At 43.3% G+C, this 144,179-nt stretch overlaps 2 protein-coding genes across 2 annotated transcripts; one reads left to right on the top strand and one right to left on the bottom strand.

Moving 5' to 3' along the window:
* The first annotated feature begins 29,434 nt into the window (after positions 1–29,434).
* TUBB6 (tubulin beta 6 class V) lies at positions 29,435–56,575 on the top strand. Its single transcript, XM_040353939.1, has 4 exons — positions 29,435–29,590; positions 41,309–41,417; positions 53,809–53,919; positions 55,266–56,575. Exons 1-4 carry the CDS (start codon positions 29,534–29,536, stop codon positions 56,327–56,329), a joined length of 1,341 nt encoding a protein of 446 aa, XP_040209873.1. The 5' UTR covers positions 29,435–29,533; the 3' UTR covers positions 56,330–56,575.
* A 13,122-nt stretch (positions 56,576–69,697) lies between these two features.
* AFG3L2 (AFG3 like matrix AAA peptidase subunit 2) lies at positions 69,698–124,062 on the bottom strand. Its single transcript, XM_040353938.1, has 17 exons — positions 123,859–124,062; positions 116,620–116,710; positions 108,436–108,504; positions 106,316–106,422; positions 105,902–106,054; positions 100,596–100,670; positions 97,333–97,457; positions 96,172–96,442; positions 93,506–93,643; positions 89,750–89,903; positions 89,013–89,120; positions 88,799–88,924; positions 85,879–85,989; positions 77,641–77,756; positions 73,432–73,632; positions 72,115–72,309; positions 69,698–70,579 (listed from the first exon to the last, which is right to left on the bottom strand). Exons 1-17 carry the CDS (start codon positions 123,964–123,966, stop codon positions 70,340–70,342), a joined length of 2,388 nt encoding a protein of 795 aa, XP_040209872.1. The 5' UTR covers positions 123,967–124,062; the 3' UTR covers positions 69,698–70,339.
* Between the last annotated feature and the right edge of the window lie 20,117 nt (positions 124,063–144,179).

Here is a 144,179-nt window from a genome sequence, read left to right as displayed (position 1 = left end):
TATCCTGCTGTGTGTAAAGCCGAGGTTCAGCTTATAAACCTTGTAAACCACATCAAGGTTTCAGCACAGAGGCTAAGATTAGCCTGACAAACATGCAAAAAGATGTCTGAAGCTCTACACCAGTATTTCTCAACTCCAGTCCTCAAGGCGCCCCAACAGGTCATGTTTTCAGGATTTCCCTCAGATGACACGGCTGTGGTAATTACTAAGGCAGTGAAACTGATCAAACCACTTGTGCAAAATAATGGAAAGCCTGAAAACATGACCTGTTGGGGTGCCTTGAGGACTGGAGTTGAGAAACACTGATCTACACTAATGGTGTACAACCCTGTCCTCAGGTACCGCCAACAGGCAATGTTTTGGGAATTTCTCTTAGATAAAATAGCTGTCCAAAATACCAAGCCATTGACTCTGTGCAAGATAAAGAAAAACCTGCAAACATGGCCTGTTGGGGGTACTTAAGGACCGGGTTCAAAGTCATTGCTCTACACGCTGGCAGGAAATATATAACTGAAAAATACAAGAGTTATGATGGTATATGAGTTATGAGGGTATAAAGGATAAACGGGTTCTCATCAAGCTGTACTGTGGACAAAACGTAACATTCAACTTGCAGGTATCAAAATAGCTTAAAGGGTCAAAAGGGAGTAAAAGTAGGAAGCTATCCAATGGCGAAAGGCCTTAGGAGATTACAATCCAGGCGGAAAAGAAGGGATAAGGATGATTGAGAGAAGCAAAAGGTGAAGGGATGAAAAAATCACCAGAGTATTTATAGCTGTCCCAAAAACATGGGGAGGGCTGAGTGATGGAGTTAGATAGAATTCCTGTCTTTAGGTGGAATCCAAAAAAGGCTGTGGATGGATAAGTCAGTAGCTTCTATGTCAATCAATGACAGTATTTCCTGTGGTCAATTGAGCAATTTGGGCCGCACAGTGATATTTTGATAGGCATGGGACACCTAGGTCTGGTACATAACATGCATCAAAATTCTCAGTTTATGGTTATTCCATATGAAGCACATCCCCCACTCTTGGGTCGAGTGCATCACAGACACTGGAATTACTATTAAAACAATATAAAAAGCCGCGCGGCTTTTTATATTGTTTTATTTTTCTTGTCATCACACGCTAGCCGCTGCCTGAATTTACTGTGTTGTGATAGCGCGTTTTTTTGGTGTATATGTATACTGGAATTACTATTGTTAGGAGTCTAAACAGGTTTGGCAGTTTGGGTAGGTAGGCAATTAGGTTGGTTGTAAGGAGGCTCTGTAATTTCTGGAGAAGGGGCATGCAGTTTGACTCAAAAAGAAATACGTAATCTCTAGTTAAGTAGACTCCGAGGTAAGGCAATTCGTGGTGTTCCCATTGATATGAAAAGGTTTGTTGGAGGGTTTGGAGTAGTGGAGGGGATACCGTGTTTCCCCGAAAATAAGCCCGGGTCTTATATTAATTTAGGCAACAAAAGACCCAGTAGGGCTTATTTTTGGGGTAGGTCTTAATATATTCGCTCTCTCCCTGCCTGTGAGGAATCCCCAGTTTGAACAAACTTAAAATGCCCAAATTCTTTCTTTTACAGTAGCACACAATGCAGAATGTGTGTGCCCCTGCAATCCAACAGTGCTAAACACCTTAGCCTTCCTCCACCTCTCCCAGCCCCCCTCACTCTGCAATGCTCGAAGCAGGGAAGAGGGCACGCCAGCATGTGAGGAAAAAAAAAACTGTAAACCTGTAAATACCTTGTGGAGATGGGAGTATCCATGCTGCATAACACACGCATGTTAATTGGAGAGGCTCTGCACCGTAGATTCAGTGACCCGCCAAAGCTCTGTGAAGGGAGGGGGACCAAGCTCCCCGCAGACATGCAGGAGAAGAGACCGGAGTATCCATGCTACATACCACAAACGTTGACTGTAGAGGCACCGTGCGCTACTTTTAGTGACCCGCCGAAGCTCTGTGAAGGGAGGGGGGGCCCAAGATCCCACGCAAACAGGCGGGAGAAGAGGAGACCAGCGGGGAGATCAGCTGAGAGACGCTCTGTATCAAAGGCACCTGACACCGCTAGAGACACACAGCACACTGCACACCGCCGTAACAGGATTATACCGCGTTACCACAAAAATCACACAATTACCTCGAACTAGGGCTTATTTTCGGGGTAGGGCTTATATTGCAGCCCTCCTGGAAAATAGCGCTAGGTCTTATTTTCGGGGTAGGTCTTATTTTCGGGGAAACACGGTAGATATTTCATTGGGTTTACTTGTAATTCTGCCTTAACTGAGATAAAATGCTCTACATTTTGGGCAGAGAAATTAAGGGGTTTGTGATTGTTAAGATGACGTCATCCGCAAAGATACTCATTCTAAAATCAGGGAAAATAACAGGGGGAAGTGGACAGCTTTGCCTTGTGCCCCACCTATTAGGGAAAAATGGGGATTTGAAGTCTGCATTAAGATAAAAAAAACTATGTGTAGCAGCCTCTCAGCACCCCCCGTTAACCTACCTGAGCTCCTTCTCTCTCCAGCGATGTCCATGATCCCCTAAGCCATCTCCTCCCTGATTGGCTGAGAAGAAGCAGTGGTGCTATTGGCTCCCGTGGCTGTCAATCAATGTCAGTAAGCCAATCAGGGGAGAGAGGGGGTGGGCCAGGTCAGGGCTCTGTGTCTGAATTGATACGCGGAGCTTCAACTCAGCTTGGGTGACCTTGGTAGCAAGCTGCTGGCTGAGGGGCACTTAAAGGAAGGAGGGACTAGGAGCAGCAAAAAGGAGGATATAGGCTGCTCTGTGTAAAACCAGAAGAGGCAATTATAATATCTTTGTTTTTTTTTTGTTTTTTTTTAACAAGCCTTTACAATAACTTTAAGTGATAACAAGCGAAGGTCAGGCATTATGTTGAGAGAAAGGAGGATGCGAAAGGGGACCAAAATGGCTGAGGTAAGGCTGTACCCCGAGGCACAGCCCTAGCTAGCCCTGGGGAAGGGGGTGGGAGGTCAGGGAGGGGGAGTAGAAAAAAACAAAAGAAAAAAGAGGGCTAAAGCATGTCAGTGGACTGAAGCATCTGAAGGACTATCGGTAGCATGAAAGGTGGCTCTGGGAGTTTGGTCCCAAAGCGACAGACATGGCCAATAGAAGAAGTAGGCATAGTGCGAGTAGGGTTGTAAACAATTAGGTGGGGGGGGGGTAGAGACATGGTGGCTAGAATAGAGTCAGAGAGCCAAACCTAATCGGGGTCCTCCAAGTTTAAATATCCATCTGCAGTGAAATGACTTTGCCTTCCATGTGACATTGCAAAGTCTGATGCACATTTTTATTTTACTGACACAGATCCTCTTAATCTAATTAACTGTATTCCTTCTCCTTAGATATGCGTGTAAATGTGAATCATTATTGCCTGGATGTCATATAACGTACTGGAGAGTCATCTCAGCTGTCAACACTGGATTGTTACATTCTGATACAAAGGTTTTGCAACCACTGCTATGTTGGTAAATTGTAAGGGCTCAAAGGATACTTTTGGTTGTTAAGCCCGATTCAGAACAACATATACAAATTTCAGCAGGTGGCCAATTGGTATTTAAAATAAATGTATTCATTATGTTTAGTGATTTAGAAATATCCGAGATGTGTCTGCAAGGTTTTCATTTATCAAGGTCATGGTGCACCCAAACGTAGTTAGTCACATTTAGCTGGACTTGTATCATAATGCTGAATACACGATGACAACGTGTTATAAAGTGGAAGCCACTTCAAATACTGGTGACGTGTCTTCTCTTCAGCATTAGAAGTTCAGATATATGACAGATCCCTACATCAACACAAGAGATGTTAATGCAAGGATCTCTCCCACACTTCTACTGTATTCTGACTCAGGGCTGTCTTAACCACTTCCCGACGGCCGTACGACTTTGTACGGCCGCAGGGTGGCTCTACATCTCTGGGAGGCCGTGTTTTTACGGCCTGCACGCGCGTCCGGCGGAGGCGCGCGCGCGCTCGCCGCATCGCTGAGATGCCGATGCGAGTGCCTGGCGGCCGCGATGTCCGCCAGGGACTCGCGATCGGCGGCTACAGGGACAAGACGTGGAGCTCTGTGTGTAAACACAGAGCTCCACGTCCTGTCAGGGGAGAGAGGAGACCGATCTGTGTCCCTTGTACATAGGGACACAGCATCGGTCACCTCCCCCAGTCACCCCCCTTCCCCCACAGTCACCCCCCTTCCCCCACAGTTAGTAACACAATTTAGGGTACACATTAACCCCTTCCTCACCCCCTAGTGTTAACCCCTTCAATGCCAGTCACATTTATACAGTAATTAGTGCATATTTATTGCACTGATCGCTGTATAAATGTGAATGGCGCCAAAAATGTGTCAAAAGTGTCCGATGTCTCCGCCATAATGTCGCAGTCACGAAAAAAAATGCTGATCGCCGCCATTAGTAGTAAAAAAAAATAATAAAAAATAATAATTCTGTCCCCTATTTTGTAAGCGCAATAACTTTTGCGCAAACCAGACACTTCTTGCGATTTTTTTTTTTTAACAAAAATATGTAGAATAATACGTATCGCCTAGACTGAGAAAAAATTATTTTTTTTTAAAAAATTGGGCAATTTATTATAGTAACAAGTAAAAAATATTGGTTTTTTTTCAAAATTGTCGCTCTATTTTTGTTTATAGCGCAAAAAATAAAAACCGCAGAGGTGATCAAATACCACCAAAATAAAGCTCTATTTGTGGGGAAAAAAGGACGTCAATTTTGTTTGGGAGCCACGTCGCATGACCGCGCAATTGTCAGTTAAAGCGACGCAGTGCCGGAAGCTGAAATTTCACCTGGTCAGGAAGGGGTATATGTGCCCAGTAAGGAAGTGGTTAATGAGAGGGCACACCTGGGCACTGCCCAGGGGCCCCAGGTGCATGGGGGGCTCCTGCACTTTCCTCAAAGCAGCTGGTCCTTGAGCCACGCTGCCCTAAAATTGGGGGCCCCATGATGGCACTGAGAGAGATAGATGCAAAGGGAAGGAAGTCTGCCCCCTACCCACTTAATGTCTGTTTACCTGCACTGTCATCATTGTAGGGGCCCCAGAGCATTACTTTGCCCAGGGGCCCATGATGCTATTAAGACGGCCCTGTTCTGACTTGTCAGAATATGCAGATCAGCCCTTATTGAATGCTGGTTTTCACATTTGGTCATTACACCAACTTCTGTCGAACAGTCAGCAGTACACATGTACACTACAATTCAGCTCCTGCGGAACCGGATACAATTTGGTACGTGTGTAATGGGCTTATCTCTGCTGGCGCCTTGTCTAAGATCAAAGATCCGGCCTTATCTTTTTGTTTGTATCTTGCCTTGCAATTTGGTTTAAGGTAGAAAGCCTCCAATTTCACCAATGTTTATATTATTAGCTTTAATTGATTAATAGTCCAAACCTCTTCCACCCCACCTAAGGCTGGCCATACGCGATTCGATTCATTAATGGGCAGGCTGAATGTACCAAGTGGATCAATCTATCTACTTGGGTACAACCAGCCTGACAGATTTTCTTACAATTATTGCTAGCAGCTGCTATAGCCGCTAGCAATAATTACTGTCTTTTCCAGGCGAGAGTAAAACAGCTGATGCGTTTCACACTATAAATTAGTGCTTAATCATGATTAAGCACTAATTTATAGTGCAAAACGCGTCAGTGTTTTACTCCCGTGTAGTGTGCTGTGACTTGTAGTGCATTTTTCCTTTTTTAAATAAAGACAACCATCAAGGTTTTTTGGAGTGGGCTGTCCATATTTTCTTTTTCCATTTGTTGCCTTGTGCATTGCCAGCACCCTTGATCTCCTGAGACTACACTAATCATCCTAACACAATCTACCTGGAGCGGTATGTTTCTTTCTTTTCCGGGCGAGAATGGCTTCCCGGGGGGGGGGGGGGGGAGATTGCGGAGTGCAGGCATGACCATTTTTGCATAAGGTGTAATTTATTGCTTTAAGTACATTATTATTATTATTATTGTTATACAGGATTTAAGTATATGTAAATCTTAACATGCCACTTTAACTAAGGCACAACAGGAGAAGTGCAAACATCAGTGATCCACTACGGTCTGTGGGTGAACTTTTGCAGGGTCTTAGTTTTACGCCATAGTCACTTAAGAGCACAGCTGTGTCTCTTGAGATTTCTAGAATGAAAAAGTTGAAGAGGAAAAGGTAGTTGACAGAAGGCAGTTTGTTAGAGACTAAGGGCCAGATTCAGAGAGATCGGCGTATCTTTAGAGCGGCGTAGCACATCTGATATGCGCTACGCCGACGTAACATAGAGAGGCTCGTACTGTATTCACAAAGCACTTGCTCCCTTTCTTGCGCCGGCGTAACTTAAAATGGCAGGTGTAAGCCCGCCTAATTCAAAGTAGCAAGCCAGTGGGCGTGTAGTATTATAATGAAGCGTGACCCCATGTAAATGCATGGCCGAACGAACGCCTCACGCGCGCATGCTCAGAATCACGTTGAATTTCCTCCCTAAGATACGCCGGCTCCATTCATTTGAAGTGAACGTAACCTACGCCCAGCCCCATTCACGTACGACTTACGTAAACTACGTAAAAAACGACGGCTGTTCCGACGTCTATACCTTTGCATGGGCTGCGCCTGCTTTTTGGTGGAATAACTATACGCCAGACGTACCCCTTACGTAAACGGCGTAGCTTACTGCGACGGGCGTACGTACGTTTGTGAATTGGCGTATCTTGCTCATTTACATATTCGACGCGTAAATCAACGGAAGCGCCCCTAGCGGCCAGCGTAAATATGCACCCAAGATACGACGGTGTAGGAGACTTACGTCGGTCGTATCTTGGCAAAATTCAGGCGTATCTCATTTAAAGAATCAACGCATAGATACGACGGCGCACATTTGGACACGATTGACACAATTCGTGGTAAGATCTCTACTGCCCAGCTTTCTCCTCCAACCAGCATACCAGGACAACCACCACACTCAATATTTTCCTCCTTCAACCCTGTTACCACTGAGGAATTTGAGGCCTGAGCACCAACCTGTGCCCTAGACCCTGTCCCTTCGCAGTTACCATGGCCCCCCACCTGCTCTATTATACACTCTCAAACTTAGATTTCAACCACTACCTCTCCATTGGCACCTTTCCTTCCCCTCTCAAACATGCACTGGTTCCCTTCATATCTAACACGCCCTCGACCCCACCTAACATCCATCTCTTTGCTCTCGTTTGCCTCTAAACTTCTTGAACGCCTTGTTCACAACCACATGAGTTGCTACCTCACTGATAACAACCTTCTTTACCCCTTACAGTCTAGCTTTCTCCAATAACATTCCCTACTAAAACTCACTAATAACTTACTAACTTAAAACCAATAACCACTACTCCATACTCATACTTTTAGACCTTTCTGCTGCTTTCAATACAGTCAACCACCTGTTGGTGCTATACAAAATTATATATAATAATAATAATTATAAAAATACTATGGTAGTTTACCTGGATTTGATCCCTCCAAGTATATTCCCAGGTTTCAATTTTCTTTGGGTACTCTATTTTCCTCATATATCCCCGAAACATGCTGGTATATTAAAGGAAGGTGGACACTGCTGACCACCAGGGATAAAACTCACCTCTAATGTACAGCTGTGGCCAAAATTTTTGAGAATGACACAAATATTAATTTTCACAAAGTCTACTGCCTAAGTGTTTATGATGGCAATTTGCATATACTCCGGAATATTATGAATAGTGATCAGATTAATTGCAATTAATTGTAAAGTCCTTCTTTGCAATGAAAATGAACTTAATCCCATAAAAAAACATTTCCACTGCATTTGTGAAGGCTTCAGGGCGCCCAAGAAAGTCCAGCAAGTGCCAGGACCGTCTCTTGCAGTTCATTCAGCTGCGGGATCGGGGCACCACCAGTGCAGAGCTTGCTCAGGAATGGCAGCAGGCAGGTGTGAGTACATCTGCACGCACAGTGAGGCAAATACTTTTGGAGGATGGCCTGATGTCAAGAAGGGCAGCAAAGAAGCCACTTCTCTCCAGGAACATCAGGGACAGACTGATATTCTGCAAAAGGTACAGGGATTGGACAGTCCCTGCTGAGGACTGGGTAAAGTCATTTTTTCTGAGGAATGCCCTTTCATCCCTTGCATCTGTAAAAAAAAATCCTTGTCTGGAGAAGGAAAAGTGAGCGCAATCATCAGTTGTGTGTCATGCCAACAGTAAAGTGTCCTGAGACCATTTATGTGCGGGGGTTGCTTCTCAGCCAAGGGGGTGAGCTCACTCACAATTTGCCTAAGAGATAAGCCATGAATAAAGAATGGTACAAAAACATCCTCAGAGAGCAACATCTCCGAACCATCCAAGAACAGTTTGGTGATGAACAATGCCTTTTCTAGCATGATAGTTATCACTTTTGCCTTATGGCAAGGTGCTCCAAGTGGCTTGGGGAACAAAACATTGAAGTGTTGGGTCCATGACCAGGAAACTCCCCAGACCTTAATCCCATTGATAACTTGTGGCCAATCCTCACTCCTCAACAACCCCCCCCCCCCCCCCACACACACACACAAATTCTGACAAACTCCAAGCACTGCTCATGCAAGAATGGGCTGCCATCAGTCAGGATGTGGCCCAGAAGTTGATTGTCAACATGCCAGGGGGAATTGCAAAGGCCTTCAAAAAGAAGGGTCAACACGGCAAATATTGACTCTGCATAAACTTAATGTAATTGTCAATAAAAGCCTTTGACACTTATGAAATGCTTGTAATTATACTTCACTATACCATAGTAACATCTGACAAAAAGATAGAAAATCACTAAGGCAGCAGACTTTGTGAAAATTAATATTTGTGTCATTCTCAAAACTTTTGACCATGGCTGTAGGGTATACTGTGTAGTGTATACTATGCTGCTGCATAGTATATAAATTACCTCCCCACTGCCACTAGGTCTTTCCCACAGAGAAAATCTTTTGCTACTGCAGGAAATTGGAAGAAATTGCACCTCTCGCATATCCCTTCCACCTACCTTCTCTATTCATAGAACTCGTACTATTCTTTCCCAAACTACAAAATGGTGGAGGTGGGTGGAGGGGGCGGGTAAGCAGCACAACTCTTTCAAACTCACAGCGACTGATGTTAGCCCCAACTGCAGCAGAAGATCAGTGCAGTGGGGTTGAAGTGACTTCTACACTATGCAGTAGCCATCCAGACGTTGGACAATATTCAACAAATCTTCAACTTTAACTGGCTTCTAGCTACATTGGCACTACTGCAAGTAAGGTGTAAGGACATTAGACTGAAGGGGGAAAAAGTAAAACTATATCTTTCTATCCTTTACAGCCAAGGAATCTGCCATCATAGAATCTGTTTGATCTGCAGTTACCATGGTGTTGCACATTTCAACAGTTATGACAGCAGCTATTTGGTAGTTTGGCAGTTCGGTTCAAAGCACAAGAAAATGTAACATTTATCACTCAAGGCCAACGACGTGCAGTCAGAGGAGACAGGTGAGGCAGAGCCTTACTTGCCATGAACATAAAAAAATTGCAAAAAAAATAATGGCCAAGCTTGGGGGGTAGTCCTATCCCACTACTGGTCAAAATTTCGGTCTCCTATGACTTATGGTTCTGGAGACACAGAGATCCTTGCGCAGCCTGTCAGAAGCTACATACAGAGCGGCCAGTTTAAATACAAGCTGGCACACTCTTTTTGCAGCAGACTGAGAGGATGAGCTCACAGTGCCTCTCCTCATTTCTTATGAGAGGCACTGAGCTCAATGGACAGCTTGGAGTCTTGGACCAATGGTAAAGTACCATTGGCCCAAGCTGTCCAATAAAAATGCTGCAGTGGAGGCACGCCTCTCACTGCAGTGTCATAGAAGGAGGCATGCGTCTAAAAGTTAAATGCTCCCTTTTAGCCCAGCTCTCTTAACTAGAAAAAAAAACATGGGTTTATGGGTATAACATTTGCCCATAATTCCATGTTTTTCTCACACTGTTAAGAGGGAGAATGAGAATCTGCTGCTGTTTAAAAGGTACTGTTTTAATCAAGCTAAATCATATATTTATATGCTATATGATATAAGATAATCATTTATTATTTATCTATTTACTGTGAAATTACTGGTTGGAAGTTATAACTTCAAACTTCAGTAATTTGTCCGATAAGCCACCTGCTTGTGTAAATTGAACAAAGAAGGACAAAGGTGGGACTTTAATCGAGGCATGCACCCCAGGAGATTAACAATGACAATTGAATATGGCAGGTAACTGATCCAGTAGAACTGCTGTTCACAAACGCTCTCCATTCACACCAGCGGTACATTATAACGCAATGAGGTGGTGTAAACTGGCCACGTAGTAGGCAAGGCATTTTGCCTTGTTGTGGGAGTGCAGTAGGACTGTGCTGGAATAGCTGCCCAATGCAATCTCAGCACGCCTGGTGTGAATGGGTCCCGAATGTAATTGTTTACAAGGTATGTCAAAACGCAAATGGGGTTACATGGCAAATAGGGATTTTGCTATGAAGGGATACATAATTTCATAAATCGTAGAGGCTTTCATTTAAATCCTGCAGGTCCTTTGTTACATGTCAGGGCTACATATAAAAATAGGTTGCAGGCAGGCCAAAAGCTTTCCCTCCAATGTTTTTACTAAGACCAGATGTAGCTGTGAAGAATGATCAGGCTTCCAAGGAGGTAATCTGAGAGGGCCAGTTGCCACGATAGTGCAGAGTGGGGGATGATCATGTGCTGAGCTGAGAAATCCTCTATTATCAGGACATGTTTCTTTTCTGTCTAATCACTGCCAGTATTTGTAATAATAAAAAAAGCCTTGCTCATTTTAAGTTTCTTTTTTTTTTTTTTGCAAGTTCCGGTAATCGTTTTGCATTACAAGCAGTGTGTTTCTTTTACCAATAGTCACACTGTAAGAGGCAGCTTCACTGGGGTTTTTAAAGCTGAACTCCAGGCATACATAAATTAATACAGTTCTGTATTTATTAATACATCATTAAAGAAGTTGTAAAGTCAGAAGTTTTTTTTTATCTAATATGCATTAAAATAAAAAGCCTTCTGGTCGCATCAGCCGCCCTAATACTTACCTGAGCCACATCTCTATCCAGCAATGTCCACCAGTGTCTCGGCCGTCCAAGACTCTCCCTTCTGATTGGCTGAGACACAGCAGTGGTGCCATTGGCTTCCGCTGCTGTCAATCAAAGTCAGTCAGACAATCAGGAGAGAGAGGGGGTGGGGCTGGGCCAGGGGTCAGTGTCTAAATGGACACACAGACCTGTGACTCAGCTTGGGTGCCCCCATAGAAAGCACTTGCTGTAGGAGCACTCGACAGGAGGGAGGGGCCAGGAGCACAGAAGAGGGACCCAAAAAGAGGAGAATCTGAACTGCATTTTGCGGCTTCACTGCCCGATTCCCTACTGCGCATGTGCGAGGATCGCGGCGCGCCATCAATGGTCCCCGCTCTATCCTGGGAACAGTGTTTCCCAGAAGACAGCGGGTGGGGGTGACGTGCCAGGCTGGATTCCCTGCGGGCATCCGAACCCGGAAGTGGTGCAAATACCTGTCTCAGACATGTATCTGCACCCCCCTCCCCCCTGAAAGGTGTCAAATGTGACACTGGAGGGGGGAGGGATCCCCCCTCCGCTTTAACAAAGAACATGCTGTTAGCGGGAGAGTAGAGGCCCTTCACCCCTTTCTCTTCTGTTGCAGTGAGTTATTGTGTATTGTGGGCCACTCGCAACTCCTCCTTCCAGGGGAGCAGCACCTGGATCATATTGGTGTTGCCAAACCAAATGAAATAGCATCAACCCCTAGCATAGAAAAGTTAGAGCGAACATGTTCAACAATTAGGACAAGGCCTATAAGTATTTTATACTTCTGTCAAGCATGTAGTAATTTGTATTTGTAGTAACAAGTATTAATTGCATACGAGAGATAGTGTAGCTCAGGTACTTTGAGGATACACGTATAATACATAAGTTGTACTGGCAACTAATAGAAAGGTATGAGAGGCAATATAGCTCAGGTACTTTGAGAGTACATATAGTATTAGTAGTAACAAGTATTAATTGCATATGAGAGGCAATATAGCTCAGGTAATTTGAGAGTACATAAAGTATTAGTAGTAACAAGTATTAATTGCATATGAAACGCAATAAAGCTCAGGTACTTTGAGAGTACATATAGTATTAGTAGTAACAAGTATTAATTGCATATGAGAGGCAATATAGCTCAGGTACTTTGAGAGTACATATAGTATGAGTAGTAACAAGTATTAATTGCATATGAGAGGCAATATAGCTCAGGTACTTTGACAGTACATATAGTATTTGCAGTAATGAGTATTAATTGCGTATGAGAGGCAATATAGCTCAGGTACTTTGAGAGTACATATAGTATTAGCCCACGGCCACAGGCATTCACCTGACAGCAAACAACTTTGTATTCCGTGGCTGGTGGTACAATAGGCATTCACCGGATACAGAAGTAAGTGCCGCCCATTACATGCCCCAAAAATTAGCCCAAAGGCGTTCACTGGATAGCAAACAACTTTGTATTCTGTGGCTGGTGGTACATTAGGCAGTCACCGGATACAGAAGTAAGTGTCGGCCATTACAGGCCCCAAAAATTAGCCCACGGCCACAGGCGTTCACTGGACAGCAAACAATTTTGTATTCTGTGGCTGGTGGTACATTAGGCATTCACTCGGCCATTACAGGCCTCAAAAATTAGCCCACGGCCACAGGTGTTCACCTGACAGCAAAAAAACTTGTATTCTGTGGCTGGTGGTACATTAGGCATTCACCAGATACAGAAAAAAGTGTCAGCCAGTACAGGCCCAAAAAATTAGCCCACAGGCGTTCACCTGAATTTGAATGAAACATGGTCTACTGGTCACATGTGCTCAATTCCTCCGAGATCCATGCTTCATTCATTTTTATAAATGTGAGGTAGTCAACACTGTTGTGAGCTAGACAAGTGTGCTTATCGGTCACGACCCCCCCTGTAGTGACACAAATCCTTACCTAACAGGTCCACAAAAATCCTTTCAAGCACTGGTATAGGTGTGCTACTTGCTCTGCAGTACATAGGTGTGTAATACATTCATATACTTTTTGTCAGTGTAGGGCCTCCACTTGAGATCCCCAGGAGGGTATCTCTTAAGAGGGGGGTACTGTAACAGGCGCTCTGCGCGCCTGTTACTTTCTGTTGTGACAGACGCTTTCGGCGCCGTAATGCGTTTCATGCTGGAACGCATACGGTGCGCGCGCAATGACGTCATTGCCCGGCGCCATGGTGCGTTCCAGCGTGGAACGCGGAAGTGCGCCGCGAATCGCCGCTTCTCTTGGATTCACTGCTGATGCACTGCAGCTGCCATACGCCCCTCTCCAGCCTATAAAGGCATACATTTTAAACACAAACGTTCTATTATTGTCAGCCGTTCCGGCCAGGCTACAAAGAGGCAACACAATGGCCAGCTAGCAGAGACCTTCCTACGTCCAGGCTGCCATCATTGCAGACAACCTTTGAGACCTTCTTGGACATCCTACACTACGGAATCCCTTGTTACTACACAGAAGCCCTGCAAACGGATAAGTAGCAATTGTGTCACTTGTAGTTCTACTGAAAGATCTGCTGTATACTTCCACCTAAAACAATTGCTCTTATTTATTATGGCTTGTGACTATTAAGATACTATATGGGATATACTGTTGTGCCTATGGCTCATTGCTAAGGAATATCTTAAAGGGACATTTACTTCCAAATTATCTCAGCTATAATTGCCTCTGAAATGCAACTATTGTTACCTCAGCTATATTTGCCTCTCAAATGCAATTATAATTACCTGAGCTATAATTGCCACTCTTATGTAAGTATTTAGTTGTCGCTACAACTCCTATTTACTACGTGTACTCTCAAAGTACCTGAGCTATGTTGCCTTCCAGATGCAACTTTTAGTTGTCGCTACAACTCCTATTTACTACGTGTACTCTCAAAGTACCTGAGTTATAATTGCTTCTCATGGTAATTATTAGTTGTCTCAACAACGCCTATTTACTACGAGCTTGACATAAGTACTACCTATTTAGGGGCTTATGCCCAAAGTTGCAAAACATGTTCGCCAAAACTTTCTATGCTGAGGATTGACGTATTTCATACCTTCTGCCTTGCTGGCCTAATGCACGACGCTATGTAATACTAATAATTACTTGCATACAGTTGTGCATTCATATCTTTTAGTGCAAATTCTAATTTTAAACGCTAAGCTCTGGTCGCATGCCTTTCTTTATGTGAGAGAGAGATGATGTAGAGATCACCCAAACTCCTGTTTGTGTGGAGTTAGGCCTGGGGCCAATACTGAGTTCTCACATAGAGAAGCGCATTGAAATCCTTGCTACCGCAGTTGTGGTTCATCCCTGTTCACAGACTCACGCCCTTTATCCCGAAAGAGGACATTGCAGTCGTGGTGGGAACAATCATCAATTCCAGACTCGACTACGCAAATGCCCTCTATCTAGGACTTCCCAAATACCAAATCACTCGTCTGCAAGTCGTTCAAAATACGGCCGCTCGACTAGTGACTGGGAAAAAAACATGGGAATCAATCTCACCTTCACTGAGATCCCTTCATTGGTTGCCAGTAAAAGACAGAATCACTTTCAAGGCACTCTGCCTAATACATAAGTGTATTCAAGGCAACGCCCCCCAATATCTATGCGAAAAAATAAAAGCCCATAACCCCAATCGCATTCTGCGATCCACCAATCAAAACCTCCTCCAGATACCCAAGGCCAGATACAAGTCCAAAGGAGATCGAAGATTTGCACTCCAGGGACCTCGCCTGTGGAATGCACTACCAATCACCATCCGACTGGAGTCGGACCACTTGGCCTTCAGGAGAAAGATTAAAACCCATCTCTTCTGAGGTCAAGGGGTTCCTTACCCATTAAATGGATACAGCGCCCAGAGGCGATTCAGTTCGCATGTGTTGCGCTTTACAAGTCTCTCTCTCTCTCACCAGTGCTGTTACAATAGTAAAGCCAGTAGTAAGATGGCAACACCAGGTCCTGCATCTTTAAAGCTGGACCCCCTTCTTGTTTGCCACCTCACCCATAGGAACACCCACAGAAAAAATGTCTGTACAGGGGGTCCCCGAATTAAGAAACGCAATAAGGACTGTAGGTTTGTTCATAAGTGAAATCTATTTGTAAGTCGGAACACTGCTTGTAAGTGTAACTTCTGCATGTGGCATGTTCTGGGCGTTTCTGGGACTCTTCTGGCCATCCAGTACATGAAGTACTGCAGTGTAAAATGTGTGGAATGTGGCAAGATAGCTGCTCGGACCATCGTGGAGCACAAGCAGCTGCCATTGAGGTCCGTTCGTAAGTAGGAGTCGTTTGTAAGTCGGGCGTTCGTAAGTCGGGGACCCCCTGTATACGGACTGCACAGGTCTTCTTCACCTTCTTCCTCCTGCAGTCAGCAAATCCTAAATGTATCAGAGAGCTGTGCAACATAATAATGTGGTGCCATTCTTAGCAGCATTCTACTGTAAGTCCAGAGAAGGGGCAGAACCTTAATATAGAAATTGGGTTGAATGATGCTGGGACTCATTCAACCTGGAAAAAGATCAATGATGGATCAGTGACTGTTAATATTATTATTATACACGATTTATATAGTGGTAACAGTTTACACAGCGCTTTACAATGTATAGGGGGGGCAGCACAATTACAATACAGTTCAATACAGAAGGGAGGAAGTTGGTGGTACAAAAGGTAAAAGCAGTAAAAAAGGTAATAGACTAGTGAGTTAGTAGTAAAACGGGTATTCTATTGTAATGTGATATACAACAATATAGCTGAAGTGTTTTGTATGTTCATTTAATTTCAAGGGGTATTACATAGAAATAAAAAAATATGCAGCTTTTCAAATTAAGTTAAGTTAAATAATAACGTATACAGTAACTACTAACAGTACCCCCTTAATAAAATAAATAAATAAATACAAATATTTAGTAAACCTTTTCTGATAGATTGATATTTTTACATATAGAGATACATACATTACACATGCATATCCAGTAGAAGAATTTGGTAAAGACAATCATGGATTATGAGCTAGGGATGCCTATGGTGGTGATGCAAGAAATGGGTGAAGCACAGCCACACATTGTCAGAATTATCATTCTCTGTTCCTTTCTGCTAACCAGTGCCACCTAAAAGTGCATGCCCAGCACTAAGCAGGCTAGTCCTTTTTTTTTTTTTATAAAGTCTTTTTTGTAGTAAAGGATGATAATATTTTATTGGTTGAACTAGATGGACTTGTGTCTTTTTTTCAAGCAGACTAACTATATATAGTACAATATATAACAACAAATGTTAGAGTTACACAGCATTTGGTTGACAATAGCAAAAATGCTAATCACATATTAAAGTTGTATTCCATTCATGGTTTAGCAAGGTGAACCATAACATGAATGACATTCAAGATGTAACTACTGGCCTAATATGAGAATTTTAGTAGGTCAATTTGTACATATATGCCAATTTTTTTTTTTTTAAGCCCATGGCGTGTGTAACACACCCAAAAATTCCACCCGGTGCCAAAAAAGTGCACACACATAAAGAGTGACACAAATCGTGCAATGGGCGTTTACACTTGTCCTCCACTAGGAAGGACCTTAACCTGATCCCCCGGGGCGTTAGGCTCCAGACGGGGACTGAGGTACTTCACTTGGTCCATCTGGCCGAAACCAGATAGACCCCGTTCTCTGGAAGGTCTGCCGAAACAGACCCACCCAAGTACCAGGTGGGGCTCCCCCGAAGGGAGATCCCATGAGAGCAGGCAAACTAAGCCAGAAGGCCATGCCCACTACCAAGACGTTCAGGGCAGGCCCGAGGACCCACACCCTACTAATCACACAGTGACAAAACGTGTAAGACAACCAACAAAGAAATACAATAAAAAGACACACACAGGGATAAATAAAAAGAAAGTGGGGAGAAGGAAGATGAGGAAGAGTGAAAAGTGACCATCGTGCAATACGATGGCCGGCCCTCTGGCCGGGAATCAAAAATTCCTCTGGTCCCAGCCAAAAGGCCCAGCCCTAGAGGCAGGTGCGAAAAAAGTGTGTTGTGGTGACGTGACCAAGGTGCCAATACTCAAAGTGCCCTCTCAAACACTTGTGCAAGTACGGCACCCCTGGACTGCCACTCCAGGGGCACAATCAAAACAGGCTTTTCTCTCAACCCTGACCAACAGCCTGGACAGTCACAGCCCCCTTCCCTACCAGGAAGGAACGAGAGCTCCGGAAGCTCAGGGAGAGAGCCAAGGCGTGAAAGCTCCCCCCATCGACTCTTTCGCTCCCTACCTAATTATATTTGGGAGGTACTAGCTAAGATTCTGACCCCCCCCTTAACAGTAGGGTGGAGTCAACGTTCCCTCCCGAAAAACTGGCAAGGTTAGGAACTGCATCAAATCCAGGCCAGAAGGGGAATGGCAACACAGCTTCTAAATTATAATTAATTTTTCTTTTAGTTAATGAATTCGGTATAGGTTAAACATGGTGCATAGTAAAAAATCCTCTTTAATGTACCTCTATATTAAAATGTTTGTAAACCTCAGACATGAAATATGAAGAAAGCACATCCCTCTATAATGTGTACTTGTCTCATGTAGGTGTCATTTCTGTCTGCTGCTTCATTCCTCTGCTATCTACATTAATCACTTCTGACAAGTTTTCCTGACACCAAGAGAAAGAAGGTGACATGGGAAGACACTCCAGCTGATTGACAGTCTCAGCTCTGTTCCTGTGTACTGTAAAAAGGGGGGTGGGTCATTTCCCTCCAATCAGCTCTTCTCACTGAGCTCTGCAGACTGTTAATTCAGTTCCTCGCCTCTTTTTTTTTTTCTGACAAGCTTTATAAATTCTCCACTTTGAACAGATGTAGAGAAGAGAAGACTGCAAATAGACAGGTACAACTTATGTAAAAGGATATGTTTCATCTGTGTATCACCTGAGGCCAGTACTTCACTCGGTAAATGTAGGGGTTTACAACCACTTTAAGTTTACCTTAACTCACCCTCCCAACCTCAATAAGCTAAATTACACTAACCACACCCTCACAGTAGCTTACCTATCTTTGATCCAGGGCCCCGGTCTGCTCTGGTGCTTACGTTCCTTATGATGATAATCTGCCAAGTGCTTGCAGCACCTGCCCCTGTGTACTCATATACAATATGGCAATAAGGCTACAATAAGGCTACAGTATGCAGGCAGCCCTGAATAAGTTTCTGTTGGAAGGGATGTAAATGTCGGAGAAGGCTGCAGACCTGCTTTGGAGGTAAGAAATTGTGGAGGGGGAGGGTGGGGATAAGTGTTATGTGGCTTTGTGGGTAGGAGGGAGGTTCATTTATGCTAGATTTAATATAAAGATATAGCTATAATAATACAGTAGGATATATTTAATGACTTCATCAGATACATATTTAAAACAATATCCCACTTTTAGACTGGAATTCTTCAAACATATTTGGAAAGTTTGTAGAGAAGCTAGATGCCATAAAGCCGTTAACATTTTAAAATCTTGTAAAACTGTAAGACAATGTACCCGTGCATTAAGCAATTCATGTGAGATGCCAGTATACACAGTCCATGGAAACTGGCAAAGAGACAGCAGTAGAATGCTGACTGGGCATAGATCCAATGAAGCACATTCTAAAAAAGAACTACATCATTGACTTCTTGAAATGTTCCTGCAATAATAACTAAATTGCAGCATTGAATTAGATCACCATATTTCCCCTGCATTTGATTCGTTTTTCTAAATCCTCTTTTTTTTTTAAGAAAGTGTTCAAAAAAAAATCAAAACAACAGGATCTCATTAATCTTGGAATAAAAAGAGACCTACCTATAATGTCGAAAGGCTTCCATAAGTGTATTTTCAAATTTTACAGTACAAAACAGTTGGAGGGACAATATCATTGACAGGTAGATATAACCGCTACATCTCACACAAAACAGGAAACAGCAGAAACAGTTCTACAGTAAGAGCCGGTTCACACAGCGGCAACCCGACTTACAGAGCGACTTCGCAAGGCAAATTCAGCGCGACTTGGAGCAACTTACAACGCGACTTAAAGTTGCCTCCAGGCCAGGCGACTTTGGCTGTGGCCAATCACAGAATAATCAGCTCTGTGGAAGGGAGGGGTTTGTCTTCCTGTAAAGTTGCTTCAGTTAAAGGGGTTGTAAAGACAAAAATATTTTCCTCTTAAATTAAAGTCTGACAGTAGCTGATAAAGTAAAACATAATGTTTTGCATTATAACTAGTTTGATACCTGTTGAAATCGAGCTGTTTTATTCACCTCCATCACTCCTGAATCATTATTCTCACTGACTTCCTGGTTTGCGTTGCGCATTCATTCTTGCTACATCACGGCCTAATGGGAACTACAGTTCCCATTAGGCTTAGCCCCCATGCATGTGAGGGATAAGAGAGCATCTTCACGCAGGGCTGTAGTCATAGGGAGGGGGTGAGCACATTCTGCTTTCCACCATGACAAACAGCTCAGATGCTGGTGGAAAGCAAGAAGAGGAGAGACAGGAAATGGCATTTTCAAACCTGGATTACTGTATTTTGGAGGTCAAAAGGAAAAACGAGGTAAGTGATATTTAAATGCTCTAGCTTACAGCAATCAATTGATCTAATAAAAAACAAACCTTTAGTGTTCCTTTAAGACAGTGATCCGACTTTGGAGACAACTTCCATTGAAATCAATGGGTACAAGTTGCCTACAAGTAGCCTTGAAGTAGTACAGGAACCTTTTCTGAAGTTGGAGCGACTTCAGTAGTGTTCATTAAGACGGCTCTCATTCACTTCAATGGAATTTCTCATGTCGTGCAACTTGGGGCGACACAAGTCGGATCCCAAGTCGCTGTAGTGTCGCTGTAGTGTGAACCGGCACTCATGCATGTTGAACCAGGGTGGTGAGAAAAATGTACCATGTTGGTTACATCTTAGACTAAGTTCAACACATCTGATGCAAGTAATGAGTATATTGTTAATAAAAGGAACATTACTCTATTCAGAGATTAAAGGAGTTCTCCAAGCTAAAACTTTTAACCCCCGCTGTGCCCGGGCTGTAAAACTATACAAAATAAACTTTCACTTACCTGCCTACGATCCCCCGTTGTTCCGATATCGCCGTCCCATTCTCCGGTCCCGGTCTCTTCCACTTCCTGCGGGTCGGTGACTCACAGTGCGCTCAGCCTATCAGCGGCCGCAGCAATGTCCCGCCGCGGCCGCTGATAGGCTGAGCGCAGAGTGAAGTCACCGACCCGCAGGAAGAGGAAGCTGACAGGGACCGGAGCACGGGCGGCGATATCGGAACAACGGGGGATCGTTGTACTGCCTGACTCCAGGCAGTACAATTGGTGGTTTCCAGTGGCAAAAAGGCAGTTAGAAGTGCCAACATACAGTAGATCAGTAAGTTAAAAGTTCCCAAGAGAAACCAAGTCTGGTTTATATATACTTACACAGTCTCTTATCTCTACCCTGGCAATAGGTCATTGACTCTCAGATTTCAGGGGCCTTTCTGGTCACGTTCCTCTTTCCACTGATAAAAGAAGTTGCCCCAGATCTTGGAGGCAGAGTTTACTTCACAGGTTGCAGTTCCATTCAGAAACTCCTTTGGTCTGCATTAGGGTTGTCCCGATACCACTTTTTTAGGACCGAGTACAAGTACCGATACTTTTTTTCATGTAGTCGCCGATACCGAATACCGATACTTTTTTTAAATGTCATGTGACAGTTTTCAAACCACAATACAGACTAAGGATATTTTCTTTAGAATTATGAAGAACTCTAACTCAAGACATTATAAAAGAATAAAAATGAGTAAAAATGAATAAAAATGTTTTATTTGCTTGTCACGCAGTAGTAAAAAACTCAAAGAATTTTCATAGAACATGTTGATAAATACAAAAAAAGTATTCTATTTAGGTATCGGGAGCATTTGCGCGAGTACGAGTACTCCCGCAAATACTCGGTATCGGTCCCGATACCGATACTAGTATCGGTATCTGGACAACCCTAGTCTGCATGCCAATGGTACTCACATAGTTAATCTGGTGGGGAACCTCATCACAAATAATAGGCCTCTTCGTAACCATCTGGAGGTGGCGAAACACATCACCTTTTAATGTTCCTATCATAACTGTAAGAGCTGTGAACATGTGGAACATACTCCCTTCAGACGTGGTTCTGGCCAGCTCAGTAGGTTACTTTAAGAAAGGCCTGGATTCTTTCCTAAATGTACAGAATATAACTGAGTACTAAGATTTGTAGGTAAAGTTGATCCAGGGTCAATCCGATTGCCTCTCGGGGGATCAGGAAGGAATTTTCTCCCCTGCTGTAGCAAATTGGATCATGCTCTGCTGGGGTTTTTTGCCTTCCTCTGGATCAACTGTGGGTATGGAGTTGGGTATATGGGATTGTATTGTGTTTTTTATTTTGTTTGTTTATTTTTTTTGTGGTTGAACTGGATGGACTTGTGTCTTTTTTCAACCTGACTAACAATGTAACTGTGATGTCTTTTTTTATTGAAAAATTTCCAGAACAATACATATCAAACAGTATTTTGAAATGCCAATTAGGAAGATAGGCAGGTGAAGATTATACAGCCATGGTGTTGAACATAGTATAAACGAAAACAGTTAAAATAAAATAAATAGAATAATTAAAAATAAAACCATATATAAAGGAATCAGCATAGGTTGTTTATCAAACAGAAAAAAACAACATACATTAAGAGGCTATGTCCAACTTTGAAGGAGTGGGGTTTGGATAGGTATCAGTAGGTGAGGATAAGGGGGTAAAAAAGAGGGGAGAAGAAGGCTATAAGTGGCGTACAAAAACCATAACAAAACCACAGGGGGCTTTGAAGGAAATACCTTCACGAATTAAATAAAAATGAGTGCAATGCGCTAGTAGAGGAATCAATGCGAAGAGCCGTATATGGAGTGTGGTGGATTAGGGAAAAATTCCTATTTGATAAGTTGAGCTTATTCTTTTATTAGAACCACTAAATGTTTCTCGGTTTATATTCCTTTAATTTCTTTTTATATTTCCATATTTCTTTTTATATATGCATATGTATGTATGAGAATGATCAATACTGCTTATTTTCCTTGATAAATCTTATCAGATATTGTTTTAAAGTAATGAACTCAGCATTGAAAATACAAAGGATTATTATTGAGAGGAGCAGTCCCAGGATTCCCATATTTTGTCAAATCTCTCCACGGCATTCTCTACCATGGCTGTCATACGCTCCATTCTGCGGATATCATTTATAGTTTGCAAAAACTGAGCCTGAGTTGGAGGAGAGGTGGACAGCCAACATTCTGGAATAACTCTTTTTGCCACTAGTAAGACATAAAAGGCCAGTTTATTTGAGGTTTTTCCCAAAGCAGGAACAGGAAGACCTAGTAGAAGGTGCACCGGATCTAAAGGGACAGGGGAATCTAAAATCTGCTGAAGTAAGGACACGACCATGGACCAGAAAGGAGTAATCACTGTGATGTCTTTTTAATGCTTCAATAAAGATACCAAGGAGTGCAGCAATATTCTGGGCTTGTGCATATTACTGAACCCTCCTGAAGATCTTTACCTGACACTCTGTTTCTTTCCCCTATCACCATTTAGAGCAGCAAGAAGCCACTTAGCAAAATCCCAGCACCAGTTAGTTGGAAGGCAATAATATACAACTGTGTGGACAGACATTAAAAAGTACCGCTCTAAAGCTCCTATCACCGATATCAATAAACATGACATTTAATGAACTGGAACAAATTGTATAAAACAGCTTGTCAGGCTACAATGTGCTACAGAAAAATGACCTGATACAGTAACACCTCCTTATTATTTATCAGAGATAAGAAAGGGCCATCAGTACTTGAATCATGCCAAGATTGAAAAGGGCCCAATTTGTGGACTGAAATTATGTATAAAAAAAAGTATAAAATTGATGAGCTAATAAAATATATACAAAAAGAATATATATGTGCTGTTGACAAGTCTGCTGGTTGAGCCCCTTAAAAAATTAGACTAGGATTTGTGGGGATGAAACGCTGGTCTATATAGTCCCGTGAACAGTACTGTTACTTCTACATATAGACAGAATGAGAATTTTATGAGCTTTGTATTCTATATGTTTTCAGCAGCATACAGCATATCTTCTCTCTGATATGGGCTTCTGCTGACAAAATAGATGATAACCTCTACTCTGCTCATCCTGTTTATCCTCTTTTACCTTTTTTTTTTTTTTTTGCAAGATCTGTTCTCTGTCTTACCCAAAGCAACACAGAGCTTTATGGTGCTTATGTACTAACGTAAACAATTTTAGCAGAGAACTGGCAGCATATTATTAATAATCCTATTCATACTTGTATACAATTATATGACTTAGGTTTCAACTACACCCACTGGAGAAAAGTCTCCATCTAAGAGGATCACCTGCTTCAGCACAATATCCTCTTTATGTTATGTGACTGTTCACTCTAATTGTAATATGGTGTCAGCCTGTTAATAGGGAAGGTCTTTTTTTGGGGCAAACCTCACATAACACTCACAGACAAAAGGCATTACATACATTCTTTAAAAAAAAAAAAATCTTCAAAGTAAAAGGCTTTGCTATAAGGTCATGCCTACATAATTGGATTAATATCAGATTTATCAATTATATTTCCAACATCCACATGTGACTAATTCTAAATTACAGGTGTCAACTCCTCTCTCTTTTTTGATCTCAGCTATGACGCTATTGTAATCCGGCACAGTGGTAACTATTGTTGGTATTTAAAACTTCCAGAAACCGAATTCTGTGCTGGACAAGCAATCCTATAGGTGCACCTTACCTTGTAAATGACCCAGGACCATACAGCTTGCATCGTCGAATAATCTTCAAAGCATACTAAAATGTTTAAACCCTTGAGAATCCTGGTATACAAAATATCATAGAAAGTTTGGTCCTTGGCGCTATCAAGTGAATCAATCTAATCTAAATAATAATGTGGAAAATTGCTGCTAGACCTAAAGGGCCAGGTTGAGAGAGAGATACGACGGTGTATCTCCTGATACACCATCGTATCTCAGAGTTAGGCCCGTCGTATCTATGCGGCTGATTCATAGAATCAGTTACGCATAGATATGCCTAAGATCCGACAGGTGTAACTGTGTTACACCGTCGGATCTTAACTGCATTTTAAAAATGGCTGCGGGGGGCGTTCTCGCTGATTTACATTGAGAAATATGTAAATCAGCGAGATACGGCAATTCACGAACGTACGCGGACCCGACGCAGTGTTGTTACGACGTTTCCGTATCGGTTTTCCCGGCGTATACTTACCCCTGCTTCTATGAGGCGCAGCCAATGTTAAGTATAGCCGTCGTTCCTGCGTCGATTTTGAATTTTTTTACGTCGTTTACGTAAGTCGTTCTCGAATACGGATGGACGTCATTTACGTAAGCGTCGAAACCACTGACGTCCTAGCGACGTCAGTGGGAGCAATGCACGCCGGGAAATTTCGCGGACGGCGCATGCTCATTTAAATCGGCGCGGGAACGCGCCTGATTTAAATAGTACACTCCCCCTAGCCGCGGAATTTGAATTCCGCCGGGGGATTTACGATCCGCCGCCGCAAGTTTGGAGGTAAGTGTGTTGTGAATTACCCACTTGCCTCTCAAACTTGCGGCTGCCGCTGATCTATGTGAATCTAGCCCAAAGTGTACACAGTGCACAAAAATTGGTAATGAATAAAAAAGTGATCAGCGCAACTAATAGTAAAAAATCACATGTATTTGCTAAACTGACTAATAAATCATATGCAAATATCTACTGTGCAAAATAAGCAATATATCAAACTGTGCAAAATAAACAAAATGTCAAAATGACTGTACAAATAAGCAATAAAAAGTCCAGAATAACTCTGATAAGAAAAGTGCTGAAATAACATCCACAATATGTAAACAAATAAATAAAGTGCTGAAGTGAAGGGAGTCCCCTGATGAAGTCACGTGTCGTGATGTAATGCATAGGGAGTGGCCGGATATTGAACGAACAGGAAGTGAAATGTAGCACTACCCCCGAAGGAGCTGCTGGTTTGATTTGGGTGGCACATTACCTCTATCTTCCCGCCGTCTAAGGTACTGGATGAGAGCTGCAATAAAGTCAATGTTCACAATGTCTTTTCTGTGCTTTTATTACCCAACGGGACAAAAATGGTAAATAGTAGAAAAGGTGAAGGGATAGAAGAAATTGAAGGTGACGGATTCAGGTGTAACTGGTTACTGGAAACAGTCCTGCTTCCAGTGACAACTTTCTTTGCCACTCTAGCCAGATTGGGTATAGTGCATCTGGATAGGCCTCTCTCACCAGCCTAGCAGCGTGTCACGTTAGGGTGAAGTCTCTGCCACAGACCCTCCTAAAGGTGGAGATAGTTTCGGTCCAAAATCCTTCTCAACTGGATTCAGCACCCGGATCTCCTTCAAACAGCTTTAGTTTGGTCAGGAACTGATAGGCGACATCGTCCAGCCTCTCAGAAACGAAGTGTCCTTCGATGAGCAAATAGGCCTCTCCTGAGACACCAGCCTCGTGCTCGGTATCCCCCAGACATGTTCTCCATCGATCGGCTTCCTCCCACGGGACAGACAGCCCAGGATCACTTGTAAATTGCAGACTCAGTCTACCTACTGAGTCTACGAGGTAGATTGATGCTCCGGACCAACGTGGTCCCGGAGCCAGGAACACTGCAACACACACACCCCGGCCAGGAGGGCCACACACTGGGGTGGTGGGACGACTGCCCAGGTGGATGGCTGCAAGGCGACGACGCAAAACCAATGGCGTCTGCCCCCTAAATACCCCTCCCCAGCATGCACAGCGAGGCTATCAACTCTCCTGATTGGCTGCCGAAGAGAAGAATCCACACGACCCTGACCTTACTGCTGCCACCTAGCAGTCTGGGGGTGCCTGAAAGTCCCCAAACAGCAAGCATGGACACACAGCACAGCCAGAGCTGGAACAGGCCTCAAATTTAGCCAAATAAACATGGTCAGAGGCAACTAACTCTCTGACCCACCTCTAAATTTACAGCAGCACCTGCTATGAAAGTAGCCAGGCACTACAGAAGTAAAAGGTGTCTGCAATGCCATAGTTTGTACTTCTCTGCTGTTTTTTTACTTTTTCCTTGTAAGTGCCCATTTGGCTGTTTAAATAACCTACTTTATTATACGTTTTGCACTATGGGAGGTTTTTCTTTATCCCCTTTATATGCCTGACTCACGCGAATAAATCACGCTGGGGAGTTTGGAAGCCATCATCTTTATTTGGAACACATAACCTGGAGAGACACCACCTACCATTACTGAATTCAAAGACCAGGAGATCTACCCCATCCCCCCCAGTTAAGGAAATCGTCAAGGCTATATATACTCCTTACAATTTTGCAGAGTCATTTTGATATTTTGTTTATTTTGCACAGTATGATTTTTGCTAATTTTGCACAGTAGATATTTGCATATGATTTATTAGTCAGTTTAGCACATACATGTGATTTTTTACTATTAGAAAGTTGCGCTGATCACTTTTTTATTCATATACAAAATATCAACCACAGCTTTCATGGTTCAGCTCCTGTCAACCTCCTTGAACCCTCTGTGACTTCATAGTGGCTTGTGAGGATGTATTTTGGATTATGAGGCCGAGAGGAATGGGTGACGAGCTAGAGGGGCAGACCAGATTCTGTGGCTCTATATCTGGGCTCTGTGCGGTTGGGTATCCTCGGGTTCTCTAAAGATAATCCGAGCATGCAAGAATGCACCAGTAGGCATCTGCTTTATGAAACAGCTGCCACTTTGCAAGATACGATAAGCGTGTAGGCAGGTGCCTAAAGAGAAGGTTCTGCTTTAGCAAGGTTAGTTAGCCGGCCAATGTTGGAAATGAGTTAATTGGGTCTGGACTCCTTTCCCGAGACTTTTGGACCCTTCCCTCCTTCCCTGTGCATATTTAAAGAGGGGGAAGGCCAGGGGCGGCCTGACAACTCATGGGGCCCTGGGCAATAGGAGATTATGGGGCCCCCAGGCAATAGGAGATTATGGGGCCCCTGGGCAATAGGCGATTACGGAGCCCCTCAGCATTTGGAGATTATGGTGCCCCCAGGCAATAGATATGGGGCCATGCAATATACACACACACATACAGTATGCATACACAGTATACACACACAGTATACATACACACAGAATACACATACACACACTGAAAAGGCACTGGAGAAGTGGGGCAGCTATAATCTTGGGATTTTTAGACCAAAAGGATGTTGGTAAGGGACATTTCAGGGACAGGTGTAAAAACACAGATTTTTACATACTGTCCCTGGTTTTACTGAGGCTGGCAACCCTGATGGGGCCCCATAGTGGCATGGGGCCCTCGGGCAGTGCACAGTTCCAAGCCAAGCGTTGCAGCCATATTTTTTACTGACAATCTTTTCCTGTCACTGGCATGTACTGGCAGGAGAAAAGTGCCAGTTTTTTACTGGCTGCCAGTAAAAATACTGATGATCGGAAACACTGCATAGGACTGATCTGCATAGGTTAGCATTCTTTTTTTTTTTTTAACCTGCCCTTCTCTTTTAAAAGGGGTTGTAAAGCCTGGTGTTGTTTCACCTTAATGCATCCTGTGCATTAAGGTGAAAAAACACATTGCACTGTCCGGCCCCACCGAGCCCCCGCTTTACTTACCTGAGCCCTGAACTTCCGTGAGCGCGATACCGCGTTGTTCTTCCCACAGCTTATCGGCTCTTCACTGGATAGATTGATAGCGCAGCCATTGTCTCCCACTGCTGTAAATCAAATCCAATGATGCGGCCAAGTCATATACCCGGCGTACATAGCCGCCGAGTGTATGACTCGGCCCCGCCCCCCGGCGGCCACGTCATTGGATTTGATTGACAGCAGCGAGAGCAAATGGCTCAATCTATCCAATGAAGAGCCGAGAAGCTGTGGAGAGAACAACACGGGCCCGCAAGGTAACCCCCTCGGGAGAGAGCTTCCCAGAGGGGGTTATCTTTTGCAGGGAGGAGCCGCCGCGGACCCCAGAAGAGGACGATCGGGGCCACTCTGTGCAAAATGAGCTGCACAGTGGAGGTAAGTATAACATGTTTGTTATTTTATTTATTTTTTTGAAACGTGAACCTATAAGGCCAGATTCTCAAAAGAGATATGACGGCGTATCTCCAGATACGCCGTCGTATCTCTGAGTCTGGCCGGTCGTATCTATGCGCCTGATTCTTAGAATCAGTTACGCATAGATTTCTCTTAGATCCGACTGGCGTAAGTCTCTTACGCCGTCGGATCGTAACTGCATATTTACGCTGGCCGCTAGGGGCGTGTACGCTGATTTACCCGTCGAAATATGTAAATCAGCTAGATACGCGAATTCACGAACGTACGCCCGGCCGACGCAGTACAGATACGCCGTTTACGTTAGGCTTTTCCCGCCGTAAAGTTACCCCTGCTATATGGTGGCATAAGTGCGGCGTACCAATGTTAAATATGGCCGCCGTTCCCGCGTCAAATTTTAAATTTTTTACGTCATTTGAGTAACTCGTCCGTGAATGGGGCTGGACGTAATTTACGTTCACGTCAAAACCAATACGTCCTTGCGGCGTATTAGGAGCAATGCACACTGGATAGATTTCCACGGACGGCGCATGCGCCGTTAGTGAAAAACGTCAATCACGTCGGGTCACAAGTTATTAACATAAAACACGCCCCCCTGTTCCAAATTTGAATTAGGCGGGCTTACGCCGGCCTTTTTACGCTACGCCGCCGCAACTTACGGAGCAAGTGCTTTGAGAATACAGCACTTGCCCTTCTAAGTTGCGGAGGCGTAACGTAAATCGGATACGTTACGCCCGCGCAAAGATACGTGGATGTACGAGAATCTGGCCCAACCTTAAGTAGTGGAAGTCAGTATATGGATGATGTTTGGAGAATAAGGATATGTTTAGTGTGACTTTAGCGCTAATATTAGCATGCATTATTCACAAGCATACTAAGTTCTCTGTAGAAGAAGAGTCAGTAGGGAAGTATGTGATGAGCCAGCCATCATCTGATGTTCCAGGGTTCAATCCCCCATATGTGGGGTGTGGAGGTGCATCTCTCAGCCAAAGTATACTATGTAGATGGGTGTGTATTCTGTGTATATTGAATCCTTCAGAGATCAGAGATTGTAGAAAGCTGGAAGTGTAGATGATGTGGAATGTAGACTGATTCTATGATCTGCAGCCCTGCCCACTGCTGTGACTCAGCCATCTCCAGCCCAGTGTAGGCTGCTCCCAGGGACTGTGCCTGTCCTCCCAATTGTAGGGAGGATCAGACTGAAGGCAGCCACACATCTCCTGTATACAGTGTAATAACGGTGCAGGACTCACACCAGGAGCACACCATGAGGGAGATCGTGCACATCCAGGCTGGCCAATGTGGAAACCAGATCGGAACCAAGGTAAACAAGGCATGATCTGTCACTGGGTTCCATGACAGGTCCCTGATCACCTTTTATTTCAGTGATCAGCTGACTGTAAAGTATCCCAGGCTCTGATGGGTGATACTCTCAGATCAGTACTGGGGGGGGGGGGGGTAGAAAAGTTTTCACATTTTTCTTGGGTGTGTCATTCAGATCTGCTCTCCATTTCTCAGCCAAAAAGTATGTTTCCTGTTCTTCCATAGAGAAGTCAGCGAGCTGTGTCCATACAAGGATTCCATTCTCATGTGTTTACATAGAACTGATCCTGTATTCTAATGTATCATCACACTGATACTAATTATTACTCCGATCTCTAGGACTTCCCTTAGTAATAGTCCATCCAGGGTCCAGAGATCTTTAGGTTGCAAAGTGTGGTGGCCATACAGCACTTCGATTTTATCATCTGATCAATGTGCGATTCCATCAAAATGATCGACTCTGAAAACAAACAGCCATCACTTCACTTCTGTTCAATTTTTAAATCTGATTCAATCAAAATAATCGATCGTTTAGCATTAGTTGGAAGCACCAAGATACTTTGTTCATAAATACGATTGTATTTTGATAGATCAGATTATATAATGACATGCTGGAAACAGAAAGAGATACGATCAATCACTTGCTATTGTGATTTACGATCGTATCCTATCAATCAATCAAATCTGTTGCTTAGCAATAGAATCGTTTTCAATTATAGATCAGTTATTTCTTTTGAAAGAGATTGAAAATTGATCATTTATCGAAGCGTCTACGATAAGGGTCTCAAACTGGCGGCCCTTCAGCCAGGGGTGGACTGACAACTGATGGGGCCCCCGGGCAATAGAAGATTATGGGGCCCCTGGGCTTACAGATGGCCACCATGCCAGGAGGCAGGGCAGCTAAAATTTCAGGATTTTCACATCAAAAGCATGTCGCTTTCGGACATATCAAGGACAGATTTAAAAAAAAAACACAGATTTTTACATACTGTCCCTGGTATTATTGAGCCTGGCAACCCTGATGGGGCCCCCTGGCAGTGCCCGAGAGTCCCAATGGTCAGTCCGCCCCTGCCTCCAGCTGTTGCGAAACTACAAGTCCCATGAGGCATTGCAAGGCTGACAGTTAGAAGCATGACTCCCACAGGCAGAGGCATGATGGGACTTGTAGCTCCGCAACAGCTGGAGGGCCGCCAGTTTGAGACCCCTGGCTATGGCCACCATAAAACATAACCTTGAGTTGGTAGGATGCAGAAAATCTGCCTTTAAAAGTCACATAAAGGGTCGGTTCACATTGGGAATCACACAGCATTACGCTGCGTGATTCACATGCGGTGCGACTTGAGCCCATTCATTTTGATAGGCTGAATCACATCGGACTGTAGCAAAAGTAGTGCATGCACTACTTTAAAAAAAAAAACGCACTGAAACTGGATTGCATGGTACTTCTGTACCATTGGAATCGGGGAAGGCAAATGCACTGTGTTTGGGACCTGCGTTTGGGGTGTTAATTTAACATTGAAACTCACTGCAGATCGCCAACTGCAGTGGTTTTTACACAGCACCTTCTGGTGTGAACGGGCCCGCAATCCAACAGACTCTTGACTTTACAGACTAACATAAGCCCCCGCTCACGTAGGTGCGACTTGCCATGCGATTTGACAGTTACAAATCGCACCCCATTGCCAGCAATGGAACCGTTCATATCGCAGCGACTCATGTCGCAATTATGAAAAAGGTTCCTGCGCTACTTTTTCCTGATTTGATTGCGACTTGCACAGACTTCTGTTAAATGAAGCCGCAATGAAATCGGCAGTGCAAATTGCACTGATGTGCAGCTTTAAAATCGCGCTGAAGTAGTGCGTTTTCAAAGCCGCACAGGTGTGAACCAGGGCTTAGTAGCAAAATGTGTCTCATGTATAAACAAATAAATGCAACTAGAGGCAAAAGGAGCAAAGACAGAGGCCCGGATTCAGAAAGCCCGGCGTAACTTTGTGCGGGCGTAGCGTATCTCAGATACGCTACGCCGCCGTCACTTAGTGAGGCAGGTTCTGTATTCAGAAAGAACCTGCGCCCTAAGTTACGGCGGCGTAGTGTATGTGGTCCGGCGTAAGCCCGCGTAATACAAATTATCCAGGCAGTGGGCGTGTTGTATGTTAATGAATGGTGACCCCACGTAAATTACGTCTTTTACTAACGGCGCATGCGCCGTCCGTGGACGTATCCAAGTGCGCATGCTCCAAATTACGCCGCAAAGCCTCATTGGTTTCAAAGTGAATGTAACTTACGCCCAGCCCCATTCACGGACGACTTACGCAAACAACGTAAACGACGCAAAATTCTACGCTGGCCCGACGTCCATACCTAACATTGGCTACGCCTCATATAGCAGGGGTAACTTTACGCCGGAAAAAGCCTTACGTAAACAACGTAAAAAAATGCGCCGGGCGCACGTACGTTTCTGAATCGGCGTATCTACCTAATTTACATATTCTATGCGTAAATCTACAGAAGCGCCACCTAGCGGCCAGCGTAAATATGCAACTAAGATACGACGGCGTAAGAGACTTACGTCAGTCGTATCTTAGGCAAATTTCGGCGTATCTTGCTTTCTGAATACAGAAAGAAGATACGCCGGCGCATCCTAGAATTTACGCGGCGTATCAATAGATACACCAACGTAAATCCTTTCTGAATCCGGGCCAGAGTTGTTGGACTGAACAATTCGATTCCTTGATTCATTTTACCTATGGAAGAAAAGATGAAACTTGATCAGCCACTATGGACAATCATTCCATATTGTTGTGTTTCCTTTCCTATTTGGAGAGGGGATAGCACAATGGCTTCGGCTTGGTTCACACCTATGTGGGCTGCGAATGATGCGTCTTCCCAGTGTTTTTTTTTTTTTTTTTTACACACATTCTTAATGTGTTTTATGATGCGTCTTGCATTTTTGGGAAGTTTCTGTTGTCATGCGGGAAAAACCTGCAAAAACGCAGTGGAGATGCATCAAAAACGCAACCACTGTGTTTTTGATGCATTTTTTATGTGTTTCTGCTGCGTTTCCATTGACCCTTTCCAAAATAATGCACTGGTTGAAAGCGCACAGATGTGAATGTGTCCCATAGGAAATAATGTTCAATGGACTGTACTGAAAATGCACTGCAAAACGCAATGGTGTGAACCTAGCCGTAGTGCTTACTACTTATTCCTTGCGGCACTGCGGCCTTTTTGTTTGATTCTTGGCCAGGAAACACTCAGGCCCCGTACACACGACCAGTTTCCTCGGCAGAATTCAGCTTCCGACCGAGTTTCTGGCTGAATTCTGCCGAGGAAACTGGTCGTGTGTACACTTTCGGCCGAGGAAGCCGACGAGGAGCTCGACGAGGAAATAGAGAACATGTTCTCTATTTCCTCGTTGTTCTATGGGAGCTCTCGTCCCGCCGAGCTCCTCGGCGGCTTCAGGGCTGAACTGGCCGAGGAACTCGATGTGTTTGGCACGTCGAGTTCCTCGGCCGTGTGTACGAGGCCTCAGCCCCTTTTCACAATAGCAGCAGTGCTTACTGCCCCCTAAGCCCTGCTTTACACTGATGCCATTTCTGATGCGTTCCAGAATGTATGGAATCACAGGACAAATGAAATAACACGAGTTTCAGTGGAGACCATTCACATATGCAGTGCAAATCCGATGCGATTTTTAAAAATGCTTCTGTGTGAGTTTAGTACAGTCCAATCTTTAGCTCCATAGAAGTAAATGGAAACTGCACGCAGAACGCTTATCTGCCCTAAAGTAATATGATTCCAGCACATTTTCTGCAGGTCTTTGCTTTCTACCTCACCTCCCATCCTAGTGGAGAGAGAGCGACTAAATCACATATAAAATGCATTACAAACGCATCTGAACCACATCAACTTGCACTGCGGCTGCTTCTTGAAATCGCAGCACAAAACAGCTTCAAGATTTAACTTAGTCTAAATGTCTGGGGGGGGGGGGGGGGGGTTGTGTTTTTACTGCAAAATGGTGATTAGACAATGTGGGACAGCGCTGCAATTGCAAGGCAAGCATTTGGCTCATGGCTGCAATATAGTCCTATTCACTTACATGGGAGAGTTTGCGGTGTCACCTGTCAAATTCAGCATGTCATGCTAAAATTGCTTCACAACGCAGCTGCAGCAGGGTGTACCCACAAAAGTGGCACCATATCCGCTTGTAAAGGGTTGTAAAAACATGGATCAAATGCCTGTTTTTACCACCCCCTAGTGGCCTATGTGAAAGGAGCCTATCTGCATGGAGTTTGCATGGTCTCCATGTGTTTCTGGTTTCCTCCCACACTCCAAAGACATGCTGGCAGGCCAATTGGCTTCTATCTAAATTTCGCCCTCGCATATGTGTACATGTGTTATCACATTCTGCATGCCAGTCCCAATTTGCGGGATTGGGTTGGGGAAAGACCTGGCACCCTATCTTGCAAAAATTTGTTGAAAAAAGTCTATCAGATATGATGCCTATAGAACGTCTGACAGTTGGATATGACATCCATAATACACACATTATTATTATTAGTATACAAGATTTACATAGAGCCAACCATTTGTGCAGTTTTACAATATAAAGGGTAGAGATTGAAAATACAATTTAATACATGTCGGTAAGTCATAAAAAATCCACCAAGCTTTGATTTGCATTTAAAACCAGCGTAATTATATTGTGCGATTTATAACACAAATAAAACAAGGCGAAAACAGGAACAATGTCAGGGTTGTTGTGGAGAGTCACAAATTAGATTCCTTGTTTAATTTTCTTATAGAAGAAAAGATATATAAATCCTGTATAATAATAATAATAATAAAACCTGACTGGTCACTACAGGCAACCATTCCATGTTTTTGGATTTCCTTTGCTATGGGGAATGTGTGTGTGTTTGTGTGTGTGTGGGGGGGTCTGGGGTTTGGGGCACAATAGTTATGCCATGCACCACCGGGGTCCCCAGTTTTAGTCTCAGCCAAAGCATTATCTGCATGGAGTTTGCCTGTTACTGGATTTGTGTCAGTTCCCTCACATATGTGATATCTGTGTCTGTCTGTGGAGGAAGAACGGATCTGTGCAATCCCTATGAGTGGCTGAATGTAAACCAATGTGTAACTGCCTATATCCACCTACATCCAGTCAGGCCCACAAAAGCAAGCTTTGACACAAACTTATTGGGCCGGATTCAGAAAGAAGATACGACGGCGTATCTCCTGATACGCCGTCGTATCTCTGAGTCCGGCCGGCGTATCTATGCGCCTGATTCATAGATATGCCTAAGATGCGACAGGTGTAAGTGACTTACACCGTCGGATCTTAGGCTGCAATTCCAGGCCGGACGCTAGGTGGCACTTCCATATCTTTTACGCGTCGAATATGCAAATGAGCATTTACGCCGATTCAGAAACGAACGACCGCCCAGTGCTTTTTTTTTACGTCGTTTGCGTTCGGCTTTTTCCAGCGGAAAGTTACCCCTGCTATAGATATTAGGCTTCTCTTGTCAATAACTGGGTAAAGTACAAATGCCACTTGTGTCCTAAGAACACATTTCATTTTTTTTAAGCAAAAGGTTAAGTGAAACCAAAAGATCTTGTATGACAACCAGCACTCCTAGAACCCTTCCCCCTTTCCTCGACCATTGCTCAGGATTGTACGGATTTCACTTGAGTTTTAGGTTTAGAGATCTGTTCTGGGCAGGCAGTATACGTGTAGCAAGTGTCCCTCGTCTCATCCTCTTGGAATTCTGAAAAGCCCCCACAATCTCCCCATCCGGCAGCAGTCAGAACAAGGAGTGTCCTGGGTGCCTCTGCTATGCCAGGAATGCCACCAGCTGCTGTGCACCCACCTCTCACTAACTGTTATGCTATGGCCCAGCCGCCACATTTGTCAGAGCTGCAAAATCTCACATTCCTCTAGTGACTAAAGCCAGGCATAAAAATACCATCTGACAGATTTCAGTTACTTGTTTTGGTTTTGATTAGTAAGTATTAGACCCCTTTCACACTGGGGCTGCGGCCGTGGCTGCGTCAGCGCTAAAGCGATGCTTGTTTTAGCGGTGCTTTAGCGCTGTTTAAAGCGGGGGTTCACCTGATTTTTTTTTAAAAAAGCCACCAGCTACAAATACAGCAGCTGCTAACTTTTAAAAAATTAACACTTACCTGTCCAAGTCGCCGGCGACTTCGGCAGCCATTCCCCGGCCGCCATCCTCGGTAAGTGAAGCGATGCGGCTTCACTGCCTGGTTCCTTACTGCGCATGCGCGAGTCGCGCTGTGCAGTTCCCACTGGTCCCCGTTGTGTTCTGGGAGCCGAGTGTTTCCCAGAACACAACAGGGAGTCTATTCCCGGAAGTGGTGCAAATACCTGTTTTATACAGGTATCTGCACCCCCTCCCCCTGAAAGGTGTCAAATGTGGAGGGGGGGAGGGTTTCGAAAAGCGGAGGTTCACTTTTGGGTGAACCTCCGCTTTAAGCGGCGCTTTTCGGCTGTTTTTAACCACAAAGAAGGGGCAGGGCATTTGGGAGTGCTGTATACATAAAGAATTTACTTATACAGGCCAATCAGGTTTGAGCTACTATTCACTGGGAAAATGAACCAAGGAGCCTGATTGGTGACTAAGGGCAAGTTCTTTCATTTTTATATTCATGGTAATATGCCCCATATAATGTTTCTATCTACCAATATTTTCTAGGCTGCCCCCTCAGCAAATTTAGTATACTTCTGTGATTCTTCCTCATGACAAAGTGCATTAGGCATGTAAAGGTCCATACGTTCCCGAAAGCTCAGATTTATCTGATTAAATAATGCTACTTGCTGTATATAAATGAAAAACACAGTGTTTTAGCACACCAAAAATAAATATAAATGTAGGACAATCTTACTAATCAAGGTCATGTTCTGTCTGTAAAGCTGGACTTGACCCCCTTTCCCTCCTCCCACCAGAGGTACCACAGTTCTGTCATAGCTGTTCTCACCTGGAGGGCTCACATGTAAATAAACACCAATATTCATTCTAAACCACACAGATACATAAAAGAATACATTGTACATGTAGCCAAGTCCCGGGCATCTCCAGTTCTAATGGTGACCTCCAGAGTTAGGGACAGCTGACGTCCTTCTGTGTAGAGTGGGTTACGAGGCATGGTGGGTGCAATGTAGGTTAGATTAATGGGCACCAGACACTTCTTGAAGGCAAAGATATTTATTGTGTCTTCAACAGATTTGTGGGAGAGAAGGTTAGGGCCAGGACACCCTTTAGTAGTTGCAGTGTTAATTTAGCAGACTCCGACACTTCTATAGCCATGCAGGGAAAGGCATCCAGCAAGACACCACTACTTGGTCCTACTCTGCATGAGTAAGACCGCTGTCTCCTATGGCAACAATCTTGAAACAAAGGTGGTAATGAACTTTTTCACTTTTTCTACAATCTCCTATTCTAGATCTTCACTCAACTGAACTCCCAGTCTTCCACTAGATTCGCTGATCCACTGCCACAGGATCCCCTGAGCTCTTCCAATCTTCTCATTCAGTATCTTCCTCAAGCGTCACCCCCACGTCCCTGCTGGGTCCCTAGCTTGGCACTCACAGATACTCCTCAAGCATCACCCCACTGGCCTGCTCGGTCCCTGGCTTGGCACGCAATATTGCTCTGCAAGCGTCACCTTCACTGGCTGGGTCCCTGGCTTTACATCTGCTGAGGTTTCTCAATTCCTCACCGTCCCCGGCTGGTGAAAATACTGCTCTGGTACTTGCTTTAGCTACTCATAGTGGCCCCTTGTAGTAAGGTAGTAAGGTGGATGGTCCCTTAGTGGCGACAGACTTGTCACTTCTGGTTGGACTGTAAGCCGCAATCCCAACCCTACGCTGCTCTCTTGCTTCTGGATCGGCCCTAAGACAGCCTAGCAGCCAGATGTTCCTGGGGTAGACCTCAGGCTCTGGCCTAGCAACCTGGGGCAGCACAACACCCATCTACCCAGACAGCCATCCAGGTGGTACAGAAACCCGATCACCTGACCTCACCCAAATAAATAGGCACTCCCAGCAGGCCAAGAGACCCTACCCATTGGCTGAGACACCCCATCTATTCCTAATCTGTCCTTGCAATGCCCTTGTCTTATTTAATGCCACCAGATACCCAGCCATCTAGTGACAAAAGAGAGAAGTGCAGCCATTCCAGAATTAGGGTGAAATCCATTTTCAGTGGCTGTCAACTTATGAGGCAAAGGGGGCCTCAAATGTGGCCCCTAACATCGCCAAAAGGGCCACACATAATGTTCAATATATTTAATGCTTGAGAGGACTGTCAGAAGCTGCAGACCTAATAGAGGAAATGAGGGTCAGGCTACATTTTTGGCTGGGAACATGTTCCATGAGGCTAGTAAAGATCAATCAATGTTCCAACCACAGACTACTGAGGTCCGAGGGCCATATATCACATATCAAAAGGCCGCATGCCACCCTTGGGCTGCAGGTTGGGCACCAGGGCTCTAAACCCATGAAAATACATGTTCACTTAAATTTTAAATGCAGGAGAAAGTAATTTGAGAAGTAGTGCTTGCTTAGACCAACAGTCTGCGTTATACTGTGGTTGCTGGTGTGTGCTGTAGAGGGAACAGGGTGATGTGCTGATTACAACGCATCACACTATTAACTTTTTTTTTATTTTTTTTGTAACTTTATTGAACTGACATTTCATTCAACTTGATGAGGTGTAATGCATCGCAACCCACTGTGTGGAATAAATTGCAGTATGTCATACTTTTTTTCAGTGCATACCACATGATCAGGAGCCTGTCCTGTCACCTACCAATCTTTGGCCGAGAGCTGTCTGTGACAGCTCAGTCAGTGTGCTAGGAGCTCTCCCAGCTGGTATTTTTTTGTTTTAAATCATACTTACCTAGGTGGATGCTGCATCTGTCCTCAGCCGGCTCTAAGGGTGAGGACCGAGTGATTAAACACAGCCGATCACTCAGTTCTCAGTGCTCCATGAGCAGAGAGCTGGTGACTGCAGTTCCTTGCCACAGCATATATGCATTACATGGTTGGCTAAAGATGAAATAAAACAAACACAGGAGGCTAGTGTGAATATAGCCCAACTGCTCATGTATTTTTTTTTTTCACCTCTGAAATTCATTTTTTTTCCAGCAACTATAAAAGTTTCTGTTTGTGTCAGCATGTTTCCTTTAGTCTTTAGTCCTATTCCCACTGCAACCTAAATGTATGTAGCAATAAATAGACTCGACTTCTCCTATATTGTAATCATTAGTTACAGTAAATATAAAACATAATAACATACATGGGGAACAGGGTACATCCTTGCCATGTGGCTATTACAGGCCGAAGCCTGTACTTCAGAAATATAGGCCTACATTTTACAGTTACTAGATTATTAGAACTGGATAGGAAATCATCAGTTGTGATTTTATGTACAATGTATTATTTTATGTACTGTATCTGTGTGGTTTAGAATGAATATTGGTGTTTATTTACATGTGAGCCCTCCAGGTGAGAACAGCTATGACAGAACTTTGGTACCTCTGGTGGGAGGAGGGAAAGGGGGTCAAGCCCAGCTTTACAGACAGAACGTGACCTTGATTAGTAAGCTCATCCTACATTTATATTTATTTTTGGTGTGCTAAAACACTGCGTTCTCCATTTATGTACAGCAAGTAGCATTGTTTAATCAGAGAAATCTGAGCTTTCTGGAACTTATGGATCTTTACATAGTGCCTATTGCCTAATGTACTTTGTCATGAGGAAGAATCACAGAAGTATTCTAAAATTTCTGAGGGGGCAGCATAGAAAATATTGGTAGTTAAAAACATTATATGGGGCATATTACTATGAATAAAAAAATGAAAGAACTTGCCCTTAGTCACCAATCAGACTCCTTGGTTAATTTTCCTAGTAAATAGTAGCTCAAACCTGATTGGCCTGCATAAGTAAATTCTTCATTTTTGTTTTTAATAGCTATTCTTTTCTCCAGAATTTTTAAGTAGACCCCAACAAACACACACGAAAGGACACATCAATGTGCATTTGCATGCATTGACCCCCATTATCATATATGTTTCAATGCAGCATGTGTAGTATGCCATTACATGTAAAAATGTGTGTCAACATGCACTGGCATGCGTCTTCATGCATTTCCTTAAAGCACATGTGCATTTAATCAGAGGTATGAATTTGCACAAAGTGTACATGATTTTCCAAGGTTCCTGCTTTAACCTTATTAACTTCTTGCCGCCCATGTAATGCATATGTATCATGGCAAAAAGGGTGGGCTTTAATACCCTCACGCCGCACATATGAGTCTCTGGGGTTGATTTACTAAAACTAGAGAGTGAAAAATCTGGTTTACCTGTGCATGGTACCAAATCAGCTTCTAACTTCAGCTTTCTCAATTAAGCTTTGACAATAAGCCCACGTTCACATTGGGCCAATTTTGGCATGCGATTGGACATGTCAAATCGCATGCCAAATGTTTCTGTGCTGAGAGTGTGCTCACTCTGCCCTCCCAGCCCAGTGATAAACTGCCATAGACAGCTCCCGGTCATCAGTAATAATCAGGAGCCAGCGGGTTCAACTGTCAATCAGGAGGCCACTATGACAGCCAATCACAGTGGTCACATGATCGAACAGTTCTTCCCACCCCCCTGGCGTAAATACCCTGATAAAGACACAAACTGCAAAATATATCCTCCCTGCAACAAAAACAACAACTCACCTCTCTTGCTGCCCATGCTGGCAAATTAAATCTCTGAGTGGGGTATCAGAAATCTGATACTTTTGGCAGCATTGAATTCCTTGTCCCTTGTTGCACTTAGTAGTTCGATCCACTGGCCCCTAGGGGAGGAGCAACTGTAGTGGGGACCAGAAAACTGACACTTCCATAAGTGTCAGATTTTGCTGGATCTTCAGGCACTAGTTTCTCTTCACTATTGGAAAGATTGGTGGCATGGACAGAAGAAGAGATGAGTATTCTATGTGCCATTTAGAGGGCAGGCTTTATTGTAAGGTTTTATTTTAGCCACAGAATTCATTTAAAACACTGGCACTGTTAGCGTGTAGCAAATAAAATAAGCCACACATCGCTGTAAAAGAATATGTGGCAGTCTCAGCCCGGGCTCCTGCCAGGCCATGCTCTCAACGCGTTTTGCTCTGCCCCCTGGTACTTTATCATCGTCCCCATGATTAAACTCTGGGGGCAGAGCGATACCCATTGGGAGTGTGGCCTGGCCGGAGCCTGCTGCGAATTTGTAGTGATGTGCGGCATTGTTTCTTCATGCTGATGTTTGTAGCCGAGACACGCTCCATTCCCAGCTCCATTCCCAGCATGCACTCCCAGCAGTTGGCGATGGACTAGGATGCTCTGGAGTCTAAGTGGCACCTACATTTTTACATTGGCTCACACTGGCACTGTTACCCTTACATAGCATACAAGGTACTTTGTAAAAGATCTATTTCATAGATCTTACATGGGCTTGATTATGATTAAAAACTTTTAATAAAAGGATATATTTTCTGTATGTACTGTTTTAATATTTTGACTTAAAATATTTCTTACCTTACAAAATAATTTCAGAAAATGTGATTTAGTTGTGTAACTATCAAAGATGATCTTAACTGTTGTTGAAGTTGTTTTCTCAAGTTCTAACCTGGATTTGTTTCCTCTCTGTCCTTATTCTTCTTTCCAAGTTTTGGGAGGTGATCAGTGACGAGCATGGCATCGATCCAGCAGGAAGTTACGTCGGAGATTCAGCCCTGCAGCTTGAGAGGATCAATGTGTACTACAATGAATCATCCTGTGAGTGTCTCATAAGCAGTGCTAGGAAGTCATGACATGGGCTGGGCACATGTGTTGGGAGGATCTGTATTGTCTTGTACTTACATCAAGAGGAGCTTACATTTCTGCACAAAGAGCTGTAAAGGAGAGTAACAAATGATGTATCCTGGGGAATTATAGCATGTCATCAGAAGATTATCACTTTACAGATGATACCCAGAATGTACTGTTAGAAGCAGAATGCTGCCTGGGTTATGTTCAGAACAAGCACTGAGTTGTAGTTTTATAAAATAAAGAAAAATAAAGACCTTGCATGCCACCTGAACTGCAAAGAATTTTCTAATGCCTCGTACATATGACCGGTTTTCCCGTCGGGAAAACTGCCGGGGAAAAAAAAAGAGAACCAGCTTTCTTTTTTGCCGTCGGGATTCCCAGTGGACTTTATCCCGTCGGGAAAACCAGTCGTGTATATGCTTTTCCGAGGGGAAAAAAAACACACATGCTCAGAATCAAGTATGAGACGTGAGCGCTCGTTCTGGTAAAACTAGCGTTCGTAATGGAGATAGCACATTCGTCACGCTGTAACGGACTGAAAAGCACGAAGACTGAAAAGCGCGAATCGTCCCTCACCAAACTTTTACTAACATAAGGATCAGCAAAAGCAGCCCAAAAGGTGACGCCGTTTGAATAGAACTTCCCCTTTATAGTCCTGTCGAGAAACAAAAGGGAGATTCCCCTAGTGGACTTTAAAGGCACCAAAATATATATATATATATATATATATATATATATATATATATATACATAAACAAACTCAAAAAGTAAGGTATAAATATAATTTATTGTGCATATATCAAAAAGTTTGTTTATACAATAAAATAGAATCGTATATGGAACAGTTTATAGTCCCGTCGTACGTGTTGTACGTCACCGCGCTTTGGACGGGCGGTATTTGGCCTGAACGTGACACAGAGTTAGGCTAATATTCATTACCTACTGGGATGATCCGGAGCAATAGTTTTGAGAGGAGGGAGAGACCCTGCCAAACAATAGCCATCAGACCTCATACGGCAGCCCGAAGTACAATGCGGCCGAAAGCCAAATCCTCGGCTGCTCGAACATCCACGTGATAACATTTTGTGAACGTATGCACTGAAGACCAGGTAGCAGCCTTACAAATCTGAGCCACAGATACCTTATGACGAAAAGCCCAGGTGGTTCCTACACCCATGGTAGAATGAGCTCTCACCCTGAAGGGAGGAGCCTTTGGTTTCAGACCATAGGCCTGAATGACCAATTGATGGACCAAATGGGCAATGGAAGCCTTGGAAGCTGCCTGCCCCTTCTTGGGTCCTTCTGGTAAAATAAAAAAAAAGGAAAAACTTAGTTTTTTTTCTGCCGAGAAAAATGGTCGTGTATACGAGGCATAACTCAGCGTTTCTCAAATCCAGTCCTCAAGGCGCTACAACAGGTTATGTTTTCAGGCTTTCCATTATTTTGCACGTGATTTGATCAGTTTCACTGCCTTAGTAATTAGCAAAGCTTTTCCAGGAAATACTGAAATCATGACCTGTTGGGGTGCCTTGAATACTGGAGTTGAGAAACACTGCTCTAACTCCTTAGCAAACCAGTCCCTAAGGCTGAACAAATAAAAAACGTACAGCTTTCTCCAGCCACGCTATACATACTGTTGTATTCTGACAGCTGACACTGGCAGCTGTCAGAATACCTAAACAGCTGTTTGGCTGACTATTTTTCTTCCAGCTCCTTTGTTGTTTTTAATCGAAGGATGTCAGCTGGGAGGATGCCAAGAGGGCCACCCATGAAGCAAATTTTGATGGTTAATCAGGAACCGGCTAAAATATGATAAGTGTATGGCCAGCTCTAATTTATCCAGAGAGTAAAAAATAAACTTATAGACAAATAGTAAATAATGTTGTCTGGTGCTTTCCCCTTACATTGCAGCACTCTGGGCACAGATGATAGCTCTGTTCATCAACCATCTATTTTGGTGGGTGATTTTCAAGAACTCGTACTGCAACTTCAATAACTAACATAGAGAAGATGTGCTAACCATTGTAGTCCTGTTACAATAATTAGTGAGTGACAAACATGTCTATTTGTTATTAAAGCCGAGGTCCACACAAAAATGGAACCTCTGCTTTTCAGAACTCCCCCCCCCCTCAGGTGTCACATTTGGCACCTTTCAGGGGGGGGGTCCAGATACCTGTATAATACAGATATTTGCACCCACTTCCGGGCATAGACCCCTGCATAATCTGCAGGGGTCTACGTCACTTCCCGCCCCCCTTCCCCGTCTTCTGGGAAACACAGAGGTCCCAGAAGACAGCGGGGACCAGTGAGGACTCGTGCATGCGCAGTATTGTTTATTGTTTATTGCTTATTGCTTGTATAGCGTAGAATCACCCGAAGGTATCGAAACGCTTCCAGACATTAACAATTCACAGCAAGACCGAGTGTTACAAGCATAAATTAACATAGTAACAATATAAAATATGTACCACAATTAAAATCAACTAATAAAACAACAATATCACACCATAAAACCAAAACAGTACAAAAACCATAGAAATGACATAAGAACAAAGGAGAGACAACACACAATTCCCCACACAAACAGATCTAGCAGTGCTTCCCTCTAGAATGACCCTAACCTCACTCTTCCTATCAATCTGCCTCTGCCCACAGATAGGTTTTTAGATCCCTCCTGAATGTGGGTAGGTCAGGACTCTGTCTAAGACTTAGGGGAAGTAGATTCCATTCTCTCGGGCCAAGGATAGAAAAAGCCCTGCCCCCCCATTTTTTCAGCCGACTCTTTGGCTGTTCTAAAACGGAATTGGGAGCTCCATCTAAGGGAGCGGCCAGTAACATGTCTATTCAATTTCTCACATAGATAGGCGGGTCCTAGCCCGTGAAACGCTTTAAAAACAAGTGTTAGAATTTTAAAACGCACCCTCTGACCAACTGGCAGCCAATGCAGGGCAGCCTGATGTCTCGCGGTGGGGCAGTGGCCTCTGAGATTTAATGCAAGCCTTACCGCCTGATTCTGGACTTTTTGAAGTCTCCTAATCTGGACTTGAGGTAGTCCAGCCAGGAGACCATTACAATAGTCCAGATGTGGAAGGACCAGAGCGCGCACTACCGAGATCCTCTCCAGATCTGACAGAAAAGGCAAAATGCGGTAAAGAAGCCGCATCTTAAAATGGCAGGTCTTGACAACCTGACCGACATAGGGGATTAGCGTCAAGTCGCTGTCAATTAGGACCCCTAGTGTCCCCACCGCAGTAGGGACCGCAGCGCTTCACTTCCTGATTCCCTCACACAGGATGGCGGCGGGGGCAGCTGAAATACAAAGCTAAGGGTGGCCCTGCAGACACCACCTGCCTCAGCAAACTTTTACAAATCAGAAACGGCAGAAAAACAAGTAGATTTCCAGATCTTTCTTCCAAGCAGGATTCAAACTAGGGGGATTTTAGTCAGACACCAGTTACCCTCCATGCAAACATGGGGAGAACATACAAACTCCAGGTAGACCATGTCCTGGGAACTGGTGAAAAGCTGCTGCTACTAATATGAACTGGACATTGGCAGCCAAACAGCTGATATAAGTAAGATGGTGTCACACTATACTGCATGTTGATTGGATTTCTCTTGTAATCCAGATATAAAAACATCTCTATACACCCAAATCTGTTAATTAGTCATCCATTTAGAGGGTGAGCAGCAGTACACTCTGTGTGTTTTTTTGAAAAATGTTCTCCGTCTCACACTGTTTTTAAACTGGATACTGTTACTCTCATCACTGTTTATTTTGGCTGTTTTCCTACATCTCTTTTTTTCTTGGCATCTTTCTTCCCCTCATCTGCTTTATATGAAACAAACTGTTTTTTTTTTAGTGTCACAGCTAAAATAAACCTTTCCAACATATTTCAGATCCCTCTGTAAATGTTTAAGACTGCTTGGATCATAAAATCAACACATCTTATACATAATTTTGTTATGCAGAGACCTAAAACCCTAACCTTAGATAGCACCCATGGACTCCTGCCTTTTAGGCCTTATTTACAGGGGCAACTACATACATATTAATATATGTATAGGTGTTAACATTAAATGAGAAGTATGGGTTTACTTATTTCTTTGATTCGTACTTACCTTGGTGGATGGAGAATCAGACTGCAGCTGTCCCCCGCCGTCTTTGCACTGAGAACCGAGCCACCAAACACCGCCGATGGCTCGGTTCTCACAGATCCCTGAGAGAAAAGCTGCTGACTGTCAGTCAGCGTCTTTCCTCTCTGCTTCTCCACGCTCATTGGAGCGCTAAGCTGCAGAGGGGCGGGGAGAGGCTGTCTCAGAGGCTCGCTGAGACTGCCATCAATCAAGGCAGCTGGCGGATCCCGACTTGGAAGTCGTGATGAAACGCTGCCCCGACTAATGGCAGTGACGTCAGCGGAGAGCGGACTTCAGACTGCCCTCCACTGAAAATGGGTCACAAGAGTGCAAAACTAATTGCACTCCTGTGACCCAGAGGAGAAGCCCAGCCTAAAAAGCTCAGGCTGGACTTCTCTATTAAGGGATCCTTAAGGCTTCATTCTCATCTATGCATTTTTAGTGCTTTTTGCATTTTTCAGATTTGCACTACAGCCCATTTAACATGGTTTCCTATGGAACACATTCTGTTAAGCAAATCTGCAAAATGCAAAAAGCACTAAAAGTGCATAGATGAGAATCAAGCCTAAGGCCTTGTTTACACCTATGCATTTTTTAGTGCGTTTTCAGTTTTGCCGACTACAGTCCATTTAACATGGTTTCCCATGGGTCATCTGCGCATTTTATGGAAAGGGTTAGGGACTTTTTTTCCTTTTTTGGTTCCATAGACTTCAATGGATCAAAAAATAGGATTCTTTTCGTCACACTTACCTCTAAAAATCCTTTTCTTTGAGTACATCACGTGACACAGAGTTAGGCTAATATTCATTACCTACTGGGTTATACGTCATCTCCAGGTGAATTGACACTGGTAGACCAAAGGTCTTTAGACAGGAAGTGATCCCCTATATAACCCCTCCCATACAGGAAGTACTTCAGTTTTGTAGCAAGCACTTAATCCTCAAAAAGAGGGGAGGGACCTCTGTGTCCTGTGATGAACTCAAAGAAAAGGATTTTTACAGGTAAGTATAACAAAAAAAAAATACTATTTTCTTTATCATACATCATGGGACACAGAGTTAGGCTAATATTCATTACCTACTGGGATGATCCGGAGCAATAGTTTTGAGAGGAGGGAGACACCCTGCCAAACAATAGCCATCAGACCTCATACGGCAGCCTGAAGTACAATGCGGCTGAAAGCTGCTCGAACATCCACGTGATAACATTTTGTGAACGTATGCTCTAAACACCAGGTAGAAGCCTTACAAATCTGAGCCACAGATACCCGAAGGCGAAAAGCCCAGGTGGTTCCTACACCCATGGTAGAATGCGCTCTCACCCTGAAGGGAGGAGCCTTTGGTTTCAGACCATAGGCCTGAATGACCAATTGACGGACCCAATGGGCAATGGAAGCCTTGGAAGCTGCCTGCCCCTTCTTGGGTCCTTCTGGTAAAACAAAAAAGGAGTCTGATCCTCGGATCTCTGTAGATCCAGAAAAATAAACTCTGACTGCTCGCACTACATCCAAGGAGTGCAGTCGTTTCTGTTTCGCCGAACGAGGCTGAGAGAAAAAAGTATGGAAAATTATCAAGTATGGTTCCCTGCACAAAAGGGCTGCCAGCTCTGATACCCTTCTAGCCGAGGTGAAAACCATGTGACTGCAACTCAAATGGAATTTTCTTGATAGGCTCAAATGGTTGTTTCTGTAACACATAAAGCACCAAATTTAAGTCCCAAGGACACATGGGTGACCTGAGGGGAAGCAACAAATTACCCCCTGGATCAGTGAATGGGAGGCTAAGGCCTCATACACACGACCGAGTTTCTCGGCAAAAACCAGCAAGAAATTTGCTGTGATTTTTTTTTTGCCGAGGAAACCGGTCGTATGTACATTTTTCGACAAGGAAACTGTCGAGGATCCCGTCGAGCCAAAAAGAGAGCATGTCTTCTTTTTCCTCGACGGGAATGGAGAAACTTGCCTTGTCGAGTTCCTCGACAGCCTAACAAGGAACTCGACGAGGAAAACAATGTGTTTCGCCCGTCGAGTTTCTCGGTCGTGTGTACGAGGCTTTAGGGCCTTTGGAAGAATACTGACAAGGCTGAAATCTGAGCCCTGTTTGTACTCAAAGCCAATATGATTTCCACAGCCAACTGTAGAAAAGAGAGAATTCTCCCAATTATTTATAAGCAAGCAATATAAGTCTTCCAGACTCTACAATAGATTGTCCTAGTGACTGTTTTTCTGGCATTCACTAGGGTAGACACCACCAGTCCCGAGATGCCCCGATCCTTTAACACCCTGGCTTCAATAGCCATGCCGTCAAATTTACAGACTGTAAATTGAGGTGGAATATAAGACCTTGAGACAGTAGATGAAACTGATAGAAGTCACAAGACTGCTAAATACTGCTGATGAGAAGGTATTTATCAGTTATATTTAATAAAATAATTGCATTTCCATGTTCTGTGTACTGTGGGAGACCAGATATAGTGAATGCAGGGTACTGGGTTTAGTAACACTTTTACCACTTAAGGACCGCCTAATGCTGATATACGTCGGCAGAATGGCACGGCTGGGCACAGGCACGTACAGGTACGGCTGGGCACAGGCACAACGACCCGATCGCCGCCGGTGTCCCGTGATCGGTCACAGGAGCTGAAGAACGGGGAGAGGTGTGTGTAAACACACCTTCCCCATTCTTCACTGTGGCAATGTCAGTGATCGTCTGTTCCCTGATATAGGGAACGACGATCACTGACGTCACACGTCCAGCCCCACCCCCCTACAGTTAGAAACACACATGAGGTCACACTTAACCCCTTCAGCGCCCCTAGTGGTTAACTCCTAAACTACAATTGTCATTTTCACAGTTATCAGTGCATTTTTATAGCACTTTTCGCTGTGAAAATGACAATGGTCCCAAAAATGTGTCAAAATTGTCCGATGTGTCTGCTATAATGTCGCAGTCACAAAAAAAAATCACTGATCGCCGCCATTAGTAGCAAAAAAAAAAATTATTAATAAAGATGCAATAAAACTATCCCCTATTTTGTAAACGCTATAAATTTTGCGCAAACCAATCGATAAACGCTTATTGCGATTTTTTTTTACCAAAAATATGTAGAAGAATACGTATTGGCCTAAACTGAGAAAAAAAATCGTGGTTACTTACCGGTAACATCCCTTTTTCAGGAGTCTTTCAGGAAAGCCACCGTAGAGAGACACAGGCTCCTCCCCTCTTAGGAAACACTGTCTTCCAATCAAATATTTATATTTTTTCGGGTTGTAAAAAATTATCGTGTGTGGGCTAAAACGACTTTAAAAACCCACGCATGCTCAGAAGCAAGTTATGAGACGGGAGCGCTCGTTCTGGTAAAACTACCGTTCGTAATGGAGTAAGCACATTCATCACGCTGTAACAGACAGCGCGAATCGTCTTTTACTAACACGAAATCAGCTAAAGGGTGACGTCATCCGAATGGAACTTCCCCTTTATAGCGCCGTCGTACGTGTTGTACGTCACCACGCTTTGCTAGAGCATTTATTTTTGTGTGGGCAACGCCGTTTTAATGATGAAGTTGGAAAAAACGTTGTTTTATAAATGACGAAAAATGATCGTGTGTACGCGGCATAACAATAGAATTGCTATTTGTATTTACCACTGCATAGAGATATTTAAGAATAAATTGCCTTTTTTTAAACTTTACATTTTAAGTAAATTATACACACTTTTTTTTTTTTTTAATCGAAACAATATTCCGCCAACGAATCGATTATGAAAATAATCGTTAGTTGCAGCCCTACACTAAAGGTAACCTATGCTCACTTTCAATTGCTCAGTCGCATGACAGATTTTATTTAGTATTACTAATGACATTATTATGATACTCATTAACCTTTGGAGCAGCTAAGGAACTTTGGGCCAGATTCACAGAAAAAGTATGCCGGAGTATCTGCTGATACTCCGGCGTACTTTCAAATTTGCCGCGTCGTATCTTTATTTTGAATTCTCAAACAAAGATACGACGGCATTTGGCTAAGATCCGACAGGCGTACGGCTTCGTACGCCTTCGGATCTTAGGATGCAATACTTTGCGCGCCCGCTGGGTGGAGTTGGCGTAGTTTTCCGCGTCGGGTATGCTAATTAGCTTTTTACGGCGATCCACGAAGGTACGCGCGTTCGTCGCATTTTCTTACGTCGTCGCTAGTCGGCTTTTCCCGTCGTAAAGTTGCGAGTGCTATTTCAATGGCTTATATTTAGACCAGCCATGTTAAAGCATAGCCGTCGTTTCCGCGTCGAATTTTGAATTTTTGCGTAAGTCGTCCGGGAATAGGAAAGGATGTAACGCACGTCGCCGTTCAAAAAATTACGTCGGTGCGACGTCATTTCGCGCAAAGCACGGCGGGAAATTTCAAAACGGAGCATGCGCAGTACGTTCGGCGCGGGAACGCGCCTAATTTAAATGATACACGCCCCATTTGAATTAGGCGGGCTTGCGCCGGACGGCTTTACGCTACGCCGCCGCAAGTTTACAGGCAAGTGCTTTGTGAATCAAGCACTTGCGCTGAAAACTTGCGGCGGTGTAACGTAAATGACATACGTTACGCCGCCGCAAATGTATGTGAATCTGGCCCTTTATTTTTAAAAAAAATACATCCATTATGACCAGCAAAAAAAGACAAGCAGACAAAATATGAACACCTGACAGACAAATACGCACTATAAGCTGTACTCTTTTATGTAATACTTCTATACTCTTCATCTGAAGTTTGGTAAAGGTCTGGAGAGTGTTACGCTAGCTCCATTCCCTTGTAGGTGGCAATGCTTTGTAGTATCATAAACCTCTCATAAATCACAGGCCAAGGTCAGCCTCTGTAGAGAGCTTCTAATATGTAGGAGATAGTCCGATCTACGCTGATACTCATTCCTGTGATGTTTTATTCACGTTAAAGTGTCTTCTGCACGTATACATTACCTCCATTCTAGTAAAACAGTTCTGTTTACATGTAACCGATGGGTATGCTGGTATGATCAAAATGTCAGTTTCAAGACTAAAAATGGAGCTGTTTGTGTTCTCACAGAGCAGGTCTGTGCAAGGATTTCAGCAACACCATAAACTCAATATGTCATCATCCTGAAAGAGACAATAATGTTTAAAAGAAGAAACTGCAATCTCCAAATAATGTTGTAAAAAGACGGATCTGCCGAAAGCGTGAAATACGGTGGTGGTATATGTGGTGTCATTTGTTATTGTATGCACTGGACAATGTCACACAGACGGTAAATACTGGACAGTTCAGTAAAAGGATGCTTTGCACTGTTCTTGTGACAAAATGTATACACTTTGTGCAGTGCTTTATAAAATAAAGGTTTTCATGGGTCCCTCAGCGGCAGTCTCGGCTCCTCCCCCCAAGAAATAACCCCTTTCATGAGAGTTCTCTCCCATGGGGGTTAGTTGTTGCGGACGCACTCCCGTGATACAGCCTGCGGCCATAGCCACCAACTGTATCACTCTGCCCCCCCCGACGCACCACTGATTTGATTGACAGCAGCGGGAGCCAATGGCTGTGCTGCTACCGTGTTTCACCGAAAATAAGCCCGGGTCTTATATTAATTATGCCAACAAAAGACACAGTAGGGCTTATTTTCAGGACATTTTATGTAATTTGATGTCTTCTCTCCCCCTCTCCCTCCCTGCCTGTCAGGAATCCCCAGTGTGAACGGAGTTAAAATGCTTGTAAAATCCTATAATCCACTATATTACAATAGTGTATATAATGTACAATGTGTGTGTTTCTGTAATATAATTGTGCCAAATACCTTTGTTATAGAGCCACTCTGTGCTTCTGTTACCCGCCGCAGCTCTCTTCCCCGGCAATTATATTACAGAAACACACACATTGTACATTATATAATACTATAATAGAGTGGATTAGCATTTTTAACTAGGGCTTATTTTCAGGGTAGGGCTTATATTGCAGCCCTCCTGGAAAATAACGCTAGGTCTTATTTTCAGGGTAGGTCTTATTTTTGGGGAAACAGGGTATCAATCAACCAATGAATGAGCCGAGAAGCCCGGCTGAAAAGCCAGTGCGTTCACGGCGTGGGACTTTCGAGGGGTGAAAAAACATGAACCTTTACAACCCCTTTAATCAAATATTCACAGAGAAGACCTTTCAAACCTAAACAGAACCGTGTAGGTCAGGAGCAAAGATGGAAGCAAAATCAAACCTGCTGGAAACAGGATTTCTGTTCAATAAAGGTTATTCTTTATTTTAAAAATGTTCATAGGTGGCAGGAAAAAAAATGTGCATAATATTTAATTGCAACAAATGTAAAACTTTTTTCATTATACTTTAAAGCGATTTTAAAGTCTTGTTTTTTTTCCATATACAAATAACAAACATGTTATACTTACCTATTCTGTTGTAGGGATTTGCGCAGAGCAGCCCAGATTCTCCTCTTCTTGGGTCCCTCTTCTGTGATCCTGGCACCTCCCTCGTGTTGAGTGCCCCCACAGCAAGCAGCTTGCTATGGGGACACCCGATCCAAATCACAGCTCCCTGTGTCCATTCTGACAAGGATCCCTGTCCCTGCCTCATCTCTATCCTGATTGGCTAGCTGACTTTGATTGACAGCAGCGGGAGTCAATGGCACCGCTGCCACGTCTCAGCCAATCAGGAGGGAGAATCTCGGATGGCTGAGACACTCGTGGACATTGATGGACAGAGTGGGACATCAGGTAATTATTAGGTGGGCTAAGGGGAGGCTGCTGCACACAGAGGGCCAGATTCTCATACAGCGGCATATCTATAGGCGGGCGTAACGTATCCGATTTACGTTACGCCTCCGCAACTTAGACGGGCAAGTGCAGTATTCTCAAAGCACTTGCTCCGTAAGTTGCGGCGGCGTAGTGTAAATCGGTCGGCGTAAGCCCACCTAATTCAAATGTGGAACAGGGGGGCGTGTTTTATGTAAAATAACCATGACCCGACGTGATTGACGTTTTTCACGAACGGCGCATGTGCAGTCCGTGGACATATCCCAGTGTGCATTGCTCCAAATACGCCGCGAGGACGTATTGATTTTGACGTGAACGTAAATTACGTCCAGCCCCATTCACGACGACTTACGCAAACGACGTAAAATATTCAAAAATTCGACGCGGGAACGACGTCAATACTTAACATTGGTACGCCGCATGTACGCCACCATATAGCAGGGGTAACTTTACGCCGGGAAGACGTAAACGGCGTATCTGTACTGCGTCGGCCGGCGTACGTTCGTGAATTTGCGTATCTAGTTGATTTACATATTTCTAGGCATAAATCAGCGTACACGCCCCTAGCGGCCAGTGTAAATATGCAGTTACGATCCGCCGGTCGGATCTAATAGAAATCTATTCGTAACTGATTCTAAGAATCAGGCGCATAGATATGATGGAACAACTCAGAGATAAGTAGGCGTATCTGGAGATACGCCGTCGTATCTCCTTTGTGAATCTGGGCCAGAGTGTTTTTTATCTTCATGTATAGAATGCATTAAGATAAAAAAAAACTGCTGCCTTTACAACTCCTTTAAGAAGTATAAACAATACCAAAATGGAAAACATATTATACGTATCAAAACTGCTCTTACAACAGACCTCCAAATGTCAATTTGCCATTGCTTATGCCTAGTACACACGGTGAGAAAACCAGACGAAAAAATACCGCTTTTGGAGCCATCATACGATAATCTTTAGTACACAGATTTTGAGAGTTGATCACGACAGTTAATGCAAAATAATCTGAAGGGGCAAGCACAAAAATGTTTCTAGTACGATAACAGAACAAATTATTTTCGTATAATTAGTATGGTAATTTGTACGAAAAAAAATTGTGTGACCAAGACCACGCATGCTCAGAAACTAAAGACCAATACAATACAATATATTACATCACTTCCGAAGTTGTATTCTGTCTTACAAGAATTTTTGTAACCTATTGGTTTTCAATATTAGACTAGCATACAAAAAATAAATAAACGGACGATCATTCCTCCATTATTCTTATCGTGTGTACGAGGCATTAGGACCTAGTAAAGTCTAGGCTAAATTAAAGAGCTAATAATGATAATAATTATGCACCTTCAAAAAAGAAAATAATAATAAAAAAAGTATCACATGTATTGCATAAGAATACTATTTGCATATGTGAATATACATGAATAGCTTATTTTCCTCTTTGTTTTTACAGCTCAGAAATATGTACCAAGAGCCGTGCTTGTTGATCTTGAACCTGGGACTATGGACAGTGTACGGTCCGGCCCATTTGGACAACTTTTCAGACCAGATAATTTTATCTTTGGTACGTCCAACATTGTGTAAAAACGTAATCGCAAAGTAACAAGTGTAAAGAATACATGTTGATTCTGCCAGAAATTCAGCTAGCATGTACTGTATGTTCCTGTGCACGCTATGTTTCGACAGCTATCAGTGGTCACATATCTCACTGTGAACTATAGAAAATATCCCCCTATGTTATGGAGATAAAGAAAAAAAAAAGATATGCTTTGTACTACTAACACACTTCCTGTGCTAGGGTGACGGCGCTTCTTGTCCATAGTAGTACAGTGAATAAGCATTGTGAACCTAGGATAGGAAGTGTGCTACTGGCAGGAATACTGGAAATAGGGGGAAAAGGACTGGTAAGCTGCAGTATATAAAATTAAAGTTTGGGTTGAGATACACTTTAAACTTACTACAGTACACGTGCAATGTTTTTCTATGGCTTTGTTGCAGGTGGAATGTGATGAGTCTTTGCACCAGCTTAACCACTTCAGCCCTGGAAGAATTGGCTGCAAAATGACCGGGCCATTTTTTGTGATTTGGCATTGCGTCGCTTTAGCTGACAATTGTGCGGTCATGCGATGCTGTACCCAAACAAAATTGGTGTCCTTTTTTCCCCCACAAAAAGAGCTTTCTTTTGGTGGTATTTGATCACCTCTGCGGTTTTTATTTTTTGTGCTATAAACAAAAGAAGAGCATCAATTTTGAAAAAAACAACACAATATCTTTTACTTTTTGCTATAATCATTTTTTTTTTATCGCAATAAGCATATATTGATTGGTTTGCATTATGGCGGACACATCGGACACTTTTGACACATTTTTGGGACCATTGTCATTTATACAGCGAACAGCGCTATAAAAATGCACTGTTACTGTGTAAATGACACTGGCAGGGAAGGGGTAACCACTAGGGGCACTGAATGGGTTAAGTGTGTCCTAGGGATGTGTTCCAACTGTGGGGGGGGGTGGGCTACCAGTAACACAACAGTGATCACTGCTCCCGATGACAGGGAGCAGTAGATCACGGTCCTGTCTCTAGGCAGAACAGGGAAATGCCTTGTTTACATAGGTATCTCCCCGATCTGCCTCTCTTGACCTCAATTGCAGGCCGCCGGCGAACATCGAGTTTCCGGGACCCGCGAGCACACTCCCGAGGCACGCAGCGGGCGGGCGCCCGCTGGGCGGCAAATTCAAAAGGACGCACAGGTACGCCCATTTGCCTGCCTGTGCCATTCTGCCGACGTATATCGGCGTGTGGCGGTCGGGAACTGGTTAAATTAAATGATCCAGATGTTTTTTTTGTATTGTACTGTACTTTGAAAATGCAGATGTAGCTAAATAATGACTTTGCTTTGATTGCAGGTCAAACTGGAGCAGGGAATAATTGGGCCAAGGGACATTATACAGAAGGGGCAGAGCTGGTAGATTCTGTTCTGGATATAGTCAGAAAGGAATGTGAACATTGTGACTGTCTGCAAGGCTTCCAGCTCACTCACTCTCTTGGAGGAGGAACAGGTTCTGGAATGGGGACACTGCTCATAAGCAAGATCAGAGAAGAATTCCCAGATAGAATTATGAACACCTTCAGTGTGATGCCTTCACCTAAAGTTTCTGACACAGTTGTAGAGCCATACAATGCCACTTTGTCTGTACACCAGTTGGTTGAAAATACAGATGAGACCTACTGCATTGATAATGAAGCTTTGTATGACATTTGCTTTCGCACCCTGAAACTCACCACACCTACCTATGGAGATCTAAATCACCTGGTGTCTTCCACAATGAGCGGAGTAACCACCTCTCTGCGCTTTCCAGGCCAGCTTAATGCAGATCTTCGAAAGCTAGCTGTAAACATGGTTCCATTTCCACGTCTTCATTTCTTTATGCCTGGCTTTGCACCCCTAACTGCCAGAGGAAGCCAGCAATATCGAGCGCTCACTGTACCTGAACTTACCCAACAGATGTTTGATGCCAAGAACATGATGGCAGCATGTGACCCACGGCATGGACGCTATCTAACAGTGGCTACAGTCTTTAGAGGGCCCATGTCCATGAAGGAGGTTGACGAGCAAATGCTGGCAGTCCAAAACAAAAACAGTAGTTACTTTGTAGAATGGATCCCCAATAATGTGAAGGTGGCAGTGTGTGACATACCACCAAGAGGTCTGAAAATGGCCTCCACATTTATTGGCAACAGTACAGCTATTCAAGAGTTATTTAAAAGAATCTCAGAACAGTTTTCTGCGATGTTCAGAAGAAAGGCTTTCTTGCACTGGTTTACCGGGGAAGGAATGGATGAGATGGAATTTACAGAAGCGGAGAGCAACATGAATGACCTTGTCTCAGAATACCAACAATATCAAGAAGCTACTGCAAATGATGGGGAGGAAACTTTTGAAGAGGATGAGGAAATCATCCAGGAGTAAAAGAGGGTCCCCTAAAAATCCCAGCAAGTGGAACAAAAGATTCGAGAATTTAAATGTCTTTTAAAATTGTTGGAGGATAGCAAATGTTATGCTTGTAGGATATTATATTTGTATGAGAATGTTTTTATTTTACTGCTATTTTTAGAAAAAAAATTCCATACTTTCCCTGAACTTATGTATTTAATGTGGATACATTGATGTCCCTTGCAAATGTGATCTGGTTTAATAAAAAAAAATACACTTACATCAAAGTGTGAATTTATACACATTGACATTGCATAATTTAAATGGACAAGACTGTAGTCTTATTTCTAAATAGTGAAAAAAAAAAAAAAGCGATAATGTTTTTTTCCACTTGAAAGAAAAAGAAGGACCTGGTCCAAATATGTTTGTGGCCATTATGTGAGATGAATAGTACATTACATTCTGACCTAATGAATACGTAAAAAAATCATGAAGGTCAATCAAAATCAGCCTTTTAAAGTCAAATTTACTGTATATCTGCAGTTACATACAGTTTTAATCCTCAGGAAAAGACAAAGCTCTTGGAGCAACTGTTGCTATGTTGTTTTTGGTATTTTTACCTCATGTGGTAAAGCGATCCACAGCCTAACCACTCTTATTAACCACTTGCCCACCGGGTTAATTCTGGCACTTCTCTCCTTCATGTAAACATCACAATTTTTTTGCTAGAAAATTAATCAGAACCCCCAAACATTATATATATTTTTTAAGCAGACACCCTAGGGAATAAAATGGCGGTCATTGCAACTTTTTTTCTCGCACGGTATTTGCGCAATCATTTTTCAAACGCCTTTTTTGGGGAAAAAAACAGTTTCATGAATTAAAAAATAACAAAACAGTAAAGTTAGCCCAATTTTTTTGTATAATGTGAAAGATTATGTTACGCCGAGTAAATAGATACCTAACATGTCACGCTTTAAAATTGTGCACATTCATGGAATGGCGCCAAACTTCGGTACTTAAAAATCTCCATAGGTGACGCTTTAACATTTTTTACAGGTTACTATTTTCGAGTTTTAGAGTAGGTCTAGTGCTAGAATTGTTGCACACGCTCTAACGCACGCAACGATACCTCACATGTGGGGTTTTAAGTGTTTACATATGTGGGCGGGACCTGCATGCGTGTTCGCTTCTGTGCGCAAGATATCGAGGACAGGGGCGTTTTGAAAAAAACTTTTTTTTATTTTATTTTTATTTTACTTAATTCTTTTTATTTTTACACTTTAAAAAAAAAAATATTTGGATCCTTTTTATTCCTATTACAAGGAATGTAAACATCCCTTGTAATAGGAATCAGTGTGACAGGTCCTCTTTATGGAGAGATATGGGGTCAATAAGACCCCACATCTCTCCTCCAGGCTTACAAGCATGAAATCGGTGAAAAAAGAATCACCGATCAAATGCCGACAGCCGCGATTGCGGCTTTGTTTACTTCCGGGTAACGGGCGTGACGTCATAACGTCGCGCCCGGTCCTCCGACGGTAATAGAGATGACTGTGACCGTCTGGTCACCAGTCATCTCTATGGTTCTGCAGCGGACGCCGACTGATTCGCTCTCCGGGCCCCCGATGGCACGGGAGAGCCCCGGAGAAGCACCGGATGGCGGCGGGAGGGGGGCGTCCCCTCCCTCTGCCTATAAGAACGATCAAGCGGCGGAACCGCCGCTTTGATCGTTCTTATGGTGCAGAGAATCGACGGCTGAAGACGGGGATATCTGAATGATGCCTGCAGCTGCAGGCATCATTGAGATATCACCGCTCAAAGTGGAGGATGTCCCAGGGGCGTCCTTGGTGGTAAAGAGGTTAAAAAGAACCCTCTCCTAAACTGTTGGTAAAATCAGCTTTTCTCTATCCAATTCTAACACGCCTCTCTGTTCTTTTTATCAAGACTTGGAATAAATTGGGATATTCGATTTTGCACCTATACATTTTTATGTCTTTTGGTAGAATATTTTCCAAAAAGTTACACAATAGGAGTCGGGCCTACTAATCTATAAGGAATTGATTGACGCTCTTCAACCTTCTAAAATAATGTTACAACATTTGCTGTACACCAATTTCATGGCTTTATCCCAAGTAAAAAGGAAGTCTAGCAAACAGAAGATACAGTGGCCTATCAGTTAATGAGATGAATGCTATTAACTCATGGAAAAAGATGAAATATGGGCCAGGCGAGTTATTGATCTTCATTTTGGTTGGATATGAAGTGCGCCTGCTCCTGTGTTATGCCTTGTACACACGACCGGTTTTCCCGTCGGGAAAACTGCCATGAGAGCTTTTGGCCGGGAAAACCGGCCGTGTGCATGCTCCATCGCAGTTTTCCCGACGAGAAAACTGCCGGGAAAAAAAGCGAACCCGCTTTCTTTTTTCCCATTAGGATCCCGGCGGACTTTTTCCCAATGGGAAAACCGGTCGTGTGTATGCTTTTCCGAGGGGGAAAAAAAACTTGCATGCTCAGAATCAAGTATGAGACGGGAGAGCTTGTTCTGGTAAAATTAGCGTTCGTAATGGAGATAGCACATTCGTCACGCTGTAACGGACTGAAAGGCACAAAGACTGAAAAGCGCGAATCGTCTCTCACTAAACTTTTACTAACACAAGGATCAGCAAAAGCAGCCCAAAGGGTGGCCCCATTTGAATGGAACTTCCCCTTTACGGTCCCATCGAATGTGTTGTACGTCACCGCCAGGGCTTTTTTTCAGGGGGAACTTGGGGGAACTCAGTTCTACCACCTCTGGCTCAGACCCTTTGGTGCCTGCTCACCACAATCACTTGTAAACACAGAAGTCTGGTTTCTGTGTTTACAAGTGACAGCTCTGCACTCTGTGTGTAACCCCTGAACTCTGCACTCTGTATGTAATGCAATCCTGGTATTTAATGCCCCTTTAAGACCCTTCTACTGTTTTTGAAATCTGAACAGGGTCGTGGTTGAGTTCCTGCACCTATTTTCTGAGAAAAAAAGCTCTGGTCACCGCGCTTTGGACGGGCGGTATTTGTCCTGAACGTGTGTATGCAAGGCAGGCTTGAGAAGAATCCTGTCGTGAAAAACTTTGTGTGTACGAGGCATTAGATCACCAACATTAAATAGGGGTGTTCTCTCCACAATATTGCCTGGCATTGCTCACTTGGAAAATATAGGATTATTGCACTTACTGTAAAATAATATTTTTGCAGTCTGTGGATGTGTTTTACCTTCAGGTTAGGCTGCCACCTACAAGAGGATTGGACACCAACAAACAAAAAATCTGTAGGCCAGCCCACGATAACCCTTCCAACTATCAGCATGCCTTCGTTTTGCAGCAAAGCAGTACATAGAGGCTGATCATAAACACAGAGTCAGAGCATGTGTCCCTTAATTACTGGGTTTTACGGAGAGTATAAAAATCTAATTTTCTTTCTTGTTTAATGAGGGACACAGGAAGTTGTTCACCTTTGGGATGTCCGAAAGCAGTTCACCTTGGGGGTAGTCAGTACAGCAAGTAAACAATCTGAGATAACTGGGAACTGCCTGAAGGACTTCATGCTCAAAGCAGGCAACAGATGAGGCTGCAACATCCACTTGGTAGAATAAAATAAATAAAAATATAATAAATAAAAACCAAAGCAGCAGCATGCAGCCAACAGCCCATCCAAAATGTAAATTTACAAGTGCCGCACTATAAAATATTAATGATCCATTCAAAATAAATGAATTAAATAAACAAAACTGTTTCTAAAAAAGTGGATAGAGTGTTCTGTTTTACTGATATTGTGAGTGCCTTTTAAGCAGAGAATAAAGTGATTTCTCAACTTTTTAAACAGAGAGCATTAGTTGTGTTTCTTCTTAGGCCCCTTTAACACGATCGGCCCGCTCTGATCCACCTGTCTGTTTTTCAGGCGGATCCGAGCGGGCCACCCATTGACTTTTATGAGCAGGCTGATATCAGTAAAGATGAATCCGCTGACATACAATCCGATAAGATCCCCTCAAAACAGACGGATGGGGATATGTTCGCCACCCGTCCAGTGGATCAGCTGAAAACTGACAGGCTGTCCGTTTTCATCCGATCTCGCCATAGAGAACAGTGGGGCTCTGACAGGTCTGTCTCTGCACAGTTAGCAGAGACGGACCAGTCATCTGCCTGCATGTATCTCCGTATACGCCGTTGTAACTCTGAGTTGCGGGGTCGTATCTATGCGACTGATTCATAGAATCAGTTACGCATAGATTTCCCTAAGATCCGACCGGCGTAAGTCTCTTACACCGTCGTATCTTAGGCTGCATATTTACGCTGGCTGATAGGTGACGCTTCCGTAGATTTACGCGAGGAATATGCAAATTAGGTAGATACGCCGATTCAGAAACGTACGTCCGCCCGGCGCATTTTTTGACGTCGTTTACATTAGGCTTTTTCCGGCGTAAAGTTACCCCTGCTATATGAGGGGTATCCTATGTTAAGTATGGACGTCGTTCCCGCGTCGAATTTTGAAAATGTTACGTCGTTCGCGAATAGGGCTGTACGTAAGTTACGTTCACGTCTAAAGCATTGACGATTTCATGACACTCTTATAGACATTATTTATTTAATTTACTTCGCATGGATTTTTAATATTTGATAGTGCGACACTATTGTAAACTAAGCTTGGATGATGGTCTGTCTGAGCCACCTAGAGATAGCAAAATTAGAAAATGGCGCACCCTTACAGGGGATCATTTGGAATGACAAAAAGCAAATCAGTCTTTTTAAAAGAAGCAGTGGCTGAGAGACTCTCATAGCCCAAAGCACCCAGGCAATGGAGGGACATTTCCTAATGGTGAACTGGAGCCAGACAGAGGGGGAAAAAAGAACAATGTCCTAGTTGAAGTCAAAGGCAGAACCTACCTTAGGCAGGAAGGAGGTCCTGAACATAAACCTTGTCCCGATGCAAATCCAGGAAAAGGCCACACTTGCCTCATAGAGGTGATGACTACAAGAAACACCACCTTGTGGGGATGAGAGTAGAGCGAGGGGTGTCTTTAATAGGTTCAAATGGATGTTTCTGAAGTGCAAAGAGAACCAGATTCAAATGCCACAGACTCATAGGGGAAACTACATATGCGACTCTGCACAAAAGTCTTAATCTAGGAATGAAAGGTCAACAGTCTCTGAAAAAAGTTAGGAATGGCAGAAATCTAACCTTTGATAGTACTAAGGGCCAGATCGAGCTGTAGAAAGGAAGGGATTCGTCCAATGGAGAAACTTCTAGGGTGGAAGCCTGGAGTATCACATCAATGTATGCATCCATGTCCAATGATAGACCCTGCTAGAAACAGACTTTCTAGCTTTTAACATTGTAGTCACCAACTGAAAGATACCCCTGTCTCCTAGAACCTGGGCTTTAACAGCCAGGCTGTTAAAGCCAGTGACCGATGGTAAATTGGTTCTTGAGACAGAAGGTCAAAACAATCTGGTAGAGTCCATGGATCATCCACCTGAAGTCTTAATAGGTTAGCATACCACATCTGCCTGAGACAATCTGGAGCTATAAGGATCACTAGAATGCAAAGCAGATGAGGAAGAAGTTTTAGGGGGAAATGGATCTAAAGATGGCGACCTATTCCCTTTCAATAGGCTCCCCAAAGTAAGAAGGGAAGAGCAGAGTGAGGAAGGGAGAGTGGAGAGATTTAAGCGAATAGTTGGGGTAGTGTAAGGGGAGGAGGGAGTATTGTGAAGACCACAGCTTACATCAGGATCCATTACTTCTCATTGCAGCAGTCGGCTACAGGATAGTTGGAAGCTGGGAACTGGGACCGGATAGGTTAGGAGGAGGAACTTCCTCCTCCTCCCAATGCCAGGGCTTGAGGGAGGGGCAAGCAAGTGATTGGTTGCTAGGAGGCTGTCCTTGCAACCAAACACTAGCTCTGAGAACAGCAAGTGGCATGGTATGCTGTCAAATGCTGTACATTCAGGGATGGCACCGATTGCTGCACATCCTGTACTGTTGCTGAGCACCGTGGCTGTGGCAGCAGGGACGCTAACTGGGTATTTGGGCAGGACGCTTTGATGGGGGGTTTGGAGCCAGCAACAACTGGTTAGTTGGAGCCTAAGGACCTCTACATGTGTATGGGCTGCCCCCCTGATGGCGGCTCTGCATGTGCCACAGAATGTACACCATGCAGCTCAGTGCACATTCTGCATAAGAACGCTAATATGTTTATTTTATTAGAAGACAAGCAAGGGAGACACTACTCCAAACAGCCTGTGGCTGCATGCACATCCACATCCGTCAAGATGCACCTGGGTGCCAGCACGGTCCGCAGCCATATTCAATGTAGATAGAAAATGGAGATGATGGCACTCCAAAACAGGTGAAGTAAAATATATAGTGGTGAAAATAATTATTTGATCCCCTGCAGATTTTGTAAGTTTTCCCACTTACAAAGAAGGGAAGGAGACAGAAAACCATCCAGAAAGAAAACACATGATACAAATGTTATAAATTGAGATTCAGCAGTTCAGCGAGTTTAATAAAAATTTGATCCCCAAGCAAAACATGACTTAGTACTTGTTGGCAATCATAGAGGCAAGACATTTATTGTAGTTAGTGACCAGGTTTGCACACATCTCAGGAGGGATTTTGGTCCACTCTTTCTTTCAGATCTTCTCTAAATCCTTAAGGTTAATTGGCTGTCGCTTGGCAACTCAAAGTTTCAGCTCCATCCATAAATGTTCGATAGGATTAAGGTCTGGAGATTGGCTAGGCTACTCCATGACCTTAATGTGCTTCTTCTTGAGCTACTCCTCTGTTGCCTTGGCGATATGTTTTGGGTCATTGTCATGCTGAAAGATCCATCCATGACCCATCTTCAGTGTTCTGGCTGAGGGAAGAAAAGTTCTCATCCAAGATTTTACAATACATGGCCCCATCCATCCCCTCATTGCGACAAAGTCGGCCTGTACCTTTAGCAGAGAAACAGCCCCAAAGCTTCCACCTCCATGTTAGACTGTAGGAATGGTGTTCTTAGGGTCATAGTCAGAATTTTTCTTCCTCCAAATACAATGAATCTCCCTTCTCAAGAAGGCATATGTATAGTCATGCCAATGAACATCTAAATGATTCAGAGAAGGATTGGGAGAAAGTGTTGTGGTCAGATGAGATCAAAATTGAGCTCTTTGGCAGTAAATAGACTCACTATGTTTGGAGGGAAAAATGCTGACTGACTATGATCCCAAGAACACCATTCCTACAGTGAAGCATGATGCTTTAGGGCTGAATCTCTGCTAAAGGTACAGGCCGACTTTGTCACATTGAGGGGCCAATGGATGGGGTGCTGATATGTGTGCCCATCAGTGCGGCCTCATCAGTGAAGGAGAAAAATTACTTATTTACGTGCTGTGCACTGTATATAGAAAAATAGATGGTATAGGTGGGCCCTGGAATTGGGGGGGGGGGTTTCTTTAACACAATTGCATGTGGTATGTGAGTGCAGTTGCGTATTTTAGACAACATTGTCTTAACCACAACGGCAGTGGAGGTGATGGTGGATTTTTTTAGCCTTGTTTTTGTTACTAATATTTCTCAATAAAGCTTCCAGTGATTAAAGGCACATCTTTAAAAAACAAAAAACAAACATGTTATATCCTCTGCAGTTGGTTTTGCACAGAGCAGCCTGGATCCTCCTCTTCTTCTCAGGTCCCTCTTTGCTGCTCCTGGCCCCTCCCTCATTTGAGTGCCCCTCAGCCAGCAGCTTGCTACAGGGGTCACCCAAGTCAGAGCTCAGTGTATCCATTCAGACAGGGAGCCCATACCTGGCCCCACCCCCCCTCCCCTGATTGGCTGACTGACAGCTGCGGGAGTCAATAGCACTGCTGCTCTGTCTCAGCTAATCAGGAGTGTACTGAATGGCTGAGGGGATCATGGACATCACTGCAGAGAGAAGGATCTCAGGTAAGTAATTAGGTGAGGATGCTACACACAGAAGTTTTTTTTTATCCTAATGCATACAATGCATTAACATAAAAACCTTCTGCCTTTACAACTCCGCTGATTGGTCCTGAATGTAAAAATCCTTTGTTGGGGTCTCAACCCTCTTTTTTTTTTTTAAACTTCAAAAATCCCCTTGTGTGAGTGTTGCCCATTTCTTTCTACAACTTCCTGGATCCTCTGCTTGCTTTGAAATGTCTCCTCTGCTCATTCTTTAGGCTTACATTCAATTTCTTAGGATTATATATCCATGGTACCATGCTGCCTTAAAAAAATACTGTACTGACCCCGCCTCCTTAAACTCCTCCTTTCCCAGTTCCTCTGTAGTGATATGTCACAGAATTCCAGGAAGTAAATGTAGGGGGATCTCTACAAAGTAACTTTACAAACTTTAAAACTGTATGGATTAATAGTAGGCTGAAAATACAGTGGGTACGAAAAGTATTCAGACCCCCTTCAATTTTTCACTCTTTGTTACATTGCAGCCATTTGCTAAAATCATTTAGAGCCGGTTCACACTGGGGCAAATTGGGATCCGACTTGAAGTCGCCTCAAGTCGCGCTGTCGAAAAAACAATGCAAGTGAATGGGAGCGGTGTTAATACACACTTGTACCCATTGATTTCAATGGAAGTCGCCTCCAAGTCTGATCACTGTCTTAACTGAAGCGACTTTCCAGGAAGATTACATACATTTCTCAGGCAAACCTCTCCCTCCCCCTTCCTCACCTAGAGCTGATTGTTGTTTGATTGGCCACTGGAAAGTCTCCTGTCCTGGAGACGACTTCAAGTCGTGTTGTAAATCGCCCCAGATCGCCCTGTGGTTCATGCTCAAGTCGTGTCGAAGTCGCCTCTGAAAGTCGCGCTGGAAGTCGTGTCGCCCTACCTAGTGTGAACCGACTCTTAGGCAAATTTTTTTCCTCAATAATGTACACACAGCACCCCATATTGACAGAAAAACACAGAACTGTTGACATTTTTGCAGATTTATTAAAAAAGAAAAACTGAAATATCACATGGTCCCAAATATTCAGACCCTTTGCTGTGACACTCATATTTAACTCAGGTGCTGTCCATTTCTTCTGATCATCCTTGAGATGGTTCTACACCTTCATTTGAGTCAAGCTGTGTTTGATTATATTGATTGGACTTGATTAGGAAAGCCACATACCTGTCTATATAAGACCTTATAGCTCACAGTGCATGTCAGAGCAAATGAGAATCATGGAGGTCAAAGGAACTGCCTGAAGAGCTCAGAGACAGAATTGTGGCAAGGCACAGATCTGGCCAAGGTTACAAAAATTTCTGCTGCACTTAAGGTTCCTAAGAGCACAGTGGCCTCCATAATCCTTAAATGAAAGATGTTTGGGATGACCAGAACCCTTCCTAGAGCGGGCCGTCTGGCCAAATTGAGCTATCGGGGGAGAAGAGCCTTGGTGAGAGAGGTAAAGAAGAAACCAAAGATCACTGTGGCTGAGCTCCAGAGATGCAGTCGGGAGATGGGAGAAAGTTGTAGAAAATCAACCATCACTGCAGCCCTCCACCAGTCGGGGCTTCATGGCAGAGTGGCCCGACGGAAGCCTCTCCTCAGTGCAGGACACATGAAAGCCTGCATGGAGTTTGCTAAAAAAAAAAAACAACAACAAACAAACACCTGAAGGACTCCATGGGTGAGAAATAAGATTCTCTGATCTTATGAGACCAAGATAGAACTATTTGGCCAGAATTCTAAGTGGTATGTGTGGAGAAAACCAGCCACTTATCATCTGTCCAATACAGTCCCGAAAGTGAAGCATGGTGGAGGCAGCATCATGCTGTGGGGGTGTTTAGCTGCAGGGACAGGACGACTGGTTGCAATCGAGAAAAATATGAATGCGGTCAAGTACAGTGATATCCTGGACGAAAACCTTCTCCAGAGTGCTCAGGACCTCAGACTGGGCCGAAGGTTTACCTTCCAACAAGACAATGACCCTAAGCACACAGCTAAAATAACGAAGGAGTGGCTTCACAACAACTCCGTGACTGCTCTTAAATGGCACAGCCAAAGCCCTAACTTAAACCCAATTGAGCATCTCTGGAGAGACCTAAAAAACGTTTACCATCCAACCTGACAGAACTGGAGAGGATCTGCAAGGAGGAATGGCAGAGGATCCCCAAATCCAGGTATGAAAAACTTGTTATATCTTTCCCAAAAAGACTCCTGGCTGTATTGGATCAAAAGGGTGCTTCTACTAAATACTGAGCATAGGGTCTTAATACTTAGGACCATGTGATATTTCAGTTTTCCTTTTTTTAATAAACCTGCAAAAATTTCAACAATTCTGTGTTTTTCTGTCAATATGGGGTGGTGTGTGTACATTGAGGAAAAAAATTAACTTAAATAATTTTAGCAAATGGCGTTTTGGTCAAACAGCTCGCTGCCAGACGGGACCAATCTTCCAGGGACCCTTTGAAGTTCTTAAAAGTCACAAGGACGGCTGTACTCACTGACCAAAGCCCACAATGGATCCATGTATCACTCCTAAAGAGAGCTCCAATACCACCCAGATCATCCCCACTCAAGGATTCAAGGACCCGATTCCGGACATTTTGTGGGTTGAATGCGAAAGATGGCTTAACAACTATCCAGGATGTAGTGACGTCAAGTATAGTGTAGTCCGGTTAGATAATTGATATTTAGGTGTTAGTATGATGACTATAAATTATGTTGTTCCGCAGCAACACACCAGGCTCTCCAGAGAGTGGATTTATTTGACTTCCAATACAGAATAAAGTCCAAATTACACAGATGATACACATCCAACAGAGTAATTCAAAGTCCCATCTGACTAGATCAGCTCTAGACCTGTGCCATACCCAGAGAATATTCTGAGTAACAAGAATAATCTCCAGAATTATATTCCCTATGCACTAAATAGCTGAGGAATTTGATTGGCCGTCTTTGATCTACATCCTGTCTTTCAGAGTGACAGCTAATGACCCCAACCAAATGTTTCTTATGAATGAATACCCCCTCAAGTCTAATTACCATCAATAAATACTTCCTAACGTATGTAAACAATATAACCTTTGAGGTTAACGGCCATACCTCACACACACACCTAAGTAGTCTTGCATAAGATTAACACATCTAAGGGTCTTCTGTACCTTTGATATGTTAGAATTCAGCTGGCTTGGACAGTTCAACTGAATTCCTGGTCAATATGGTAATGTAATACAATATATTGCGCCATACATACCTACACATAAATATTAATATTACAACACAGGACACCCCTGCTGGCAAGACCCCCAAAATGACACAGAACTGGAAAGGACGGAATCATACTTTTCAAGAAAATGGTCAAAACTTTCACCTATTGAAAAAGACTTGAATTTCCCAAAACATTGTCCCTGATCTAATCTTATTGCAGGACCAGTAGGTACGGACGGTACTTTACCCCTTTTGTCCCTTTCCACCACATCTCCCCCACCTCATTATTCCCACTTCAATCCCCAAAATGAACTTCCACCTTCATCTTCACCCCGTAAGCCATTGTATATGTCAAAGGTGGTACTGTTAACATGTTTTACAATGACTATTTTTATGGCAGCCTTACTGGGGGGTTGGTGGCTTATGCAAAAAGAGGTAGAGAATGGGAGAATTAGAAAGACTAGGGTAGTATCCATTTTCAAGGCTCCAAAGGTTATCAAAATGTTACATCCCTGCTGTACTGGTGTAGCCACCAAAATAACAGACAAAGCTTTAAAAAAGGTTTATGGCTATTATGAGCAAAAGAAGGATTCCCATTGTTCCATTGATGCCCTTATCCTGATGGCTACCCATCAAGGGAAAAATGTTTCATGGTGCCATTCCCCAGATCTTGAAAAAGCTAATGAATATGTTAGGGCACAACGCTGGGAAACAACCATTTTATGTAAATGAAATAGTCAAAACATCAGTCCAGAGAAATAATCCCAGGAAAAAAACTATCTCCAATGTTGTAGACCCAAAAAAGCCGCCTCCCCCTCCTCTGTGTATACTACAAGTGCTGCACTTGTAGTATACACAGAGGAGGGGGAGGTGGCTGAGGTCTGCTCGGCTGTGTGACTGTGAGACAGTCACAGCCGAGATTCGTCAGAGCCCCGGCTGGGTCTCGGGTGTGACGATGGACCCCCCGCAAAGCCAGGCTTCAGCCTGTGCGTCACTGCCTTCCTGTCACCGCCATGCCGCCCGCTGTCTCTACGCTGTCCTCCTCAGTCGCGGAAGGGGAGAACTGGCCCGACACTCCCCCAGCGTGTGCTGCCCACCCCCTCTACAGCCAAACTCCGCCTGCACTCCCCCGCCCTCTCCTGCCTTCCCCAGACACCGACTCCTCTCCGGCCACAACAAAAAAAGTATCGGGGAAGCATCGGGAGCATTTGCGCGAGTACAAGTACCGTACTCGCGCAAATGCTCTGTATCGGTTACCGATACTAGTATCGGTATCGGGACAACCCTAGTAATAGGATTGGTCCACAAACAACATATAACCGACCGATGCCTAAAAATAAATCGTAAACTTGCTACACTCAATACTTGTGTTAGTGTCTTGATTACCCGATCGATCGTAGGAGTCCACGCACTGAGATCAGAGCTCACAGAACAGAACAAGGCAAAACCTTACACGTATAACAAAGAGTGAAACATTGAAGGGGGTCTGAATACTTTCCGTACCCACTGTAACTTCAATGCAATGTGGAAATGTATATATGATTTGAAATTTGACCACAGGTATGCTTTAACAGCCAGGCAACTAGCATGTGAGGTTCACTTTAAAGTGGAGGTTAACCCAAAAAAAATTTTTTTAACATTGGATTAAGGCTAATTATGCGAAGCAGAATCGGGTGTTTATTTTAAAATCAATGCAGTACTTACCGTTTTAGAGATAGATGTTCTCCGCCGCTTCCGGGTATGGGCATTCCTATTTGATTGACAGCCTTCCGACGGTCGCATACAGCGCGTCACGAGTTCCTGAAAGTAGCCGAACGTCGGTGCGCAGGCGCCGTATAGAGCCGCACCGACGTTCGGCAACTCGTGACACGCTATATGCGACCGTCGGAAGGCTGTCAATCAAATAGGAACGCCCAGTCCCGAAGATCATACCCGGAAGCCACGGAGAACATCTATCTCTAAAACGGTAAGTACTGCATTGATTTTAAAATAAACACCCGATTCTGCTTCGCATAATTAACCTCAATCTAATGTTAAAAAAAAAAATTCGGGTCAACTCTCGCTTCAACTATGTATGGTCTAAAACCTGTATAGTCCTATGAGCACTTTTATATTTGAGATCTAGTCTTTAGATTACATCTTTGTGGGGTGCACCTTGTATGACCAAGGTCCAAATCAAGTTTTCTTCCACAAAAAAATTCCATGTGTGGTTCTCTCAGCATAATAACAAATTCATTTTTATCTTTATTCCAAGAAACATTTGTACAGCAGCAGAAAGTAACATTTATTTACAAGATGCAATATCCACACCCACACTTTCTAATTTTCCATCACACCAACCCATTAAGTGCTTTTTCCCCCCGTTTGGCCATACTGAGTATCTATTAACATGGCTAGAATGTAAATAACTTTACTGTGTTCTTTGCGAATTAAAGAAATATGAATATTTTTACTAGAATGACAAGTATTTGATAACAGCTGCAGATCTATAAAAAGATCTTATAACAGAAAACTGAAGGGTAAAACCTAAATCTGAATAGAGCACAGCTCTAATTTTTATTTAATAGCAATAAAACACCTATTTGTAATACTTGTATGCAGCGCTTTCATATTTGTTTTGATTAACAATATGGCCATGTTAATTTTCAATCATTACCTTGTAATAGTAGAAAGGCAAGGTCATCACATGCTCACATATTTTTTAAGGATCTTTATTGGGAGTGTGGAAACATCCTGGTAATCCCGTTTTTAACATACAAGTGTATGCGCCTATTTTTGGTGAAAACAAGTCCAGTTACAAGTTTTTTATAATAAAAAACAGCATTTGCCCTTTTCAATGTGTCATAAAACACTCAAAATTGCATTCCTCCACTGTACCGGGCAGTCTGTTCATCGTTTAGTTCTTCTTTATCCTTTTCTCTATCTCTGTTCCAGTCCTTCAGACCCTCAGGAAGTGTTGTGTCCTCCTCCAAGCTACCAGTACCTTCAACAAACTCCTCGTATGTAGATTTTTCTGCAAAGGGTCTTTTACCCAGAAGTTCAACCATATCATTTTTATCCAGCACCTCCTTTTCTAAGAGTCGGAGAGCAATCTAAAAAGTTAGGATAGATCATGGTCATTAAAATGGGGACAAACATCAATATATGTCACCACTATGATCACCATATATGAGCAACACGCAGGGCTGGACTGTGACAAAAATTTGGCCCTGGACTTCACTCAGACGGCCCACTTTAGTTCAATAAAATGCTGCCCCCTCACCCCCCGAAAAATCACACCCACCAAAAGGCCCCTACATCCATTATTGTATATCATGAGAGAGAGGGAGGGTTGAGGGAAAGGGGGAGGGTTGAGGGAAAGGGGGTGGGTGAGAGGGGGGTGAGTGTAAGAAAAAGAGAGTGAGTGTAAAAGAGAGGGGGTGAGTGTAGGACCCCTTTCACACTGGGGCGTTTTTCAGGTGCTTTTGGGCTAAAAATAGCGCCTGAAAAATGCCTCTGCTGCAGTCCCAGTGTGAAAGCCTGAGCACTTTTACACTGGGGCGCTGCTAGGGCGTTAAAAAAAAGTCCTCCAAGCAGCATCTTTGGGGTGGTGGAGGAGCGGTGTACAAACCGCTCCTGTCCATTGAAATGAATGGCCACCGCTGCTGAAGCGCCTGCAAAGCACTTTGCCAGCATCGCTACACGGGCGCATTTAACCTTGAATTCGGCTGATGGCCAGTCCATCCCTGGCAACACGTGTATAGGAATGTGTGGGGGGGAAGAAAAAATCCCTGATTACAAGTAAAACAAAAACGAGTTAAAACATTTGTTACCCCCAACATTTTATAATCCCGATATGTGCCTGCTGTACCATGTACTTGTATGAGAAAGTATCCTGTTCTCTTTGTATTGCAACTGAAAACAGAGGGAATTTTTTTTTTTTTTTTATGTTTTGTCTTTCATTTCTATTTTAGATTTAATGGTTTTTTTTTACGATTATTTACAACTACGTTGAATGTAATTATACCACGGGTTTCTTGCTTAGGATATTGCATGCCATAAAAAAAATAATCTTCATTGCTACCTCTGTATCCTTATTTCTAGCACAGACACCAATACAGCCGTGAACATGTTTTCACCTCTAATTGCAGGTCTGTGTAGGACACATTCGTGGCAGCCAAAAGGGTAAACACAAGTTATTTAAGCATGTCATATTCATGCTGCTTTTCAAAATGCAAGATGAACACGTGTGTATTAAGCCGGCCCATAGACATCGAATCTCGAGAAAACAGCTGAGATTCCAACCATGTCTGGGCAAGGCTGAATTGAGCGATAAACTTGGGTACAACCAGCCTGTTAGATTTTACATGTGATTATTGCTAGCGGCCGTTTCATAATCACTGTGTTCCCCGCATTGCTGAGAAGCTTCAACCGCCCCGCTGGGAGAACACAATAGCTCCCTGGGAGGGATTCCCTCATTAACTGACTGTGTTGATGGGGGAATCAAGCTATTTCGTTCCTGCAAACACTGGAAATTGCTCAGTCTATGGCTGGCCTTAGAGATCTTGAGATAGTGCTCAATTTTCACCATTCCCACTCTGCCATATAAAAAGAAAAGGGTCAAGCATAGTTCTGGTAAGCTGCCTACCTTTTCAATATCCAATTTCTTCTCTTTCAGGAGCGTCATACATCTCTCATAAGCAAAGTTAATAAGTTTACGGACTTCATCGTCAATCAGTCTCGCAGTTGCCTCGCTGTAAGGCTTCTCCAACACCATTTCCCCTTGCCGAGGGAGATCAAAAGAAACTTGGCCCACTTTGTCACTCATCCCGAATTGGACAACCTTTGCAAAAAAAAAAAAACATAATGAACACGATTATTTCTCTTTTTTCAGATGGGTTAGCTTTTTTGCATGTCAAGATAGAAGACTCTATAAACAGATGCATACTTGAAGGTTGAACATTTAAAGTGGTTGTATACCTTTTTTTTTTTACTTTTACCTACAGGTAAGCCTATAATAAGGCTTACCTGTAGGTATAGAGAATATCTCCTAAACCTGTACGGTTTAGGAGATATTCCCCTCGCAATGCGCCGCTGATTGCAGCGGCACATGCGCAAGGGGGATCCTCGGCTAAAGGACCGGCAGCCGCCGCACCTTGCCAAATTGAAGTCTCCCGAGCGCATGTGCGGGAGTGACGACGTCGCCGCTCCAGCCAATCACAGCACTGGAGCGGCGATACCCGGAAGACACGCCGAGTCAAGATGACATCTCTTCTCCTCGTTCCGAGGTAAGTATTTCATAATGAGCTAGTATACGGTGCATGCTAGCTCATTATGTCTTTTGCCTTGCAGGTGTAAAAAAAAAAAAAATTTGCATATGCGGGTATACAACCGCTTTAACAAAGTTGAAAACAGATGGTGGCATAGCTGGAAAAGCTGGTCCAACAATGATAAGCTTTCCAGAAGCGATCAAGGTCCGTTTGAACACTGTTGCTTTATCTTTCCTAGGTATACATTATCAAAGGTCTATGGCAGGGGTGTCAAACTCAATTTCATTGTGGGCCACATCAGCATTATGATTGCCCTCAAAAGGGTCGGTTGTATCTGTAAGATTAGCTGTCCAGTGCATCCCCTTCCCTTACATTAGATGTCAAGAGCCACCCCACCATCAGAAGTTGAGTCCCCCACTCTCCCTTACATCGCAGTGCACCCCCCTTACCTTATGCTGCTTTCCCGGAAGAAGCTGGATGTATTGCTTGAAAGCATAAAGTAAGGGTCTGGAGGAGGACCAGAGGAGGGCTGGAGCTCTCCTGCAGTTGCAGGAGAGGTGCAAGGGCCACATGAAATGGCCCGGAGGGCCGGATTCAGCCCGCGGGCCTTGTGTTCGACACCTGTGGTCTATGGCATGCCCAGTAGACATTATACTGGCACTAAATGTTATGTGTGAAGTATAGAGAAGACATACCTGGGCATAAGCACTCTGTGTCACTTTTTTCAGATCATCTTGAGCTCCTGTTGTAATCCTTCCAAAAAATATCTCCTCAGAGACTCTGCCGCCAAGTGTCATGCACATTCTATCCAGAAGCTGCTCCTTTGTATACAGATACTGCTCTCTAGGCAAATACTGTGCGTAGCCTAATCCCTTTCCTCGTGGTATAATAGAAACCTGGAAGACAAACCAGCATTTATGGGCACAAGCTCACTCAAAGTATTCAAAAATATATAAAATTCTAATTCCATAACCAACTTACTGTCATCATAAAAACCACAGTCTCATGGACACAAGCATGATTCTGTGTGTGTTTACATTACTAGTTCACTTATCAAAACACAATTCTTTATGTGAACACATGCGTTACCGGAATGTTGTAATTTGTTCTATTCTCCCACCAAGCCTTGCCATACACAGGCAGATGTCTCATTAATAAAAACCTTGCAAATACATCTGCGCTATTTACAATATACACAATCCCGCCTCTAATTTCAGACAGTTATATGTTCCTTTCCTGAGGAAGTGAGTGCTGTCTCACGAAACACGTAGAAAAAAAAATCAGTATCTAAGTATTTAGCCTCAGGATCTTCAGTCATAATATGAAATTTGGAATGATGGAAATTATTGTAACTATGTGCGATACTATGTACGAAAAATATTACATGCACTTACAAATATTTGTTTGTTTAACCGGTTAATGACCGCCCACTGTATATATACGTCCTGTTTTTAAAGATGGATATCTCGGTAACGGCAGCAGCTGCTGCCACAATTGAGATATCCATCTCTTCAGTGAGCGGTCCTGTCAACGATAATGGCGTTCTCCGCGGCGGATTCGCCACGAGATCACCGTTATCGGTGGCGGGAGAGGGCCCCCCCCTCCCGCGCCCTCCGCCGCTTACCGGAGCCGGCGGTAGCGATCGGGTCCTTTCAGCTGCTGTGTGGGGATGCGAGTGACGGCAAGATGGCCCCCACCTGTCCCCATAGCATTGCTGGGCGGAAGTGACGTCAAAACGTCAGACCCGCCGAGCGTCTTAAAGAGACATTTTTTTGTTGTCATTTTTTCAAATGACAAAATTTCCATTTTTTTTTTTTTTTTTTTTTGCATTTAAATCTAAATATGAGATCGGAGGTCTTTTTTACCCCAAATCTCATATTTAAGAGGACCTGTCATGCTTTTTTCTATTACAAGGGATGTTTACATTCTATTACAAGGGATGTTTACATTCCTTGTAATAGGAATAAAAGTGATACATTTTTTTTTATTTCAGTGTAAAAAATTATAAAATAAAAATAAATAAGAAAACCCCCAAAAAAGTTTTTTAAAGCGGCCCGACGAGCTCGCGCGCAGAAGCGAACGCATATGTGAGTAGCGCCCGCATATGAAAAGGGTGTTCAAACCACACAAGTGAGGTATCGCCGCGATCGTTAGAGCGAGAGCAATAATTCTAGCCCTAGACCTCCCCTGTAGCTCAAAAAATGAAACCTATTAGAATTTTTTAAACGTCTCCTATGGAGATTTTTAAGGGTAAAAGTTTGACGCCATGCCACGAGCGGGCGCAATTTTTAAGCGTGACATGTTGGGTATCATTTTACTCGGCGTAACATTATCTTTCACAATATATAAAATAATTGGGCCAAATTTATTGTTGTCTTATTTTTTTATTAAAAAAAGTGATTTTTTTCCAAAAATACGGTGTGACAAAAAGTATTGCAATGACTGCCATTTTATTCACTGCTCTAGGGTGTTAGAAAAAAAAAATATATATATAATGTTTGGGGGTTTTAAGTAATTTTCTAGCAAAAACTGTTTTAGTCTTGTAAACACCAAATCTGAAAAACACCTTCTGTCCTTAAGTGGTTAAACAATAAAAACGTTTGTACATTTAATATATGTGGTTGTGCCTCGCAAAGTCCATTGGGCAATCCTATTGCCAGCTGCTGTCACAAGGTGCATAGACACACTGAAAGGATATATTAAAAGAAACCCCAAACCACAGGGTACAGTGCTGAAAAACATTAACTAAATATAAACTATAAAAAGAAACAAATAATGATAGTGTTCAAGAGAGGTACTCAGTCCAACGTCTGTGTAATCAAGAAGTCCTATTGAGGCGATGGTGCTCTGTGCCCTCTAACACCTTCACATCGCACTCACCAGAAGGACTCCTTGTGTCACCGAGTCAAATGCACCAATAAGCTCAAGGTATGAATATGACCAATATCTTCAATCAGTAATCCGCCATGGTTCTTTATCTGGCTTCAGTAGCTCATACTGCAGCTCAGAATTACATGGCAAGTACAGAAAGAAAGGAAGAGAAGTGGCAGATCTGCTTCTGAAGAGGTTGCAGGTTGATGACGAAAATGTTCAATTCCTTTTGGTGAGTGCGGTGTGAAGGTTTTAGAAGGCACAGTGAAAGACACTGTGAGGTTGAATCACAAATGTTACACCAGTTGATGTGTTTTGGAGTGGCACAGAAAACCATCGCTAGATTATATTATTATGTATTTATTTATGTGTGTATGGATACCTGTGTAGACTGAACACCAACGTGTCCGGACCGCGCTACCTGTCATTGTTTGTCAGTGTTCTCTCATTGTCTTTTCTATATGTTGCTTTTTTACATTTGATAGCCATATTCACTATCTATGGGCACCAATTTTTCATGTAGTGTAAATATTGTTTTGCTTATTTTTATCTTTTGATACCCAATAATAAAATCAATTTTTGTATCATAATTAGTTCCTGATCACTATTTTGTTGCCTAAAGTAACCCCTTTCAGGCCCCCTGCTGGCCGACAATCCCTCTTCCCCAACCCTCTTTTTTGACCATCGCTAGATTAGGACTTTTTGATGAAACAGATGGACTGATCACTTGAACACCATCATTGTTATATATGTGTTTATTTTCATAGGTTCAATTTAGTAATGGTTTTCTGAGCAGCGTACAGTGTTTTGGGGTTCCTTTAAAAGATGTCTCATCCAGAACCATGGATGAGAAGAGTTGTCTGCCATGTAGCACCAGAACACCCTACTCTGTCTCATGTAACACACCTAGTAGAATCAAGCGACACATGCATGGTTAACGTGTTCCTTCCCTTTTCTAAATTGAGATGTTGCATTATGATGCAAGTTCAGAGCGGGCTTTAGCAGTTTAACGCGCTATTAAATGCAAAATTTAGAAAAATGCCGATTGGCATAAATGCTTCCCCTGTCTGCTTATGCGCAGCTCAGAGTACTTTTATGGCACTCTCTCTGCCATGATGAAGTTTCATCATCATGAGCCCACCACTCAAGTGGGCAAACAGAGCTAACCCGAAAGGAAGACCAAGAGGAGAAACAACCAAGCACTGGCAGCGCAGGCATCCCCTGACAGGTAAGTGTCATGTGCTAGTATGCAGTGCATAGTAGCACATTATGGCATAAACCTGCAGGGGGCCTGTTTTTTTTGTTTTTTATATATAGAGTTTAATACCGCTTTAAACCAATGTTTCAGCATGAAACTCTTAGCAAGAGACGCAATTAGCTTTATTTTTATTAAAAGGGTGCAAGTACTTCTAGGAAAAGCAGGTGAGAAAAAAAAATGCATTAATGTTAAAATAAGGAGTTGTTCCTCCTTTTGGACTTCCTGTTCAAAAGTGTAGGATTTTAGATGTTTTTCAGAGATGGATGAAAGATCAGCATGTCAAGTACAATATGCACTTAATAAGATAAAGCTAAACCTGTTTAAAGACAACATTAAGATCCCGCTCACACTGGTGTGCTTCAAAACACAGTATGCGGTTTTCAAAATTGCATATAGTGTTTTTAATGCGTTGCTTTAAAATTTAACAATGCATATGCATTTCAGATGCATTTCGCATGCATTTTCATCGCTGGTCACCTAAGAAAAAAAATTGACATGTGATTCAAATTGCACCAAAAACATACTGCAGTGCACTTCTATTAACTATAATGGAAGGTGCGTTTTTGATGCACTTTTGAAGCAAGACACAAAATACCTTTTCATCCGCAGCACACCTGCAGCGTAGTGATGTGAACAGTTAGAGAGGAATTAAACAATTTTTCATGTGCTTTTCTTGCACTTGGAGGTCAGCAAAAGCGCACCAATGTGAACAGAGCCCAAGTGCGGTAACCTGTGTATACCAGAGGATACAGCTGAGTCAGGCAGTGTAGTTTACCTTTAACAGAGGATCTGCATGTTCCAGAAACCACCCTGCCACAGCATGCCCAGCCTCATGATAAGCCACAGTCTTCTTTTCTTCCGGCTGGAGAACTTGAGTCTTTTTTTCCAAACCTGCACATAAACATTATAATTAAAGGAAACCTGTACTAAGAATATAGGCCTTCATTGCTACTGTCCTTCTGAATATACTAGTTGCCCGGCTTTTTCTGGCTTAATTACTTTGACTCACAGACTTGCAACAAGCATGTTGTCACTAAAAACTTAAGGGAGAAGTATAGCCAAAGCTCGTTTAGCTATACTTCTATGGATCACAGGAGTGACATTCGTTTGGCACTCCAGCCCGCTCTCTACTGAAAACGGGTCACAGAAGTCCGCTCTCTGCCGACGTCATAGAAGTCAGTCCAGGCACCACGTCATGCTGACAATGGAATCTAGATCTTCCAGGTGCCTGGACCAACACCTGGCTTAGCATCTCAGCAAGCTGCTGAGAGACTGAGCCGGCCGCCGCTACACCGCTCAGCGCTCCAATGAGCAAGGAGAGAGCGGAGTAAAGAGCTGTGACTGACAGTCAGCAGCTCTCTGCTCGGGGGTCTGAGAACCGAGTGATCGGCGGTGTTCGGTCGCTCAGTTGTCAGTGCAGAGGCGCCAGGTGACAGATACAGCATTGAACCCATGCTGAAATCACCTAGGTAAGTATAAAATGTAAAACAAATATTTTTTCCATACTTCTGATTTACTGACTAAAAGTACTGAAGCATCTAAAACAAAGGGCCAGATTCACGTAGAATCGCGGCGGCATAACGTATCGTAGATACGTTACACCGCTGCAAGGTTTTCATCACAAGTGCCTGATTCACAAAGCGATGAAAACTACGCCGGCGGCCTCCGGCGTAAGCCCGCGTAATTTAAATGGGCGTGTGCCATTTAAATTAGGCGCGCACCCGCGCCGGACCTACTGCGCATGCTCCGTTTCGGAACCCCCGCCGTGCTTTGCGCGCAGTGACGTAATTTTTTCAAACGGCGACGCGCGTGGCGTAATTCCGTACTCCCGGACGGCTTACGCAAACAACGTTAATTCTTAAATTTCGACGTGGGAACGACGGCCATACTTTATACAGCAATATGATTGCGGTGTAAAGTTAAGGCACCAAAAATGACGACTAACTTTGCGACGGGAAACTAGACTAGCGCCGACGTAGCGAACGCGAAAATCCGTTGTGGATCGCCGTAACTCCTAATTTGCATACCCGACGCTGGTTTACGACGCAAACTCCCCCCAGCGGCGGCTGCGGTACTGCATCCTAAGATCCGACAGTGTAAAACAATTACACCTGTCGGATCTTAGGGATATCTATGTGTAACGGATTCTATGAATCAGTCGCACAGATACTCTGAGAGATACGACGGAGTATCTGAGATACTCCGTCGTATCTCCTTTGTGAATCTGGCCCAAAGTAACTAGCATTTTCAGAAGGTCAGCAGCAACAGCCTACAAATCTCTCTCCACAAGTTTCCTTTCAAAGTGTTAAGTGTAGTTATGAACTATCCACCAAAAGTCTCTGCATCACAGTTAGCAATAAACATACTTGTGATGTCTTTCCCGTTTGCTCAGAGTGTAAAGGTGTTTCTAGGCCTCAGCTTCTGGCGTTTTCATGGCTTGAACATGCTCAAGACCCAACCTCAAAGAGATAATGACCATCTCAAAACGCATGAGTAAATTGCATTCGTTACCTTCTAAGGCAGCACCCAGCAGGTCTGTAAGATTAAATTTGCCAGAGAGCACTAGGTAGGCTGGGAAGTAAGACTGCATCTGAAATTTTATTGCATTGGAGAAAACATCCACTAGCAAAATAAATTTGTATAAAAGCACAGAGTGAAGGTTACTATAACCAAGATTAATTCTATTTAGGATGGTTATAACTTTTGCATCATAGAAAGCCAAAATGTGCCAAACTCTATAGAGCCTGCCACTAGGCATGTACAGCTTAGAGGGCAAAAATGTTTATCATCACTATATACAAAAGTGCATTCAAAACTTCTTGGCTTTATCACCAGAGGGCAGAATAATAATTTATAATAGGGAAAGTCAGTAGAGTGTCCCCTTTATGTGTGTTCACTGTGGTAATGTGCGTTATTTACTCTGCTCCATGAACCTAAACACTGCACTTTTTTGAAAAAAAAATGTTTTTATTGCTCATTAACAATCTGTTTCCAGACATTATCCAACTTGCTTGCAAGTCCCTTTTCAAGGCGATCCCTCAAATTTCATTGACAGATTTGATGTCATAAGTCTAGAAGTCAGAAGATACCTGTAAACACACACACGTCGATCAGCAGATAATTTTTTTTCAAAAATGTGAACAAGCCGTTTTTAAAGTTCCTGCAGCAGCGTAACTAATGCATGTATCGATTTGTATGTGTGCAATGGTTTTATTGCGATACATGCATTAGTTACGCTGCTGCAGGAACTTTAAAAACGGCTTGTTCACATTTTTGAAAAAAAAATTATCTGCTGATCGACGTGTGTGTTTACAGGTATCTTCTGACTTTCTAGACTTATGACATCAAATCTGTCAATGAAATTTGAGGGATAATGTCTGGAAACAGATTGTTGATGAGCAATAAAAATTATGTGTATTCCTTGCGCCCTCTGGTGAGGAGGATAAGAACTTTTCAATCCACCCTTGTATTTTACTTTGTCTTTTGTTATCATCTAACTGGTACCCAATATGAAAATGCACAGAGCAGGTCTTGGATAAAAGTACATTTTAAAAGTGGGGCTTTAGGGGACAGACAAAAAATAAATAAAAAATTCTGATCAGATAGGAATTTTATTGCAGAAGGGATATACTGTATCATCTGCATTCGTTTTCTGCCTGTCTACAGGTAAGAACAATCAAAATTATTTTTCAGAGTACCGTAAGGGACATAAGAATCCTGGAACCTTTGGGTTATACTACAGCCTACAAGAATAAGGGTCATGGGCTATAATAAAAAATAAATAAAATAAATGTAGGCCACCCCGGATCTATTTCCTCCTGCTATCAGCATGCCTCAGTTTAATATCAAAGTCATACCAAAATCATGGTTACATGCTTGTGTCTCTCAATGCACTCAGAGTAAAGGATTTTCCCATAAGTATAAAAATCTTAAAATTTTCCCTCTTTCTTATTGAGGGAAACAGAGTTCTGAAACCTTTGGTGCATCCAAAAACTGTTCAAATGGAAGGTTAAAAAGAAAATAGCCAAAACCGCCAACAGGCCTATCAAGAAACAAGAACAAAGGACTGCCTGCAGCTAAAAGACCTGCCTGAAAGACCATATGCCTAAAGCTGGCATTAGAAAAAGTAGAAACGTTCACTTGTCTTTAAAGTGGGCATACCTGGAAATGCATAATAATTTATCCCACAAAGCAACTAGTGCATCCACTGACAGCAGATTCCAGAACCCAGATGCTGCTGGTTGGGAAAATCTGTAATTTTCCACTCTGGAGATATAAAAGGCTATCAAAAAACTGGAACATGACTTTTTGCCAAAGACGGGATTCTCCATCTTTTTTTGTCAAAGCAAGACTTTTTATTTCTCTATGGATGATTGATGTATGCCACTGCTGTGGGGTTGCCTGACTGGATCCAATGGCCTGTCAACAGGTTGGTTCAACGCTGACAAAACAGCAAAATTGAATCTTGAAGTTGAAGTTGTAGATCAGGAAACTAGATTCCACCAAAGACCAAGCACCCTACACTGACAGGGAAGTGCCTAGGACTCCAGAGCCCTTGCTGACCACTAGAAGAGGTAATGCAAGTTTTCCCACACTGGGACACTTTTGGGTGTTTAAGCAGGCCAACACTGAAGCCAGCACCTTGGTGAACACTTGAGGTGCAGAAAGCAGGTCAAATGGGAGGTCCATGAACTCGTAGCATAGAGGCCCTACCACAAGGAGCAGGAAGCTTTGGTGTGTTGAAAAGTTGAGTATGTGCAAGTAGGCATCTTATGTCAGGGGTTGACAAATTTGCTTGGAATCTAGGAGCCAGGTAAAAAAGTTAGGAGCCAGAAAACACGCCCCGTCCCGACGAGCTTGCGCGCAGAAGCGAACACATACGTGAGCAGCGCCCGCATATGTAAACGGTGTTCAAACCACACGTGAGGTATCGCCGCGATTGGTAGAGCGAGAGCAATAATTCTAGCCCTAAACCTTCTCTGTAACTCAAAACATGCAACCTGTAGATTTTTTTTAAACGTCGCCTATGAAGATTTTAAAGGGTAAAAGTTTGTTCCACGAGCGGACGCAATTTTGAAGCGTGACATGTTGGGTATGAATTTACTTGGCGTAACATTATCTTTCATAATATTAAAAAAAATGGGGATAACTTTACTGTTGTCTTATTTTTTAATTTAAAAAAGTGTAATTTTTTCACAAAAAAAGTGCGCTTGTAAGACCGCTGCGCAAATACTGCGTGACAGAAAGTATTGCAACGATCGCCATTTTATTCTCTAGGGTGTTAGGATAAAAAATATATATAATGTTTGGGGGTTCTAATTAGAGGGAAGAAGATGGCAGTGAAAATAGTGAAAAACAACAACATTAGAATTGCTGTTTAACTTGTAATGCTTAACTTGTAATACCAACGGCCACCACCAGATGGCGCCAGCTCACATCTGGTGGTAATAACTTGTAATACCAACGGCTCACCACCAGATGGCCCCAGCTCACAAAAAAAAAAAAAAAAAAAAAAAAAAAAAAAAAAAATTTTTTTTTTTTTTTACCCCCCCCTTCCAATTCAAGTCGCCAGGACCCTATTTCCAGTCGCCATGGCGACCTGGCGCCCGGGATTTGTCGAGCCCTGTCTTATGTCCACCAAGTGCAGAACATCACCCTGGTGGAAAGGGAAGCACCTGTTTATTCAATTAAATGTAAGCATTTAGGGCCTTGAGGTTTAAGATGGGGCAAAAAAAAACCTTTTGGGCTTGGGTTAGGTTGGAGAAAAACCCTAAAAATCTGCAGCAGGGACTATGGTAAAGAGTTTAGAGAAAACACAATGGAGATTGGCAAGACAACAAGGTTATAGAGGTTAAAAAGCAAGAAGGGGCAGGAAAAAAAAAAAACTCAAGACTATTCCTGAGATATCACTTTCTGCACCCAGGCATCCGCAAAGACCATGGATGTGGGCTTCCCTTTGCTTCCTAGGGAACCATTAAAAAAAAAAAAAAAACTTATGGGAATTGAACCTTTTATACATTTTTTTTGTATTAGGTTTTCATGGTTTGTTTCCTCTACCTTTTGTTCCAGGGTGTCTGTGACTGGTATTTTTGAGCATATCCCAGGTCTCCAGTGGTATTATTCTCTTCTTTTGATATTGTCAATTATTTGGGAGTAAAGGTATTTAACAATACAATACTTTGTATTATTGTTCCCGTTGCTCCTATTTTTTTCTTCTTTCTTTGCGCATTTGAATTTCTGGGAGAAATCTTTAATACTTTTGTGCTTTTTTTGTACTGTTTTTCATGTATTTATAGATTTGATTATCATCATTAGAGCTTGCTCCTAGACCTTTGAACATGATTGTGTTGCATGTAGAAGCCTGTTTAATTATAATTGGGAAAGGCGTGACTGAGAAGTCGATTTCCTGAGCACATGGCTGTGTTTAAAAAGGAGTGGAAAAATTTGATAGCTATGATTAAGGGTTTGGCTGAAATACGTTGGTGTCTCGTCATTCACATAGATGCCCAAGATTGTTTGTAATTTTGTGCACTTTTATGAATAAAGCATTACTAGGGATCATAAGTGGACTACAGCCTTTGCAATTTGGAGGTGTACAGAAGCCAGGCTGTTCAAGACCGGTATCTCTTGCGTGTATTTGGGCATGGAGGAAGAGTCACTTTTCATTATAGCAAAGATGGGACAAATGCCCTCTTTGGGCTTGTGAACATTGATTTGATTGAATTACAAAAATTCTGCAGCAGGGACCAATAGATACCCCCTCTGCTGAGAAGAGTCTGTTTGCTGGATTTGGAAGAATTTGCGTGCCAGGTTTTGTGGGTGGTTGTAGAGCCAAAACCATATTTTATAATCTGCGCTTAGGTAAAAAAGGAAAAGCCACTAGCACTATACCCCGATACCAAGTACTACAAGCTATTCAACATAAAAGTGCGGCGCTAACCCCTTATTAAGACACTGTAAATGCATTGAATGCCTATAAATCGTATCAAAAATTATCCTCCACGAAGTCACGCCTGACAAAACGTGTAGGGTGGAGGTGATGTGTCTGCTAATGTCAGATGGCCAGATCCCAATTTTACATTTTTTCCCATCTTGCACAATGTGAGTTTTCCTTACTTTCATCAATAAAGGATCTTATATGGTTTTACGCTATTGGAAGGGTCTTCCCTTATGTTTACCCTTAGATATGGTATATACCGTACTGAGCAATTCCTGGATGACATTAGTGAGATTGAGCGATCTGCCTGTCCTGGTCTCTGTGGATGTTGGCTGCCCTACACCATAAGCGCATTTGACCACTCAGTGACAGGAGGTCAGTGTTATGTGGTAAGGAGCCTGTGTAGATACTTCGGTGTGGAGCAGTGCACATTGTCTGTGTCCAGCACTCAGTGTCCATTGCCCTAGCACTTTGATGAGGCTTTAAAAATAATCCTCAGTAATTGGATTGTCACTCTATACATCGTATCACCGCCTTCGGCATATGCAGGAGCACTATAAAAACGGTTGACAAAGCATTCTGTAAATTCATTGAAAGCATATTATCTTAAAGGGCTATTGCTGCACTTTTATGTTGGCTAGCTTGTAAAGCCAAGCTTGGGGGCAAGTAGAGGGCATAGTAAAAGAGAAAGGTACACTTCTTATGCTGCGTACACACGACCATGGAAAAAAAACAACCTTTTTCTCGACGTGAATCTTGTCAAGCCTGCCGCCTTGCATACACACGATCATGAAAAAAAAATGCTTGCATGGTATTTGATCACCTCTGCGGTTTTTATTTTTTGCGCTATAAACAAAAATAGAGCGACAATTTTGAAAAAAATGCAATATTTTTTCCTTTTTGCTATAATAAATATCCCCCAAAAATATATAAAAAAAAAAAAAATTTCCTCAGTTTAGGCCAATACGTATTCTTCTACCTATTTTGGTGGCGATCAGCGATTTTTTTCATGCCCGCGACATTATGGCGGACACATCGGACAATTTTGACACAATTGTCATTTTCACAGCAAAAAATGCTATAAAAATGCATTGTTTACTGTGAAAATGACAATTGCAGTTTGGGAGTTAACCACTAGGGGGCGCTGAAGGGGTTAAGTGTGACCTCATATGTGTTTCTAACTGTAGGCTGGACGTGCGACATCATTGATCGTGTTTCCCTATATCAGGGAACACACAATCAATGACAGCGCCACAGTGAAGAACGGGGAAGCTGCGTTTACACACAGCTCTCCTCGTTCTTCAGCTCCGGGGACCGATTGCGGGACTCCAGCGGCGATCGGGTCCGGCGGAGCTTCGGACCGGGCCGTGCGACCCAGGTACGTGCTTGTGTCCAGCCGTGCCATTCTGCCGACGTATATGTGCAGGAGGCGGTCCTTAAGTGGTTAAAGAGGAAGTAAACCCTGTTTTCTATGTGCCCTTGTAGTGGCCTGCATTCATCCAGTGCAGAAAAGTGAAGGTCACTGTATAAGGTGTGACTAAAAAGCCAAAGCCGAGGATAACTTTGCTGGATAGCTGCAAAGGTGGGGAGACCTGGTTGTTACGCAACTAATAAAATGCTTGTTTGAGAAGATAATGTGCTACTCATTTCTGGAATAAGAACAGCATCTTCATCTGTTGTGAATCATTGCAGCACTTGCATAGAAGGCTAAGAAGCTGTTTGAAGTGCATCATACTCTTAAATACAGTCCATCCTCCTTGGACACTAGCACATAACGAAGGCATGCTGGTAGTAAAAAGGGATTTTTCCAAGGGCTGGCCTACATTTTCTGGGTTTGTCAGTGTCCAATTCTCTTGCAGGTGGCAGCATACACCCAGAATGTTTCCCTGGGTCCTTCAATGAATGAGAGAGAAAAACATGTTGATTAAATAAAATGGTAACTTGCCCTCAGAGAAATCTAAAGGCTGCAATTCCTGACCTCTCATTATGGAAATGCCAATTGCCTGACAGTTATGCGAGAAAAAGAGAATTCATTTATCAGTAGAATATGACAAGTCTTAATGTAAAGCTGCTTACCTCCTATCACTCTCTCGATAGCTTGCTCAAAGTGTTTCTGGTTTATAGCATCTGAAAGGTGTCTGGCAGCTATAAGAGCAGCTTCATTACACACATTTGCTATATCTGCGCCTGTGTATTGAAAAAAAAGAAACAATTGAATACATTGCAGTTCTGGTAGAGTTCAATGTAAAGGGTAAGTTCACCTTTGTACTCTTTTTGTTTACCTCTAAATTCCACCTCCCCTACGCACCAATATGGCATTCATGTTTTTTTTTTTTTTTTTGCAAAAATATCAAAGCTTTCCATTAAATCTACAGTCACTTACTTTTCTTGTCCCAATCCATGTTTCCATTAGTAATGTCTTCTTCCTGATCAGACTTTAGGCAATGACACAGGAAGGCGTTGAGCAGCTGGCCTCATTAGCACACACTATGCATCATCCACCCACCTATTCCCAGGTGCGCCTTTTTTTTTAAATGAAATGCAATCAGTGATCAGTCTTCTCACTAAATACACACTAAACAATCAGATTGCATAGTGTATGGCCATCCTTATACAAATACATAGGAGGGAGTGGACAGAAACACTCAGCTGTCCATGCGGTTTTTGTTTTTTTTAGCGAGGGGGGGTATGGCTGAGGCGTTTTGGAGCATTTTCACTTATCACACATAGGGCAGCCCATCCACCTGAATAGGCTGCCCTACACATAGCAATTGCCTCAAAGAAGCTTCAAAAGCTTTTTTTTCCTTTAGAGTGGAGCTTGGTGGGTTTATACTGCGATTTTTAGATGCAGCGCATTTCAGAAATGCAAGTAAAAATGCACAGGAGTGAATGGAGCCTCGTTGTTCTTGTATTAAAACACCAATTTCACTTTCAGGCCCCATTCACATCTAGCATAGTTGGAGTGCACATTTTGCATATCGTTTTTCCTGTGACACGCATAGGGCAGCCTGTTGATTTCAATTGGCTGCACTGCATGTGGTTAATGGGACATTTCGGCATTTTGTGGGTTGTGGGTTTTTTACTGCACGTTTTTCAGCATTTGCCCATGTTTTTTCACATGGCAAAATGTGTGTTTACTTCTGGGTGCCCGTAACAATTAATGGCACTCAAAGTGCAACTAGTAATTTTAGGAGTATAAACATGGCCATACACAATGCAATCTGATTGTATATTTAGTGAGAAGGGTGATCACAGATTGATTGCATTTAATTTAAAAAACATGAATGTGAGGGTGGATGATGCAGAGTGTGTGCCAATGATGTCAGCTGGTCAACTCATTCCTGTGTCAAGACCTAAAGTCTGATCAGGAAGAAAGACATTACTAATGGAAACATCTGGAAATGTGGATTAGGACAAGAAAAGTAAGTGATTGTAGATTTAATGGAACACTTTGATATTATTGCAAACAAGTACATTAATGCTATATTGGTGCATATGAGAGCTGGAATTTAGGGGGGGGGGGGGGGGGAGTGTACACAAGGTGTTTTGTAATGGCTAAAACTTCTACATGACACACAGTAATATTTTTTTATTCTTTTTAGGAACACCTATACTTTTGTACTAAAAGATAATATGATTTAACCAAAAGATCTAACTTTACAATAAGCACAGAAAGTGCAGTAAAAATTTTAAATAAATAAATGAAAGCAAGGACAGCCTGGTCACGTGACCCATATCTCCTCCAAAATTCTCTCTAGAAACAATACAAGTACTGCAGGCTCAATATTACAACCTGCATTTTATGACATCCATATCCCTCCCCCATTATAAAATCAGCCCCCAAGTGCAGATAAGCAGGAAAGTGCTCTGGGTGCATTAACCACTTCCCGCCCGTGGGCTTTATATAGGCAGAATTGTGTATGTGGTAAAAGTGATCCGAGCAGCTATAGAGCTGCTTGATCACTTTTACAGGCGGCGGACGGAGGTCCCCTCTCACCTTTACCAAAGGTCTCCTGTCCCATTGGGGATCCAGGTACTGATGCAACCAGCAGCTTCCCTGAACACAATGAGGGGAACTGAGGTTGTTCCTCCCACTGTGTGATATCAGAAACTAAGTGACAAGGATTTTATAGTTCTGGTTTTGGGTGATTTACAAGCCATTACCAGCTTGTACAACATCTCATCAAACTGATCTTGGTTTGATCAGATGCTTTGGAGGCCAGAAAATAAATATGGCATCCTTAAAGACCCCAAATCTCTCCAAAAAGTGGGCCCGTCATAGGCCATGCTATCACAAGGGATGTTGTTCATCCCTTGTGATGGCAATAAAGTTGATAAAAAATTAAATATACAGTGTATACATTTTTTAATTTAAATAAAAAAAGAAAATGAATTTGCCCCATCCCCCTGTGCTCACACGCATGCCGGTCCTGCAAGCATATGTAAACGGTGATCGCACCACCCATTTGAGGTAAAGTCAGAGCAATAATGCTAGTGCCAGACTTCCTGTGTAACGTTAAACTGGTAACCTGTAAATACTTTTAATTAAATCGCTGATGGATATTTTAAATGTTCCGTAGCTTGTCGCCATTTCACAGACATGCACAATTTTTAAGCATGCCATGGTTTGGTCTCTATTTAGTGAGCTATACATCTTTTATATTTTATCAAAGAATTGGGTATCATCTTTTATTTGTGTTCACTAAAACCAATTAAAGAGTAGGTTTAAGAAAAAAAAAATAATTACGTTTGAAAAACTGCTGCACACATAGCGTGTGACATAATTATTTTTTTAATAACACCCACCATTTTATTTTCTAGGGCATCTACTTAAAAATATATACATCATACTTGGGGGTTCCAAGTCATTTTCTCGCAAAAATAAATAAATCTGCTTTTTACATGCATGAGAGACATGTCAAAGTGGTTAATGTATGGTAAATATACTTTACAGCACAATGGCCAAATTATTAGCATAATATTTTTTCTTTCTTACCCGAGAACCCTGGTGTTAAAGCAGCCATTTTCCTTGAGAGGGCGTCTTTATCTAAAGTAAGCTCCAACTTCAAAGGCCGCAGGTGAACCTTAAATATAGATGATCTACCTTTTATATCTGGCGGCCCTATGTTTAAGAAATACAGCGAGTATAGTAGTTAGTAAGATTCCTATGTGAAGAATAGATGTATACACTAAACGGTCATAAGCCTCACCAATATATATCTGCCTGTCGAACCGACCAGGTCGCATTAAAGCTGGATCCAAAATATCAGGTCTGTTTGTTCCAGCTAACACAACTACATTTGTTGTTGTATTGAAACCTAAAAAAGAGACCACAGCACAAATATCTCGAAAATGTTGGGTACATTACAGTTCTACATATCAGAAATCAGTTCTCTTTCACATATAAAAGTGTGCAGCAAATAACAGGATTTCATCTTGGTCTGGAATTTAGACTAAACTGAATTATTCCATTTTCTATCCAAATTGCACATCGGGGGGAGGCGAGACGGGATACTAGACATTTTTAATGCAAGGAATGCATTGGAGGTAAAAAAGTTTAGGCTTTATAACCACTTCAACTTGCAGCTTACTGATTCTTAGCTATGATGGCTGCATTCAATTTCTTTTTTTAGGCTTTCTTACCTTTATACATGGTGATCCAGCCAGTAAGTCTGTTATTATTCAACTTTCTTTAAACAGACCAGGCTGTCCAGACAAAGTTTCAGTCAGACTAACCATTTAACACTGACAGGGGAGCTTATATACATTTATGTAAAAACTTTATTCCGAAAAGGAAATAAATAAATCATAGGTTTTTTATACTTGCATACAAAGTGTGGGCGATACATAACATTTTTGGGGTTTTTGGTTTAATACCATTTTCAGGCATGTCACTTTTAGATTCCTAAATGTTGTCAGGCAAGCTAAATGTTTTTGAATGACTTACCATCCATCTCCACCAAAAGTTGATTCAATGTGTTTTCTTGTTCATTTTGACCTCCAAAGTTTCCTCGCCCTCTCTTCCGACCAACAGCATCAATCTCATCTATGAAGAGAATGCAGGGAGCATGTTTTCTGGCCATGCTAAACAAGTCCCTTACCTGGAATAGTAAGAGCCAAAAGAATTGTCTAATGAACCAATGGAATCATGAAGACATGGATTAAGAAAAATGTAAAACATTTCAGAAACCTCCTTAAATGCATCAACCAATGAGGAGTACTTTGAAAGCAGACATTGGAATGCTGGCATCTATCTTTACATTACAATTTCCATTTACACTAGGGAGCCAGAAACCAGACTAAACCCTGCCGATTGGGAGCCACAAGTTTCATTTTGGGTTCACACTAGTACAATGCGGGAAACACACCAGAGTCGCTGCATTTCCCCACATAGTATTGTGTTCATGCAATCTGCTGCAGGTGTCAATAACAATTAACGACACCCCAAATGTAGGTCGCAGAACGCATTGTGTTTGCCTGAATCAAATTGCTCATGCAATCCAATCCCAGTGCAGATAGATGTGCGGATGTGGTGTGATTTGAGCCACAGAAATTGAATGCCTCAAAGCGCACCGCACACACATTGCATATCATTTTCACAGGATAACAGTGCAAATCCAGGAAAAAAAAAAAAATCACATGTGATATGCCGCATCACACTAGTGTAAACCCAGGTTTAAATTACACCCCCCCCCCCCCCACAGTGTGAGAAGCTGTCAAAGCAGCCCAGTCCTGCAGATTACACAAGGAAAGCCCAGCCTGTGTGATCAGCAGAGCTCCCTTGTGAGAGACAGCGGTCCATCTGCATCAGAATAAATACCAGAGAGAGCAGCTGTGACAGAGCTCTGATGATTTCATAGGGAAAGCGGTTCTCCCTGTGTAATCTACAAGACTGCAGTTGTTAGTCTGAAAGCTCCATCCAGATCTGCATTAACTTAAGAAAACAATGGGCTAGTTTCAGTAACACTTATGACGGGCGTATCAGTAGATACGCCGTCGTAAGTCCGAATCCACGCCGTCGCAACTTTAAGCGTATGCTCAAACTGAGATACGCTTAAATGTTGCTAAGATACGACCGACGTAAGTCTCCTACGCCGTCGTATATTAGGGTGCATATTTACGCTGGCCACTAGGTGGTGATTCCGCTGATTTCCGTGTAGAATATGCAAATGAGCTAGATACGCCGATTCAGAAACGTACGTGCGCCCGGCGGATTTTTTTACGTCGTTTACATAAGGCTTTTTCCAGCGTAAAGTTACGCCTGCTATATGAGGCATAGCCAATGTTAAGTATGGACATCGGGACAGCGTCGAATTTTACGTCGTTTGCGTAAGTCGTTCGCGAATAGGGCTTTGCGTAAATTACGCTCACGTTGAAATAATTGACTATTTGCGATGCGATTAGGAGCATGCGCACTGGGATACGTTCACGGACGGCACATGCGCCGTTTGTTAGAAACGTAACTTACATAAAACACGCCCACCTCGTCACAATTTGAATTAGGCGCGCTTACGCCGGCACCACTACGCTACGCCGCCGTAACTTAGGGCGCAGGTTCTTTCTGAAAACAGAACCTGCCTCACTAAGTTACGGCGGGCTTTCTGAATCTAGCCCTATAGCTGTAGCTTTCATTTATAAATTACTATTATACACTATATTACCAAAAGTATTGGGACGTCTGCCTTTTCATGCACATCAACTTTAATGGTATCCTAGCCTTAGTCTAGTCTATAGGGTTCAATATTGAGTTGGCCCACCCTTTGCTTAAACTCTTCTGAGAAGGATATCCATAAGGTTTAGGCATTCGTCTATGGGAATTTCTCCACCCCCAAACTCAATCATTCATTTCTTTATGGACTTTGCTTTGTTCACTAGTCCAAATCATTTGGTGGAGGTAGGATTATGGTGTGGGGTGGTTTTTCAGGGGTTGGACCTGGCCCCCTAGTTCCAGTGAAGGGAACTTTTAAGATGTCAGCAAACCAAGACATTTTGAACAATTTCATGCTCCCAACTTTGTGAGAACAGTTTGGAGAATGCCCCTTCTTGTTCAAACATGACTGCACACCAGTGCACAAACAAGGTCCATAAAGACATGAATGAGTGGGTTTGGGGTGGAGGAACTTGACTGGCCTGCACAGAGTCCTGACCTCAACCTAATAGAACACTTTTGGGATGAATTAGAGTGGAGACTGCGAGCCATGCCTTATCGTCCACCTCAGTTGCCCGACCTCACAAATGCGCTTCTGGAAGAATGGTCAAACATTCCCATAGACACACTCCTCAACCTTGTGGACAGCCTTCCCAGAAGAGTTAAAGCCGTTACAGCTGCAAAGGGTGGGCTAACTCGATATTGAACCCTAGGGACTAAGACGCCATTAAAGTTCATGAGTGTGTAAAGGCAGACGTCCCAATACTTTTAGTAAAATAGTGTATACGCAAAAACTAACACCATTTTAGCCCCCTGTTAACCCTTAGTTAATGCTTTGTACTAGTACCTTGGCATCTTCACCAGCCAGCAAGAGGATCCTGTCCACTCACTGCAATTAGAATTCATACTGGGCAGGGGTATACCAGAGATGTCTGTGATTTACAAAATGTTCTCTCCATGTATGCCCACCCCTTTAATTTAACAAAAATGGCTATAGTTATAAGCTGAGAACTTATTTTAAACCTCATTATAGGGCCATTTTAAAATATTTAAATCATTTACTGATTTTTGTTCTTCAATACTGCATATTTGAAAATTTAGTGGATCCCAAATACACCTATTTTGAATTAAAATCACAAAAGAATAAGTAACCATTGCAAGAATTTATGAAAAAAAAAAAGAGAAGAAGTACTAAACATCAAATGAGGTAGTTTTTAAAAAAAATGCATATGGATGCATTATTCCACCAAAAAAAAAAAATTGCTGTGTTTAAATACATGAGCCTGTATAAATGGTAAAACAAAAAACTCTGGGCAGTTAAAAGGCATGTTTTCTGATTACTGTTTTTATCGGCCTATAACACGCACCTTCAATTTTAAGAGAGAAGTTTCAGGAAAAAAAAAAAAACGTATTTTAAATAAAGAATTTTTAAGCAAAATAAGGGTCAGTGCCCATCAATGCAGCCTGATCAATGCCCATCTGCAGCCTCATCAGTGCAGCTTAATCAATGCCCATCTGCAGCCTTACCATTGCCCATCAATGTAGCTTGATTAATGCCAATCTCAGGGAGTGAGTTGGGATGAGCGCTGTCAGATTACATACAGCGAGAATCTCCCGTTTACTCAGCGGCCTCTTTAATACAAAGTTGCGCCTCTTGGACCGACTTCTATAGACAGAACATTGGTCCAATTACAGAGGCCGCTGAGTAAACAGAAGATTCTCGCTGTATGTAATCTGACTGTGCTCGTCCCGCCGCCCTCCCTGTTCTCTCTGAGGCAGCCCAAATTGCAGTATCGGCGTATAACACGCACACACTATTTGCAACCGATTTACAGGGTGAAAAAGTGAGTGTTATACGCCAATAAATACAGAAATTTCCACGCCAAAAGAACTTGTAAATCTATTCAGCTAGTTCTGCGATTCATACATCCATTCTACACAGAATCAGTAGTGTGATAATATTGATTCATTAGCCAATTAGCAGGATGAAGCAGAGACAGCATAATTCTTTGCATACAATGTGTACAGTACTGTTAGGTTTTGTAAGGGACTTACTCGTGCTGGGCCCACACCAACAAACATCTCAAGAAATTCTGAGCCATTCACTGTAATGAACGGGACACTGGCTTCCCCAGCTGTGGCTTTTGCCAACAGTGTTTTTCCTGTGCCAGGAGGACCGGTAAGAATTGCACCCTGGGAATTCAGAAAACACATTAAACCATTAAAAGGGAACGATGCAAACAAATCTGCAGCAATTCAATTGTAGTAATGCCAAGGACATTACCACTAATTTATATAGCTGTACTAGAAAGTAGAATTCCAGGCTAAACCCAACTAGTCTTATAAAAGCTCTCCCGTTCTCCAACATTTATGCCAACCAACCTGTGTAAGAAAGATGTACATACTTGACTACTTTTCTCCCGCTCTAGTCCGGTCACACGATCTCCTATGTATGCCAACGGCTGTGGCTGCAGGGGAAAGAGCGCTCAGCAATGGCTGGTAAAGCCTGGAGTGGAAATGTCACTCATAAGCTCCTATTGCCCATCCATGGTCGGCTCACTCTTCTCTCCCCTGCTGCCACCACAACAGAGGAGCCACGTCTTGTGACCAGAGTGGAGCAGGCTCAAAATAGGTAAGTATATACATCTTTCTTATACAGGTGTGTTTGCACATATATGAGATTTATACGTTTTACTTGCATTTTATCTTTTCATAATTAACCATTTCACAGGATTTGATTTACATTGGACTTAGTGCAGCCATTTATATACAGGGCCTTGAAAAAGTATTCATACCCCTTGACATTTTCCAAATTTTTTCGTCATGTTACAACCAAAAATGTAAAATGTATTTTATTGGGATTGTATGTGATAGACCAACACAAAAAGTGGCACATCATTTTAAAGTGGAGGAAAAATGATAAATGGTTTTCCAAACTTTTTACAAATTAATATCTGAAAAGTGTGGTGTGCATTTGTATTCAGCCCCCTTTACTTGGATACCAATGACTAAAATCTAGTGGAACCAATTGCATTAACCTAATTAGTAAATAGGGTCCACCTGTGTGTAATTTAATCGCAGTATAAACGCTGCTGTTCTGTGAAGCCCTCTCAGGTTTGTTAGAGAACCTTAGTGGACAAACAGCATCACGAAGGCCAAGGAACACACCAGACAGGTCAGGCTTAAGTTGTGGAGAAGTTTAAAGCATGGCTAGGTTATATAAAAAAAAATATCCCAAGCTTTGAACATCTTACATAGCACTGTTTAATCCATCATGCCGAAGATGGAAAGAGTATGGCACAACTGCAAACCTACCAAGACATGGATGTACATCTAAACGAACAGGCTGGGAAAGGAGAGCATTAAATCAGAGAAGCAGCCAAGAGGCCCACGATAACTCTGGAGGAGCTGCAGAGATCCACAGCTCAGGTAGGAGAATCTGTCCACAGGACAACTATTAGTTGCACACTCCACAAATCTGGTCTCAATGGAAAAGCAGCAAGAAGAAAGCCATTGTTGAAAGAAAGCCATAATAAGTCTTGTTTGCAGTTAGCAAGAAGCCACATGGGGGACACAGCAATCATGTGGAAGAAGGTGCTCTGGTCAGATGAAACTAAAACGGAACTTTTTGGCCCAAAAGCAAAACCCTTTGTGCAACGGAAAGCCCAAACTGCACATTCACCCTAAACACACCATCCCCACCGTGAAACATGGTGGTGGCAGCATCATGTAGTGGGAATGTTTTCTTTTTTAGCAGGAACAGAGAACAGTTGATGGAAAGATGTATGGAGCCAAATAAAGAGGTATGGAGCCAAATACAGGCCAATCTTAGGAAAAAACCTGTTAGATTTGAGACTGGGGTAGAGGTTTACATTCCAGCAGGACAATGACCCTAAACATATAGGCAGAGCTACAATAGAATGTTTTAGATCAAAGCATATTCATGTGTTAGAATGGCCCAGTCAAAGTCCAGACCTAAATCCAATTGAGAATCTGTGGCAAGACTTGAATATTACTTTTCACAGACACTGTCCGTCCAATCTCACAGTTTGAGTCATTTTGCAAAGAAGAATGGGCAAAAATGTCACTCTCTAGATGTGCCAAGCTGGTAGAGACATTCCCAAAAAGACCTGCAGCAAAAAGTGTTTCTACAAAAAAGTATTGACTCAGGGGGCCTGAATACAAATGCGCGCCACACTTTTCACATATTTGTAAAATAAAATAAAAGATTTAAAACCAGTTATCTTTCACGTCACAATTATCTGCCACTTTGTGTTGGCCTATTACATAAAATCCCAATAAAATACGTTTACGTTTTTGGTTGTAACATGACAAAAAAATTGGGAAAATTTCAAGGGGTATGAATACTTTTTCAAGGCACTGTAACTATATTAATTTTATGAGCATTAGTTCACACTGTGAAGGAACTATAGCTGCAGCAAACCACACAGAACATTTCATACATTTTTATTTTAAAGTTTGGATTTTTGTGCCAGTGACATTTTTCTAAAATTTCTAGCTAGTGGTGTACTTCCTGGGATGGTGCCTGCTCGTTTACAGTGAGTGTACAATATAGTAACAATAAAAACACACATTATATAAAATTTTGAGGAACCATATGGTCTGCATCATGAAATTATGCATAATTTCTATAAATTAAAACAATAAGGAGAAAGAAAGAAAGGAAAAAAAAAAAAAAAACGTAAAATATACTACATTACCTTTGGTATTTTTGCCCCTAGATCTTGATATTGTTTTGGATTTTTAAGGAAATTTACAAATTCCATAATCTCAAGTTTTGCCTCCTCACATCCTGCCACATCCTTGAACTTGACGTCAATTTCATCCTTGAGTATTTTAGCAGTTGTCTCTCCGACAGAGAAGAGCCCCCCCATACCTCGACCTCCTCTTGCACCAGCAGGTCCTCTTCTCATGATAAAGTAAAGGATGCCAAGGATGAGGACAGTTGGAAGCATATTCAGAAGAAAGGTTCTAGAAATAAAATAAATACATACATTAAACCTAAAATCTACTACTACTACGAAACACATTTGATTAGTAACTGCACGATTACTCCAATTAAAATTTAAAGTTGCAACGAGGGCCAAAAGTCTTTAAGAGGCTGTGAGGATATTCATGAATGCTCATCTACGGAGAGGGTTTTTACCCAGCTAGAAATTATGCAAATACCTGGACAGGACCATGCAGGTACAATGACATGGTCTGTTTTGAACATCTAGTGGAAATCTAATATGAGAAGCATTTAGTGCTTTCAAAAAGCGTATCTGCTGTCCTATGTAAGGCACAGTAATAGTGGGTCAAAATTTGAGACCCCCCTTGTGGAAGGAACGCGTTTGTCGCAGTACTAACCTTTGGACCAGTTATTGGACATCAGTAATGTAGATTGTATAGCTGAAGAAATGCTTAGGCCAGTGATGGCGAACCTTGGCACTCCAAATGTTTTGGAACTACATTTCCCATGATGCTCATGTACTCTGCAGTGTAGTGTAGCATCATAGGAAATGTAGTTCAAAAACATCTGGAGTGCCAAGGTTGCAGAAACAATAGCCTGGGCATGGGGTGGGTGGGGAGTAAAAAACAAAACTGGCAGGTCACAAAAATGTGTTGGCAAAACCATTGAAACCCCAGTGGGACGTCACACAGGATGGTGCTGAGCAAAAATTTATATGTGCTTGGCTCCAGCTACAAAACAATCACAATTTCCAATCTACCAAATAGACTCAGGGTACCAAATAGCAACGCATTTCCCCAGTTAGTGGAGATCCTGCGTAGGAATGCCTCCGTCAATCAGTAGTAGTGGCAGGGGGCAATCGGTTAGAAACCAGAATAAAAGCAGCATGAAAACTAGACGTTAAGCTTACCCATCACCCTCAATTTTGTACACCACAGGTACTCGCTTCTCTGGTTCTATTCCAAGCTCTTGCTGTACTGTTTCCAAATTTCTCTCAAATGTGTCCACACTGCCAATATTAAACCAGACAGTATTCTATAAATAGAAACAAAAAGTACAACAAATCACCAACCGAACAGATCATGCCCCTTGAATCCTAATAGAATGGACCTGGCAAGACTTAAAGGCACAGTTTACCTTTACTAAAAAACTGATTATGCAGATAAAGGGATGTCTGCAGTTAAAAACAAACGGTGTAGCTTTAAGTTAGATAATGCCCATGATATAGGTGTAGGCCATTTAGGTAACTCCTATAACCTGACTGAAGCCGACTGCGATGGTGGAAGTAAACAGGAACAGCTGGAGGTTTCTTAGAAACAAGGCAGGACAGGAATGATAGAATCTCTAGGAGTCTTTAAGCCAGGCGTCGGAGGTATGTAAACATCCTACACCTATAGGATGGGCATTCTACTTACGTCAAAGCTGCATTTTTTTTATCCACATCCCCACCACCCCATAGCAGATATAATGCTACAGGGCGGCTATTCTGTGCAGAATCACACATGTACATTTTTATTTATTTATAGTATGTGTGTGTAAAATTTATATATATATATATATATATATATATATATATATATATATATATATATATATATATATATATATATATATATATATATATATATATATATATATATATATATATATATATATACACACACACACACACACACACACACACACACACACACACACACACATATACATATAGGGCTCAAGTCCTGCAGGAACGCATGGGAACGGAGTTCCTGCACTTTTTTTTACAGCAGGAACGCAGTTCCCTTTGCAGAACTAGAGCAGCCGAGCCACCCGAGCCAATCCTTCACTAAGCTGCGATGCCCAGCTCGAGTCACTATCAGGGGCAGGCGAACCTTAGTAATCTTTTATGTTACTGGCCGCTTCCTGTATATGGATTCATCAGGTAGTGTGCAGGTATTCCGTCACATCCTTGATGCCGCAATGTCTCCTAGGGGCTTTTGTCATTGTTCCCAGGAGACATTGCGGAGGTCTGCCGCGAGTTATCGCAGGATTTCGAAAGAACTTGCTTAAAAAAAACATGCGCTTTTAGTAATTATGCATATGAGCGTATCATTTTTTTTATTTTTTTTGGTGGGGGAGTGGATCTTGGGTGGGAGATCCCACACTTTTTTCCCCGGGACTTGACGTATGTATGTATGTATGTATGTATGTATGTATGTATGTATGTATGTATGTATGTATGTATATATATATATATATATACACACACACACACACACACACACACACACACACACACACACACATATATATATATATATATTAGTATTTGCCGGCGTATAAGACGACCCCCTAATATTCTGCTGAAAACTGTGGTTTTGTGGTCTACTCACCATATTAGACGACCCCCTTGTGCGGAATTAATGCGTTTTAATTAAACGAAGAAGCCGTAGCCCGCTGGGTGCTCTGTAAGGCTGTATGTATTCAGTATATGCGCCGCTCAGCCAAGCCCGATGCACTGTGTTGATGACAGAGCATGCTAAGCCTGCTTGGATTGGCAGAGGTTATTACTCCAATCCGAGCAGGCTTCGCATTCTCCGTCATCAACAGAGTGCATCGGGATTGGCTGAGCGGCGCATATACAGAATACATGCAGCCATACAGAGCACCCGGCGGCTGATATTGATCGAGCAGCTGCTTCACCCAGCGTATAAGACGACCCCCGGTTTTTGGCTGTGTCATTCCGGTGTAAAAGGTCATCTTATACGCTGGAAAACACGAAAATATACACACACACACACACACACACACACACACACACACTTCTGCCTACGCAGCATGCATCGCTTCTGCCATGATTACTTGCAGCAGGAGCTGATCTGCAGGTGCTGGACAATGAATGTCCCTGCCGGCACCCACCGATCCTTGGGCAGAGACACAGGACAGAGCTCTGTCTATGTAAGCAAGGCAGAGCTCCATTCCGATAGGGGGAAAGTGACGGATTTTGTCTCTGTGAAGCAGGGAATAAAATCCATCACTTACCTTAGTAAAAGCACCACACAGTTTACACAAAAACACTGGTTAGGCACACAGGTAAAGTTTTGATTGCCTTAGATGTTTAACCCCTTTCCCAACCAGTGTCATTAGCACAGTGACAGTGCATACTTTTAGCACTGATCACTTTATTAGTGTCACTGGTTCCCACAAAGTGTCCGCCGCAATAACACAGCCCGCTAGAAGTTTCTGATCACTGCCATTACTAGTGTAATTTTTTATATAATATATATATATATATATATAAAAAAGTGTGTCGGAAGTGAGATATGTGTGCTGGAGTGCAGGCTCACTGGTGGCATAGATAATGTAGACCAGGGGTCTCAAACTCCATTTCATCGTGGGCCACATAGAATCGGTCATTTGAGGGCAACCCATCTGTAAGACTATATAAATGTATCTACCCTTTATCTTATTAAAGGGGTTGTAAAGGTACACGTTTTTTCACCTTAATGCATTCTATGCATTAAGGTAAATAAAATCCGAGGATTAGCGGGCCCCCTCGTTTACTTACCTGACCCCTCGAAAGTCCCGCGCCGTGAACACGCTGGCTTTTCATCTCATTCATTGGTTGATTGAAAGCAGCGCAGCCATTGGCTATCGCTGCTGTCAATCACATCCAATGACGCGTCGGGGGGCAGGGCCGAGTGATACAGTGAGCAGCTATAGCCGCCGGCTGTATCACGGGAGCGCGCCTGCATGAAGGTGGTTAGTTCTTGCAGGGAGGAGCCGAGACAACCGCTGAGGGACCCCAGAAAACCAGGTTCAGGGGTAATAAAAGATAAGACCTAAGCTGTGAAGAGGAGGTGCAGACCTTCACAGAACCCACTCCTACTCCTGTAGCAGATGTGGCAAGTATGGAAAGGAGAGAGATGTTCTTGAATGCAGGTCTGGATACTGGATGTAGATCTCACCAATGGCAGAAAAAAAGGACTATGGGAGGAGTGAGCCGTGTGACTTTCCTACAAGTCTGTGCCTCCTGTGCTGAAGTTCTGAAAATGTAAGGGAGGATATGCTGCCCTAATACTTTCAATACAATACTGATATTTCCCAGCAATCCAACAGGATAAAAGCATTTTTAAATACTCTGCTTCAACAATATTAATTCACACATTCACATCGAAAAAGTAAAATTACCCCTTCCCAAGGTGTCTTGTGAGATGCAAGGATAACCCGTACATAGCGCTTATTCACTACTTGAAGGCGATCCACCTACGTACAACAGGAAGCACACATCAGAAAATTGCATTTGTGCACAATCAGTGACAAATAGGAACATAATATGCAACAAGAAGGAACAGAGAGCAAGTGTAGTCACGTGAACATGGTTTACAGATTGAAGAGACCCATCTGATTAATAATATACAACATTACGTTTTTTTGAAGGATGCAGATGGTGAAGGTAGAACTTGCCATCGTCTTTCAGTTGCGAAGCTATTAGAGTAGACCTAAACTCACCAAGTTATTACATATTCCTTGGCCTGTCACCAAGTATGCATCTAAAGAGTAACTCCATTGTTGTTGAGAAAAAACAATCCCCGCTAGACTATTGGGGTGTTCATTGAAAGGATTTTAACAAATTCATATACAAAAAAACTTCACTGCCAGGTTCGTATGGTCCTTACACACTGCTTACAGTACGGGACTTCATTTCTCCTGCTTTAAAGCTTCTGGTCCCTTCACTTCAGTGACCATAAACTTACAGCAAAATTGCTCAGCAGACTCTGCTGAACAACCATATAACTCTGATCAGCCGATTACAATCCACTGTTTAGAGTCATTAACCTTTAAAAGTGGCCCCCCTACCACTGCGCTCTGTCCCTCCAACCAACCTGCTGCTAAAATGCCTCCCCATTCCTCTGCCACCGACAGCCCCTCCCCAGCACACCTTTCACCTCCAACAGAAGCTGCCTACATCCAAACCAATCTGCTAAAGAGACGTTCCCAACCATAAGCAGATCGGATGGCAGTTAGGTGTAAACAGACCGGCGGTCTGTTTACATCCCACACCCATAGAGGAGAATACGCTGTGTCTGTTTTGCATAAGTGGTGTGGACACAGACCAGCCATCTGCCTGCTTAGCGGGGATCAGCAGACAGATTCCTTAATGAGCAGGCATGTAGAAGGGGCCTAAAGGTAGAATTAGACATGCATCCAAGTCTCCCTTGCCTCTGAAGCCCGATCCACATTATGTTCACGTTCCAGTTCCTACTGGCAGGCGGTGAGGAAGCCATCCACTGCTCCCTCACTGCCTGTTTTAACCCCATTTTTTGCCAACAAATGCGCCGCAACCACATGTATTGCACGTGGTTGCGGGGCATTTGCGAGACTTCCACACCGACTTGAATGTGTAGCAGTCGGCGGGTGCAAAGCAACTTTTCTTTGGGCGCAAAGCAACGGATTGCAGCTGCAGCATGTAAACAACCCAGTCTGCTGCCTATTGCACCCCAAGGGTCGCTAGCTGGTCCCCACCCCCTTACCTAACCGGCCGGCTGCGTGCTCAGATAAGGGTCTGGTATGGATTTTGGGGGGACCCCCACGCCATTTTTTCAGTATAGGGGGTTCCCCTTAAAATCCATACCAGATCCAAGGGCCTGCTATGCTCTTGGAGGGGAAACCCATGCCGTGTTTTTTTTTTTTTTTTTATTTGGCGTGGAGTTCCCCCTCAGGATTTATACCAAACAGTGCCTGGTATTGGCCGGGATCCAAGTCGGATCCCTGTTCATTGAAAGGCAGACTGTCGGAAAATTTGGGGTTAAAAGAATACATATAAAGTCGCATATTGTATATTTTTCACATTGTTCCTATTCATGTAGATTATGAACAAGAGAGACACCATTTTGTCTCTAAAGTTCATGAGCTCATGAAAAGACAAGGATTTTATGTCTTTACAAGAGACTATGGATGTCTGGTTAAACCAAACTCCCCAGGTTATAACTCAAAGGTTTTGGACACTTAGCAAGATAAACAAGATAAAAAAGGACTGATACAGACTAACACAAAACATGGTATTGTCTTTGTATAATGATGCCATGGGGCATAATTACCGTGGCACTGTCTATTTAAAATAATTTTCCTTTTAAATATATCTTCACGGTATATCTATGTATCAATTATATATTCATATATAAACCCATTTAATACATAGACATTATCGTAACAAGGGTCCCAAGTATAAGATCCTATAATAGCTTAAAAGTATTAGAAACTGCTTAACTTAAATTCTGGTATTAGTTCAAAGGAACTTCCCAAACCATTAGTGTTGATCATAAACCTTATCTCAACCATTAATTGAGAAATAGCCATGTTGTCTGCTGAAACTTGACATTGTTTGACATATAAAAGACAATTCATTGTGTTTTTCAAGGCTTAGGTCAAAAGGGGTCATAAATTATTATTAGCCCTGGATGACCCTAAAATTAGGAATTATTCCTTATACACCACCGCCCCTACAGGTTAAAAGTGGCATTACTCAAAATGGACGCATAGTTGGTTGCTATGACAGCCTATCTAACATAGCATCATTTGACATCGTCAATGACGTAGTAATGTGAGATACACACCCACTTCTTGGGTGTGTTAAAAAGTAATTTCAGAGAACACGAGGGGGGGTCAATCTTTGAGGGTCGCTGATCGGGCTCTCGAGCTCTGGACAGACTCTCTCTCTTAGAGGATCTCTGAAGGAAGCTGGAAGGGAGAGATTGAACGCAAACATGTAGCAATGGTGAAAGAGGTCCCTCTTGGGACTTTGCTTCTCAAACAGAAAGAACTGTTAAATACTGGTAATGTATTATTTTGTTTATTTACCTTTTGGCAATTGAATGTTTCTACATACACATAACTAAAACCATTTAAATATATTTGGCAAAACAATTTGGAGTTATCTTATTTTTAACTGCAGTATGAAATAATTATATTCCAAATATTAAGAGACATACACAAATTGTGTTAGTCTTTAAAAAGCTAAATGCCAACAGTTGTACCATGGTTTTAGGGTGATGTCTATGAAAATAAATTCTCTCGAAATTTAAAATAAGTTTGATTGTATTTGTCAAGCTTGTGAACAATATGTCCTTTGTTCTGTACACGTATATAAAGAGTATTAAGAGGAGATCTGTTTTTGTTAAGAAGAGGTAACATAGTGTAAGTTTTACCAGGTTTTAAATATACCAGGGTGATTTAAGTAAGAACTGTGAATATACCTTGTCATATAATGTAAATATTATCTGAACATTTAACCATCATTAATCTCTGATTGAAGAAGTATATCAATTTGTATTATCACTAATTGTACCTGATTTTAATTTTGCACTATATCTTTAGTTACTAAATATATATATATAGTTGAAGAACAATATTCATTTGTGTTACTTGTCTTCAAAATAGCACGGATAAAATAATTTTGGATTTCTTCGTTGATATTGTAACTCTCCCAAAGCACAGATTTACATACTGTATTTCCATAAATACAATAATATTTTTATATTTCAGTATAAACATTCTGACAGTATATGGAGGCACTATGCCGCGATACGTCAATGGTTCCGACAGGACGTATGTAGGCTTCAAGTCGCAGGGTAAATTCGGATCCAAAGTAGGACGGCTGTCTTGTCATACCAGTGTGAACCCAGCCGTAAACATGAAGTAGCATTCTATCTTTATTGTACACTACCAAATATGAATTATAAGTAGTGAAAAAAATGGTTTTGATATATTTTCTAGAACATTAAAACCCCCCCGAAGAAGACCACAAATGCAGGGGGTCAAAATGCATTGGGGTAAATGCATCTTATGGTGTAACGTATATGGTAAACATTGTTCCTACGGTGTATAATGTTACCATCAATTATGGCTACCCTGTTTTCATGTCAGCAACCAGAGCTCATATTTTAAACTTTTTGTATATGTGAATCTTTTTTCAATCATTAAATAAAAGTAAACTACATTTTTATACAACTGCATATCTTATTTATTTTGCTGCTAAAAAACCTTGTGGGGAATTTTTTCATGTTTTCATTTTTTTGGGGTGTGCAGCCCTGTTGATTTACCTGATGTAAAGTGCTGCGCAAACTGTTGGCGCTATATAAATCCTATATAATAATAATAATTTGAACACTGCCGATTGGCATTCTCAATTCCTTGGATATCTTTTTATATCCCTTTCCTGTTTTATAGAATTCCTTTTCCCTTTGACAATTCTTTTGCTTTCCCCATGACTCAGAATCCAGAAACATCAGTGCAGCACTGGATTAAAGATGTAAGGGTCTGTCAGGAGTCCAGAAACTCGTTGTGATCTTTTATACACAGTAATTATAAGCAAATCGATTACAGGTGAGGATGGTTACCTTTAATAGCCATTTAAAGGCCTTTGTGTCAACTTGTGTGCATGTTATCAGACCAAAATCACCAGGGTATGTAAACTTTTGATCAGGGTCATTTCCATTGTCATTATGATTTAAAAAGAGTAAACACAGTTGATTGACAATAAATGGCTTCAGCCAAACACTAACCATGAGTGAAAGAAATGTTTTTGTTATCCTGGTGTACTGATGGCCCATTTTATTTTTTGAGGCCCAAAAATGGCAGGACAGTACACATACCACCCCCCTCCCCACAAACGATCCCTTTTTGAAAAGTAGAAACCAAGTAACTTAATAAGAGGCATAGCGAGTTTAACATTTTTGGGAAATTTTGGGAAATTGAACAAAATTATACCAAATTTTAACAGTGATCAGGGAGCAGCACAGTCTCCCCATAGTTAAAGGAAATCATTTTAATGAATGGCATCCATTTATGTGCCATCGTGTACTAGGTCAGCTGTGATTGGCCTCTGTACCATGTGATTACTAGTCAATAGTACACAATGTAGCGCTATGAATGAAAGCCAATGTGAACAACTGACATGTGATCACTGTGACTGGTACCAGTGTCGGACGGTACAACGAACTTCAAATGATATCCTCCCAGGATAATGGCGCTCCCACACAGCCGTATTTTAATAGGCCTGGTGGGAGGTGGTTAACATTGGCAGAAGTGCTTACAAAGTTCAGCTTTTATGTATTCATGTAAAACCTTTATTCCAAAAGGAAACAGTGGTTTGCTGTAATGGATTATAAAGTGGGAAAAGGACTCTGGCTTCAATTAGTTACTGTATTTAAATCTACTAGTACATTTAACACTCCCCTCCCTCAAACTGACAACGCTGCTGTCCCCCATGTTCATTCATCCAGAGTGGGGCACTCTAATACAGTGTTACTGGCCAGATCACCAGTTAAAAAAAAAAACACACACACACACACACACACACACCACACAACACTAATGCAGCCACCATAGCGAATGATTGGCAAGCTGCAATATATTACAATTTTGGGTTTGATGCCGCTTTATTGGTAACAGTACAATTCCTCCAGTCACACAGTCAGCATTCTTTTCCTACTTACCAGGCCTTCTGACAGGTATTTGTTAATAAAGTCTTTCCATGTGATCTCTACTTGAGTTTTCCTATAGAAGATGAAGTAAGTGGCAACAATCCATAACCCTAAAGAACTCAGGAAAATGGCTCGGAAATTATTATCATCCCAAGGAATTTCCCCCTGCAAATTAAATTGACAAATTGTCAATAAAACAATAACATTTATATGCCATTATTATTTATTAGATGTGTGCTCAGTAAAGTCCAGCAGTCAACGAGATTTGGGACAAATAAAGGTTTACAGATTTTGTTCACTTTCATTATCAGAAATTCTGGATATCATACTACTTTGTACCTATACTATGCCGTTTTATTTGCTTCTTTCAAAATAGCAAACATAAAAGGCAAAATTAAAAGGCAAAAAAGAAGAAAGGGAAGTCACCTTAGAAATCCTTGACCACCAATCTTTATCTTTCTTCCCACCTTTTTTGCCACCGCCTCCAAAGTCCCCACTGCCACCAGAGGAATGCTTTTCACTACCTACAGTATCTTCACAGAGGGATTAAAAAGGGAGAAAAAAAATAGGAAGATAAAGCTTGCATGTAACAAAATATAGAAATACCATACTAGTAACAATTGCTCAATCTTCATGACTCTGGTCATGTAACAAAAGTAGTCATGCACCCAACAAAAATAAATAAATAAAAAATTTGGTGCCAAAACCAAAAATTCAGGATGCACTTTGCCGAAAATATTATTATTATATATATATATATATATATATATATATATATATATATATATATAGTGTAAAGAAAATTATATACACACCTTTTTTAATATATAATGACACACATAATTATTTTTTTATATTAAATATATATATATATATATATATATATATATATATATATATATATATATATATATATATATATATATATATATATATATATATATATATATATATATATATATATATATATATATATATATACCGTATTTATCGGCGTATAACACGCACACTAACTTTAAGAGGGAAGTTTCAGGAAAAAAACTTTACACAGCCCCCTGCGTATAACACGCAGGCACAGTTTACCCTCTATTTTCAGGGTAAAAAAGTGAGTGTTATACGCCAATAAATACAGTATATATATATATATATATATATATATATATATATATATATATTTTTTTTTTTTTTTAATATAAAAAAATTATTATGTGTGTCATTATATATTAAAAAAGGTGTGTATATAATTTTCTTTACACATATATATAATTATTTTTTTTTACAAGTATTTTTATAGATATATTTTATACAAGATAGATATCTATTTTATTGTAAAAGAGTTCATCTTTAAAGTGTTTGTAAAGTCTCTTTTTTTTTTCAATAAAGATAACAAAAACACACAAACATGTTATACTTTTACCTGCTCTGTTTCAGTAGATTTGTACAGAGCAGCCTGGATCCTCCTCTTCTGTGCTCCTGGCCCCTCCTTCTGTCGAAAACGCCCTTACAGCAAGCAGCTTGCTAAAGGGGTACACAAGACACTCGCGGACATCGCTGGACGGAGAGGGGGCTCAGGTAAGTATTAGGGGGTGCTGGGGTGACTGCTGCACACAGAATGCTTTTTATCTTAATGCACAGAATGCATTAAGATAAAAAAAAACTTCCGACTTTACAACTCCTTTAAGAATGCTGTGCAAAACAATTATTGCTATCAAATGTCTCCACAAGTCACAGTTTCAAGTCAACCTGGAGGAAAAGTATTTTTAAATATATACTAAACCACTTGCCTACTGTGCACCTACACCCCCTTCCTGCCCAGACGAAATTTTAGCTTCCGGCACTGCATCGATTTAACTGACAATTGCGTGGTCGTGCTACGTGGCTCCCAAACAAAATTTACGTCCTTTTTTCCAAAAAAAAAAAAAAAAAGAGCTTTCTTTTGGTGGTATTTGATCACCTGTGCGGTTCTTATTTTTTGCTTTTTGCTATAATAAATATCCCATTGATTTGACAGTGTGCGGTACCCTAGTGGTTAAAGGGGTTGTAAAGCTTTGTGTTTTTTCACCTTAATGCATCCTATGAGCCCCCGTTTTACTTACCCGAAACCCAAATCTCCTTGGGCGCGATCCCGAGTTGCTTTCACCGAGCTCTAGTTGGCTCTTCATTGGATGATAGCAGCGCAGCCATTGGCTCCCACTGCTGTCAATCAAATCAATGACGTAGCACGCCGGGGCCAAGTCATACACTGTCGAGTGTATCACACGGGAGCGCAGCCACAAAAGGTAACACCCTTTGGGAGAGAGCTTCCCAAAAAAGGGGGTTAGCTCTTGCGAGGGAGGAGCCGCAAGAGCCACTGTGGGACCCCAGAAGAGGACATTAGGGGCCACTCTGTGCAAAACGAACTGCACAGTGGAGGTAAGTAGGACATGTTTTGTTTTCTAACCCATAGTATCCCTTTAACATGTTTGTATTAACACCCTACCAAAGAATGAAAGCCCCAACGGATTTATAAACCTAGTTCATGCATTATTTTTAGGGAACAAATATACCTTTCAGTTTCACTTTGGAATCATTTTCTTTTTTGCCATTCTTGCTATCTGGAAAGTATTTTTCAAAACCTGAAAAATGAACATGTTTTGCTTAAAGTGGGCACATTTTTAACATTAAAATGTCAACAATAAAAAATGTACACATTATAGCCTAGAATAGCCAAGTACTGAACTTGCAAAAGTGAAAATATTAAAATTTTTAAAGAGGTTTTTCTTTTTTTTTTACAAATAACGTGGTGTTTTATTGAAAAGAGTTAAAAAAAAAAAAAAAAAAAAAAGCAGTTTATAGGGTATACAATAATAAATCGGTGGTACATATTGCAAGTTGAACACGGTGGATTTACGTACAGAGTCTAGGCAGACAATGTTTTACACACAATTGGGTACTAAGGGCCAGATTCACAGACAATTACGTTACACCGCGGCGGTGTAACGTATCCCATTTACGTTACACCGCGGCAGGTTTACAGCGCAAGTGCCTGATTCACAAAGCCCTTACCTGTAAACTTGCGGCGGTGTAACGTAAATGCGCTCGGCGCAGGCCCGCCTAATTCAAATGGGGCGGGCACCATTTAAATTAGGCGCGTTCCGCGCCGAACGGTCTGCGCATGCTCCGTTAGGAAATTTCCCGACGTGCATTGCGCGAAATTACGGCGCCCTGACGGTTTTTTGAAATGCGACGCACGTTACGGCGTTTCGTATTCCCGGACGTCTTACGCCAAAAAAAAAAAAAATTCGAAATTCGACGCGGGAACGACGGCCATACTTTAACATGGCTAATCTAAAGATAAGCCATGTTAAAGCAGGTGTAACTTTGCGACGGGTAAAAATGACTAGCGACGACGTACGGGATTGCGACGAACGCGCGGATCTTCGTGGATCGCCGTAATTTGTCATTTGCATATTCTACGCCGACCGCTATGGAATCGCCACCTAGAGGCCGGCATAGAATTGCATCCTAAGATCCGACGGTGTAAGTCAATTACACCTGTCGGATCTTTTGGCCATCTATGCGTAACTGATTCTATGAATCAGTCGCATAGTTAGGACGGCCGGATCACAGAGATACGACGGCGTATCAGGAGATACGCCGTCGTATCTCTTCTGTGAATCTGGCCCTAAGAGTATTAGTCAGGTATCACATCACAAGTGGCAGCATTGCCTAACCAGGTGTCCCATATCTTGCCATACTTGGCAGGGCAGCCCCTATGGGCATAAATTTCTTTTTTGTATGGTAGAACCTGATTGACAGCGGACATCCACTCTTGCAGCGTTGGGGGCACAGCTTGAAGCCATTTCCTTGCTATTAGTAATCTGGCAATAAAAAAGATTCTTGAAGGAATATTTTGTGAAATTTGTCAGAGTCTGGATCTGGGAAAAGCCCCAGTAGACACTGCTTGGGGCACAACGTCAGGGGGGAGCCCATCTCGTCATGGATGAATTTAACTAGGGTTGTCCCGATACTGATACTAGTATCGGTATCGGGACCGATTCCGAGTATTTGCGGGAGTACTCGTACTCCCGCAAATACCCCCGATACCGAAATAGAATATGGGGGCATAGAATTGCATCCTAAGTATTCTATTTCGGTATCGGGGGTATTTGCGGGAGTACAAGTACTCCCGCAAATACTCGGAATCGGTCCCGATACTAGTATCGGTATCGGGACAACCCAAGTTAAATTCATCCATGACAAGATGGGCGCCCATATGGGGGGAGACATGGCTGGATATGGGGGGAGACATGGCTGGATATGGGGGGAGGACATGGCTGGATATGGGGGGGGGACATGGCTGGATATGGGGGGGGGGACATGGCTGCATCTGTGGGGGGACATGGCTGCATCTGTGGGGGGACATTTAAAAAAAAGTATCGGTATTCGGTATCGGCGAGTACTTGAAAAAAAAGTATCGGTACTCGTACTCAGTCCTAAAAAAGTGGTATCGGGACAACCCTAAATTTAACAATATGAGTCCAGTAATCCTGTAAAACTGGGCACGCCCACAATATGTGAAAAAAGGTGCTGGATGGATTATTGCATCTGGGACAGAGGGGATTATAGTCAGGTTTGTACTTGGCCAGTCGGATTGGGGTCAGGTATGATCTGTGCAGGATATAGAGATGTGTAAGGCGGTCAGAAAGCCTGGTTGAGACCTTTCTACAGGCGTCAAGTGCATCCTCCCATTCGTCGTCCTCCAGCTCGCCCACATCCCCCGACCAGCGATCTTTCAGCATAAATGCAAGAGTCGCCGCGGATGGGTGAAGAAGGGAAGTATAAATAATCGAGATAAGTTTACGGGAATCCTTTCCCGTCAGAACACCTAGAATGTCCAATCGTTCAATATCAGGGGGGGCATCGCGGAATTGGAGGGCATGGCGGAGCTGGAGGAAACGAAAATGCATGGAGTTGGGGAGGCCAAAGTCGCCCATGAACTGTTGGAACGACTTCAGGACATTGTTACGATAAGCATCCGACAGATACCTGACCCCCCAGCGGAGCCACAGAGCATGGTCAGGCACGGTCATCAATTCACCTAGGCCAGGATTATCACATAGGGGTGTATGAAAGTGGGTATGTGGCAGATTCAGTCTACGCCTCACCACCTCCCAAATTCTACAGTGATTATACAACAGTCCCCGTCTAGACCCCACGCCCAGGTTTTGGTGGAATCCCTTAGGATAATCTGAAAGGGGTGAGAGAGTTCACTGGCATGCCAAGAGCATATCAGGGCCAGATATCGGTCCCTATCCTGTTTAAGTAGAAAAGTGGGAGAGTTGCGCCGCCAGGTAGTACAGATTAAAGTCGGGCAAAGTTGCGTCCCCCAAATCAGTGGGGTTCTTCAACGTTTGCCAGGATAATTTATTACGGGAAGTGCCCCAAACAAATGAATTTAGTGCCAGAGGACATACAGAAACTTGGGGAGGAGGACCATCTTAATAAGATTAATCCAAACCCATGACGCCAAGGGGTAGCTTGGCCCAAATCTGAGTCTTAGCTTTAAGGTGTTGTATAAAATCTTCCGGTGAGCGGGAAATCATGACTCAAAGATATTTCATGGAACTGACTCTGAGTGGGGAGGAGGCCTGCATCACTGAGGGAGCGTCCATGTCTATGGGAAGGATCTGGGACTTATCCCAATTAATACTCAGGCCAGAATAGGTACCAAAGGTCCGAATGGTCTCAATGGCCGTCAGCAGGGAAGGACCAGTATCAGCTAGCTATACCAACATATCATCTGCATAGAGACTCATTTTCTCCACCAGATCTCCCCGCTGTAATCCCTGAACACCTGGATGTGCTCTGAGGGAGGAGGCCAAAGGCTCCACAGCCAGAGCATAAAGTAGGGGAGACAGGGGCAACCCCTGACGCGTACCCCTTGACAGAGGAAACTGGCTAGACACCCTGCCATTGACCAAGATCCTGGCGCACGGGCTCTGGTATAGGAGACTAAACCACTGAACAAAACGGGGCCCAAACCAAAAACGCGCCAGTCATTCCCACAGATACTCCCATTCGACTGCGTCAAGAGACACCACAGCTCTGGACCCTATCTGATCGTGACAAGCCTGGATATTCATACGGAGCCTGCGCAGGTTATAGGCCGTGTTTTTAGCTGGCATGAACCCAGTCTCATCCGGATGGATCAATGTGAGAATAACGGTATTCAGACGTAGCGCCAGGACCTTGCCCAATATTTTAATATCCAATTGAAGCAGGGATATCGGGCGGTATGATTCTGGGAGTTCTGGGTTCTTACCCAGCTTAGGAAGAAGCACTATATAGGCTTCACTCATGGAAAGGGGCAGTGATCCGGATTCGAATATGTGCGCAAACAACTCCTGAAGCTTAGGGACTAGGGTTTCACTATAGGTCACATAAAATTCAAGGGGAAGGCCATCTGAGCCAGGCGCTTTGGACGAGCTAAACAAGGACAATGCCCCCCGCTATCTCATCCGTGGTAATGGGGGCCCTCCAACATCTCAACCTGGGATGGTGTGAGAGTGGGCAGATTAATGCCATGCAACAGCTCAGCAATCTCCGCCCCAGGAATGTTAGCAGTACAGGAGTATAGAGATGGGAAAAAGGAGCAGAACTCCCCAGCCACCTCCACAGGGTCCGTCAGCAAAGCTCCTGAGGAGGTACAGAGGGAGGCCACCGTCGGTGGTTTGTGGTTCAGATGGGCCAAATGGCGCCCCACCCGTTCTCCGCACTCATACGACCTCCGTTTGTTGTAAAAGATTTTCCTCTCTGCCTTTTCAAAATGAAGACCATTCACCATCCTGGCCTGTAGTTTTAACTGAGCCGCCGTGGAAGGGGAGGGATCATTAGTGAACTTGCGTTCTGCGGTCGCAAGTGAGTGTTCTGCCTGTGCAATCACCCGTGTCAAAGTTTTCCGGTATCTAGAAATATGTTGGGATAAGTGCATACGAGCATGGGACTTGAATGAGTCCCATACCACCCCGAGCGGAGCAGTGCCCCTATTACTCTGGAAGAAGAAGTCCCACTCCAAGTCAGGAACTACCGACAACCAAAAGGGGTTAAGCTTCCACGTGTAGGAAGGCGGGGGCGAGTCAAGCCGAAGTTCAATCCAGTAGGAGGCGTGATCAGACAATATACAAGGGTTAAACCCGACGTTACCAAGAATGGAAAGGAGAGTGCGGGAGATTAATATAAGGTCTATTCATGACATAGTATTGTGCGTCATCGAGAAGCATGAGAATGTCCTGTCTAAGGGGTGTAAATGTCTCCAAGTGTCCACCAGAGCCAGATCAAGAAGAAGGAGCTTACCAAATCTGGTCTGCGAGTGGGCAGAGGCGTCAGAAGGGGTCGTTGTGAGTCTGTCCAGGTCTCTATTTGCTACATTATTAAAAGTCTCCCAGCCATAGCGCTGGAACAGTGGGGAACTGGGACATGAAAGCTAGCCCTTCTGTCAGAACCGCAAACTGAAATGGGGGGGGGGGTATATAGAACCCCATTACCAGCAGCTCAAAGTCATTCACCCTAGCATGCAAGAATAGAAACCTGCCCTGAGGGTCAGATCTAAGCAAAAGTAAGATGAAGTGCGTCATCTTAGCTACCTATATAGCCACTCCCCTAGAGTTGGCGGTATACGGTGCCTGGTACACCCATCCCACCCAAGGTTTCTTTAATGACATTATTAGCTGGCCAGTAAGATGCATCTCTAACAGCACCATAATCTCTGCCCGCTGTGCTTTGAGAAAAGAAAAGACAGCATTGCGTTTAGGTCTAGCCCTGAGCCCCCTCACATTCCACGCAATACACTTCAAAGTAGGCATAACACCCTGGTATCAATATCCACATCTCCGCCGCCCAGAGCCCACGCGCAGGCGCCCCGGACCCCCCCCCACAAGTGAGGGGGCCCACGACACCGCCCAGGGCGAACAGGAGAGGCAGCCGCACCGCGCACCACCGGGTCCCCGGCAGCACATCATCTCCTGACAGGTCAGCGCAGCATAGAATACCCATATCTGCAAATAAACACCAACATGTAATACTCTTCAATATATCATATCCATTGAAAACCAGGGTTTGACAAATTTGCTTGGAATCTAGGAGCCAGCTAAAAAAATTAGGCGCCAGAAAACGCGCCCCTGTCCCAACGAGTTTGTGCACAGAAGCGAACGCATACATGAGTAGCGCTTGCATATGTAAGTGGCAATCAAACCACACGTGAGGTATCGCCACAATCGTTAGAGCGAGAGCAATAATTTTAGCCCTAGACCTCCTCTAACTCAAAACATACAACCTGTAGATTTTTTTAAACGTCACCTATGGAGATTTTAAAGGGTAAAAGTTTGGTCGGCATTCCACGAGCGGACGCAATTTTGAAGCGTGACATATTAGGTATCAATTTACTCGGCGTAACATTATCTTTCACAATATAAAAAAAAATTGGGATAACGTTACTGTTGTCTTATTTAATTAAAAAAAGTGCGCTTGTAAGACCGCTGCGCAAATACGGCGTGACAGAAAGTATTGCAACAATCGCCATTTTATTCTCTAGGGTGTTAGAATAAAAAATATATATAATGTTTGGGGGTTCTAATTAGAGGGAAGGAGATAGCAGTGAAAATAGTGAAAAATGACATATTATAATTGCTGTTTAACTTGCGCCAGCTGACAGAAGGAAGAGCTTGGGACTTCACAAGGCTGCAAAGCCGCGGCCTCAATTACCAGCCGTCACGGGCCCGCCGTGGGGGCGCACGGAGACACAGTATCCTGTGCCTCCGTGCGCCCCCACCGCGCGATCGCGGCGGGCTCAATTACCGGCGGGCGCCAGGTCACAATTTCTTGTCGCAATTGCGACCTGGCACCCGGATATTGTCGACCCCTGTTGAAAACAGTAAACCAAACAAACATAAAGGAATAAAAAAAAAAAAACAATAACACACTGGGGTGGCCGGCTCGACTGCCCGACAGACAATAGGCAGTCTTGACAAACCGGAGCCGGACAGACCAGGGAAACCATTCTTGTGTACTAGAACAAACAGTACAATTTACATTGGAAACACAGAGGCCCGTAAGGATACTCGTATCTAAGGGAGCGATTATTCGCTGCAGAGCAAGCAGCAGCGCGAGGAGTGAGACCCCCAGGCTTAGGCCTCCAGGATAGCATACACGGGGAACATAACAGGATGATGAGGGTTGAGTCCATGTCCTGGGAGTCATGACGGGTTGAAACCTGCCATGCAAGATGATATAGTGGGGCTAAGAAACAAATGTACAGGCAAGGGCAGAGGGACAGGAGCAGACAGGCACGGAGGGGGAGCACTGTACATGAATCAAGACTAGGAATGATGGGAGCAGAAGAGAAGGACTGCATCCACAGGGAAAAGAGGGATCCGTACTGACTGGGAATAAACAAAGAAAGGTGAGTTCCTGCAGAAGGGGTAAAAGGCACAGTACCTGTAGTGCGGATTGTCCCGAGCTCCGTAGAAAGTCCGGGGGTAAGAGTCTACCATGTCTGCGCCTGTATTACATGACTGATGCATCCCAGCGATTGTCAGCCAAAAAAAAAAAAAAACCTCAGGCAAGGTCGTGAGCAGGAGCTGCCCTATTTTCCAGCCATGCAAAGACAGCCTCTAGAGCGTCAAAGAAGTGTCTTGTCATCCCCTACCACCCGAAGCCTGGCCGGGAAGAGCATGGCATAGGAGTAATGGCGCACCCGTAATTGCCACTTAGCTTCGTTGAAGAGAGCTCTTTTTTTTCCAGGACGTCCGCCGAGAAGTCCGGGAAGACCCTGATCTCGCCATTCTTGTAAGGGATATTTCCATTCAATCTGGTGAGGCGGAGAACCGCGTCTCGGTCATGGAAGTTTAACAGTTTAGCGATAAATGTCTGTGGCGGCGTACCCTGGGGGGATTCAATGTATCTCTCGTCCATTCACAGAGACAGAAGACAGAGGGGCGAGCTTCACAGTGACTGATCACTACAATAGCCAATTAGAGGCCATCACAGCGATCGGGTGACCTGGAACCAGCCGTTGTGGGTCCCAAACGTTAGAACGTTAGCCGTTGTGGGTCCCAGCACAAAGGGGGATACGCAAAAATACAGCCCCACTGAAAAATGCCCAGTCCAGTGGGGCCGCATATTTGCGTACGGTCGGCGTGAAGGGGTTAAAAGGATCAGATATTGGTTCAATAATTATACCTCAAAGTTCTCTTAGAACTCTAAGATGAATTCAATTAGAACCCATTGTTTTTAACATTAGAATATTAAAGGCAGTATTAGTGAGTGTTTAAGTTTATACATTTTAGTGATATGTTCAGCTAGGAATAGGTTGACTGGTGATTGTTCCTAAATGAAGCTTTAAAATTAGTAATGTTGATTAATATTGAAGATATGTCTGGAAAAAGCAGAAGAAATAGAAATATAAAAACAAAAAAACGGTGGCTTACAGCACTGGGGTTCTTGGTTCAAATCCCAGACAGGATATTATCAGCATGGAATCTGCATGTCCTCCCCGTGATTGCATTGAGGTCAGGGATGGATGTGAATGTACAATATGTAAAATGCTGTATAAATTGCTAATACTATTAAAATGCCGCAATAAAAAATAAAAAAAAAGTTACAGGGAACAAGTACTATATAAGCTGGTAACTACACACTACTTTAAAAAACTGCCTACTAAACTAAAACCTTTTTTGCCTCGGATTACCTACCTTTAGGAGGCTGGGCACAAAACCTTGTGTATGCAGCTATCACATTAGCCAGTAAGGAGTTCCTGTTTATTCTTTTCACTTGAGTTTGAATCTAAAATACATAGATACATTTTACTATGCATGAAAAATATTCTGAAAGCTCAAAAACACATATACTGTATATAATGAATAAAACACAGACCTACATTAAAAAAATATAAAAATGCAAGAGTGCAACATACTGCATACTAAAATTTAAATACATAGAAGAAAACAGATTTTTTACTAAATTTCCTGTAAATAATACAAACAGGTAACACTAATACTAGCCCATTTGCAAACAATCAGACATGTCAGTATTTGTAGAACAATGAAAGATGGCTGCCATGAGGTAAAAAAGAACTCCAGACAAAAAAAATAGCCCAAAATAAAATGTAGCTTTGCTGCATCAATCACCATTAAATCAGAGCTGTCCCCTGTAGTACCTTTCTCTGTCGCTAGATGTCCACTTAAGCAGAACTAAACCCATCAATTTAACAATTTCCTCAAATTACATTGGCCTGGATTCAAGAAGCAATTGTGCCTGTGTAACCATAGTTACACAGCGCAATTGCTTACTTGCCCCGGCGTAACGAATGCTCCTGATTCAGGAACCTCGTTACGCCGACTGCAGCCTAAGATATGCGCGGCATAAGGCTCTTATGCCCGCATATCTTAGGCTGCATTCTTGCGATGGCCGCTAGGTGGCGTTCCCGTTGTGCTCAGCGTATAGTATGCAAATTGCATACTAACGCCGATTCACAACGCTACGTGAGCCCTGCGTACGCAGTTTACGTTGTTTCCATACGGTGTCTTTCGCGTAAGGCTGCCCCTGCTACGTATACCCGTCGTTCCCGCGTCGCGAAATTTCAAATTTACGTAGTTTGCGTAAGTGATTCGTGAATGGCGCTGGACCCCATTCACTTTGAAGCAAATGACGTCCTTGCGACGTCATTTGCTGCAATGCACGTCGGGAAAGTTTCCTGACGGAGCATGCACTCTACGATCGGCGCAAAAACACGCCTAATTTAAATGATTCCCGCCCCCTATGGGATCATTTAAATTGCGCGCGCTTGAGCCGGGCATTTTGCTGGTGCGCCAACGCAATTTACGGAGCTACTGCTCCGTGAATCAAGGGCAGCGCAGTAAATTTGCGGGGGCGCAGGGCAAAAACGTTGCCCTGCGCCTCCGCAAAAAAAGCGCAAATGTACCTGAATCTACCCCAGTCAATGTATACTGAGAAAGGTAATTGTCACAGTTGCTTGTGGTCTCAACCAAACTGTCATGCCATCAAATGGTTGGTGTCATAAATGATCATTTGTGCAATACTGTGGCAACTGCAGATCAGAGGCAAAGATGGCAGCTTCCTTGGCTGTAAAGGATAGAAGAGTTTCATCACAATATGTGTTCTGCCTATGGGACAGGAAGTAAAAGGTAGCTCTCCAATGGGATCCAGATGGCAAAGAAAAAAAAATTACAGGGGGTTAACCCTCCCAAACTACCCCAGTGAGAGAAAATCCCTGCAAATGAATGGAATCTCCTGGTGCCCCCATTGGAGGATTTCCCCTCTATTACTTTTCTGGGGACAACCTAACATTATTATGTTCTTTTACTTTCAATGAAAATGATGAACATGACAAACAGAGACATTTACCTAACAGGGGCAGAGGTAGCAATGAAAGTCTGGCGGATATTCAAACCCATCTTAACTCCATCCAAAACTAAAGAAAAGTTTTGCCTTTAGTTTTACTTTACACTTTCTATGCTGCTTTAAGCTGAGTGACCTCATAAATCATCTTAGGAATGCCCTGTGGCTCATGCAGTCAAGTTACACAACACATTATACAAGTAACCAAGAGGCCTATGTTCCTGCACATCAGACATACAGGAACTCAACATGAAGTCACAGGCAGAATAGCGAACAAGAAACACTGTATAAAATAATAATTAAAAAAAGGATAAAATATCTAGATCAGGGTTCGATCTAGGTCAGTGTCATGTTTGGAAATAAAAGGTCAGGCAAAGCCCATAGGAAAGCAGTCCCATGCGTTGTGCTGCATCATTATACAAGACAGCATGTTGATCTTTCGGTCAGTAGCTTATTGAAAAGGATTGGGCTTCCTAACAGCTCATCTACATTTGCATTGATGCATTACAATTGCTTTTCACAAGTGCAGCTGACACTGTCACCTCCTGATACCCGTTTAATGGAAAGACCGTGCTGTCATCATGATCCTAGGCTTTTGGTTTGCAGTTGTAGATTGGCCCCATTCACTTGAATTTGACGGTAGTACTGCCCACCAAATGCAACAGGGGGGGGGGATCATTTTTGCAGCATCTGTACACTCCCATTCAGATGTCTTTAGGAGGTCCGGCCATAGTACATAAACAGCCAGACAGGAAGAGCGCTGATGTGGGTGGACATACCCATACATCCCTGTGTATGCTTGCTCCATGGAAGAGCACAGCAGCATGCTCTGGGAACACAGCAAAACATTGATCATTGCCCTGGGTTGCTGGGGGTGGCCCTGGTACTATGTGATCGCTGAAGCCAATCAGCAATCACATGGACAGTAGTAAACAATATGTAATTTCCTGGGATCGTTGTTTACTAGGGCTGTTACTGATTAAAGTTTTCGTGTTCGATTAATCGATTTTTTTTATGGATTAATCGACTAATTTCGATTAATTATAACGCACATACATTTTTCGGATCACCACCATATATAGTCCCCACTGCAATATCCACAGACATCACCTCCCCCCACTGCAATATCCACAGACATCACCTCCCCCCACTGCAATATCCACAGACATCACCTCCCCCCACTGCAATATCCACAGACATCACCTCCCCCACTGTAATATCCACAGACATCACCTCCCCCACTGTAATATCCACAGACATCACCTCCCCCACTGTAATATCCACAGACATCACCTCCCCCCACTGCAATATCCACAGACATCACCTCCCCCCACTGCAATATCCACAGACATCACCTCCCCCCACTGCAATATCCACAGACATCACCTCCCCCCACTGTAATATCCACAGACATCACCTCCCCCCACTGTAATATCCACAGACATCACCTCCCCCCACTGTAATATCCACAGACATCACCTCCCCCCACTGTAATATCCACAGACATCACCTCCCCCCACTGCAATATCCACAGACATCACCTCCCCCACTGTAATATCCACAGACATCACCTCCCCCACTGTAATATCCACAGACATCACCTCCCCCCACTGTAATATCCACAGACATGACCTCCCCCACTGTAATATCCACAGACATGACCTCCCCCACTGTAATATCCACAGACATCACCTCCCCCCACTGTAATATCCACAGACATCACCTCCCCCCACTGTAATATCCACAGACATCACCTCCCCCACTGTAATATCCACAGACATCACCTCCCCCACTGTAATATCCACAGACATCACCTCCCCCACTGTAATATCCACAGACATCCCCTCCCCCACTGTAATATCCACAGACATCACCTCCCCCACTGTAATATCCACAGACATCACCTCCCCCACTGTAATATCCACAGACATCACCTCCCCCACTGTAATATCCACAGACATCACCTCCCCCACTGTAATATCCACAGACACCTCCCCCCACTGTAATATCCACAGACACCACCCCCACTGTAATATCCACAGACATCACCTCCCCCCACTGCAATATCCACAGACATCACCTCCCCCACTGTAATATCCACAGACATCACCTCCCCCACTGTAATATCCACAGACATCACCTCCCCCCACTGTAATATCCACAGACATCACCTCCCCCACTGTAATATCCACATACATCACCTCCCCCACTGTAATATCCACAGACATCACCTCCCCCCACTGTAATATCCACAGACATCACCTCCCCCACTGTAATATCCACAGACATCACCTCCCCCACTGTAATATCCACAGACATCACCTCCCCCACTGTAATATCCACAGACATCACCTCCCCCACTGTAATATCCACAGACATCACCTCCCCCACTGTAATATCCACAGACATCACCTCCCCCACTGTAATATCCACAGACATCACCTCCCCCACTGTAATATCCACAGACACCTCCCCCCACTGTAATATCCACAGACACCACCCCCACTGTAATATCCACAGACATCTCCCACACTGTATAGGAAGATTAGTGTTTGCTTAGTCTTATCAGAGAAGCCGGCCGAACACGAGAAGTTGAGGTCGGGTGATGAGCCAACCACAGCTCTCACAGTATGTTTTCAATGGCTGCAGGAACGCAGCTGGAGAGAGTGAGAAAACGATTGCTTTTACAGTCATCGTGGCTGTAAAAGCAATCAGGGTGACCCCCCCCCGAGTAGTACAGTGTTATTATGAATAAACGAGTGATTGGGACCAGAAGACAAATGCTGGGATTAAAGCAGAAATAAACATAGGGTTAATTTGTAACTATGCATATTCCATAGCAAGATCCCTCTATAAGCTGGAAACCACTGTTGTGATTGGTTAACTTTCTGGGATATGGGAGGTCTTATTTGTAGCCCCCGACATCAAAGGGCTGCGCATAAAATTCAGTGACTATTCATTATCAGAGACAACGGACACACAACAGGAATTAGGCAGAGCCTGGGGGCGGAATACAGGAGACGGTCAGAGACTGCAGACATGCAAAGGAAACTGTCAGAGACTGGGGACATGAGGCTTCTAGAAACCACCACTATAAACAAAGCAACAGAGAAACATAGATTAGTGTCTGAAAGGGCCAGAGGGTATGTGGCCTCTGGGTATTTTTTTTTGGGGGGGGTACCTAGTTTTGGAAGGTACCCTCTCCCACTTATGCTGGAATCACTTAGGCGATTCCCCCAGGAGTTCTCCCCACCTGCAGTCTATTGGGGGACAAGTCCCAGAAGGCTGAGGGACCATTCACAAAATGCAGTGTGGCTCGTGCACGCGCAGTGGGCAGCCATCTGTGAAGCTACAAGAAGTCATGGCCAGCTTCTCACAGCAGACATGCTGGGGGACCCTGAAACCCGGTGAAGAACTGGCCCAGGTGAGGACAGTGCTGGATCCCTGGACAGGTAAGTATCTTTTTATTAAACCTCAGCAGCTTCAGTATTTGTAGCTGCTGACTTTTAATTTTTTGCAAACCGATTGAAGATGCTCATTTCCTCTTACTTCCTGTTTTGGCTACAGGACAGGAAGGAAAATCTTCCCAATAAGACACAGATGACCAAAAAAAAAAAAACTGACAGGAGTTATAACGCTATACATAAAGGAAAAAGCCTTATTTTTAATCACACGTAAACATTGTCCTTAAAGTGGAGGTTCACCCTAAAACAATTATATACCATTACATCCAGCATACTAACGGCATGTACAGTATGCTGGTATTTTTTTTTTTCGCCGTACATACCATTTAACCACTTAAGCCCCAAGCCTGTTTTTCAGATTCGGTGTTTACGAGACTAAAACATTTTTTTTTGCTATAAAATTACTTAAAACCCCCAAACATTATATATATTTTTTTCTAACACCCTAGAGAATAAAATGGCGGTCATTGCAATACTTTTTGTCACACCGTATTTGCGCAGCGGTCTTACAAGCGCACTTTTTTTGGAAAAAAAACACTTTTTTAAATTAAAAAATAAGACAACAATAAATTTGGCCCAATTTTTTTACATATTGTGAAAGATAATGTTACGCCGAGTAAAATGATACCCAACATGTCACGCTTAAAAATTGCGCCCGCTCGTGGCATGGCGTCAAACTTTTACCCTTAAAAATCTCGATAGGCGACGTTTAAAAAATTCTACAGGTTGCATTTTTTAAATTACAGAGTAGGCCTAGGGCTAGAATTATTGCTCTTGCTCTACCAATCGCGGCGATACCTCACTTGTGTGGTTTGAACACCGTTTTCATATGCGGGCGCTACTCGCGTATGCGTTCGCTTCTGCGCGCGAGCTCGACGGGGCGCTTTAAAAAAAAATTTGGGGGGTTTTCGTATTTATTTTACAATTTTTAACACTGAAATAAAAAAATGTATCACTTTTATTCCTATTACAAGGAATGTAAACATCCCTTGTAATAGAAAAAAGCATGACAGGTACTCTTAAATATGAGATCTGGGGTCAAAAAGACCTCAGATCTTATATTTAGACTTAGATGCAAAAAAAAAAGAAAAAATTTGAAACTGTCATTTTTTTAAATGACAAAAAAAAAAAATGTGCCTTTAAGACGCTGGGCGGGACTGATGTTTTGACGTAGAGCTATGGGGACGGGTGAAGGACATTTTTCCTTCACTCGCAACCCCAGTCAGCTGCCGAGCGCACCCGATCTCCTCCGCCGCTATGGTAAGCGGCGGAGAGCGCGGGAGAGGGGCCCCCTCTCCCGCCACCGATAACGGCGATCTCGCGGCGAATCCGCCGCGGAGACCGCCGTTATGGTGTACAGGACCGCCCACTGAAGAGATGAATATCTCGGTTGTGGCAGCAGCTGCTGCCGTTACCGAGATATCCATCTTTAAAGTGATGACGTATAACGACGGTGGGCGGTCGGTAACTAGTTAATTGTTATTTTCCCCCCGGCTTCCGGGTTCTGATTCCCACGGGACTGGGCGTTCCTATTGAGAGCTTAGATGAGTGACGTCTGGTGAAAAACTACCCATGGCACATAAAGCACGTCACCAATTTTCCGTAAATAGCTGACCTGCGAGTCTGCTCTATATGGCGCCTGCACAGTCAGCTCTACACGGCGGGCGCAGGAGCGGTATAGCGCCGACTCGCAGGTCGGCTATTTACGGAAAACTGGTGACGCGCCTCATGCAGCATGGGAAGTTTTTCACCAGACGTCAATCATCTAAGCTCTCAATAGGAACGCCCAGTCCCGCGGGAATCAGAACCCGGAAGAAAATAACAATTAAACGGTATGTACGGCAAAAAATATAAAAAAATACCAGCATACTGTACATGTCGTTAGTATGCTGGATGTAATGTTATATAATTGTTTTAGGGTGAACCTCCACTTTAACATCTGCCAGTCACATGGACATTTTCTCTGTGAGTTCAGCCTCACAAGTCAGAACACCTATGTGACAGAAGAGATCTTGTATGGCCATAGGAGACTATGACAGGTGATCGCCCCGTGTACAGCCGGGCTCAGGTGTCAGTAAGATGACAGCCATGGTCATTCTGGTTACTAACCTTCCTCACACAGCAGACCCCGGGGCGCCGGCTATGAGACACTAGAGGGAGGAAAGCGCCGCTCAGAGGCCGGCACAGGCCAGACAGCTGCAGGCACCGGTGAGCCATGAAGCCCGACTCACTACACCGACTTCACACTCCCATCGAATACATAACACGACCTCCACAGGAGCCTACAGGAACACAGCAATGACGTCACCGAACCGCACCAATCACTACTCGGTCTCCGTGTCCCTGCTTAGTGACGACGGACAGGGGGCGGGGTCCACTGACAGCTCTGTCCCTGCGTGCCTCTCATCGTGTGTCTGGGACACTCAGTCACCGTGACTGTGCGCCTTCTACATAATACCAGAGAGGAGCACGAGTCACAGAGAGGGGGCTGAGGAAAGAATGGGATGGAGGGATATACCTGGAGTACAACGGGGAATAATACTCCACCATGTAGTGGATCAGGAAATAATACTTCATCGTGTAGTAGATCAGGAAATTATACTCCATCGTGTAGTGGATCAGGGAATAATACTCCATTGTGTAATGGATCAGGGAATAATACTTCATCATGTAGTAGATCAGGGAATAATACTCCATTGTGTAATGGATCAGGGAATAATACTTCATCATGTAGTAGATCAGGGAATAATACTCCACCATGTAATGGATCAGGGAATAATACTCCATCGTGTAGTGGATCAGGGAATAATACTCCATCATGTAGTGGATCAGGGAATGATACTCCATCATGTAGTGGATCAGGGAATAATACTCCATCGTGTAGTGGATCAGGGAATAATACTCCATTATGTAGTGGATCATGGAATAATACTCCATTGTGTAGTGGATCAGGGAATAATACTCCATAGTGTAGTGGATCATGGAATAATACTCCATTGTGTAGTGGATCAGGGAATAATACTCCATAGTGTAGTGGATCAGGGAATAATACTCCATCATGTAGTGCTTCAGGGAATAATACTCCACCATGTAATGGATCAGGGAATAATACTCCATCATGTAGTGGATCAGTGAATAATACTCCATCGTGTAGTGGATCAGGGAATAACACTCCATCGTGTAGTGGATCAGGGAATAACACTCCATCGTGTAGTGGATCAGGGAATAATACTCCATCGTGTAGTGGATCAGGGAATAACACTCCATCGTGTAGTGGATCAGGGAATAACACTCCATCGTGTAGTGGATCAGGGAATAACACTCCATCGTGTAGTGCAGGCATGTCCAAAGTCCGGCCCGCGGGCCAAATGCGGCCCCCCTGTTGATTTAATATGGCCCCCTGGGGATTTGGATACATATATTGTTTGTGGCCCCCAGGGCCCACAAAAGATATATACCGTATTTATCGGCGCTGCCTTGGAGGGGACATGGAGGGGGCAGGACGAGCGCCATCAGAATTACATGAAGAGAATCTCCTGTTTACTCAGCAGCATCTGTATTGGAAGTCCCGTCTCCTGGGATGCCATTGGACGACTGTTCTGTCTATCATAGGAGGCGGGACTTTGTATTAAAGAGGCCACAGAGTAAACAAGAGATTCTCCTGTTTGTAATCTGTTGGCACTCGTCCCGCCCCCTCCCTCTGAGGCTGCAGTTGGGCATCGATCAGGCAATTGATGGCAATGGTAAGGCTGCATTCATAGCACATGTGAGGCTGCATTTATGGCACATGTGAGGCTGCATTGGTTGTAAAGGTAAGGCTGCATTGATTGCAATTGTAAGGCTGCATTGATTGCCATGGTAAGGCTGCATTCATGGCACATGTAAGGCTGCATTCATGGCACATGTGAGGCTGCATTCATGGCACATATGAGGCTGCATTCATGGCACATGTGAGGCTGCATTCATGGCACATGTGAGGCTGCAATGGTGAGGCTGCATTGGTTGCACTGGTGAGGCTGCATTGGTTGCAATGGTAAGGCTGCATTCATGGCAATGGTAAGGCTGCATTCATGGCAATGGTAAGGCTGCATTCATGGCAATGGTAAGGCTGCATTCATGGCAATGGTAAGGCTGCATTCATGGCAATGGTGGGGCTGCATTCATGGCAATGGTAAGCTTGTGCGTGTTATATGCCGATAAATACGGTATATCCAAATAACACGCCCAAGCTGATCCTTAGTCCTAAGCAGTGCTCTGGGATTCGTTGGGGTCACAAAAGAGATATATACAGTATATGCAAATAACACGCCACAAAGGGGAGATAATTCTTGTTGGGCTGTGTATTATTGCTCAGACGAACACACTTAGACCGAATTTTAATGGTTCAAAGAATGTCAGGCAAAATCGGTGGCCCTCACGCATGTTCACTTCATCAAATCTGGCCCTCTTTGAAAAAAGTTTGGACACCCCTGGTGTAGTGGATCAGGGAATAACACTCCATCGTGTAGTGGATCAGGGAATAATACTCCATCGTGTAGTGGATCAGGGAATAATACTCCATCGTGTAGTGGATCAGGGAATAATACTCCACCATGTAGTGGATCAGGGAATAATACTCCATTGTGTAGTGGATCAGGGAATAATACTCCATCGTGTAGTGGATCAGGGAATAATACTCCATTGAGTAGTGGATCAGGGAATAATACTCCACCATGTAGTAGATCAGGGAATAATACTTCACGTGTAGTGGATCAGGGAATAATACTCCACCATGTAGTAGATCAAGGAATAATACTCCATCATGTAGTGGATCAGGGAATAATACTCCATCAGTATTACAGGTAAGTATCTTTTTATTAAACATCAGCAGCTTCAGTATTTGCAGCTGCCGACTTTTACATTTTTTGCAAATCGATTAAAGATCCTCATTACCACTTGCCTACCGGCACTTTCGCCCTCTTCCTTCTCAGGTCAATTTCCAGATTTCAGCGCTGTTGCACTTTGAATGACAATTGTGCGGTCATGCATTTATAATTTGTTGGGACAGACAGAGCTTTCTTTTGGTGGTATTTAACCTCTTGACCACTGGGCACTTAAACCCCCTTCCTGACCAGACCAATTTTCAGCTTTCGGTGCTCTCACAATTTGAATGACAATTACTCAGTCATACAACATTGTACCCATTTGAAATTTTTGTCCTTTTTTTCACACAAATAGAGCTTTCTTTTGGTGGTATTAGATCACCTCTGGTTTTTTTATTTTTTGCGCTATAAAAGAAAAACGACCGAAAATTCTGTAAAAAAAAAACAAACAAACTTGTTTCTGTCATATTCGCAGGTTATTTCTCACACACAGCATATGCATACCACGAATGACACCCCAAAACACATTCTGCTATTCCTCCCGAGTATGGCGATACCCCATGTGTGCAACTTTTACACGGCGTGGCCACATACAGAGGCCCAACATGCAGGGAGCGCCATCAGGCGTTCTGGAGCACCCAGGCCAATTCTGACATTTCTCTCCTACATGGAAAAATCACAATTTATTTGCTAGAAAATTACATAGAACCCCAAAACATTATATATGCGGAGTATTGGGGTATTGCGGAGTATTTGGGTATTGCAGAGTATTGGGGTATTGGGGGTATTGCAGAGTATTTGGGTATTGCAGAGTATTTGGGTATTGCAGAGTATTGGGGGTATTGCAGAGTATTTGGGTATTGCAGAGTATCGCGCAGGGTATTGCAGAGTATTGCGCAGGGTATTGCAGAGTATCGGGGTATTGCAGAGTATCGGGGTATTGCAGAGTATGGGGTATTGCAGAGTATCGGGGTATTGCAGAGTATCGGGGTATGGCAGAGTATCGGGGTATGGCAGAGTATCGGGATATGGCAGAGTATCGGGGTATGGCAGAGTATGGGGTATTGCAGAGTATGCAGAGTATGGGGTATGGCAGAGTATGCAGAGTATGGCAGAGTATGGGGTATTGCAGAGTATCGGGGTATGGCAGAGTATCGGGGTATGGCAGAGTAACGGGGTATGGCAGAGTAACGGGGTATTGCAGAGTATGCAGAGTATGGCAGAGTATGGGGTATGGCAGAGTATGCAGAGTATGGCAGAGTATGGGGTATTGCAGAGTATGGCAGAGTATGCAGAGTATGGCAGAGTATGCAGAGTATGGCAGAGTATGGGGTATGGCAGAGTATGGCAGAGTATGGGGTATTGCAGAGTATGGGGTATGGCAGAGTATTGCTGAGCTGGGAGGGATGGCTGGATCTGTGACTGCAGTTGTCACAGATCCAACCACAGCACTGCTGACACCCCGCGCTCCCCCCCTCCTCTCCTCTCGCACTGTACCGAACGGTACAGAGAGGAGAGGGAGGAACCGGCGTCATCAAATGACGCCGGTTTGTTTACAAGTGATCGCTTCGTCATTTGACCGAGCGATCACGTGGTAAACAGCCGCGATTCGCGGCAATTTACCGTGATCCGTGATGCGCCGGGTCTTCTAGACCCGGCGAGCACGGACACTTCCGCGAGCGCGCCCCAGGGGACGCGCAAACGCGGAAGTGCACGAGGACGTCCCAGGGACGTCCTGTCACAGTAACTCGACCGCGCTGTAGCAGTATTTTTGCTATAGCGCGGTCGGCAAGTGGTTAATTTTTGCTAAAAAAAAAAAGTTGTTCTTAGTTTCTTTTCTAAAATGTTGTAAATAAGTAATTTTTCTCCTTCACTGATGGGCACTGACGAGGAAGCACTAATGTGCAGCACTTTTGGACACTGGTAGGTGGCATGGATAGGCAGCACTTATGGACACTGATAGATGGCACTGATGATCAGGACACTGATAAACAGTGCTCTGATTGTCAATGCAGATGTCCCCACTGAGGAATCCCACTTACCTGTGTTCTGTCAAAATAGCCAACTCATCAGAAACTCCAACTACCTAACTTCCGGTTTCTTGAAACCAGATTTTGACGAACTGCTGTTTGGACACAACACCGGCAACCGAATACAATCCTGTGCAGGAAATTATGAGCAGAGATTGTTACTCCACTCCGATACTAGCCAACAAAATGGCCGCCTCCAAGGTGACAAAAACTTTGCCCTTGTCAGCCTCTGTGCTGTCAAAACAGCGAAATCTTCCTGTACCAGACTGTATTCGGTTGCCGATGTTGTGCCCGTCTGTCATTTTACTATACGGTGGGTGGAAAGCAGTTGAAGTAGAAGTTCAGTCATATACCCTTACTATAACTAAACCACTCCCACCCTTATCCCAAGCCTAGTCTAACCTCCCTGTAAAGGACTTGCATATGCTGAGGATGCCCTGGATCGGTCATCACATGATCAGCCTGTAGAGCCAGCTTCAGTGTAGAGGAGGGACAGCCGACAATGAATGCTCCATAGCTAGCCTATGGGTGATCGCATAGGCTCTGCAGCCGTTGTCAGCGATCTCTCCTCTTCACTGAAGCCAGCCACTGGAGAGATCATGTGACCAGACCAGAGCACCCTCAAAATAGGTAAGTATAATGCCTTGTACACACAACCGTTGGGATAAACTCAGATGGATTTTTCCAACGGAATTCCGTTCAAGCTGTCTTGCATACACACCGTCACACCAAATTCCGACTGCCAAGAACGCAGTGACGTACAACACTACGTCGAGCCGAGAAAAATTAAGTTCAATGCTTCCGAGCATGCGCCGATTTGATTCCGAGCATGCGTGTTTTTTTCTTCGTCGGAGTTCCATACAGACGAATGGATTTTCCATCGGAAAAAAAGAGAACATGTCCAAAGGAAAAACTCTGATTGGGCACACACACGGTCGGAATATCCGATGAAAAAATTCCGTCTGACTTTTTTCATCGGAAATTTTCGATCATGTGTACGAGGCATTAGTGTCTTTCCTTTACAGCAGGGGTGTCCAACGTTTTGACCTTCCTGGGTCACATTGAAAGAAGAGGAATTGTCTTGGGCCACACATGAAATAGACTTAAAAGGATCACCGTTCAGCAGAAAAGGTCAGGCAGATCACAAGTTAACAATCACTGATATAGATAATGTACCTATCTGAGAAATAAAACTTTTTTGTAATATTTTTTATTATAAAAGTAATAGAGGACAACATAAAACTAGTGCGATATTTGACACAGTTTTTGATAAACTAACACATCAATATCTGGTTCAATGGATGTAGTATCAATTCTCAGTGAATGTTCAGGGTGCTCATCAGATATTTGGGCTCTAATTTTGCCCTTCATGTGCTTCATCCTTGAAAACAGTTGCTCATAAATATAATTGCTGACGAAAACTGTCATGATTGTGAAGATATGGGATATTTTTATCGACTGACCAATCAGCAACCAACCAAATTCACCTGTCTAACAATGTGCGTTAAAAACAGAGGTTTAGTTGCACGCATTTGCAAATGCATGTGTAAGCTGCAGGCCCCGTCAAGGCGCTCTGTATACTGCAGTCCTAACTATAACATTGCATTTTAAGTCTCCTCGGTAGGAGCACATGACTGCTGATGGATAGATAAGGGGCAAATGTGTGCAACTAAACCTCTGTTTTTAACGCACACTGTTAGACAGGTGAATTTGGTTGGTTGCTGATTGGTCGGTAAGTTTGAGCCTGGATATTCTATGTTTTTGTATGTATATGTGCCCTTTCCAGCGCTCCTTATTGTATAGACCAGTCATAGGTAGGGGCAGTGACTTTTGTTTGTTTTATTTATGTCATTGTGGTCAGGCAGCACACTGGCACCTTTGCTTCCATGTGCTGAGTGTGCTCCTGCCCCTTTAATGAGGGCTGGGCTACCTCCAGTCACCTGCCCCTTATCTATCCATCAGCAGTCATGTGCTCCTACTGAGGAGACTTAAAATGCAATGTTATAGTTAGGACTGCAGTATACAGAGCGCCTTGACGGGGCCTGCAGCTTACACATGCATTTGCAAATGCGTGCAACTAAACCTCTGTTTTTAACGCACACTGTTAGACAGGTCAATTTGGTTGGTTGCTGATTGGTCGGTAAGTTTGAGCCTGGATATTCTATGTTTTTGTATGTATATGCTCCCTTTCCAGCGCTCCTTATTGTATAGACCAGTCATAGGTAGGGTCAGTGACTTTTGTTTGTTGTATTTACGCTTCTGAGTAAAAACTGTAGTATTTAATGAAAAAGGTGCATTAAAAACTCACATTTGAGGTATCCGTATGTAGGCACAATAGGGTCCAATGAACCGCACTATAACCGTCAACCACGCCTCACTAGTCCAGATGGAGCTGGCATCCTGACCAGCAGGAATCTTTGGCGATCAAGTGTGATCCAAACCAAGGGTTGGAGTGCAGCTGGGGATCGAAGGAGAGGGCTGGAACACAGAGCGGAATGACATCACGGACGTGCTCATGACGCGTTTCGGAAGCATGTGCACTGGAGAGATGTACACAGTGCACGCTTCTTTGTCAAGCTATGGAAATTCGGCTGGGATCAGCCTTTTTATGTGCCTTCTGAATGCTGCCATCTATTGGGAAGAGTTGGAATTTCTTTCCACACATAATAGTAGCCTGCACCAGATGCAGTGTGCCACGTGCCACCCATGTTCCCCTGTGTCACCTTCACCTCACTGACTTCACTTGTCACCTTTAATACTGTCCGGTGTCCACTTGTGTGACTGTCACCTTATTCATTACTTTTTTCCCTTACCTTCCAAGTTCAAATATCCACTCTGGTGACTTGGGCCATGGGCGGGAGAAGGAGAGGTCGGGCAGCTGTCAATCTGATCCAGCAACAGCACACAGAACAGACACCAGATGACCAGTCAAGGCTGCTGTTGCTCTCTCTGCATTATTCAATGTGGCAGGGCCGCGGGTGCCGGAGAATGAGGTGGGTGGAGAGGAGACACTGTCTGGAGAGTGAAGATCACACCAGTCCCTGCTGCTTGTTGCTGGGTGCCAGAGAAGGAAGAGGTTCCGGGGAGGGTGAAGACAGCAGTGCAGAACTAGGCGCAGGCTTTGCTTTCATCCTCAATTTGAGAGTCTGTGATGTTACTGGTTGCTGGACACCAATTGTGGGACAGTCTCGGGCAATACAGGACATGTGGGCACTCTCACACCGCAAACATGTGGAAGAAGGTGCTCTGGTCAGATGAGACAAAAATTTAACTTTTTGGCCTAAAAGCAAAGCGTTATGTGTGGTGGAAAACTAACTGCACATCACCCTGAACACACCATCCCCACTGTGAAACATGGTGGTGGCAGCATCAGGTTGTGGGGAAGCTTTTCTTCAGCAGGGACAGGGAAGCTGAATAGATATGTTTGGAAGATGGATGGAGCCAAATACAGGGCAATCTTATGCCGGGTACAGAAGAGAGGATTGATCCGCGGATACATCCTCTCGAGGATTTCCGCGGATTTGGATCCGATGGAGTGTACTCACCATCGGATCGAAATCCCATCGCGATGACGTGTCGCGCCGTCGCGGCGACGCTGTCATATAAGGATACCCACGCATGCGTCGAATCATTACGACGCATGCGAGGGAGGGAATCGGACGGATCGATCCGGTGAGTCTGTACAGACCACCGGATCGATCTGCTGAAGCCGATTCCAGCGGATAGATTTCTTAGCATGCTAAGAAATTTTTATCTGCTGGAAATCGGTCGGGCCGAAAAAAATCTGCGGAAAAAGATCCGCTGGGATGTACACACCAGCGGATCTATCCGCTGGAACTGATCCGCAGATCAATTCCAGTGGATAGATCCTCTCGTGTGTACAGGGCCTTAGAGGGAAAACCTGTTAGAGTCTACAAAAGACTTGAGACTGGGGCGGAGGTTCACCTTTCAGCAGGACAATGACCTTAAACATACGGCCAGAGCTACCATAGAATGGCTTAGATCAAAGCATAATTATGTGTTAGAATGGCCTAGTCAAAGTCCAGACCTAAATCCAATTGAGAATCTGTGTCAAGACTTGAAAATTGCTGTTCACAGACGCTCTCCATCCATTCTGACAGTTTGAGCTATTTTGCAAAGAAGAATGGGCAAACATTTCACTCTCTAGATGTGCAAAGCTGGTAAAGACAACCCAAAAAATAAAAAAATAAATGTATGTTTTTTGTTGTAACATGACAAAATGTGGAAAAATTCAAGGGGTATGAATACTTTTTCGGGGCACTGTATTTCCACTTTAAGGAGTTAACATTTACACAACACACAAGAACAGCAACATGTGAAAAGGCCTTTAGGGTTTTTAAAGCGGAGCTCCACTCGTTTTTCTGTTTATTAAAAGTCAGCAGCTACAAAAAGCAGCTGCTGACTTTTATAAAACACACACTCACCTGTCCCACAGACCAGCGATGCGGCCGCCCGAAGCCTTGGTTCTCCCCCTGGCGCTGACATCACTAGTGTGGGCACCTGGCTGTGACAACCTAAATGGCCGAGCAAGCTTCTGGGACCTGCGACGTTGTCTCAGAAGATTGCAGGGAGGGAAATGGAGAGCATACTTCCCAACTTTTTGGGATGGGAATGAGGGACATCTACTAGTAAATGTATGTAGGCATAGAACACGCCCTCTGCCACACCCCCTTAAAGGATAATTAACCAAAATAAAAGGTTATTGGGGTTGTAAAGGTACAATTTTTTTTCCTAAATAGCTTCCTTTACCTTAGTGCAGTCCTCATTCACTTACCTCATCCTTCGATTTTTGTTTATAAATGTCCTTATTTCTTCTGAGAAATCCTCACTTCCTGTTCTTCTGTCTGTAACTACACACCGTAATGCAAGGCTTTCTCCCTGGTGTGGAGTGTCGTGCTCGCCCCCTCCCTTGGACTACGGGAGAGTCAAAACTGTAAAGGAAACTATTTGGGAATTTTTTTTTTTACTAAACCCCTTTAATTAAATCCACAAGGGACTTTTCTACCACTACTATTCCTTTATTTTGTCTTTTAAAATTTACAAATGCAGCAATTTTAAATTTGGATGAAAGGTTTAGCACTGGGAAATACTTTTTAAAAGAAAGATAAAAAGTGCATTTTATATACAACTCTATAGATCAGACCAAAATGAGGGACAAATGAGGAGAAAAGAGGGACATTGCTCCAAATCAGGGACATTCCCTCGAAATCAGGGACAGTTGGGAGCTATGGGAGAGGAGGAGTCGCCTAGGCAGGACGAGTGGAAGTGGGAGCTGGGTACCTGTCAAAACTAGGTATCCACACCCCCCCCCCCCAAAAAAAATGACATGCCATATGTGTGGCATGCCAAGGGGTTAGGAGTCCTTAAAGCGAAAGTACCACTTTTGGGTGGAACTCCGTTCAAAGAAGCCAACAGAGTCTCTTTAAAAGTAGATGTCAACTCTGACTGAATGACCCTTCGCTTGCCAAAGCACTGATTATCGCAATTCTTTTTTGTATTATAAAAAAGTTTCACCTTTTTCATCCTTTGTTGTATCTTAGTGCTGCTTTTGTCTTGCAGCCACTTCCTGTCTACATGCAGGCACTCCAGCGACTGAATAGTAGTCCTCAGTGTAGGTCTTCTGATGGTGGACTGTACCTCCCTAGTATGTGTTAAAATAACTACCGTACTTATATAGCTGGATTCAGAAAGATTTACGCCGGCGTATCAGTAGATACGCCGACGTAACTCTGAATCTACGCCGTCCTAAATTTAAGCGTATTCTGGAAACCAGATACGCTTAAATTAGGCTAAGATACGAGCGGCGTAAGTCTCCTACGCCGTCGTATCTTAAAGTGTAATTTTTAGGCTGGCCGCTAGGTGGCGCTTCTGTTGAGTTTGGCGTAGAATATGTAAATTACTAGATACGCCGATTCACGAACGTACGCTTGCCCGTCGCAGTAAAGATACGCCGTTTACGTAAGGCGATTCCCAGCGTAAAGATAAAGCTGCCCCCTAGATGGCGTAGCCAATGTTAAGTATGGCCGTCGTTCCCGCGTCGAAATTTGAAAATTTTACGTAGTTTGCGTAAGTCGTCCGTGAATGGTGCTGGACGTAATTTACGTTCACATTGAAACCAATACGTCCTTGCGGCGTACATTGGAGCAATGCACACTGGGATATGTACACGGACGGCGCATGCGCCGTTCGTAAAAAAAAACATCAATCACGTCGGGTCACCCCCCATTTACATAAAACACGCCCCCTCATCCTCATTTGAATTAGGCGCGCTTACTCTGGCCCCATTTAGGCTACGCCGCCGTAACTTAGGAGGCAAGTGCTTTGTGAATACAGCACTTGCCTCTCTGACTTACGGCGGAGTAGCTTAAATACGATACGCTACGCCGCCTTAAAGATGCGCCGCCGTACCTGAATCTGGCTAATAGTCTGCATCAGAGGCTCACATAACATGGTGACAATGCAAGAGTGCAGTTTAAAGACAAGACGTCACCCTATACCAAGAAGAGCCAGAACAAGGACCTTCATGGAACGATCACCAGGCGTCAGTTTAATAAAATTCAAAGGTTTACAAGTATTGAAAATGGCTTTTGAAATGACAATAACACTGTAAAGCTTATATGAGATTTTAGTGATTGGGTTTACATACAGAAATAAAATGGAGCTGAATATAATGGTGGAGTTCTGCTTTGGTTTAGGACTGGTATTGCAATTGATTTTCATTCTGGCATACAGAAATCACCAAATTTATATCCCAGTGGAGTATACAGTATATATATTTATTTATATATATATATATATATATATATGTAAATATATATATCACAAACAAATAAATGTACATGTAGCCAGCACGAATCTGTCAGTGCACAGTGCAGGGTTGATCACGTGCTGGGTTACACTGCCTGTGATGCTGAACAGGGGAGGGAGGGAGAGGAAACCATCATGCAACAGTCACTGTTCAAGAAGACATCCCCAACATCCCATTAGCTGTGCATGTTCCTGCACCTATCCCTGTCAGCCACTAGGTGGCGCTGCACCACCAGAGTATCAGGTGTGATTGCTTTATAGAAGCAGAACAGTCATACATTCATCATTTCCTCTTAAAGTGGTTTTAAACCCTTTACAACCACTTTAACCTACAGGTAAGCTTAGATTAAGGCTTACCTGTAGGTGCAAGAAAAATCTCACCAAACCTAAAAGGTTTAGGAGATATTTGCAAAAAATTGCAGCACCGTTGTCTACGGCGCAGGCGCACTGAGCTTGCCGCTACTAACGTCATCATGCTGTTAGTGGCGGCTCCCGCATGCATATGGGGAAGTGACGCCATCCCTGCTCCGGCCAGTCACAGTGCCGAAGCAGCGATACCTGGAAGTCACTCCAGGTATCATGGTGGCGTCGGAGGAGGTGAACGAGGGCCGCTGCGGGGGCTTTGATCTCAGGTATGTAATTAATAATGAGCTAGTATGCTATGCATGCAGTGACAGTGTGAACCCGGCATAAAGCAAATATAAAATATACAAATTAAGACAAATCAGTATTCATTAATATATCATTATGGGCTGATTGACACTGGCTGCACACCGGCACTGCTCCAGATTCTGCTCGTCCTCAATAGATCACTGTCCTGTCGTCTGTATACATGTGTTTGGGTTCACAGTTTACTTCCACTTTAAAAGTGAGTTTTACTTTCTTTTTTTTTTTTTACACAGGTTCATTTAATGTCATCAGTAACATAAATTTTGCTTTTCGGAACATCCTCATGATTTCTACTGTTAAAAAATTCTATGCAAGAAAAATATAAAAGGACTAAATGAGAAATGTTTGCCTTAAAATGGTATTATATCCTAACACAAAAATGTAATATATTGCACATCATCAGTCCTTAGTATGGTGGCTGCATTCCTTTTTTTTTGGAGGGGGTGACTTTCTCCTTTATTTTCACCTGGTGGTCAGGCCAGTAACACACTTTCTGGCCCGGATTCACGTAGAATGGCGTATCTTTGTGCGGGCCTAACGTATCCTATTTACGTTACGCCTCTGCAACTTTTACAGGCAAGTGCCGTATTCTCAAACGAAAGTTGCGGCAGCGTAGCGTAAATAGGCCGGCGTAAGCCCGCCTAATTCAAATGTGGTAGATGTGGGCGTGTGTTATGTTAATTTTATGTGACCCCACGTAAATTATGCTTTTTACGAACGGCGCATGCTCCGTCCGTGAAAGTATCCCGGTGCGCATGCTCCAAATTAACCCGCAAGAAGCCAATGCTTTCGACATGAACGTAAGTGACGCCCAGCCCTATTCGCAAACGATGTAAAAATTTCAAAATTCGACGCAGGAACGACGTCCATACTTAACATTGGTACGCCGCATCTTCGCCTCATATAGCAGGGGTAACTTTACGCCGGGAAAAGCCTAATGTAAACAGCGTATCTGTACTGCGTTGGCCGGGCGTACGTTCGTGAATTCGCGTATCTAGCTGATTTACAAATTTCTAGGCGTAAATCAGCGTACACGCCCCTAGCGGCCAGCGTAAATATGCAGTTAAGATCCGACGGCGTAAGAGACTTACGCTGGTCGGATCTAATACAAATCTATGCGTAACGGATTCTAAGAATCAGGCGCATAGATACGACGGCTCAGACTCAGAGATACGACGGCGTATCTGGAGATACGACGGCGTATCTGGAGATACGCCGTCGTATCTCCTTTGAGAATCTGGGCCTCTGTCTGGGCCGTACAGACTTAAAAAAAAATGTCAATGTCTGATTTGCAAAAAATGATCAAATCATTAAACGATCACAGTGAATTACAGAGTGCTGGATATCAATAAGTGACAGACATTTGGGGGGTTTTTATCGACACTATCGGCTGTGGTGGAAAAAAGTTGTTCAGTTCCCATCGATCAAACTGTGAAACTGGAGGTTGCATCCCACGATTGATTTAATATCAATCTGAATGTAAACAAAGCATTACTCAATTGAAAGAGATATTTTTGCACCCAAGAGGGATGTCTGTGTCCATAGCTGCAATGAGAAGTTTGTAGGCAATCAATGTTAATGCACACGCACATCCTTTTCAGCAATATTTGGTATGTTGATGTTCCGCAGTACTAATTAATAAATCTGTTCAGCAATACCACATAATAGCTGCTGCTAACCAAGCACACAGAATATTGGCATGAATTAAAAAGGGGATTAACTTGAGAGATAAAACAATAATTCTACAGCTCTACAAGACTCTGGTCCAGCTGCACCTGGAGTATGCTTTCCAGTTCTGGGCACCAGTCCTCAGGAAGGATGTACTGGAAATGGAGCGAGTACAAAGAAGGGCAACAAAGCTAATAAAGGGTCTGGAGGATATTAGTTATGAGGAAAGGTTGCAAGCACTGAACTTATTCTCTCTGGAGAAGAGACGCTTAAGCAGGGATATGATTTCAATTTACAAATACCGTACTGGTGACCCCACAATAGGGATAAAACTTTTTTGTGGACGGGAGTTTAACAACACGTGGCCACTCATTAAAATTAGAAGAATAGAGGTTTAATCTTAAACTATGTAGAGGGTTCTTTACTGTAAGAGCAGAAAGGATGTGGAAAACCCTTCCACAGGTGGTGGTCTCAGCGAGGAGCATTGATAGTTTCAAGAAACTATTTGATAAGCACCTGAACAACTGCAACATACAGGGGTATACAAGGTAATACTGACATAAAATCACACACATAGGTTGGACTTGATTGACTTTTTTCAACCTCGCCTACTATGTAACTATATAATGGTTTATATATATATATATATATATATATATATATAGTGGCAGTGTGGTACCCCGCCAGGAATCTAAATAGAGAATGTAACCCAGGATTCTCAGCCAGAGTCGCGCTGCGCTTTCTGAATGGTCCCACTGTCTTCTGGGACTTGTGTGTGTCTTCCAGAAAGGTTGTAGGTCACCGCGGCGCTCTTACACGAGAGTGGGAGCAGGTTCTTGTTTTTGATAGGTATCCACTATCACCTCCCCGAAAGGTGCCAAATGTGGCCCCGGAGGGGAGGAGGAAGCAGATAAGCGGAGCTTCCACTTTTGCGTGGAACTCGGCTTTAAAATTCTTCTTTTAAAAACCTTATTTCTCCTAGCTAATCAGTGGTCATGTGACCGCCCGTCACTCTCTTCCTCCGATGTATGTACTACAGAGGGAGGGGCCTAGATCTCCCTCTGACATCTTCCGGGTGGTCATGTGACCGCTGATCGGCAAGGAGAAATAAGGTACTTAGAAGTAGAATTGAAAAAAAAATGACATACAATTTATATTACATGTTATCCTAGCAGAGGGGATGGCAGGGATTGTAAGCAATCATTTTACTACTGCTCTGAACGGTGCTAGTTGGGGAAGGGTGGCTCACACATAGTAGCTGATGAGGAGAGAGGAAGGGGGAGAGAGCAGGGCTGAGGATGACCGAGGCACGTAATTAACCACAGTGGCAAGGCTCAGCAGCCATGATTACTGTGATCAGGACACATAGGGGGACACAGAAATTGGCAGGATTCTACAGTTTAGAAAAGGAAAAATTACACAGCAAAAGCACTATGCAGTTTATTATGCTTTAAAGAAGGGATCTCCAAACTTTCTAAACAAAGGTACAGTTTACTGTCCTTCAGACTTTAGGGGGCGGGACTGTGGCCAATGGAAGTAGAAATTGACCTGGCATCAGTCGAAGTAAACAACAAATCTTTGGTGTTAGGGGGAGGAATAGCGCCCGTCGTTGGTGTCAGTGGGAGGAATAGTGTTCCATCTTTGGTATTAGTGGGAGGAATAATGCCTCATCATTGGTATCAGTGGGATGAATTGTGCTTCATCATTGGTGTCAGTGGGAGGAATAACACCCAATCATTGGTATCAGTGGGAGGAATAACGCCTCATCTCTGGTATAAGTGGGAGAAATAATGCCCAATCATTGGTATTAGTGGGAGGAATGGTGCCCCATCATTGGTATTAGTGGGATGAATAGTGCCTCATCATTGATATCAGTGGGAGGAATAGTGCTTCATCATGTGTATCAGTAGGAAGAATAGTGCTTCATCATTGGTATCACTGGGAGGAATAGTGCCCCATCATTGGTATCAGTGGGAATAATAGTGCCTCATCATTGGTATCAGTGGGAGGATTAGCGCCACATTGTTTGTGTTAATGGGAGATTAACACAAACAATGTGTTAATAATGCCCCGTTGTTGATGTCACCACCAGGAAATATTCCCTATTGTTGGTGTCAGTGTGAGGAATAGTGTTTTGTATCAGTGGGAGGAAAAGTAACGCAAGGGCCAGACAAAGGCGAGCAAAGGGCCGCAGTTTGGAGACCACTGTCCTAAAGTATGTGGATAATCAGGAGTCAGGACAATATGTGAAGGCTTATATATATACACACACACACTGTATATATATATTTTTTTATATATTTGTACTTTGTTGTAAGTAGCTATTAGAATATAGTGGCATTATGAGGCCTGACAAAGATAACATAGTACCTTGTTGGTATAACAATTTGTAATTGACACTAAATAAAAAGTATTACGGTATGTGGTAAAAATGTATGTGTATAGTTTATATCTCATATAAACTCCCAATATTTAGAAACAATGGCCCAGATCCACAAAGGAATTACGCCGGCGTATCTATTGATACGCCGCATAATTTCAACAATGCCCCGTCGTATCTTTGTTTTGTATCCACAAAACAAGATACGACTGAATGGGGGCTAGATCCGACTGACGTACGTCTTAGTACGCCGTCGGATCTAAGGTGCATATTTGAGCTGGCCGCTAGGTGGCACTTCCGTTGATTTCCGCACCGAGTATGCAAATTAGCTAGATACGCCAATCCACAAACGTACGTCCTTCCGGCGCATTTTTTTACGTCGTTTACGTAAGGCTTTTTTCGGCGTAACGTTACCCCTGCTCTATGAGGCGTACGCAATGTTAAGTATGGACGTCGGGCCAGCGTCGAATTTTCCGTGCGTAAAACATTCGCGAATAGGGCTTTGCGTAAATTACGTTCACGTCGTCTAGGCATTGAGCGGGCGTAATTCAATTTGAAAATTCAATGTGATACTGAGCATGCGCGCGCATGCGCCGTACGAAAAAAGCGTCATTTACGCGGGGTCAAGCTTATTTTACATAAAACACGCCCCCCTGTTCCTCATTTGATTTAGGCACGCTTACGCCGGCAGATTTACGCTACGCCACCGTAACTTTAGAGGCAAGTGCTTTGTGAGTACAGCACTTGCCTATCAAAGTTGCGGCGGCGTAGCGTTACTACGATACGCCTAGCTACGTGGATCTGGCCCAATGTGTAGAGCTCTTTTTTAGGTTGGATTTAGGGTTTTCTGGATGGATGACCAACAGAGACACCTTTTGGATAGCAGCATTATCAGTCTGAGGAGAGGGACTAGCAGTCTGAGTTAGATGGACTAGCAAATTTAGATAACCAATTAAAGCCTGACAGCAACAGTTTTTTTTCGGATAAAGATTTTATACAAAAGAATAAAAGCTGACCTTAGCACCTTTCTCAGTGGTAAATGTTTGTCTCAGTCCTCTAATGCCGCATACACACGATCGTTTTTTCCGATGAATAAAGTTAGATGGACTTTTTTCATCAGAAAAAACGATCGTGTGTGGGCCCCATCGGACCTTTTTCTATCGGTGTAAAAAAATAGAACATGTTTTAAATTTTTTCCGATGAAAAAAAAAAAACGATAGGAAATTCCGATCGTCTGTGTGGAAGTCCATCGGAGAAAAATCCACGCATGCTCAGAATCAAGTCGACGCATGCTCGGAAGCATTGAACTTCATTTTTCTCAGCTCGTAGTAGTGTTTTACGTCACTGTGTTTTGGACGATCGGAATTTAGTCTGATAGTGTGTAGGCAAGACTGATGTAAGTCAGCTTCATCGGTATTCCGACGAAAAATTATATCGGATTTTATTCCATCAGAAATCTGATCGTGTGTACACGACATAACTGGCAATTTTCTAGGACAGCTTGGTCTGTTAAAATAAATTTTAAAATGACAGAATTTCTGGTTGGATCACAGGTGAAAATAAAGCCTAAAAAAGAAAACAAATGCAACCACATCTACGAACTGGTATGCATATATATATGGGGCTAGATTCAGGTATGTTGGCGTAATTTTGAGGCGGCGTAGCGTATCACATATACGCTACACCGCCGTAAGTCAGAGAGGCAAGTGCTGTATTCACAAAGCACTTGCCTGCTAAGTTACGGCGGCGTAGCGTAAATGGGCCAGCCTAAGCGCGCCTAATTCAAATGTGGAACAGGGGGGCGTGTTTTATGTAAATGACTCGTGACCCGACGTGATTGACGTTTTTCACGAACGGCGCATGCGCCGTCCGTGGACATATCCCAGTGTGCATTGCTCCAAAGTACGCCGCAAGGACGTATTGGTTTCGACGTGAACGTAAATTACGTCCAGCCCTATTCACGGACGACTTACGCAAACAACGTAAAATTTTCTAATTTCAACGCAGGAACGACGGCCATACTTAACATTCGCTAGGCCAGCTATTTGTTCGACTAACTTTACACCGGAAAAAGCCTTACGTAAATGACGTAAAAAAATGCGCCAGGCGCACGTACATTTCTGAATCGGCGTATCTAGCACATTTGCATATTCTACGCTGAACTCAACGGAAGCGCCACCTAGTGGCCAGCGTAAATATGCATCCTAAGATACGACGGCGTAGGAGACTTACGCCGCTCGTATCTTAGCCTAATTTAAGCGCATCTGGTTTCCAGGGAATGTTTTTTTTTCTGTCTGTGTCCTATTTGGGAGATTTCACTTCATGTCCCTGAGACATAAGAGGATGTGAAAGGAAATATCCCAAAGCTGAAATGAATTCTCATTAGATGGTGTAACCAGAAAGAGTCCTCAGTGGAAGATTTCCCCTCTATTCCTTTACTGTAAAATGTTTAATGTCACACCACTTTCTGTCTCGGTTACAACAGTCACCCCGACATTTAGAACACTTGTCAGGTTTTTATCGCTGTCTGTGTCCCCGTTAGAGAGATAAATCTCCATTTTTCCCTGGTGACCGTTATTGCCAAGAATGAAAGTGAAAGAAAATCCTGATGTTGAGCTGCCACCAGAAGTTCTGCTGACAACCCCACTTTGTAGGGAATTCCTTTCACTTCCTGTTGTGGCTTTGGGACAGGAAGTGAAGAGAAATCCCCCCAATGGGACACGGATAGCAAAACTGACAGGGGTTATTATGTTTCTCTCTGTCACAATATAAAACAAAATGGCTTTATTTCCACAGAGGAAGTAAATCCTGATGGGTGTTACTTCCTCTTTGTTTCCCTGCAAAGGTAAAGCATAATGCATACCTCCCAACTTTCTGAGATGGAAATGAGGGACACCTATCGGCAAAAGTATGCAGGAATAGGACACACCCCTTTTCACACCCCTTAAAGGAGAATTGTACAAAAACATACGATTGGTTAAACCCACAAGTGCTTTTTTACCACTACTATTCCTTTATATTGGCTCTTGGAATCTAAAAATGCAGCAATTTAGAAGTCAGATAAAAGGTTTAGCACTGGAAAACACTTTTTGATAGATAAAAAGTGCATTTTATACACAACTATATAGAACAGACCGAAATGAGGGCCAAATGAAGAGAATGAGGGACAGAGGGACATTTCTCCAAATCAGGGACTGTCCCTCAAAATCAGGGACAGTTGGGAGGTATGCATAATGGGCTACTAAGCATCACATAGTAGCCCATTATGTGACACTAAGGCCCCGTACACACGAGGAGACATGTCCGATGAAAACGGTCCGCGGACCATTTTCATCGGACATGTCTCCTGGGAGCTTTTGGTCTGATGTGTGTACACACCATCAGACCAAAATCCCAGCGGACAGAGAACGCGGTGACGTAGAAGACACAGACGTTCTCAAACACGGAAGTGCAATGCTTCCACGTATGCGTCGAATCAATTCGAAGCATGCGCGGGATTTCGGGACGCTGGTTACACGTCATAACCAGCAGACATGTCCGATTAGGTGTACTAATCATCGAACATGTCCGACGGACATGTTTCCAGCGGACAAGTTTCTTAGCTTGCTAAGAAACTTTTGTCCGCTGGAAACCTGTCCGCTAGGCCGTACACACGGTCGGACATGTCAGCGGAAACTGGTCCGCGGACCAGTTTCAGCGGACATGTTCGACCGTGTGTACGCGGCCTTACCTGCAGGAGAAGACCGCAATGTCCCCGTTTTTCTCGCGAGTAGCGAGCGGCCATTCTCTACCCCTCTTCCTCCGGGGCCGCGAACTCCAGCTCTGTGAGCGGCGGGAGTCGCGTGCGCGCGGGAGCCTCCACTCACGGAATGACCCGAGTTAGAAACGGCACAGCGTGCCCTTTCTAACTTTCGCGCATTCGCAGAACAAATCGCCATACAGCGATTTGCAAATATCTCCTAGACCGTGCAGGTCTGGAAGATATTTCAAGCA

This window comes from Rana temporaria, chromosome 5 (assembly GCF_905171775.1).
Source record: "Rana temporaria chromosome 5, aRanTem1.1, whole genome shotgun sequence".
Taxonomy (NCBI): domain Eukaryota; kingdom Metazoa; phylum Chordata; class Amphibia; order Anura; family Ranidae; genus Rana; species Rana temporaria.
The sequence above is the reverse complement of the archived record's forward strand: the minus strand, read 5'-3'. Positions and strand labels throughout refer to the sequence as shown.

Excerpts from the sequence above, each read along its gene's own strand:
- AFG3L2 (XM_040353938.1), bottom strand. The coding sequence starts at position 123,966 with ATGGCTCACCGGTGCCTGCAGCTGTCTGGCCTGTGCCGGCCTCTGAGC. Across the intron at positions 106,423-108,435 it reads TTCCAAAGTGAAACTGAAAG|ATACTGTAGGTAGTGAAAAG; the intron begins GTATATTTGTTC and ends CCCTCTGTGAAG. Across the intron at positions 73,633-77,640 it reads ATGCAGATCCTCTGTTAAAG|GTTTCTATTATACCACGAGG; the intron begins GTAAACTACACT and ends TTTGTCTTCCAG.
- TUBB6 (XM_040353939.1), top strand. The coding sequence starts at position 29,534 with ATGAGGGAGATCGTGCACATCCAGGCTGGCCAATGTGGAAACCAGATC. Across the intron at positions 29,591-41,308 it reads GAAACCAGATCGGAACCAAG|TTTTGGGAGGTGATCAGTGA; the intron begins GTAAACAAGGCA and ends CTTCTTTCCAAG. Across the intron at positions 53,920-55,265 it reads ACCAGATAATTTTATCTTTG|GTCAAACTGGAGCAGGGAAT; the intron begins GTACGTCCAACA and ends CTTTGATTGCAG.